Source organism: Cnephaeus nilssonii, assembly GCF_951640355.1.
Source record: "Cnephaeus nilssonii genome assembly, chromosome: 11".
In the NCBI taxonomy this organism is placed as follows: Eukaryota; Metazoa; Chordata; class Mammalia; order Chiroptera; family Vespertilionidae; genus Cnephaeus; species Cnephaeus nilssonii.
Genome location: NC_137082.1, coordinates 78,936,553 through 79,080,731, shown reverse-complemented (window position 1 = coordinate 79,080,731; position 144,179 = coordinate 78,936,553). Strand labels below are relative to the sequence as shown.

Sequence of the window (144,179 nt, the reverse complement as noted above, 5' to 3'; positions counted from 1 at the left end):
TCCTTCCTCATCCTTTGAATTCCCTTCTCATGCAGATTGGCCATCCCCATTTTCCTAGGGACCAAATAACTCAGTACTAGCACATATCTGTCCTGAATCCTCATGACCAGAGTGATCCACATTAATATATACCAGGAAAATCTATATGTATAAAAGCCTAAGGGACCAGCTGACCAGCCAGTAGCTATGATGCACACTGACCACCAGAGGGCAGACGCTCAACACAGGAGCTGCAGAGCGACAGCAACTTTGCAGAGTGCCCTCTCGCACTCTGAGACCCCCTCGGAGGATGTTGGACTGTCCATTTTGGCCCAATCCCCGCAGGCCAGGCCAAGGGACCCCACTTGCCAGAGGGACCCCACTCACTCCACAGATGCCCTTCGAGCCCCAATGCCACCCCAGGTATGCTGGCTGGGAAGGGACCACGGGAGGTTGGCTCCAGAGCATGTCTGGGCCATCTCATCCAGTCCCGCCACACCAGCCACCTTCTAAGGTGCACAAATCCATGCACCGGGCCTCTAGTATAACCATAATTGCTCATTCTGCTGGGGATCTATCCTCAGCTCTTTGAACTGTTAGGGTCCATTCATCTATATTCAATCTTTTTAAATTGTAAGTCCCTTACATTACCTAGCACAATACCATGCATTCACCAGTTATTTGATACTTATTAAATACCTAAATAAAGGAAATAGGTGAATAAGTATACTAATACATAAAAATATGTCCCTTTTAAACAGGAGTAAATCGTTCATTTCCAATCAACAACTTCAAATCACTGCCCCACAGAGTAAAGGGTATGAATTCATTACATTGAGGTTCTACTTGGAAGCAGGCCACTTTCCAAATGAATGTGTCCAAACTCCCACTATGAGTGCTTGGATATGGTGCCACGCTGTGTTTTCTACAGAAAGCAACTGCTAAGCGTGCCAGAAATGAACCACCGTGAAACCTGGTGGGAACTTAGCTTCATCCAGTCTCCAGATTGTAAAGTGATTGCTTTGGGTTTCTACCATTTCCCATTCTCATTACACTCTTTGTCATCAGAATGGATTTATGTGGTGCCATATTCTGCACATATTACAATGTTTGTCAAGATAATGAATAGTCTGAAAATTTGAGTTTCTAATACAGCCAATGAATCATGAAAGTGGGTCTTAAAATATTTCCTCGTTCTGCTCACTTACCCAACAGCCTTGACTCTCCCTTTTCTCAAAAGCCTAACCGTTGCCAGGAAGAGGTTTGAGAGGTCAGCGAAGCAAAGATTAGAATACTGAAAAGGTCAGTGTGGTGCGGCTACTTCTTTAATTTGCACCACATAGTAGACTGTAAAATTCTAGGTTCTCATTCTTGTGACAAATGAGAAGAGAAAAATAGCATAAAATTAATCGGCAACACTTTTTAATGTGACAAATGGTTATTAATTTCCCTGGTATTTATTACAACAACATTAATCATGAAATACTCTTTGAATGTGAAAGTAGCTGTTACATGCAGTTGCATAGGCATTTGGTGGTAATTTAGCATTCATTAATGTCCATTTACAATGAAGTGTTACTATATTAATCCACTTTTCTGTGACAAAGCCATAATAGGTGGAAGACAAAGTCTGCCACCCTTGTACACGTTCCATTTCAATTGTGAAGCCAACCTATGTCTTTAGTTAAGACTGAAATTGTAAGTGGTCTTCTAATTATTATGGCTCCCCCCTGAGTCCAAGGTTCAAAGAATATAAAAAGTTAGGATGACTCTGGATGCCAAGGAGCATAATACATTTTTATAAATTTATGTCATTGAATTTTTGCATTAGCTGCAGGTGACTCTAACCAACTCAATGACAATAAATATAGAATTCAATCTTCTTACAGGTAGGTAGCTATTCCACACTTCAAATCCTAACCTTAATCCTGGCTTATTATCTTGTTGTAAGTGGTTAAAATGGAAGGGTGATATCAATTCTGGTTACAAAACGTATAATATAAATGAAAAATATTACAAACCCAAAGCAAAGAGGATAGTCTGGTAAGTGGATAAAGCTAAATCCCTTCAGATTTCATAGCCATTATTTACTTTTCCCTTGAGTCAAATTCCATTAAAAAAAAAAAAACTCCACTGGAGTAATAATGAACTCTTGGAACACTAGTAACATCATCTTATGTTTCTATTGACAACAATAATATCACCAATTAGTACTATTAACCCTTCTCTGGTAGGCACTGTTGTAAGAAATTCACATGCATTAATCAATTAGTCTTCTCAAGAATCATAAGGAAACAGCATTATTATTGTCCCTAATTTATATAAACGAGGAGAGGAACACAGGCATACATCTAGCAAGCTGACTAGGCTAAGATTTGGAACCTGTCAGTCTGACACCAGGGTCTAACTATGAGAAATTACACTTTGCTGCCTCTTATCTTGCCCAATGGGCTGCTTGCAAGAACATTGAGTAAGATGGTAAACGTAACCTAGAAACCTTTAAACAGGAAGCTCAAGTTCCTAAGAACTCAGGGAAAACAAGAAACGTGTCTCTCTAAATTTGAGCTTTTCAAAAAAATGTATTATGTAACAGGTACCAGGAGATACTGATCCCCTTAGCCCTAGGGCAGCCAGATGATGGTGTCTAGGGTAGCCAAAGCCAACAGACCAGTTGCAACCACATCTGCCTTTTCCAGGCTCCTTAAAGCAGGTTGGAGAAAAATTACACACCCAGGGGGTCTGAAGTATTACACACCCCAGGCCACTGGGAAGAGGAGCGATGCTTGTCATGGCTGCTGTGTGCCCTGGGAGGTGGTATGGACAAGGAGGTGCTAGGCAACTTGGCACTATACTTCAGAAGCCAGCTGCAAAGCACAGCACTGCTGCTGAGATGGGGAACAGAACCTGTAAAGCTGCTAGAGGACATCCTATTCTGGGTAAACAAGAAGCACTTCTATCTGTAGCCCAAGGTGTGGCCACTTAGGGGTGCGGTGGAGGCCCAGGTTCAAGTGCCTGGTGTGCAAAGTTCCAGGCAGTGCTCTGAATCCCTGCTTTCATATATGTTGAAACTTCTTTCAATTAGCAACTGAGGTGCCCTTTGATTAGCAGCCAAGCTATCTGCAGAGGGATAGCTCTCACAATTCATGCACATCCTGCAAATTAGAACTCCGCTGCTTCTAAATACTTGGTACAAAAAAGTCCCATTAGATTTGAATCTTTTTCACATTACCACAAGAAATGCCAATACTAGACCATGAAGGAAAGGAAGAGCTAGTGAAGCCTTAAATATAATTTCAACTGTTAAAAATAAATTGTAGAATAATTGCAAAAATTGTTTTAAGTTTTTTTTGTGAAACTGTGGAATAAAATTTCTCTGTGGATAAAGATAATCAACGATTTGAAGCTATAATTAAAAATGTTTAATCAAAAAGTGTATGTAGTCATTTTAAGCATTAACCATTGGATTAAAAAAGTATATCCATGAAAGAAGTTCAGGTTTCTCAATAAAAAGAAAAAAGTATTTATCTAGAATTTTGTAAACATTTATTATTTCTTTTTTATATTTATTGTTCTTATAGAATACTAGAGGCCCAGTGCACAAAATTAGTGCACTAGAGGGTTGTCCCTCAGCAAAGCCTGTGCCCTCTCGCAGTCCAGGACCTCTTGCTCCTTACCCCTGCCTGCTCGCTGCTCCTTACCGCTTGGCTCTTGGTTCACTGCCTCAAAGGTGGGAGAGGCTGCCGCCACTGCCGCTGTGCTTGCCAGCTGTGAGCCCGGCTTCTGGCTGAGCGGCGCTCCCCCTGTGGGAGCACACTGACCACCAGGGGGCAGCTCCTGAGTTGAGCATCTGTCTCCTGGTGGACAGTGCACATCATAGCGACCGGTTGTTCTGGTTGTTCCACCTTAACAGTTGCTTAGGCTTTTATTATATGGATACAGAAAGAGTAATAACTGCTTTCACCATTTTTGAGAAAAATCCTCTCAAATCCCCATCAGCACTCCCCTTAATGCCACACACATACTCTCAGGGAAAGGTTGGGAGCACTGCTCCCGAAGGACCTGACGTGAGGACACTGCAGAGCAAGCTCACAAAACCAGAGTGAAATCATCCCAGGAAGAAAAGAGCTTGAAAGCCCCTGACTTCCTAAGGTGCTTTTAAATGTTTACCGTATCCATGAAGACTTTTTAAACGTGGAAATTCTAACCAGATTACAAAGCAAACCCGGCTGAGAATAGGCAGTCAGTGTTTGAATTTGACAGGCCTGGGAATGCTGCCTGGAGCCTGAAAAACCATCTCTTGAAGATGCTCACACATGCTAGCACCTGGCGCCTGTGCTGGGGGAGAGGGGCTTGTCATTCTAATGCCAACATCCCTGCCCTGCTACACTTCTGTGCTGCTCTGCACCTCCAGCACCACCATCTCAGTGACCCCTTTAGTAACAGAATGAATGCATATGTGTCCTGGGACTGTCCCCTGAGCCTGGGGGGCCTACTTACAGGTGAACTTGGGCTTCCCCAACCCATTTGGTGCCCCTGCCTCCCATTTCCACCTCCCAGAGGTGGGCAGAGTGATTACTGAGTCCAGGAGTCTTCTGGATCAAGAGCTCCTCCAAGGTGGTTCCTGCCCTCACAATACTTAGCAGAAAGTCCAGATGGCATATAGACTCCTTCTGCTGTGTATTTGCTGAGTCTCATTGAACAAAGTTCTTAACCACACTGAAATTCAGCTTCCCATCTGTAAAATGGGAAAAGACTTATCTTAATAATAAAAGGCTAATATGCAAATTGTCGTTATGCGAGATCAGCAGGAGGCTTCGTCCCCCACCCAGCGGTGCTTGATGGGGGTGGGGTTGGCCAGGTCTGGGTCTTGCCTAATGGGGGTGGGGCCAGCCGGGTCTGGGTCTCATGCAACTTCGAGGCATGTAGGTGGGCGGGGACTTGACTCTGGGTCCTGTGGCACGCCCTACACTCTGACAGGAGGGAGATTTTTATATACATTTTACTAATTTTCTTTCATCTCTGATACTTCTATTATAGAGAAGGGCAAATAGCAATATTAAAATATTTCCTCTAATTAATTCCCTTTTAATGTGCACGAATTTTGTGCACTGGGCCACTAGTGTCCTGTAATCTTTGTAAAGATGAGGTTAGTTTCATTAGGGCTAAGACTGAAAGGCCCTCAATACATTTTAACCAGCTCGTATTAATGGTTGAAGCAAATGTTGCAGGTATTACTTGAAGAGCTAACCAGTTTCAAAGGGCTATTCCTACCTTCCATCATATTGTCAGAAGATAATGTGTTTAAATAAAAGTGAGGCTTTTCTAATGAAAGCAGCAGGCTTTGTAATCTTCACTCTTAGACCTCAAAATCTCTGGCGAGTTTATCAGTTTATTCAGATCCCACCCACTCCCGTGCCTTGAGGATGAGGCCAAGAGAACCTGCCTGCAACACCGGCTCCTCTTTAACCCTGAAGTGGGTTCAAATGGGCACACCTGAAGCCCATGCCCTACCCTCCAGCCTGCAGCCTCCATCTCTACTGATCTTAGTATCCAGAGCCTGAGGCCCTGATCTAAGAGCCAACTTTTCTTACAGTTCTTCCCTCTTTTTCGGAGCTTATGAATATCCAATCTTTGCATCTACTCCTGAGATTAATTTACTAGTTTCCCTGGCTCACTGTCTTCTATTGCCTAGCTGCCCCCTAGTCAGTGCCTTCATTTCCAGGTTTCCTGACCCCTGGCCTGCCACCAGTGTTAAAGCCTCAGTCGTAATTCACTCATCAGCCACTGGCCTCGACATCATTATGCCATCATTATGTTGCAGGAAGCTGGCATCCTGTTCTGGACCCTTCCACCTCTCCTTCATTCCCATCTCTCCTCCACCCCCTCCACCAAGAGGGTCCTGAGAAAATCTTTGTTCTTTCTGAGATGGTGCAATCAGGCATAAGCAAATTGAAGACCTCAGAGCTGCCATAGAACTAGGGTTTCTTCTCCCCTTTGGCCCGTTTTAACCAGCCAGCAAGAACACGCTCGAGGCCTGCACTACAATGTTCAATGAAAAGGTGGGGTGTAAAACTTTACAAAGTATTTAAATGTAAAAACAAGTATTTTTGTTTGTTTTTCATGTGCCCAGCATAGTGCCTACATTTTATATATGCTCCATAAATACTCAATGTATAAATGTATTAGTTAATGAATGCATTGATTAAATACTAGTAGGCAATATGTCAAAATGGTTGTCTTTGAGTGACAGGAATATGAATGGTCTGTTATTTTTTCCTCACTTTTCTATACTTTTCAAATTTTCTATACTCATCATGCAGGGCTTATATAATTGCAAAAGAACTTAGAAAAACAGTCAAATACAAATCATTCTTAGTACATGTGGAAGTTCCCTTACAAAATTTAATTACTTCTTGAAGCCAAACACAAAATAGTATATATACTGAATTATTCCATTACATAAATTTCAAAAAGAGGCAAAACTAATCCACGAGACTAGAGAATAGTAGTTACCTGTGTGGAGATGGGGTCTGGACAGTGGGCCCAGAAGGACTTCTGGGACCTGAACATCAATGATTTTTTTTTCCATCTGGTGCTACTTAAACAGATTTGTTCACTTTGTGGAAATGGAGATGTAAACTTACATGCAACCCTCTGCATATACATTAGATCTCAGTAGAAAGTTTATTTCTAAAAGTAAAACACTTAAGTTTTTACATTTAAAGTTTTGTTCTGTTGATTCTAACATTCTGTTCATAGAAAATAAATGCACATGCACACACACACAACCCTTTTAATACCCGCATGTTAGAGTTAGGAAAGACTTTAGAAAACACATTCCCACACCCTTAATAGTGGAGAAATGCTCATGCCAGACCTTGACCTTATGTCTATCACATTACATTTTGTGATGGCTCCAAGTGCCTTATTTCATGTGGCTGCACAAGCATGTTATTCAATAAATGACACTCCCCCCCCCCCCCCCCCCACACACACACCATCGCTACCCTGGAAACTGTGCCTGATTAAAAGCAAGCTGGGACTGGGAGCTCCTTCCAGGCAGAGCAGGATGTGTACAAACCCAATTTCCCACAAGGAAAGCAGGTGCTAACAGTTGACATCTAAGGTCAAAGCGATTGAGGCTGAGGCAGTGTGCTCATCTCCAGCTGTAAAGGCTGTTCTGTAATGTCCCCATGAAAAGGGAAGACAACAGAGGGCAAGGCCTCCTCTTCCGGCAAGGCCTCCCTCTTCTAGCAAAACCTCCAGGGAATTCCAGGTGTACCTGGCTGAAGCACTTCCCTCTGCACAGGAATGGGAGACCCAACAAAACAGGAACACCACAGGGGGCCACCTGAGCCCTTGGCACAATAGATCTCCCAAAACGAGCATGTATAACAGATCTAGAGATTTACCCCTTCTTAGAGCTACTCAGTCTTACAGTTAATTACAGTGTCATCAAGAGTACAGGCCACAACCTAAGCTTCATTCATCCCTAGGATTCAGAAATGTTCGGTAGGTTGTTTAATAAAAATTAGTAGGTAAATTGGCCAAGAATGGAGGGGTAAGTTTATGAAGACATGCCAGAGACATGAGAAAATGTTTCAGTTTACCAGTAATGAAAAATGAAAATGAGATAACAGCATTTTACATGAAAATTAACAAAATAATTACAAAATAAATGATGTCTCTTAGAATTCAATGTCAGGTCATGTCTACATTACTTACTATAAGCCTAGAACATAAGGACAACCTCTTTGGAATGCAATATGGATATATGTAGCTTTACCCATATCAATATGTCTTTCTTAATGTAAGAAATGTAGTTTTTAAAAAATAATAGTTTTTAATGTAGTGATTGCAGCATTGTCTAAACTATATATTCTTAAAAAGTTGTTGAATAAATTATTAAACTCAATATGATATGTACTTTTTAAAAACAATGGCAATGAACTCTGCAACTACAAGGAAAAGTGTTTATAGCAGTAAACAATTCAGATGGAGAAATGTATAATTCCTACTATAATTATATAAGTGATACATGCCAACTAAAACTGAAAAATAATATGCTAAAATGACATTAGCTACTCTGTTAGAGTTGTGACTTGGGATAATTACGTCCTTAAAATCCATTTAACACTCTGTATGCTCATGCTATAAATACACTTTACAAGACAATTAACTCTTGGGCATTACTGTAAATTCTATAAACAAAAATACATCTTATTTTACCAGACTAAAGAGATAATGAAGTCAAAATGTATTTTGTTTAAAAACTTAGAAACGATAGGATGATGGCCAAATCACTTAACCTTTCTGGCCTTCATTTCCTCATTTGCAAAAAGACATCATTAATACCTGTCTCTCCTATCTCACAGATTTTATGCTGCTCAATGAGCTGATACACATACACGTGCTGATTAATCATATTGTCTCAGTCCATTGAGCTGCTATAACAAAATACCATAAGCCAGGTGACTTATAAACAACATACAACCATTTCTCACCTTTCTGGAGGCTGGGAAGTCTGAGAAGAAGGTGCCAATAGGTTCATCTTCTGTGAGGCCCTCTTTCCTAGACCACAGTCTCCTCACTGTACCTGCTCCTGGAGAAACGGAAGCAGGGAGGGTTCTTGGACGCTAGCTCCATTCAAGGCAACAGTCAACACCTGGTTTACCCAGAATGCAAGTGAAAATCCCTGGTTGACTGTAAGCCCAATTATGTGACCCTGATTTTTTTTTATAGCTTCTAGAATTTTAACCTATATTTATAGAAGTGAGATATTTTGAGCACAGGTGGTAATATCACCACCATACTCAGGGCTCACGCAAAGATACTGTGGTCATATGTGAAAGCCATTTTTGATAAGATAGACCTGTGAATAATGAAACCAGAAGAGCAGACAGGACTGTAAGGAGTTTGAAAACCGTGCAATAGAAGTTGACGAAATAGGAGATTGTTTGGGAACCAGGAGGAGGCAAGAAGGAACTGCCTAAAACAAGTGCATCAATGGCATATTCCAAATGGACAGTGTTTTAAAGCTTAAACAAGACACTTATATGAATTCCTGTATCTCTTCTTTATTAAATTAGTCAAACCTTTTTCTTTTTCCTGGATTAAAGAAATGTGCATGGTATAATCTGGACAAATTCATACAACTAAAGTTTTAAAATAATTATGTTTTCCCAATGAAAAAATCCATTATCAAGATTCTAATTTTATGATTAAATTTTGTCTAGTTGTTTTGTATGTATGGAGAGGGTCACCCTTATATAAGGAACTACTTTAGTGAATACACAATTATGTCAGGAGTTGAATTTGTCCCATGTGCTCTAGTGATATGTTCTCCAAATTTGCTATTGTTTTATGACAATACATAAAAAAAGATTAAAAATTGATTCAGTGTTTTTGGTGCCTTTACTAACTGAATTAAAACAAGCAAATGGTGAATAATTCAAACAACATGGATTTACTGAGCACTTGTTACACATGCTTGGCTTTGTGGAAAAGAGAGAAGAAGGGAAAGAGAAGAGAATGAATTCTTCCAGAGAATCACTGTGGTGGTGCTTTGCCTACATTGTGTAATTGTCCCATTGGTCTTCTGTGGTAGCTATTATTATGCCCATTTTCTGAAAGAGAAAACTAAGGTTCTGAAACTCAAAAGAACTTTGATGAGTGACTCACACCAATTTTTTAGGGAGTGATTCCTTCTCCCCAAGAACATGTGAATTCTAAAAGAAAGCTCTAGAGGAAGCAGTGTTTAAACCCAAAAATTTAACAGGCCATTTTATTTATAATTTCTACCTTCCAAAGAGAAACTAGAGGTTACTTTTAAGTTACAAAACAAATTGTCAAAGTATCAGTTTGGGAGCAATTTATTTTTAGTTTTATGGAGGCAATACTGACATATAATAAAGTACACATATTGAAAGTATACAATTTGACCAATTTTAACTTGTATACACCATGAGACCATCATCACAACTGAGAAATTAATACCCACAATCATCATCTACAAAGTTCATTTGTGATCATCTGGAATTCTTTCCTTTTCTCCACCCCAAGCAATAACTAATCTACTTTTTCTCATGATAGATTAGTTTATATTTTCTACAACATTGCATAAATATAATCTTACAGTAGGTACATTTTTTTTTTTGGGGGGGGGGGGGTTCCTGGCTTCTTTCCGTCAATATAATTATTTTGAGATTTAGCCACATTGTTGCATGCATCAATTATTATTCAATTTTATTGCCAACTAATAATCTATAGTATGAATATACCACAATTTGTTTGTATACTCACCTTTTGTTTTTAGTTTTTGGCTACTGCAAATAAAGCTGCTATGAAAATTTTTGTATAATTCTTTGTATGAATGTATGCTTTATTTCCCTCTTGGGGAAATACTTAAGGGTGTAATATTTGGGTAACATGAGAGGTATATTTTTAACTTAAAAAAAAAAACCTGTCAAAGTGTTTTTCAGAGTAGTCAATGCACTTTACATTCCAAGGAGTAGTACATGAGAGTTCCAGTTGTTCCACATTCTTGCTAATATTTGATATTGCTGGTCTTTTCCATTTTAGTGACTTTATTGGGAGTGTAGTGATATCTTACTAATGGTTTAATTTGCATTTCTCTGATGACTATTGGTGTTGAACATCTTTTTATGTGCTTATTTGCCATTTGTACATCTTCTATGTAGAATATCCTCAGAATCTTTTGCTCTTTTATTTTAAAACTAGAGGCCCAGTGCACGAAATTCGTGCATGGGGGTGGGGAGGTGGGAGTGTTCCTCAGCCCAGACTGCACCTCTCCAATCTGGGACTCCTCCAGGGATGTCCGACTGCCCGTTTAGGCCCGATCCTGCAGGATCGGGCCTAAATGGGCAGTCGGACATCCCTCTCACAACCCAGGACTGCTGGCTCCCAACTGATCGCCTGCCTGCCTTCCTGATTGCCCCTAACCGCTTCTGCCTGCCAGTCTGATCAGCCCCTAACCACTCCCCTGCCAGCCTGATTGATGCCTAACTGCTCCCCTGCCAGCCCGATTGCCCCTAACTGCCCTCCCTGCCGGCCTTGTCACCCCTAACTGCCCTCCCCTGCCAGCCTGGTCACCCCTAACTGCCCTCCCCTGCAGGCCTGGTCCCCCCCACAACTGCCCTCCCTTGCAGGGCTGGTCCCCCCCGCAACTGCTCTCCCCTGCAGGCCTGCCCCACACACACACACAAATTCCCACTCCTGCAGGCCTGGTCGCCCCCAACTGTCCTCCCCTACAGGCCTGGTCCCCCCCAATTGCTCTCCCCTGCAGTTACAGAACAGATTGTGAAAAGATCAGGCAGGCAGGCAAGCAGTTAGGGATGATCAGGGAGGCAGGTGAGCAGTTAGGGGCAATCGGGCAGGCAGGCAGAGTGGTTAGGGGTGATCAGGCAGGAAGGCAGGCAAGAGGTTAGGAACCAGCAGTCCTGGATTGTGAGAGGGATGTCCAACTGCCAATTTAGGCCCAATTTGCAGGGATCCCTGTGGGATAAGGCCTAAACTAGCAGTCGGACATCCCCCGAGGGGTCAAGGATTGTGAGAGGGTGCATGCCGGGCTGAGGGACACCCCCGCCCCCCATGCACAAAATTTGTGCACTGAGCCACTAGTATATATATATATATATATATATATATATATATATATATTCCAGATATGTCCTCTATATCCATTTTGCTATATTTTGAACCAGAATATGACTTTGCTTTTTTATTTCCATAAGAGCAAAAGTTTTTTATTTTGATAAATTCAGTGTTGTTGTTTTTTTTTACTTCATTGCTTTTTCTTTTGATTGTGCTTTTTGTGTGGTATTTAAGAATCCTTTGCCAAACTCCAAGTCACTATGATTTTTTCCTATTTTCTTTTAAATGTTTTATAGCTTTAGCTATTGCATTTAGAAAAATAATCCATCTCAAATTAATTTTTTATATGGTGTTATGTAAAAATGGATTTTTAAATTTTTTTGTTTGCTTCTTTGTTTACATATAGCTATCCAAATGTTCCAGTACTAGTTGTTGAAAAAATTACCCTTACCTATTGAATTTCTTTGGCATCTCTGTCAAAATTAAGTTAGCCATATATGAGTACATCTGCCTCCAAAGAGAAACTCCCAAATTTATTTCTTTAACCATCCACGCACCCTTTATTTTAAAAAATTACTCAAGATGATACAAGAGCACAATAAAAAAATACATAAACAGTGGCAGCTGGATATAAACCAAGAAGTAAATAAAGAGCTTTAAATAAATTAAGAGAAGCTGTTTTGAAGACTCAGTCAAACCGCAAATTCTTCATGTAGAGTGCTGTTTCTCAACAGGGACCATTTTGTTCCCTGGGAGAATTGGCAACATCTGCAAACATTTTTGATTTTCACAACTGGAGAGATAAATGCTGTGGGCTGGAGTGAGCAGGGCAGGAAAGCTGCTGGACATCCTGCCGTGCACAGGACACCCCTCCAGAACAAGAAAACTGACTGCATGTCAGTGCCTAGCACTGAATCTGAGAGGTTCTAAGGTTGAATGTTATATTTCCTCCACCTTGGATCCAGCTATACTAACTAGTTCTATAAGAGTGGCATCTACATAATTATAACAATGTTGAGAGTCCCTAAGGTTCTTTTAACATTACAGAACAGATTGTGAAAAGATCAGTTTGGGCAATACTCTTTAAATACACTTTTTTTCTAGACTAATTCATTAAAATGTCATATGCTGTCATGACTACTTTGCTTTTGAATCTGTGATGTTCATTACAAATTTTACAAGTTTGGCACCAACAAATGGTGCTTCACAAAGCAAGCTCCAACCCTAGAAAGTTTGGCTCAGTGGATAGAGCCTTGGCCTCAGTTGCAGGCTCAATCCCCTGATGGGGACACATATGGGAGGCAACCAATTGATGTGTATCTATCACACCGATGTTTCTCTCTCTGTTTCTGTCTCTCCCCTCCCTTCCACTCTCTCTAAAAATCAATGGAAAAATATCCTCAGGTGAGAAAAAAAAAAAAAAAGGCAAGTTCAAGTCCTGTCCTCCAAAAGTTCACAGGCCAGAAGAAACAGGAAACATACTTATCCATGCTCATCACATGTGGCAGGAAGTGGCAAGGGCCATAAAAGATGTACAGCCAGAGGGATTTAAGGAGATTAAGGAAGGTGAGAATATATTCCCAGCTGGGGCATGAGAGGATCTGTGGTAGACCTTGAGAGCTGCAAGATTTGGACACAGAAATGAAGAAGAGTGAATTCCAGGAGCGGAAAGCATGAGCAGAGGTATGAAGATGAGAAAGCATGGGGCACACAATGGGAACAGAAATTTAAGATGAAGAAAACTGCTGCAACCTGCACGGCAAGGTTCAGGATCTGAAGGAGGGGGCAATGCACAAATGAAAATGCTATACAAGAAATATGAATTTAGAAAGCATTGGGGGTCCAGATGGAGACCTCTTTCCTGAAGAGGCACACCGACTTCTGGCCTGGTCTGCCTTTTATTTACTTGAATACACATTTTCCCTTTAGCAATGCATACAGGCAGATCAAAGGTAAAGTTTGGTAAACAATGTAAGGATTATCAGGTTAGGAAATTGCCTTGAGCCATTGAGCCCAAAGAAGGGCAGTTTTATGCTGATTTTCAGCCCTGCTGAATATCAAAGTCCATTGGCCTTCCAAAGTTTCCTTTTGCATTTTTATGCTAACTGCTCTTTGTTTTAGACTCTGACAGAAAACCATCAGAGCTGTATGTTTTTTATTCTAGAATGTTCTGTGCAGCTAGGGATATTTAAGTGTTTCCTCATCAGGGAGAAATGAACCAGAAGAACACAGAATTTCCAAACCCAATATTCCAATATTCTGCCTAGGAAAAATGGAAAATTTAAAGAAAAAAACAAACAGATTTCTTTAAAACAGTTAAACATTTCAAGTCAAAAATATACAAAAATAGATACTTCGTTAAAACCACCTTTCTCCACAAAGTATTCCCTGAATTTTTCCAACCTTGGAAACTGTGTTCTCCTCTGAACATTAATTCTATTATAGTGACTCACTAGGGAATACCTTGGATTATTAGCCACCCTCCTGTGTATTTAACCTTACCTCCTAAATAAATGTCTCTTTCCTTTTTGATTGCACATTTTCTGCTTGTTGATTGATGAAATTTCTCACAGTACACCCTAAGAAATTACATACAAGCAGAAAAGAATTTCATCCAGAAATAGTTTTTGTTTAGTGGCTCCCCCAGCAGAGGCAGGGTATTGTTAGAATTAAGGTTATTTCTTGCAGCCTGATCTATGTGGCTCGTTTGAAACCAGCATGTGAACATCCTTGTTACAGCTCCATATCAGGTTTATGTATAATTCAATCCATACTGTGGAGCATACTATTTGATGCTAAAAATAATTGAAAAAATCTATTTCGTTGTTCTTTGTGAAGGTACTTTCATTATTACATGTCGCTCAGGTGCAAGGGTTTATGGGACCATTTACACCCAATGGATGCTCTAAACATATGATTTTTATGACAACTCAAGTCCAAGACAAATTAAAACATTTTAGAAAGATATGAGGACCCTTTCCTTGGTCTTTGATTGATATTAATTGGGGCAGTTAAAAGGGTTTTCTGTGTTTTGTCCTGCCTGTTACCAGGTGCTGGAGAAATGAAACCTAGATGTCGAGTTCCAAACAGCTAATGCCCACTTGTTACCAGCAAGGGCCCCAGAGCTCAGAATAAAAAGTGAAAAACAAGCGAATGGTTTCTTAACCAATGTACCAATACTTTAGGTCAATTAAACAAATGTTTATTGAACACTTTCCATAACACCAGGCTCATATGTGGTCAGTGGGTCCCCCTCTTCTCTCCTATAATCTTTCATTAGCCAACAGGGCCATTCTTTTGAGTCCTGAGACTATTTTGGTTTCAAGAGAGCCATTTAAAATGCAAGCCCCTACAGTGACATAAATTTGAATATGTACTTCATATTGGATTATTTTATCAATATTAAATTTCTTGATTTTGAAAAACTGAACTGTGGTTATAGTAAAAAAGTAAAAAAAAATCCATGTTCTTAGGGAAAATGTGCTGAAACAGTGAAGAGTCATGACCTCTGCAAATTACTTTCAAATGGTTCAGCAAGGCAATCATAATCCTATATAATAAAAGGTTAATATGCAAATTGTCCCCTTGGGAGTTCTACCGGGAGACTGGGAGTTTGATTGCTCGCTATGATGTGTGCTGACCACCAGGGGCGACATGGAACATGGCAGGTGACCAGCAGTGGCAGCAGGTGCTGAGGGATAGAGGGAAGGAGGAGGTGGGGAGGCAGGGAACCTGATTGGCCCTGATCACTGGCCAGGCCTAGGGAACCTACCCATGCACAAATTTTGTGCACCAGGCCTCTTGTTATTATAATAATCATAAGAATAATATGGTGGATGTTTTATGTTACATAGAGGGAGAGAAAGCAAATGTGGCACAGTGTTAAAACTGGGTTGAATTTAGGTGAAAAATGTATGGGAGTCAATGTAATATTCTGGAAACTTTTCTGAAGATATTAAAGTTTTTTAATAAAAATTTAATTGAGAAGGACTGAGGATCTTCTGATCAAAGAAGAACCCATGGAAAATGGTGCCCAGGTGGTACTTAAAGGAGCAATGGGTCCCTTGATGCCCTTAGCAATTTCTCTCCAATAGTTGTGAACCTCTAGCACATGCTTCAGAATCCCTAATTCTACCCATTCTCATCACATGACTTGGTGACATTTCTTCACCTCTAATCTATATAGAGATAGAGATAGAGATAGAGATAGAGATAAAGATATACTAGTAGATGATATAGATATAGACACACACACACAGGGTGGGGCACAAGTAGGTTTACAGTTATTCATATGGGAAATAATACAATAATTAATAAATAATAATGCAAGAATAAATTAATAAATTCTGTGTTTCACATACTCACAACTGTAAACCTTATATATAATCTCCTTTCACAATTCTCAAAGTATAAATGTGACAATGAGGTGTTCCCCACCAAGAACATGGGAAAAAAAATGAAACCAGCTAAACCAGTGATGGGCAACCTTTTGAGCTTGGTGTGCCAAACTTCGCCAAAAAACTGAGCATAACTCGGGTAGTATGTCACTTTGAGGAAAAAACTAACTCCAAGACTCTAGTCGCAAATGTTTCATCCTCAGGAGCAGCAAATGTTTTATCCTCGGCATGCGGCTGTGTGTCATCAGAAATGGCTACGCGTGTCAGTGCTGACACGCGTGTCATAGGTTCGCCATCACTGAGCTAAACTAAAATCACATGGGTCACATGTCATGAAAATCTACAACATCACCTTACAGAGACAGAAGGGCTAGAAGGTCACAAGGACTTGGCTAAAATGTGATTAGTAACATTAACATAGATATAGAAACAATGTGGTTATTAGTTAAAAAGGTTAGTTCAGAAATAACAGCAGAGGAAAAGAAAAGACAAAACTATAGAGACAAAAGCAGATCAGTGGCTGGCAACCAGGGATGGGGGGTGGGGGTGGGGCATATTTTAGGAAATTCCGTATATGGGAATATACTAGTATGACTGCACATTTGTTGAACTCGTCAAATTGCACTTTTTAAATTGATGAATCTTACCGTAGGTAAATTAAACTCAACAAAGTTAACTTTAAAAATTGAAGTTACCACATATGCCAGTGTTTATCAGTAATAACAAGGTTGGGAGGACATACATCACAATTGATTGCTACATGCCTGTGGGCATGAGATCCTGTGTGTCAATGTGCCCTGCCCAGCTGTGCTAGTTGCTCTGAAACCATGCTCCTCTGGGAGCCCCTAGCCCTGCGCAGAAGCCTTACTGCATTGTATCAAAATAAAAGTATCCTTTACTTTATTTGAATACTAGAGGCCCGGTGCACGAAATTCGTGCACTCAGGGGGTGGGGGTCCCCCAGCTTGGCCTGTACCCTCTCACAGGGCAGGAGCCCCACGATTGATCACCCCAAAGATGTAGGCTCCGCCCACACATCCGGGGCTCCTCAATGGATTGCCCCAAAGCGGTAGGCTGGAACCGGGGTCCTGCCTTCATGTCATGTGGAGCCGCAGGACCCCCAGCCACACCACAAGGAGCCGCAGGACCCCCAGGCCTCGCCACGCGGAGCCGCAAGCCCCGCCTCTGCGCCGCACACGCAGCATCAAGCCCCTGCCCACCCACATGCACATGCAGCCCCGCCCACCCGCACGTGCCTGCTGCACACACACCCTCCTGGTGATCGCTCATTGTGGCACGAGGGCGTCACAGCGTGAGGGCATGACGACCACATAGGCTTTTATTAATAGGATATTAAGAATTTCCCCCCTGTTCAGAGTGTTCTCATGACATTACAGCCATTACAGCGTGTTCAGAGAGCTAAAAGAACACACACAAGCCTTTTATTTATCAGATATTATCTCACCCACACTGAGCTTAAAATTACCAATAACAGCTGTACAATTCTGTCCTTCATGTTTCTTCCTCTATTTGGGGGTGGGGTAGACAAAGAAAAGATGGTCTAATTGCACCCAGGATGGATTTTTCTCTTTTGTTAGGCTCAAATAACAAACCTAGGAAATTCTACATCCTAAAAGCCTGTCTGTTAGCATCTGCTTCCCCAGAGACCAAGAAAATGCTTTCATTTCACTGAAGGTTGCTACAGGCTACACGCCTGCCTGGAAAATACATCATTTTTTTGCAAGTTAGAAAATGACTGCTAAGGGGAGTCTGAGCCCTAGTTACACACCCCATTTCAGAGCCTTCACCACCACCCCTCCCCCCCTGCAGGGACCAAATAGGACAGTTTGGCCCTGGATTCAGGAATTCGGTTCCTGTCTGACATCCTCACAATCCCTAGACCACATTGAGTAAAGAATGGCCCTTGCCACCAGCTCAGAAAACCCACCAACACAGGGACCATCTTGGTTCTAAAGAAGTCATTGGCCTCCCTTCTCTCAGCTTCCCCAGGCTGGACCCTTCATCAACCATCAGTGACCGCCACCACAGAGGGCGCTTGAGACAAAACAGCTGCAGAAAAAGCAAGTCACTTCCTCTGAACTGCCCAGCCTGTCTGCCCTCAGCTTATGGCCATTCCTGACCCTGCATCCCTGACCCCCATCTGCCCCTCTCTCTTTCTGCCACGACCTCCCCCCCCCACACACACATACATACACACAGTTCCTCACATTCTGGCAACACTAAGACTAAACCCAGGCCCAGGCCCCAACATGATTCAACTGGGCTTCTGATACTCACAAATATGCTCACAGACCTACACTAATGCTTACATTTGCATATAGGACTTCAGCATATTATTTCTGGCATAAAATGCACAAACTCTAAAGCAGGGGTGGGGAACCTTTCTTCTGCCCAGGGCCATTTGGATATTTATAACATCATTCCCAGGCCATACAAAATTATCATCTTAAAAATTAGCCTGCTCTATTTGGTCAAACATTTAATTGACTCACCCCTAAAGCCTTGGCAGGGCCAGACCAAAGAGGACCTTACATGGCCCTTGGGCCAGACCTTCCCCACTCCTGCTCTAAAGGGAAAAAGTTCAGTGTCGCCTTCCGACCTCCGTTCTGAGACCTAAATGCTGGGAGGTTGGCCCGGTGCATACACAAGCTAAACCACCATCACCTGACCTTTGCCACCTGCTTCTCAGCAAGTGCAATTCACCTTCCTGCCTTAAACCAGGTGCAAGTGGCCAGGGAGCTCCTAGTCCTTCACAAACAGAGAAGGCTGGGCTGTTAAATCTCAGGACCCTGATGCCTCTACAGTGTAGAGTCTATACCACCACCTGTTACCTGTTACATTCTCCATCTGGAGAGCAGCAGCTTCGAGCTGCATCCAGACCCCACAGTGGCCATCTCGTTTCTGAGCCCACCTGAATGGCTAGGTCATAAGGAGAGGGGCATCAAACCTCTTCCTATTTAAAGGGCGGGCCCAGGCTTCAGACACATGAAGAGACATTTGTCTGAAATGGAATCATTCCAGTGGAGAAGGCCCATCACAGCTAGAGAGACAATGTTCTCCTCCCTTGCAGTTGGAAATTTGTTAAAGTCTCTTTGTCTTGTGATATAGACTTGATTTTCATTGACATTTTCACTGAAAAATTGTGGCTCCTCTCCACTTTTTCCTCATAGGCCAGTTCCATCAAGTCACGCTGCGCTTATTATACTCATCTTTCTTGAACTTTCATCCCAATCTCAACCCCAGCGGCCAGATAGGTACTAAAGCCCCACCTCTATCTTCCCTTTACACTGTTATTGAGAAACACAGTGGATCCTTTGATCTAAAATATAAACTTCGAATGTCTTGGCCAGTCTTTCGGGGACCACCACCATCCTCCCACTACACACGCCATTTCCCGGCATTTCCTTTGGCTCCAGCGGACAGGCGTACTCACTCTCCCTGTCTACTCTCATCATTCCCTATATCTTTCCTCCCCTTCAGTTCCCTCTCTTCTCCCCCTGGTATAGAAACCACACCCAGAACAAAATTTAACTTCTGCATGAAGCTTTCCTGCAAGTTCTTAGCTTACACTGTTGTTCCTTCCTTTTCCGGTGTGGGAATGCATCTGCAATCCACACCACACAGGTTAGCACTTCATCTGGGGGAATGGATCTCAGGTGTGTGTTTCCCGGTGCTTTGAAAGGCATCCTGTATCCTCAAACAGGAGGCTTCCCTGCTGCATCCTCGGCTGAAACACGTAGAGAAAGTTATGTCCAAATACCTCTTTGTATCTGAGAAATCTATGCCTAATCCACTTAGAGCAATGCTCAAATCCAATGGCCACCTGTGAAATATCCCATCCCCTCTGCAATCTGATATGTTTCCCCTGGAGAATATATCTCATCTACACAGCTACTCTACGGCTTGGACAAATAGAGTTCACCTAGAACAGTGGTCGGCAAACTCATTAGTCAACAGAGCCAAATATCAACAGTACAACGATTGAAATTTCTTTTGAGAGCCAAATTTTTTAAACTTAAACTTCTTCTAACGCCACTTCTTCAAAATAGACTCACCCAGGCCGTGGTATTATGTGGAAGAGCCACACTCAAGGGACCAAAGAGCCGCATGTGGCTCGCGAGCCGCGGTTTGCCGACCACTGACCTAGAATCTCCCTTCAAACCATATTTAAACCTTCACCCTTTCAGCAAAGACCGTGAGCCAGTCAGCTTCTCAAATCTGTAGCCAATTTTTTATTTACTAAATGCCAGCATTCAGCCAGAGGACAGATGGGAAAAGCCCCAGGTAACTGCTGACCTTCTGATGAGAGGACTAAGATAACCACACCGCATTTCACATTCAGATATACTAGTACGGAGGCGGGGTGTGAGAGATCTTTCCCAGGATTGGAGGGAGGAAGGAAGGCATATGGACCAAGAATGACATGTGGTTAAAGGATTTATAAATTAACTAGAGGCCCTGTGCACGATATTCGTGCACGGGTGTGTGTCTCTCAGCCCAGCCTGCACCCTCTCCAATCTGGGACCACTTGAGGGATGTCCTGTACCCTCTCCAATCTGGGACCCCTCGAGGGATGTCCAACTGCCCGTTTAGGCCCGATCCCAGTGGCAGTCAGACATCCGTCTCACAATCCAGGACTGCTGGCTCCCAACTGCTCACCTGCCTGCCTGCCTGATTGCCCCTAATCGCTTCTGCCTGCCAGCCTGATCACCCCTAACCACTCCCCTGATGGCTTGGTTGCCCCCAACCGCCCTCCCTTGCTGGCCTGGTTGCCCCCAACTGCCCTCCCCTATAGGCCTGGTCTCCTCCAACTGCCCTCCTCTGCGAGCCTGGTCACCCCCAACTGTCCTCCCCTGCAGGCCTGGTTCCCCCCAACTGCCCTCCCCTGCAGGTCTGTGTCCCCCACAACTGTCCTCCCCTGCAGGCCTGGTCTCCCCCAAATGCCCTCCTCTGCTGGCCCGGTCACCCCCAACTGCCCTCCCCTACAGGCCTGGTTGCCCCCAACTGTCCTCCCCTGCTGGCCTGATTGCCCACAACTGCCCTCCCCTGCAGGCCATCTTGTGGCGGCCATCTTGTGTCCACATGGGGGCAGCCATCTTTGACCACATGGGGGCAGCCATCTTGTGTGTTGGTGTGACAGTGTATTTGCATATTACTCTTTTATTAGATAAGGATAGAATCAAATCGATAAGAAATATGCTGGTGCTTTTCTAAAAACTTGAATGCCATTCTGAGAAAGCCAGTTTGAGCAGAGGACATTTATCCTCTGAAGAAGTGGGATGTACTACTCCCATAGGAGAATGTGCTCCTAATGAGAGGTACAGGTGGCTGCTATCACTAAAGTGTTGTGAAAGCCTGTGGCTGCTCTGTGGGGAGCAGGGCCAGCTCAAGGCAAAATTAGGTTTGGTTTGGTTCTTCTCTGTCCTCCTCCATGTGTGCATACCTGTCCCAAACCCTCTCCCCGCTCCCTTCATGGGCATCTCCCACACTGTCCATCTCACCTGCTTGCCCCTTTTCCCTCCCTTTCATGCCACCGCACTCATCCCAGCCCACGTGAGATGCACACTGTTAACGATGGAGAGATGACTTGACGTGTGCTCCCCAGGAACATATGCATTTGAACAGGGAGAGGACTGGCATATACCCCAGGGGGGCGACATATTTACAGTTGCATTTCCAAGAGGCATTTTGGTCTGAGAGTTCTTTAAATGCAAATCACATTGCAGACCATCTGGGTGCTGAGACAGCTCTGCAAATAGACTGAAGTGGGGCAGCCACAGACAAGGTGGGCTTGGAAGTGACCCTGAGGAGCAGCATCCAACATGAGCAAGGGGGAGCCTCCAGGAAGAGCTTCAACTCGGATAAGTCAGGGCCAGCTGCCAGTCACAGGGACTCGCTGGCCCGGGGAGGGGGCAGGGGTAGCAGGCCAGTAAAACTCTGGGGAAGAACCACTTGGTAACGAGTCATGTGGATGCCATGTCTGAGTCAGAGCTTTGAGAAGAGAGGCCTCCTGCCTGCTCCAGAGGGGTCCCTCGGAAAGTCACCAATAGAGTTCACAGACTCTCCCTTCCAGCCATACTTAAAGCTCCTCCCTTTCAGCAAAGACTCACAGCTGGATCTCTGTGAGCCAGACAGAGCATCGTACATCACAGCCTCGGAAGAGCATCGCACATCACAGCCTCAGTGGCCAACCAAGCCTCTCTCTATGGTTAGGTCAGCTAGAGAATGACAGAAAGACACCCAAACTTTAACTCTTTTTGTAAAGTAAAAATTGAATACTTTCTATGTACTAGTATGTATGTCCCCAGGAAATGCATAATTTTATCTTCAATCACATTCACTCTTTCCTTTTGTTAGAGTATTTTTATATTCACTATGGGCTAGTAATGTTTCCACTTCACAGATTATCTACACATTGCACTGTCATTAGAGGTTCCACATATGTGGGAATAACATGGAGTGAGTTTAGGTATCAGACAATGCCAAGAGTATTTATTCATGGACTGGAAAATACAGCAGCCCAGTAGAGCTGCATGAGATGAGACCAGAAGCCATGTCTGACGCTGCCTACCAAGAGGGTCCCCTGATGAATAAGGAGGTTGTTACAATGCTGGCCAAGCACCTTCCTTTGTTACCTCATTCAACCCTCAGAGCAGAGTCAAGAGGCTGGTGTTTCACATCACCTCACTTACAGATGTAGAATCTGAGGCTCACAGATACTAAGTACCTCACTCAAGATCAGAGAACAAGCTAGCCCCAGAGGCAGGATTTGAACCCACACCTACACTCTACCCAGTAGATTCTGAATGCTGAAGAAATGGGAAGAAGTGATTTGGAAACATATGAAGGGATGATAGTTGAATAACTGGAGACCCTACGCCCTGGGTGGGATATTAAAAGCTACCTATGTCTGCTGCTTTAGGGGGAAGTTTTAGTTTGACATTACCAACAGAAACAGACTCTAAGAAATGATTTCATACTCTTGAATGGTAATGCCATATTGTTTTCTGTTGTTCTCATGGTTAGGTTTGCTTGTGTGTTGTCTTACTTTAAGTCCCTCTAGATATGAGAGAATGCCTCCTGCTTAACTGAATGATAAAAATAATGCCTCCACTGCCATTTCTATTAATGGTGTAATCTGCTGACCCCCAAAGAGTGTACCTTAGACTCACTGCCTTTTCCAAAGATAGACCATCTTAGCTTACACAGTAAGTCCTTTCCTAACACTATCCAAAGGTTCTGTGATTTTGAGAAAAACAATATATACCAAAACTAATTTTACCATAGGCTAATAGATATAAATACTAGAGGTAAGTTCCTAAAGCATCTCATCAATGTCATAATCAAACAATGCTGAACAAAATTATTTGAAGACCTGCTGCACATGTTCAATAAGACTCTAAACATTTTATTCAAGCACTTTCTTCCTAATTATTAACTTGGAGTGCATTTCAAGGAACATTTTATCTTTCTTTGAGTCATTTGCTTTGAGCTCACTCAAAACATTCAGAAGCCACTTAGGTATTATCAGAGTCACCACAAACCTTAAAACTTGGTTCATTGGGCAACATTAAATGGAAATGTCAATTTTCAAGTGTATTTTTTAATTCAAGGTTGAAAGAAAAAATTGTTAGCAGACAGCAATTATTCCCTAACTTTAGGTTCTGTGCTCAAATTTGCAGTCACTCCACAACATTTAGGAGCATGCAAGAGGCACAGGAATGAGTTAATTGTGTTGGCTGCTTAAGTACTCATGGCACCATCTCTTCTGCCTGGTATTCATGTCCCTGGGTCAGTATTCATGTTTTTGCCCTGAGGCCAAACTGTGCTCTTTTTTTTCCATGCAGCACATCACCACACGAACCTCTTAGGAAAAGTCAGCATTCGATAAAGAATAGCCAAGTCAGAAATAAATCATAATATTAAGTTATAGAGGAACAAGGGTGCATACTGAACAACTGGTATACCATGATAACACAATTTAGGGCAGCTGTAAGCAAAATCCAGGTCAGCTTCAGGAAGCCATGCAGGATGTTCCTTGCTGAGCAGAGGGCTACTATGTAAAACTGAAATCAAATAAAGACTATGTGCAGAATATTTTATCCCACCTGAAGATCAGTCAGTCTACCTAGAGCCACACAAATGATAGTTTTCCCTGTGATGCTGGTGCTGAGAAATAAAAATTAGTGATCTCCCCACTGAGATGTATCCCTAAAGTTGATTATTGAAATAGTTGCAAAGAATATAAAAAGCCCTTATCAGAATCATGTAATGATCAGGGCTGTGAATCTCAGGATATTTTAGAGATGGGGCATATTGTAGCCTGAATTTCTGCTTTTTTCTTTGGGTTTATGCACAGCCACAAACTTCTAAAGGGCAAGGATGATCGTGTCATCCTACGTTAAATTTTTCTGCTGCCCATGCAGGAAGCAATCAAATCTCCCCAGGTTGACCTATCAGGTCCTGAATGATCTGGCCTCTGCATAAATCTCAAGCTCTCATCCAGCCACTCACCTTCAGACACAGGAGATTTTCCAGGACTAATTAAGATCTTTTAGGATTCTGTTACTTGGCACACCCAACAAGGAAATCTTATTCTCTCCATATCCCATTACATTTTATTAATCTAATCAGTTGGAGTGACTTCGATAGAGATCATGATGTAGGTATCTTTGTACCTCTAACTCCAAAGGCCCCAGAACCTTCTAGAAATTGCCAGATACTTGTTTTTTGTATGTCAAATATGACCTAGTAATTAAGACTTTCCACAGCATATTTAACCAAAAATTTTTTTAAAGAATATAGTATTTTTAAGGCTTTGAAAAAGAACCTACTTCCTCACTCAACTTATTGACATACCTGTTACTTGGCTAGGGGTGAGAACAAATTTTTCACATATTTTAAGAAATATCATTGCAAGTCTAAATGGTGGGGTAATTAACATGCTCCCAGAGCTAGAGGCTGACTGATGACTCCTCACTTGATGCCTGAGTATGAAGGGAGGGAGAGCTTGGAGAACCTCCAGTACTTAGACTCCATGGTTATATAGTTACACTTATGCAATAAATACATTATGTGAAGTACTAAGCTCTAATTACTTGCTATAGTGGATGCTGTATTGAAATGACTCATGAGGAATTTTAACCTTTTATTTTGGCAACATATCCACAAGTCTGCAAAGATTCCCTGGATATACACTGAGTGGCCAGATTATTATGATCTCTGAATGCATAATAATCTGGCCACTCAGTGTGTATCCTATATAATAAAAGGCTAATATGCAAATTGTCCCCTCGAACCAGGAGTTCGACCAGCAGGCAGGCCAGCCAACCGTCCATGTCCCCTCCCCTGGCCAGGCTGCCCGGACCCCACCCATGCATGAATTCATGCACCGGGCCTTTAATATATATATAGTGAGTGGCCAGATTATTATGCGTTCAGAGATCATAATAATCTGGCCACTCAGTGTATATTATGTGTCTAGTGCAATATGGGACCAAACATCAAATTTTTTCTACACTGGTTGTTCCCAATATTCAAAAACTAAATGTTTTTTTCCGTAAAAATAGGAAACCAACTTCTTTTTTCCAGAAAGCACACATTAAGGTAAATAGATCAAGTTGAGAGTCTTTACATTTTGAAGGAATTATTGAGAAAACCCTGTGCAATTTTGAAGTAATTTACAGACTTTGTACTGTAAGACACACCGGCATCCCCATCACCTCCCTCTCCTGAAAGAGGAAAAATCAATTCTCTTTCCCTGCATCTTGTCTTCCTAAATCCTGCTGCATGTGCATGATAGCAATCATCTTTGGGGAGATTTTATCTTGGTAAGAGAGGAACATTGCTAATGCAGTGGCATTAATAACTATTAAAGAAATGTAAGCTAAAAGCCAGAAGGGAAATCTATTCCAATAAGCCTCTCCCCAGAGGAATTATCATTCACTTAGAGAGTTAAGACCCTCCCTCACTACTCCATCCCCCACAGGTGGCCTGGCCCTGAGGAGCCCTCCACAAACAAGGCCAGATGGACTGATTAAGCCTTTCTCCAAATTAATGGTGGATTCTCTGGGCTTTGCCTTTCTTTTTTTTGGAATATATTTTATTATTATTATTATTTTTATTTTATTTATTTATTTTTTTTTACAGAGAGGAAGGGAGAGGGATAGAGAGTTAGAAATATCGATGAGATAGAAACATCGATCAGCTGCCTCCTGCACACCCCCTATTGGGGATGTGCCCGAAACCAAGGTACATGCCCTTGACTGGAATCGAACCTGGGACCCTTCAGTCCACAGGCCAATGCTCTATCCACTGAGCCAAACCGGTTAGGGCTGGGCTTTGCCTTTCTGATAAGCAAGGGAGGTTGCAAGTTCTACCTTGCAATAGGAAAATAAAGTTGGCTTTCTCAAGGATGTGCATCCCCAGGGCCTTTGTGATGAATCAGCTTTCATAGATTCCTTCTTTGACCTTATTAAGGACACACACACACACAGCAGATAATTTTAATAACGCAGCCTTCAATAGATCAAGAGTATTGCCTCCAAAGACTGAATAGCTGAGAAGACTAATTAATGTTGTTTCTTTGGGGAGGGAGCTGGAAAAGTATTAAGAAGGTGGAGCGATTTAACCAGAGCTTGGACAATAAAATGCTGGCCTTAATTTTTCTTTTTCTTATCTGGCTGCCTCACACTAGGAATTGAAAGGAGTACATTTAGCCGGGCATGAGGAACCATAACCAGACCACAATCAATGGGCTGCTAATGAGAACAGCCAGCCGAGCAGCCACAATAATCACTATCAATACAGAAGGAAATGTGAAAACAGTTAGGTATAAGGTCTTTCTCTAATCACCCCTAGTCACTCCTAATCAGAGGCTTTGGTGTGTATTCCAGACACCTTTGATAAGTAGACAGTATCGGAATCTTTTCAAATAATTGCATAATGAGGATGTATGGACTACATGGCCTGGGATACATAACATAACAGGGGCTAAGAATCATATATAGATCTGAAAGGAGGAGCCTTTATCCTTCCCTGGTACTGGATATGACAAATCAAGTGCCCAGTTTAACCTTACCAGAAAGAAAGGTTTGTGACCATGGCCACACACTTTATATTCCTGTATTCTGTATCAGCCCGTCTTCATCAAATAAGCACAACAGATTTCAGGACCTGATCATGAGGAACAACTTCCGTGAGCCCAGCCATCAAGGCTCTCTGACCTCACCAACCTTTCATCGGTCTCCAGAGCCCTTTAGAGGAGCCCCAATACCTGGTATGGAATGCTGGCCCCTCTGATTTGCAGGCTCACCATAGCCTATGGAACCTCACACCTTGTCATGCTGAGTAAGTAGGACTCAGTTGGAGAAAGTTGTAGCCACTAAGAAGGAAGGCAGCTGTCTGGAATAAGCTGAGAAAGCATCCAGCCCAAAATAAGCCTGGACTTCCCCACTCTGCCTTGTCTCGGGTTGTGTTGTGATCCCCCTAAGCAACAGGGTGTGGCTTTTTCTTTCTCAGCTGCCCTTTCTCTGCCTTTATTCTCCCTTCCCCACCTGTGATAGAGCCTCAAGAACGAAGGTTCTGGCAAGATTAAGAAGAATGAGGACAATATTCATCAACGGATACAGAAAGAAAGCCAATAAATATTGTAGAAAAACAAAACAAGACACAGAATGGTGTACATGGTCTTTGGGGAAAGTACATATAAAAAGAAACACTGGAACAATAAGCCAGAAGCTAATTATCAAATGACTACATGAAATTGGATAGAAGATTAAAGCAAGACTTTCCTGAATATATTTTCTGTATTGTTTTGACCTTTGAATTATGTGGATATATTAACTTTTCAAGAAAGTTAAATTAGAAAAAAACACACACCTCAAACTGAAACAAATGAACCTAACCATATATCATATTGATAAATAGAAAAAATATTTCATTCAGAAGACATGAAAACATAGTATTTTGACTCTGAATACTTAGTGAAGTATTCTAAGGAAAAAAGAACCACACACACAAAAATAACCTTTCTCAGTAATTATATTGTTTGCTGTAAAATTGGTATTTTTCAAACTATTTTTAATATATGCTAAAACAAGTAATCATATTGATATTTTAAAAATGTAAACTTTCATATAAAAACTAATATGAATATTTTTAAAAAGAGTAAGTGAAAACACTCTAATGTTGGCATTTTAATTTAAATTATGAATATGAGCTCCTGACTTTTAAAATATATATTTAAAGACCCTGGCCCAGCCGGTGTGGCTCAGTGGTTGAGTGTCCACCTATGAACCAGGAGGTCAGAGTTGGATTTCTGAACAGGGCACATCCTAGTTGCAGGCTTGATCTCTCTCTCATCATTGATGTTTCCTTCTCTTTCTCCCTCTCCATTCCTCTCTGAAATCAATAAAAATATATTTCAAAAATAAAAATAAAAACCCTGAAAGGATCTAGAATCAATGTAATCTCAGCAGCAATGAACATCCTCATGCTTAGATTATGGCGTTTGTTACTGCTCCTCATGAAAAGAAACCAAAGCTCCTTAGCTGATTCTAGTCTGGGAGAGAAAAGGAGACAGGTGAGCCTTTCTTGTTGGGTCAGAAAGCAAAGGAGCTGCAAAGATTAGTGGTTTTGTGCTGAACAGAACCAGGAGCCAATGTGGAGAGACTACCATGGGTCAAAATTGTGACAATTTGGACCTCAAAAAGAATAATGACTGTAGGGGATTGAAAAAGACTGAGTCAATGAAAAGTCAATGAGTGCATAATGATATTATAAAAAAGAAAGTCATAGAAATCTTACTTGTCACCATTTGAGATATGTATTAACACAACTCCTCTGAAAACTGAAAAATAAAGGGGAAAAAACTGATCATCTATCTTGTCTTTCTTGCAGGAGCTAGGTTTAGGCTACATAGGTATGCCAGCTATAATTAAAGGAGTGGTAGATTTTTAAAAACAATTTAGAAACTAATTTAATTGACTGCTTCAGGCAAGGATTATCAATTGGTGACAAAACTAGTAGGTGAATGGTTTGTACAGTTATACATTCATATAGTCAAAGGAATAGCACACAGATTACTTTCTAGTCCCAAGAGAAAAAAGTAATTCTACAAAGGAAAGACTAAATTGTCCTTATTTGAATCCAGGGGTCAAAGTTGCTATCATTAATGACAGGTCAACCTGTCATTGTTAAGTCTTCTGACATACTACAATATTATATATCTAAAATCAGCCAGAAATGTTTAAGTTGAATGTATTAAGCCTTTCAACACAACTTCCAGTATATAGCAAACACATATAACACGTATGTGTGGGCAAATGACCCCACAGCCAGACAAATGAAGATTGCAATACATTCTATAGGTCAACTGACCTATTTTCTTTAACACATCAGTGTCATAAGAAAAAAAAGGTGAGCTGCTATGCTACATTAAAAGATACGAGAGACAAAGGTCAGCTGATAAATGTTTCACAACCAGGGCAAGTGATGGGGAAGCCCCGACTTGCAATACTTGCCGGTGTTGCTACTGGAACACCCCTACTAGGGAAATTTCAAGCTACCTGTGTGACATCAGACAGCTAGCAGCATCCCTGGTGAGCAGTGTAAGCCAGCTGTCCCAAGCCACTGCTTAGGGGACATAAGCTATTCCATGTGGTCCTGGGTTGACACTGGAGAAACCAAGTGTACAAGTCATTTGAACATTATTTGGGAGGATATTTGATGAGTTTACAATTTAGTAAAATGAGACAATGGACATCATCAATGAGAAAAGAAGCAGGTTGCAGAAGAGTATATACAGCATGGTCTCATTTTGGTGTCAAACATGGTAGTTATACACAAACTAGAAGCCTGTTGCACGAAGTTTCGTGCAATAGACTTTCACCTGGCTGCTGGCACCAGTTTTCCGCCAGCAGCAGTTTTCCTCTGGCCACCCGCCCTGATCAGAGCGCCTCCCGCCAGCACGATCGGCTATGCCGAGAGGAACTTCGATCGGGAGGCGCTCCGATGGCGGGTGGCCAGAGGAAAACTGGTGCCGGTGGAAAACTGGTGCCGGCAGCCACGCAATCGGCCACCCTGAGTTCCACCACCAGTGTCTTCCGTGGGCCGCATGGGTCCTTCTGCAGCGTCGGCTGTTTAGGCTGGCGGGAGGAGCGGGGGTTGGGGACTCGCGAGTCCCCGCCCCCTGCTCCTACTGCCAGCCAATCGGCCACCCTGAGTCCCACCCCCCGCGCCTCCAGCCGGCCCAATTGTGGGCGTAGCGGAGTGATGAATTTGCATATTACCTTTTTATTATGTAGGATGGGCTATGCAACCGGTACCAACAGTGTGATTTCCGGGTAATGAGAACATGCTGGTGTTGGGTTTTGAAAAACTTCAATAAGATTCAACAATGCACCTCTACTGATGCTAATACATGGGGCTGTAACATTATAGGGGTATTTTTAAGAGAGAAATGACAAATGAGGCAAAACTGACATTTTGGAGCAGAAGGTACCATGATAGGTCGTGCTTGAGGCATTGATGTGTTTGTTCTCATCCTTCAAGGAGCTTTATTTGGCCACTGGGTCCTGCTTGAGGCCTCTGAGAAAGAAACTTGGCTGCACTGGTATAAGCTCACAGGTAAAATGAAACTCACAGCTCATCTGTTTTCCCTCCTTTGAGTTCTCGGTGATCCTTGCAGCCCAGACCACCATGAGCTCCCCCGTAGCTTCAGTCTGATGGGGCACTTCTTCATTCGTTTATTCCGTCACTCACTTCTCCACTCCACAAACTGTTCTTGAGCCCTGGCTTCTCGGGAGGTCGACAGAGATGCTGGGCATGAAGGAGGATGCCTGTTCGCAGCCCTCAGTGTCTCACCTGGGATTCGACTCGTTGCTCTTCCTCTTCCCATTACACAGTATTTAGAGGTCATTCATTCTTCTTAATTTATGTTGCAAAGTTTAGCACAGGACTATTTCCATATGAGGTACTCATAAAATAATTACTAACTACCAGATGGACTGACTCTGCTTTTTTAACTTCCTAAGGAAATAACTAAACACACCAGCCAGTACAGGCCATTGGCTGGTTATCTCCAAATGTTTTTGATCATGTACTCTCCTCCTCAGTTTAAAAAAAAAAAAAAGTGAGCATTATCTCTCAAAGTATGCACGTTTTTATCTATAAATTATATACACATTACATATCACCATGCTAACATAACATGTCTAAATGTTTCTTATTTTTCGACAACACATTGTTTTATTGCCACAACCTCTAGAAAATACTGGACTAAATGAGCCTTCTTGTTGTCCCTTTTCCTCCTCCTTGCCCTCCTTCCAAAATCCACAAGGACGTGGGACTTGTCTTTACCAGAAGTCAAAGGGAGTTGTCCCGGCCTCCTCCTATTCAGCCCCCTGCATCTGGAGGAAGTGGGTCACGTGATGGGTCTTGCTCATGGGTCTTCTACTCACACACACTCACACCTTTCGGATCTGGAATGAAGCCAGGTGAATGCAGCTCTGTCACCCCCTCCATAAATATCACCAGCCATGAGGCGCGTCCGTGCCTCCAGACGGGGGCTCTTCACCTGCCGCAGAGAGAATAACTTGGAGCAAGTGTCATTTCGGCCGAGAGCTAACTGGGGGAAGTTGGTCTGAATGAAATAGGAAGAGCTATCACGGCTTGTCCATTACCCACGCAGGCGAGACAGGAATAGGAACATCCACTCTGTCACAGCGAGCAGCTGGTGCTTTCGCACTCTTAGGCTCCGGTTAACATCAAGGTGTCTCCGGCTCTAAATGAAATGTCAAATATAATTTGGCTCTGGATTCCCAAGATATATGTCTGCCCTTGGAGGAAACTTGATAACTCAGCATGCTTGTGTCAAATGTATATCTACCTGATAGGCCACTCTATAAAGCTGGTCCCCCTCCACTCTCCCTCCGCCACATAACACCCCCCAGCCAGCCTGAGGAGCTGCACCCCATTCCTCACTTTAAAACTCCTGAGACTTCCCAAAGAAAAATTGTGTGTCCGTGAGGCAGAGGCCAGTGTTCAGAGTTCTCTCTGGGAATCCAATCTTCACAGAATATGACAGCCCAGTATTAAAATGCAGAGACTTTCAGAGTCTCGGGACACAATTGGCATAGCACACAGATTCCCTCCTCCTCCGTCTTCTAAGTTCTTCATCTCACTGTCCCTAGCTTGGCATTCACTGTCTTCATCTGTAGGTGAATCAGTCTCAGTGCCAAAATTTAACTGGAAAAAAAAAGGTAAAAAAAATAATAATAATAATACAGTAGCCTGTTTCCTTAAGGCAAGAAACTCAGAGTGTAAACTTGGAAGCGTGAGGGGCTGGTATTTGCTCAGCAGCTATTGGAAATAGTGATAGATTAGGTAGTGAATGCCATCAAAAGACCCATAATCTGATCCAAAGTGATTTTTAAAAACTAACACGGTAGGTAAAAATTTCTGACAGCCTTCGCCTTGAGTGTACATAAACCGTTCAGTGGAATTTGATCTGTAGAAAACCTTTCCCTCATTGAATTCCAAACCACAGTCTGCATGCGGAACGTAAATATCACAACGAGGCATGTCTCTGGGAGGGCAAGGAGCCTCGTCTTCTGAACATCTGCACTGCTCCTCACTGAGCATTTCAAAGGAGCCTGGCCCAGCCAGGGCCCTGGCTAGGTTGCTCAGTGGGTTGGAGCATGGTCCCATACACCAAAAAGCTTGTGAGGGCCATGCAGGAGGCAGCTGATCGATGTTTCTCTCTCTCTCTCTCTCTTCTTATTCTCTAAAAATCAAGAAAACCATATTGAAAAAAAGGAATTCGGTCCATTCTCCTGATCGGAGAACTGGCTATCACCAGGGAGAGATTAGCAGCCTTGTTGGCAAAACAGTGGAGTCCAGGAGGTGCCTGCCCTTTGCGATCCCAGCCCAAATTGCCTGTAATCTGTAACATTATTCCCATTCTTATTCCTTTTGCCCACTTCCCCAGGCCTATAATTTGCCTACTTCCCTATGTAATCTTTGTCCTTCTACCCAATATAAGCAGCTGGTTCCTGGGGTGAAGGGGTGGTAGAGCTGATTTTTGTGGATTACCTGCTGCTCTCCCATGCTGCTGGCAATATTGGAAAAGAAAAACTCTCATATCCGATTCAATAAATAAATAAATAAATAAATAAATAAATAAATAAATAAATCAAGCTTGGCAAAATACTATGGAGGTTCCTCAAAAAAATTAAAATGGAACTGCCCTATGACCCAGCAATTCCACTTCATATCACAAGGCTAGGGAATGTCTGTGAAAAAACTCAAAACACTAATTTGAAAAGACATATGCACCCCTATATTCACTGCAGTATTCGTTATGGCATTATTTACAATTAGAGGCCCGATGCACGAAATTAGTGCAAGGGTAGGCCTTCCTTCCCCCGGCTGCCAGCACCAGCTTCCCTCTGACACCTGGGACCTTGGCTTCCCTCTGACTGCTGACACCAGGGACCCGGGCTTCCCTCGCAGCCCCGGCTTCGTCCAGAAGGTCATCCAGAAGGATGTGTGGTCTAATTAGCATATTATGTTTTTATTATTATAGATAGCCAAGATAGGGAAGCAACTCAAGTGCCCATCAAAAGACGAGTGGATAAAAATGTTGTGGAACATATATACAATGGAATTTTACTTGGCCATAAAAAAGAACAAAATCTTACCATTGGCAATATTCTGGCTGGACAAATGCATTGACTAAGAAGATGGAACCTCCCAAGTTGTCCTTTAGAAAAATGACTTCTCTTCACAACCAGGCCTGTGTAAGGTCCCAGGAGCAAATGACATTTCTATGGGAGAAAGTGATGGTAAAGTGGGTGGAGGAGGCAGCTTTGGAGTCTTTTCCTGAGAAAACTACTTAAAGGGATTGTTCTAGTCATCTACTGCTGTGCAACAAACTACCCCAAAATGCAGTCACTTCAAACGACTATTTTGTTTGTTCACACTTTTGTGGGCCAGGAATTTAGGAAAGGCTGAACCACACAGCATTGCTGGGGGTGGGGGAATGGGGGAGGGTGACGAGGGAGTGAAGCAGCTGAAGGAGAAGGGTTCACATCCAATACAGTATCTCCACTTACTGCTCTGAAGCCTGGGCTGGATGCCTGGCAGCTGATTCTGGCTGGTGGCTGGGAGCCCAGGTGTGGCCGTTGGCCAGAGAGCTGACACTCGGTATCACCACGTGGCTTGGGCTTCCCAGAGCAGGAGGCCAGGTTCCAGAGAAAGCATCCCAAGAGTGAGGGCACCCAAAGGCTCAGGCAGATTCTGGGTAACTTCTGACTGATCTCAGACATCCCGGAACATCATTTCAGTCACATTCTTTTTAAAAAATATATATTTTATTGATTTTTTACAGAGAGGAAGGGAGAGGGATAGAGAGCCAGAAACATCGATGAAGAGAAACATCAATCAGCTGCCTCCTGCACACTCCCTACCGGTGATGTGCCCGCAACCAAGGTACATGCCTTTGACCGGAATCGAACCTGGGACCCTTGCGTCCGCAGGCCGACGCTCTATCCACTGAGCCAAACTGGCCAGGGCTCTGTCACATTCTTTAGGTCAACCAAATCACTAGGTAGCAGAACTAGACTCCAAATCTCAATGAGAAGAATAACAAAGACTCTGTAGCCAGTTTAATATACCTCAGGGATGTTGAGATGAATTCCACGTGAAGAGAGGTGACTGCTGTTTTCTTCACCTCATCTTTACATAAACGTGGTATAGAATAGATATGATAGTGAAATAAAAGCCAGGCCTTCCTTATGCCCAAAGTTAACTAATTATTATCACAATGAGCAAGTCACTGAACCATTATATACACACATACACATACACATATTTAAGCATATATCTACTTAATTGACACATTTAAAAACTAGGTGATGACACATGATCTCACTTATTTGTGGAATCTAATGACCAAAACCACTATATGAAGGTGGGCACTTAATCCTGAGTCCCCTAAAGTATAAATCAGAAAAATAACTGCCTGGAACAATTGGCTTCAGCAGGATATAGCACTGGAGGGTACTGCAAAGGCTGGAGAAGTCTGTAAGAGAGGTCTTCAGCCCTGGCCGGTGTTTCTAAGTGGTTAGAGCATTGGCCTGTGCAAGGAAGGGTCATGGGTTTGATTCCCAGTCACAGGCACACACCTGGGTTGCAGGTTTGATCCCCAGCTCTGGTCTGGGTACATGCAGGAGACAAACAATCAATATGTCTCTCTCATTTCGATCTCTCTCTCTCTCTCTCTCTCTCTCTCTCTCTCTCTCTCTCTCTCTCTCTCTCCCTTCCTCCTTCCCGTTTACCCTACCTTCCATTCTCTTTTTAAAAAAATCAATGGGAAAAATATCATTGGATGAGGATTAACAACAAAAAAGAGAGGTCTTCAAAATAGGAAGGCGAGGGAGAAAAACACAGTGTTCAGACCTTTTGAAATTCACTCTTCCATCTAAGAAAATCCCCAAGTGAAGACAGGGCTGGGGTTTCCTTGGCATTCTCGTTCTGCAGCCTCCTCCCTGGATAATAAATTGTGAAGACCACTGAACGGATAAGTCTGGAGTCTTGAACTTGGTGGTTTTTGCATTAAATAGCTCAGTAAGCCAATAGAGCCCTTTAATCCTTGGCAACCTTAACAGCTGCCTCTGAAAACTAAAGAGAGTGGTTAAGATGTTTTCTCTGGACCCTTTCAGCTCTGAGGTTCTTTGAATCAAATCTGTTCCCCTGTAGAGTCCTACAGTTTTGTGATTAGGCAAACTCCTTAGGAACTGCTGGGTAGAGGTAATAATAGGAATGGGAAGTGAGGCCATTTGGTTCAGAAAGCCTTCTCTCAGTGTTTTAGGGTATGGGGAAGTGCTGTTATTGACAATCTTAGGGTTCATGAATAATGCTTGGTGACTATACCCATAATTTTGGGGTCAAAGTTGCGCCTGAAACACTGACATCCAGTTAAAGGAAAAGGGGAAAAGATCATCTAACTTTAATCAATGATGTATTGGGAAAAAGGAGGAACTGAAGAAGTTAACAGATTGTGAGAGCTCATGAAGATGTAGAATATTCAAAAGAGCCAATTCATTCATTCATTCATTCATTCTTCCAGCAGGTATTTATTTACTCCTTCTATGTGAAAATAATTTAAACAATGCTGAAAAACACCTATTTGAATAGTGCTTTATATTGTAAACACTATTTTATTTTATAGTTTCATTGTCTTACTCTGTAGGGAATAAATGGCAGGTTAGCATTATTCCTGCTTAAGAAGAGAACAAAGCTCAGAGAGGTTGAGTTGAATAAATGCCACAGAGATAATCCATTGGAATTAAAGTTCAGGCTTTCTAGTTCAGCTGGCATGGCTCAGTGGTTGAGCATCAACCTATGAACCAGGAGATCTGGGTTCGATTCCCCCATCAGGGCACATACCCTGGCTGTGGGCTAGATCCCCAGTAGGGGGCATGCAGGAGGCAGCTGGTCAATGATTTTCATCATTGATGTTTCTATCTCTCTCTCTCTCTCCCTCTCCTTCTCCCTTCTACTCTGAAATCAATAAAAAAAATATATTTTTTAAAAATTCAGGCTTTCTTATTCTATTAAGTCACAGCCATGGCCATCTGCTTCTATAAGTTCCTAGTTTTGCCTTATCAAGGGGATGACCACGGGCCCACCATGTTAATGTCCTTTTTCCTTCATTTGGCTACTGAGAACATAGGCATTTAGATTGTGTCCAATGGGAGGTGGGAATGTGCATTCTCTTCCCTAGAGTTAACACACCCTTAGCCCTGGACCACAGATGAAGAGGCTGAAGTGAGGCTCCTGGCTCTGACAATAGCTTCACATTAACTTATCTGAACCTCAGGCCTACACATGCCACACAGGTGATAACACCTGCCCAATCCAGTGTGGAGTTTGTTTCTAGTCCCATGTCAGGTAGAATATGTAGAAGCCCTTTGAAAACAAGAAGTGAAGCATAAATGTGTGGTGTGGTTGTTATGGTTGTTAAGTGTATGGTTGGGAGCATAGATAATAGCCAATGCTGGCTTGACTTCTGGCTTGGAGATCAAATAAATCCAGAGGAGAGGGACTTGGAGACAATTCCTCAACAAAAGAGCAAAGTCCATCAGCAACTCCGCGCTTAGAAAACAAGGGACAGCTGGGCTCACAGCTCGGCCAGGCAGGAGCCTTGGCACCACTCCTCCGATGACTGTGTCTGCCTGCTGAATCGAGTGAGCCTCGCCAGGGGCTAGGCAGCAGCCTCCTTCTGGCTGGAGAGAAGCAGAGGAGGTTGTGACCACCTGTTCTGCTCAGGGTGACACTGTACCTCTTCACAATTTGCTGCAAAGGCAAACCAGGGCTAAGCCAGGTCCTTGGCAAAATCGCAGAGTAAAAAACTTCTGTCTTCATCCTCCCCATTTCTTCTCTGATCTCCCCATTTCCTCGCTGCATAGTGCCCCTCGAGTGACCCCTGCTAGCTCACACCTAGGACTCTAGTCAAAGCCAGTGTGTGGGGACTTTGACATCTCTGCTCCCAAATCCACTGAGACTGTACTGCCCCTCTCTTGTCCTGTGCTCAGAAAATGGCCAGCTGGAAATCTGGGCTGATAAGCCGCTCACCCTGAAGACCTTAACATGATCAAATTTAAAAGTAACTTCTCGCAGAAATATGGGCATGTTGATAATGGGCTCTTAAATAATTTTCCCCAAAGAAAAAAATTCTAAGTGTCAAAAGGATTATCTGCAGGAAAATCAATGGGATGTCAGGATTGATATAGTTTATAACATTTTATTTTATGTTTTTGAAAATATATTTTTATTGATTTCAGAGAGGAAGGGAGAGGGAAAGAGATAGAAACATCAATGGTGAGAGAGAATGATTATCAGCTGCCTCCTGCCCACTCCCTACAGGGAATTGAGCCCACAACCCAGGCATGTGCCATGACCAGAATCTAACCATGACCTTCTGTTTCATAGGTCAACGCTCAACCACTGAGCCACACCGGCCGTCCAGGGTTGATATCTTGAAGCTAAGGATTGAATAGAGGCAGAACTCTCCCTACTCTCTACCAAAAACCTTGCATTTTCTGGTCCTGATAAAGTTCTCTTTAAAAAATAGAATCATTGAGTAAGAACCAAAAAAACACCCCCCACTGGAGATCGAGCCTACAATCCCGGCATGTGCCCTAACTGGGAATTGATCTAGCGACCTCTTTGTGTATGGGACAATGCTCAACCACTGAGCACACTGGCCTGGCAACGTAGTGGTTTTTAAATATTTTGACATGATGCACTATTAGAAAAAAAAAATATATATATATATATATGTGTGTGTGTGTGTGTGTATATATATACATATATACATATATATATATATATATATATATATATATATATATATATATATATATATATATTTAAATCAAACACTGCCTGTGCGTATGTGTATAAACCAAAATTTTCATGAAACAATATCTGATCTTTTATGTATAGTGTACTTTGCCATTGGTTCTAGTCTATCAAACTTGTTTAAATGCTGTCATTAAACTGATTTCATATTTGACTTAAGGGTTTTCACCAGGTGTTTGAAAAACCTAATTCTAGAGGAGACCCTCTAGGATTTCTTGTAACCTTTTAATTCAATTATTCTCTCGCACTAAGTTTTCTCTCATCTCTCAAGCTTCTCCAAGCAACTGACCATTTACATAATCTATATTTAAGCCCTTTGTGTCCGTGTGGAGTGACGTTGCAAATCCAGAAAAGACCCACGTATGGAGTAATGTTGGCCACGGCACAAATTACTTCTAACACATCCTGCCCACTGACTTCCAACAGCTTCGAAATGCCCTTTGCCTTTGTTCTATCTGCTGCTCCCCACCCCCAAATTTTATGCTGTCCTTTTTATTGGTAGAGAAAATCCACTTTCCTCCCAAACCTCAACTTCATATAACAAACCCCGGCCCATGGCAAAAGGTACCCTCAAGAACAGCACAGGGACCGGGTGTTCTCAGGAGCATGCTCCGCCCTTGCCCTTTCACCCCTGGAGGAGCTGGGCTCTAAGAACATAATGTTTGCACCAGAACCGCCTCCAACAAAGGACAGGTGCTTGTGAAATAGAACTGTGCACCAGAATGAAAAAAAAAATTGCACTTTCTGATAAAGAAATAACATGTTCCTGGTTTTCTGAAGAGCAAATTGGGCCAAAGATGATCCTCCATTTCTGTGTTTGGTTCGTTTCCCAAGAGAAAAAGGAAATTTCTAAAGGTGGTGAATAAAAGGAGTTTTTCAAATGTGACCTGCTCATGTCCAAGAGGCCTACGAGCCTTAATTAGAGAATCTAGTTCCGTAAAAATATCGTGGAATCAGAAGACAACATTTTAAGTTTGGTATCTCTTAAATGCAGGTTGATACAAATGGTGACTAAAAACCTACACTCCTCACTGAGGAATCAACAAAATATACAACATGAGTTAATAAAAGGTAAATAGGTAAAGCAAAGGGTTTTTGCATAATAAACATGAAATCTCTACTACCTAGGAATTCACAAATGTCAGCTCCCTCACACTGCACATGTCAAACAGGTGGCCTGCCAACTACAGAACAGCAAGAGGTCAGGGGAGGCGTAGGGGGGACTGGAAGCATCATATTGATGGCCTCGGGCAGTCTGAAGTGGGTGGGGTGGGTTTCCAGAGTGCATGAGGAGGGGACTCCGCTGATTACCTTACTAGGCAAATAGTTACAAAAATAATGTGGGTCAAGTGAAAAATAACAGTTTGAATCCCACATCTGCTTTCCAATGCTAATCTTGACTAGGTTCATTTCATATGAATCTTGACCCCTTTATGTATCAAAAAAGAAAAGTTAACATTGCCTGCCTTAACTATATAAACTTCATGTTTTATTAAAATAGTTCTGGCAAAAGAATTTTATAAAATTTAAAGTGTCATAGAAATAAAATTAATAATATTCATTCCATAAACATGTGTTGAGAGCCTGGGATGGGGTGATTTCCCTGGCTGCTTCCTTCCAACTATTTGCAATAAAATTAAATGGGAGGAGAGAGCTAGGTGAGGTTTTATAAAAGATGACACATACCAGTTTCCTGAATGATAAAATGTCACTCATTAGTCATAGAATGCAGCAGGGTTGGGGGAGGCATGGCTGGAGGGGAGACTTGAGAGAAAAGAAGACTCCCAAAGAAAAGAAGAAATAACATGAACAGAGATCTGTAGTCAGGTCAGGAATCACATGCATATGCCTTGAACTGGGGAACTGAGAAGAATGGGACACAGGTTCTGCCCCCCGCCCCCAAGGTCAATGTAATATGGTACCTCCCATGAGAGAGGCATGCCCAGGATGCTGCAGGTGAGTCAGTCAGTGCATAAAAGTTAGCCAGATGACATGGGAAGAGTAGACCACATCTCAGACCAGGAGCCCAGCTGGTTCCAGTGTATACCATTGCATGTGAAAGCGTGTAGCACGCAGGGGGGTGAACATGGCCAGTCTGGGAGAGAGCAAAGAGCCCAGCCTATCTGTTTATGTTAATGGGGATGGAAAATACAGATGGCTTGTGCATGGCTTTCAATACACAGAGAATGAGTGTATTCTTTAGCCTGTGAGTGGAGGGGCACAGAATAGTCTCCTGAGCAGACAAATGATGGTGTTAGGAAAAGTCATTCTGGCAACAGGGAGCTGGACATGCCGAGGTGGAGAAGAACCAGAGACAGAGAAAACTGGTTAGCTGGCTACAAAAACAAACCAAGCCCGAAATGGTGATGGCCCAGACTAAATTCATCAGGAGAAATGGAAGGATCAGACATCTTCTTTCATCTATCAGATGGAGGTGGAGTGTGTTCACAGTATCAATCAAAGGTATTCACAAAGAATTATTTCATTTCATTTATTTATTAATAAATTTATTTTTTAAATATATGTTTTTATTGATTTCAGAGAAGAAGGAAGAGAGAGAGAGAGATAGAAACATCAATGATGAGAAAGAATCATTGACTGACTGCCTCCTGCATGACCCCTACTGGGGGGGATCAGCCAGCAACTCGCGCATGTGCCCTTGGCCAGAATCGAACCTGGGACCCTGCAGGCCGAAGCTCTATTCACTGAGCCAAACCAGCTAGGGCGATTTCATTTAATTAATTAATTAATTTGTTTATTTTACTTCTGATGTTTCATTTTTATTCTACTGATTTTTAATATATTTTTATTGTTGATAGTATTACAGATATCTCCCATTTCTCCCTCTTTCAATGTCTTCACTACCCTATTGCCTATGTCCATGAGCTATGCTTATCAGTATATGTTATTTGGTTTATCCCTTCTCGTCCTTCCAACCCCCCATCAAGATATGTCTTAGGAGCAACTTTCTACTCTTCACTATTTCTACTCTTCACTGCATTGAAAAGATCAACCTCAGAGCCACCCAGCACTGGGAGCCCAGCCCTGACCTGGACCCATGAGGAGATGGAGGCTGAAAAAGGAAGGACTGTCTTAAATGGGCCAGTCTTGGTGGCAGATAAATAAGAACAGCTTCATTCTTGTGACTCCAGTGCACCTCTTGTCACACAACAATGTCACCCTAGAAACCATCCATCATTGTCCAGAGAGAACGAGGTACAGAGAGAGGGCTTGCTCTTGAGAGACGTGGCCGAAGCTCTCAGCTCTAGGTTCTCCTTTGCCCAGAGAGGCACAAGTCCTTCATCCCTGGGGCACAGGCCTCCCCATCACACCTTCACTGACCAATGTTCACCGAACCCTGCTAAGAAACAGCCCTGGTGCTGGAAATGCAAACACAATGAGGTCTAAAATGAGTCCTGCCAAGGTGAGTTGTGTTTTGCTGAGGTGGACAGCTTGGGCCCACTGGTCAGTAGAGTTTGGCATTATTTTTGCTGTTGCTAAGTCGGGAAATACTACTGATAGTCCTGATAGCACTCCATGCATTCACAGGAATTGAAGCATTGATTTGAAACTCGGTCTCTGTTGGAGGAGATGCCTTCAAGCCTGCGTTGTCAAATTCTCGCTTGGGGCCAGCCACGTCCCTGAAATCTTTAACCGCTGACAGGTCGAATCCAGACAGCCTGCCATGGATAGGACTTCGACAGCCCTGCTTACCAAAGACACTCGCTGCTGTGTTACACCCATATCGGAATTTCTTGAATTCTGCTTGAATTGAATCCCAACTTACCCTATATTTGTAGTCAGGTATTGTCACTGCAGGCCAACTCATTAGGAGTCAACTTGGTAAATTTCTTAGTCCTAATTCTCCTAGTCCAAGGGACTCCTCTGCACATGTTCCCTACTGCAATCCCAAAAATGCCTTGGAGCAAACCCCCCTGAGACAGGACAAAAGCCACAGGTGTGGGACCAGCATTTTCCAGGAAATCGAGAATAAAATGGGCCCCCGAGGTATTGGCAGCAAAGTACCAGGAAGTAGAACAGAGAAGCAGGTGCATGCACAGTGCAGCACCCCTGAGACAAGAAAAAACCAGACCTGCATTTGTTTGGATACTGCTTCACTTTACTCAGAGTGTATTTAATCTGGCTGAACTGTCCCAATTAGTCTGTTTGGGTTATTTATGTGGAAGTGTTGAGCTGTTGTGGCATTCTCCACCTACAGCTACCAGGTTTATTTGTGCTTCAACCTATCACCATGGTTCTCAGAGCAAGATGAAAAGTAAAACAGAAATAAACCACCCAGAGCCATCGTAGGGGGCTGGGGGGGGGGGGGGTGGTGGTTCTCCCTCCTCTAATGAGCCACCACAGCCAAACAAACAAGGCTTTCTGATAGTGCACCCATATTGCTGTAGCCATGGAAACACACTTAGCAACAAAGAAACCTTGACCTTTCCCCATCTGTTTAGAATCCTCACAATGACACATTAGCTTCAACATATGAAAATAAAAAAAAGAAGGGCATAAATGTTACATTTTCTATGATTCCCAGGCAGTGCCTAGCCCAGTGTGGATACAATTCCTAGATGAGGAGGGAATGAGGCAGTTAGTTTTAGCCCAACTAACACTCTGAGGGGGAATCCAACGGACATTCTACTTGCATTAAGCGAGATGACTCAGATCTGCTCTGCTGCTGACCGAGAGAGTCCAGGAAAAGCTCAAATACTGGGCCAGGGATGGACAGCAACAGGAAAAATGCCAGCCAGTGTAAATATTCCTGAGAGACAGTAATGGAGATCTCTAACACCGGATCTTCTGTGAGGGCTGACGCTTTCTTCCAGGCAGCTACTGTCAGCAGCCGGAGGCTGGAGACAATCGAGACAGATGCAGTCCAGTTCTGTCCGATCCGATAAGCATTTAAGGAGGCTGTCTCTGTTTTCATGGACAGATAAAAACTGGGGATAGAAATACACAAGACAGGGTCTGTCTCTAAAATAGTACTCTCTTTTTCTTTTTGTTAAATAAAAAGATATTAACTCACTTAAATCAATTACAAAAACTCTGTGAAAGGCAAGATGGATGTTGCAAAAGTAATAAGGGAAGGTCGGTGAAGTGTCACTTGAGCTAAACTTGAAGACGGCAGAAGATTTTCAATAACTTAACTGTCATATGAGGAGAGAGATGAGTCCAAGATATATTAACTCTTTAATGAAGGAACCAGCAGGACGGCAAAGCCAATTTGAAGGAGCTGAGAAACAGATAGATGTCAATGGTGGGGGTGGGGCGGGGGCGGGTGTAGGGGGGGGGGGGGGGGACAAAGGAAATATTGCAAACTTAGATTGAAAACTGGGTAATGCCCAACAGAACAATAAAAACATAGCTTGGAGGTATCTTTTCTACACAATAAAAATCATTTGCAACATATAAATCTTTCACAATTTAGCACCCAATTTTAGAGCATCTGAGCCCTAATCAAATAATAAATAATAAGCCAAACAAAGTTACCTTCCTCCAGAGTGAGATGAACTGTGGGTGCACTGGCTATAAACTGTTCTAAGATGACCTTGAAAGGGATGAGTATTCTTTCTGCCCTAGTTCCAAGTTTTGAAAAACTTTCCTTAACAAAAGTGGACTATGAATAAGAAAGCAACAGTGGAAACAAGCATCATTACAACTGAAGGAAGAGCTGGGATGACAAGGTCATTACTCAACCCTCCACCCAAGTGCATTATTAGGAGAAAAATAACACTCTCGCCTTTGGATGGAGTAAGAGAAAATAAGATTCAGTTTCAATCTGAGAAATAGAGGCTGGAGTAGATAATCTTACAGGATTAGAAATATGTTGAGAATTATTTATTGCCATTTGCTAAAAATCCTTGTGAATAGACTAATAATGGGGTAGGCAATCATTTTTGAGAATTACTGACCCCACAGGAAAATAAATAAATAAATCAAGAGCTCCAAACAAAAAAGAATTTGTTGCTGCCTCCCTTAGAGAAATATGAAATGCTTAATACTCGCTATTTTTGATTCAGAGTTAACTAATACATTGAATGCAACCAATGTGTACTGAAAATATGTATTAACCTTCCATTTCATGTTTACGGAAGTTGGAATGGAAGAAAGTGGGGGAGAGGTGGGGGAAGGCAGAGAAATGAAAGAGAGAATATAAAGAAGAAACGAGTGAAAGACCAGACTAGGAATCAAAGAGCCAAAAAAAAAAAAAAAGAAGGCTAGGAGGAAAAGGGAGGGGACAACTGAGATGGAATCAGATCAAGTCACAACCAGGAAGGTGCAAGAGACAATCAGAGATGAGTTAAAAGAGCAAAGTGAGAAAGTATAGGCCAAAACAGAGTGGTTCAGTGAAACTGGAAATAAAGGCATGTTGAGATTTCCATTCCCTTCTTTGTGATGCTGTTAGAAGGAAGCAGTGATCAGCGCTTGACCTTTATCTAACGTTCGTCAGCCAAACCCAGAGGGGAGAAATAGCTCTCTAATCCATAGGGGGTGTCACGTAGTCTGAATGAATGCAAGCTGGACCCAGATTCCCTGAGGTGAGAGGCTTTTGTTCCCCATGAAGCTGAGCAGCTAAGAAGAGGTGACCCATGTTCAAGGCCGACCCAGACTTCCACCCGATGGTGTGACCTAAGCGAGTCCCAAGCACTGGACGCCGCCTGGTGTGGTGTGGCAATAGTAACGTGTCCAATGGACTTCCAGGAGCTAATAGGGTTGAATGAAATGACAGATGAGAACACACTGCCAGGGATTTGGCAGCCTTCCCAGCCCAGGTGTGGCACCTGCTGTCTGGATGGAGCAGGTGAGAGGCCACGCCCTCCAGGCCACACACACACACACACACACACACTGACACACCATGATGCTAAACCTCCTTTTGCTCTTCTGTTTCTCCCACTTCACCCTCAGCGCCCAACACAACAGACTCCGCCTTGGAGAGGTTAACACAAGTTAGAGAGCGGCTACTGGGCCATTTTCTGCTTTTAATTTCTGTTTAATGATGTATTAGCCAGGGAGCTATCACATCGCCTTAACAGCCTTTGCTGGACGATAAACTGTGCTTGGCGCCCACCTCGGCCCACAAACCCCACAATTAAGTGGTCGTTTGTCCTCGCGAGCCTGGCAGGAACAGGAGTCGGAGGCAGGCTTGCAGGAGCCCGGATTATTAAAGTCATAAATAACCTGGGTGCCCCCACCCAGGCCCCCTTCTTATTTACTTCCTTTCTGTTGCTTTGGAGATGGGAAGATGGGGGACTTAATTGCTTGGAAAGAAAGTTGCCTACGGACTGCATAGCACTCTCCTCCCAGAAACAACACGATAAACCTGGGAGGCTCAGGGGTTACAGCTCAATCAGGGCTCTGCTGCCTGGGGCTGGGTGTGGCGCTCCCCTCACTCAGCACACGAAGATGCTCCAAGAAGATGCTCCACGAGGCGGAGAGCCACCTCTCGGGCCAAAGGGAGGCCCTGGAAGATCCGGTTCTTATTCACCTTGTTCCATCCCCTGCATTCAGTTTTTAATAGGGTTTTCATTTTTTAAAATCATTTGGCAAGTATTATTTTAGGCATAGAAATCCCTGAATAGTAGCTTGTATTTAATATTCTTCAATGTCATTGTTTTACTCAGATATTCTATCTCATTTGATCACAAATTTTAAATTAGTATCACAAAATATACATGCATGGCTAAATAACAGTTTATCTAGCCAGAGCTCATCTCTCTAGAGCATTCTTACATCCAAAATATTATATAAAAGCATTACATAAAGCACAGCAGTTTTCTGGAAAGTGGAAATTGATGTCATACATACATACATATATATATATATATATATATATATATATATATATACACACACACACACACACACACACACACACACATACTGTATATATTTCACTTTACACACAATCCTCACAAATGTATGTACTTTCCCAGTCCTCAATCTAGAAAGTAATAATCCTTCTGACAGGCTCATTTTTAGGGACCACTCAGTCCCCTCCCTATTTCTCTTGTCCAAATTAAACTTGTGAAATTCACATAACATAAAATGAATGGAACATTTCCGTGGCATTTGGCACATTCACAATGTTATGCAACTACCACCTCTATCTAGTTTCAAAACATTCTAATCACCCCAAAATGAAACCCCATACTCATTGCTCCTCCTCATCGCCCCTCCCCCCAGGTGCTGGCATCCAGTGATCTGCTGAATTTATGTATTTACCAATTCCATATCCTATCTAATAAAGAGGGAATATGCTAATTGACTGTCACACCCTCACAAAGATGGTGGTGCCCACAGCCAATGAGGAGGGGATATGCTAATTGACTGCCATGCCCTCAAAGATGGCGATGCCCAGTCCCCTCAGCCCCACTGGGGCAGCAGGCATGCGGCAGGACCGGGCCCGCCGCTAGGCGGGTCCGGCTGCTCTGTGGCCTGTCTCCAGAGTGCCCCAGTCCATTCAGCCCCCCAGCCACCCAGGGCCGGCCCAAGGCACAGGCAAGCCTTGGATGGCAGCTGCCTAGCCACCTAGGGCTGCCTGAGGCTCAGGTAACCAGGGCCAGCCGAGGCTTGTGCTGCCGGCAGTGGCAGCAGCAGAATTGTGTTGGGGGCGTCGCCTTCCCCTGATCGCCGGATCGCCTCCCACTCCTGAGGGCTCCCGGACTGTGAGAGGGGGCAGGTTGGGCTGAGGGCCCCGCCCCTCCAGTGCATGAATTTTCATGCACCGGGCCTTTAGTGTAAATATAATTATTAATTTAACCAAGTCTCACAACATAATATCAAACATGTCAAGGATACAAGTGAAAACTACTCTTCATACCAAGGACCAGGACAACCACATACTGAATGATAAAAGACAACTAACAAGTACCAACATTTTGGAATTATCTGACATGGAGTTTAAAGCAGGTATCATAAAATGTCTTCATTTAGCCATTATGAACATTCTTGAAACAATTGAAAAATAGGAAATCTCCTTGTTTTTGTAAGCCCGTATTTTGTCTAGGATGTTAAAGTTCTTTCTTAATACCTATCTCTATTTTGAATCATGTAAATCAAAGTTTTACAAAAGGTCCAATCTTCAGAAAGTTACTTTATAAAATGTTGCCTCTAACATGTGTGTTAAGATTTGCACCATGATACTAACGACGCTAAATTATGGTTGAGCAGAGAGAAGTTAAAAAGACTCTAGGCCATACAATAAGGCTTTCTTCTTTAAGTTATTTAGAGGGAAAAACTTTCAGGCTTCTCAACTAGAAAACCAGCTCTGTGGACAGTAGGCAGGGCCCCAAACCTCTAGCTTAGTGGGCAGCGCCATCTAGTGGCAGTACTTTGTTTCTGGTTTCAGTGTTACTAGCATTAGCTGGATGGCTTCAGAAAAGTCACTTAACTCAGCATCAGCAGTCTCCTGCATAGAATTGGGGATTACAGTGCTGGTACCTTCTCAGCTCCTGAGTTAAAAAAAAAAAAAGTATATATATGAAGTAATGCAGAGCCTCGGGGTCTTTATTATTAGTTCGTAGTTTCGCTGGAAAGATGAAAGTTAATTTTTGCTTTGATGCTAACAGAAAGCAGAATCCTCAAGGTCCTGTGAATTTAGATAAGTGTGGCTGAAAACTATTGGTTTCCTATCCTGCTAGAACTGTGGCATATGTTAACCCAGTGGTCGGCAAACTGCGGCTCGCGAGCCACATGCGGCTCTTTGGCCCCTTGAGTTTTTAGCAAAGGTCAGCTTAGGAGTATCCTAATTAATAATAATGTACCTACCTATTTAGTTTAAGTTTAAAAGTTTGGCTCTCAAAAGAAATTTCAATCGTTGTACAGTTGATATTTGGCTCTGTTGACTAATGAGTTTGCCGACCACTGTGTTAACCTATTTAGTGCTTCTGGAAATGTATGAAGTGACTGCCCAGGACCTTTCTATGGTCTGAGGCCCACACAAGCCAATTACAAAGGAAAATTATGGGCCCAGCTCTGATGCCATCACTGGTAAAACTCGGAGGAGTCCAGGGAGGGGACGCCATCCTCAGGAAAAAGACAGACAAAAGCAGACTTGGGCTTCTCCCCGGCTTGGCAACAAGGTCCCACCCAGGACTCCACAGGGATTGAGGTGCCCTGTCTGAGGCCCACTAATTGCCTTTTCTAGCCTCTGGGTCTTCTGTTTCTCCTTCTCATTCATATTCAAGACCATGATCTGAAACCTTGAACAGATATGCAAAGTGTTTCTTAAATGCAGACAATTGAAGTAGAAATGTTCCTCCCTTGCGCTATTAATTATTTTATAGCTTTCCCCAAGCACCCTTTGTATAAATAGTGACTTAAATGGTGACTATAAAATGTGCAGAGAATTTCCCCCCCACTTTTCCTGCCCCTGCTTCTCAGTTGCATGTCCGATGGACACCCAATCCTCCCCTCTCTGAGTATATGAGGAAGAACCGCATCCAAGATACACTTTTCTTTTTTTATAAAGAACCTGAAGACCTTTCAGTACAACCCCTGCCACTAACTGCCCATGTGAGCCTGGTTCAGTGGCCTTCACACTTCACTGTCGCATGGAATTAACTAGCTAACTCATGAAAAGCATCAGCAGAGCCTGGTACATAGTCAGTCCTCAATAACAAATACTTGAACAATGACAAGCTGGCTGACTAACTTGTTAGTTTGCAAGGAAAAAATTCTCAGACATTAATGCTTCTGACACCATTGTAATAAGCTGGTTACTTAACAGGAAAGGAGTGAAAGACCAAATAATATAGGCATGCCATTTACACAGCTTTGCCAAAAAGCTTCCAAAAAAGAAAGTTCCTCCCTCTCTCTTGGCTCCAGGGCACCTGGTTCTTGTGGCCCCTGCTGCAGGGCTCTGTGCTCTCCTGTGCCCACATGGCGCACGGCCACGTGGGCTTCGCACATGGACTGATGGACTTTAATCTGGCCTGAATGCTGAACCACACCCACCTACAACATGGAAGGGGAACGCTGGACACTGGTCTTATTTCTGACATTGCTGAACTCCCAGCTGCCCCTTTTCCAGGACTGGCTTAAGGGGCAGGGGACTTTGGAACCCAGGAAGTGTAACTTCAGCAAATAAAGCCTTCTTCCACATTCCATCCTCCCTTGAAAGTTGTAAAAAAATTCATTTTCTGAAGATAATGCAAGAGCCTCAAGCCCACTCGTGTCTGGGAAGTCTGGCCTATTAATTCCTCCAGCATCACTTTGTTTTCTAATCCCCAAAATGCGTCCTCTGGATGGATATTATTAGGCAGCCAAGGTGAGAACTCAATGAAATGGGACTCTATCTCCACTTAGAACTGGAAGGATTCAATTAGCTATTTCATAATAGAAAAATCTTTGCTTATCTAAATTAGACCAGTTTTCTTTTTTTAACCCCAAACCAACTCGTGTGTAAACACTTGTATGTATGTATGTATGTATGTATAGCCTGAAATGTCCTCTTATTTGAGCCTTTCTTGCCCCCAGGAAGGAGAAAGCAAGTGTGAGGTGTTGATAATCAGCAATATCAAGTGTTGGTTATTCACTACTAGAGGCCCGGTGCATGAAATTCGTGCACGGAGGGGGGTTGTCCCTCAGCCCAGCTATACCCTCTCCAATCTGGGATCCCTCTCACAATCCAGGACTGCTGGCTCCCAACTGCTTGCCTGCCTGCCTTCCTGATTGCCCCTAACCGCTTCTGCCTGCCAAGCTGATCACCCCCTAAACACTCCGCTGTCAGCCTGTTTGCCCCCAACTTCCCTCCTCTGCTGGCCTGGTCACTCCTAACTGCCCTCTCCTGCAGGGTTGATCACCTCCAACTGCCCTCCCTTGCAGGCTTGGTCCCTCTCAACTGGCCTCCCTTGCAGGCCTGGTCCCTCTCAACTGCCCTCCCTTGCAGGCCTGGTCCTTCTCAACTGCCCTCTCCTGCTGGCCATCTGAGGTGACCATCTTGTGTCCACATGGGGGCAGCTATATTGTGTGTTGCAGTGATGATCAATCTGCATATTACTCTTTTATTAGATAGGATAGAGGCCTGGTACAGGGGTGGGGGCCAGCTGGTTTGCCCTGAAGGGCGTCCCGGATCAGGTGGGGGTTCCCTTGGGGTGTGGGGCGGCCTGAGCGAGGGGCCTGTGGTGGTTTGCAGGCCGGCCACGCCCCCTGGCAACCCAAGCAGAGGCCCTGGTATCTGGAATTTATTTTCCTTCTACAATTGAAACTTTGTAGCCTGGAGCGGAGCCAAGCCTGGGGCTCCCTTGAAGGCCGGCAGCCATTTGTGTTGGGGTTATAATTGAAACTTTGTTGCCTTAAGCGGGTGAGTCCGGCCAGGGTGTGCGGAAAGCTTTGCTTCCCCTGTTGCTGGCGGCAACCCTGGCCTGCTCTCTCAAGCTCCATTCTGCCGCCATTTGTTTGAATTTGTTTACCTTCTATAACTGAAACTTTGTAGCTTGAGTGGAGGCTTAGGCCTGGCAAGGGCAGGTGGAAAGCTTGGCTTCCTCTGTCACCTAGGAAACCTTGCTCTCTGTGGCTATAGCCATCTTGGTTTGGGTTACTTTGCATACCCGCTCTGATTGGATGGTGGGCGTGGCTTGTGGGTGTGTCGGAGGTATGGTCAATTTACATATTTGTCTATTATTAGATAGGATAAGCCAGGAACATTGTATGCACCTCTCAAAGTCTCACAATTCTTCAGTGCTTTTCCATTTTACAGATTGTGAAACTGGGTTGAATACCTTGCAAAGATCACACAGCCAGCGTGCTGCAGAGCTGGGTTGAAACTGAATTTTCCTGACTACGAGTGAGTTCTGCTCTACATTCTTCCTCAAGAAGAGGTATAGCAGAGGTCATCCACAAGGGTCTGAGTGCTTCTCCACCAAAATTCTCTCTCCCTCTTCTTCTATCCTCTGCCCGAAACTCCATCATTGAAGACAGTGCTGTATCGGAGGGAAAGAAATTCAAGTGAGATAAATGAACCCTCAATCTCAGGACTGAGGCTTACTGTGGCTTTAAATCCCATACATACCTCACTGAATATCACTTTTATCGCCTGTGGAATATACATAATAAAACTGGGCCTTCTGATCAAATAGGGCTTTTGTAGTTTAGAATGAAAAATCAAAATGAGGTTATATATGCAAAAGCACTTTTTCAGCCAGGTTTGCTTTTATTGCAGAAATTTTTAAGGAACTCCGTTTCTTTAAATCTTAGATTCTTAAGTCTTAAAAAAATGTCCATTTAAAATTCAATAGGGGAAGGTGCATTTTATATGATAACCAGATGACAGCAGAGCACAGAGGATTTGGATACAGTGTAGTTCTGTAACCTGGAGGTAACAAGAGAGAGAGAAGGGAGGGCTCCTATTTCACTTACTACCTATACCCAGCATTGACCCCAAAAGGTCACACATCTCAAGTGCAAGCAAAACCTAGGACTGGCATGAAAAATACCCCCTGAGCTTTTCATCTTCATTTCAAATATTTATTTATTTTCCAAATAGAAGCTGGAACACCAAATCAACTAAGAGCACCCATCTGATAAAAGATATGCAAATATGTTTATAAATATTACAGTATCATCTATAATGTTGACAGGTCAGATAAAGGCACCAACCTTCAGCTAAAACTAAATTCTAAATACAGGATGAAGATAGAGTTTTTACACACACGCACTCAATCTATTTTATTTTCAGCTCCACAGATGGTTACAAATTGCATCTATTATTCATAGACTTCCCAACCCCCATCCACCTTCAGGTACAAACCAGACTCCAATATTGAAGGAACCTCCAATATTTGAAATTTAAAAACCAACAGATGATCAGAATTATCAAAAAGTATTCCGTATGTGTTCATTAACAACAGCAAAAAAATGCAAACAAAATCCTATATAATAAAAGCCTAATATGCAAATTGTCCCCTAGACTGGGAGTTTGACCCCTCGCTATGATGTGCGCTGACCACCAGGGGGTGGCGTGGGACACGTCGGGTGTCAGCAATGAGGTGCTGCCAATGGGTGGCAGTGGAGGCACTGCCGGCTCCGATGAACCCCGATGAGAGCGGGACTGTGGCGTGATGGTGGAGCAGGTGAGCGGGTGGCACCAGGCCAAGGTGCGTGCGAGTGGGGGCCTGATTGACTCTCCAATCACCCCGCAGATGGTGACCAGCAGTGGTGGTGGGGGGCAGGGCTGCCGCCTGGCTCCCAGGCGTTGAAGGATCCAGGTGGGGGCCTGGACCAGATCGATCACCCCGTAGATGGCAACCAGGCCCCGGGCTGGGGCGGGGAACTGGGGGTGGGTGGCAGTGACCAAGTTCCCACAGCGCCCAGGCAGGGGGCTGTGACCTCTCACTGGTTACCTAGGGGCAGAGGTGACAGGGGTGGAGGTGCGGTGAGAATGCAGGGTGTCCACCAAGCTCGCTCTCACTGCCCGATACCCTCCCCCGGGACACCAGGGCTCGTGCGCTGGGGAAGCCCCCACACTCAGGTCCCAGGTGCCTGCAAGGAGCCGGCCCCGCACCCATGCATCCTCTTCCAGGTGAGCCGGGCTGCAGCCACCGGGACCGCAGGGGCCGGTCGGGCTCCCCGTGGGTTTGCGCAGGAGCAGGTCTGCGAGGCTGGCAGGGAGAGAGCAAGCTGCCGGCCTGGCTTCCATGCGGTGCCTCTGGGTGGCCCAGAGGCCCACGCTGCGCCCCAGCCCGCGGCGTCTGGCTGTGCTCACATCTCTGCGTGGGGACTCAGGTGCCGTGACTCAGGTGAGGGGGGCGCGCGGGGGCTCTGGGGCCCAGGTGCTTCCCAGGGGCCAGAGGTCAGCTGGGACCTGCCTTTCCACACCAGATGCTCACGCTTCGATCACCGGCCAGGCCTAGACACTGCACCTGCACACACATTTCACACACCGGGCCTCTAGTTTAAAATAACAAAAACCTGGTTAAACATTTGCCAAGCAAGAGACCATCCCTTTAGCAGCAGCCCAGGGAGACCTCCTGCTTTCCCCAAGTGCTCCATCCACCATTCATTTTTGTCTCCTTAATAAATGAGATGTAGAATCCCTGAAGGCAGTGGGAGGGCCCAGGCAGGGAAGGCAGGATGTCTGCACAAAGGTGGCCCTAGGATTGATCTGACAAGTGACTGCCTGGGCAGGTCTCCCTTGGACGGGCCAGCCCTGAGCTAGAAGTCCCTGGGAGATGATGGATGATTTTGCACTGACTTTCTGAAAGGAAGGTGCCTGTGGAGAGAGGTCCCAATTTGCAGTTCTTTTGTTCTTTTGTTTTTGTGAGCACTGACCTCTAGCTCCCTCCTGTCTCCTTCCTTCTCTCCTCCCCCACATAATTCTATAATGCCTAGAGAGAATCAGAATAAAAATAAAGAATAATCAGGGTCAAAAGACCAGAGGGCCCATCTCTGATCTGTCTTGTGTGGCTGATGAGGCCTTAGGCTCCAGCATATCTGACAAGACATCGATGGAATCGATGAGGCTAAATGAAAACGTGCAGAACATCCATGTTTTACATGCAGCCATTGGGGGAGAGGAGGCCCAGCTAGCAGGGTCTGGAGGAGCATGTAAAGGAGGAACTGGACTGCGAGGCTCTGGGACAGGAAGCCAGCAGGAGCCGAGGGAAACCCAGGCATGAAATGAGTAGAAAGAACACTCAAACCAGGTAAACACTGAACACAGTGCTTTGTTTAGGTTGGAGGGGTCTTTTATGTGATTGTCAAGAATGTGTTCATTTTATAAAAGTTGGAAAACACAGGAACCCTAAAACACGGTAGGACTTTGGCTGAATGGGTGAACGCATGTAGGTGAGTCCCACATTTAGTGACACGGGATGAGGCCTCACTGCCAGGCATTACCTGGGCTGGGTATGCACACTCTACGCCTTTCAGTAGCCTAAGACACCACACAATAGCAACTCAGTGCCTGACCTGGGCAAACTCAACTGCTGACAGGCAGACATGACTGCCCTGGCTAATGGGTTGGCATGTTCATTCCTACTGGGCTTCAGTCAAGTCACTTAGACACTGTTTAAGGCATAAACCAGGATTTTAAAAATTTTCCTAGTTCACTGAATAGAAGATTAATTACTGTATATATTGAACAAAGCTTCAATGCTTCTTTAAATCCAGTGAATGCATAATTTGAATATTTCACTCTGACAATTCAGCATTTCGTCTTCATGAAGCCTCGCTCAACGAAATTTCAATAATGCTGTTTTTAATTAGCTACTTCCTGTCCAGTTAATAAAGCTAAAGTACTTAAGTCACCCACTACAGTCCCAAGTCACCTGTTCAAGACTGATGTTCTTTGTTCCTCCCACCTCCACCTCCACCCCTCTGCCTCAAGCCCACAGAACCAGAGGGATGAACCAGAGGGTTCATCTGAGTGGCACTGTAATTACGATAATAGCTGATACTTACATGGCAATTACGACGTGCCAGGATCTGTTGTAAGTGCTTTACGTGCATTAACTCATTTAACCTTCACACGACACTATGAGGTAGGGACTATTATTATCCTCATTTTACGTGTCTAGGGGGTCTCTGGAGTGGCTTGCTCAGGGGAACTACAAAGGAAAAGGGGAGAGAAGAAATGTCCTTAGTTCAAGGACATTTACTCAGGATTGGAGGGATGAAGAGATTCTAAGCCCAGCTGTGTTTCTCAGTCAGCTTCTCCTGTGGTCTGGCTTCTCCTAACCCAGGCCTAGAACTACGTTTTAAGGAGATGAAAGACAGGTAAAGTCTCTCTGGGTCCTGTGCGTAAGGAGAGTGCTCAGGGGGCCGGTGTCTCGCTCCATTCTAGGAAACTCGGAGGACAAGAGGTAGTCAGTGTATGACTTTGGAGGAAGAGTAAGACAGAGTCACTGCTTTGGTGCGGCAAAAAATGCTTAAGAATTTTTCATGGACTAGAGGTGGCCAACACAGGAGAGAAAGCTGGGCTAGAACTACGTAAAGTCCCACGCAAAAAACTGCCAGGGAGGCTGGAGGGTTCCAGCAAACAAAGTGTTTTTGAAACAAACTGCCAAAGAGAAGGACTGAGGGCAAGGCAGCTGACCAGAGAAAGTCACTGGTCACTGGTAGTCCCTACGGGAGCCTCTAAAAGCCCACCCAAGCATGCACGCTCTAGAAACAGCCACAAACACTTAGTGGGCAGAACATTAAAGCTATGTCAGGGCAGTACTTTTCAGGGAATGACTTTCCAGGCCCCTTACTCTCCTCCCTCCTAGTCTCCCAAGGTTTGAAGGGTCAGAAACGATATTAGCCAGGCAGTAAGGGAGAGGTCTACAGGAGAGAAGGTGGATGGATGGTGATCCAGAACTCATCTTCCCATCTACAACAAAACTCTCTGATTGTCTCAGACAGAGATGGCATGCCTTCTCACCTGGGAGGTTTCACTCCGTTAGTTACAGACCCCTTTGCAGTATTATTCTTCCTTCTTTTGACTCATCACCATCATCTTATGGCTCTCTTATTGTGTATGTTAAAAAAAAAAATCATCCCTTTACCCAACATCCTCTTTCCTCTGTCCCTTCACTTATCTCCTCTAAAGGAGATGCATATTTAACAAAACGCCCCACTTTACCAAGTGCCAATTAAAAAGCTGTAACTAAAGAATTACAAGAATTCAAAAGGTTGGAGAGGTCACTTTTAACAGGGTTGTTTTGAGAAAATTTTGGAGGAGATGCCAATAGAAATAGGACTAAAACAAGAATAGAGGTAAGTTAAAAGCTTGTAGGCAACAAAAATGATTTAAATATGTAAAGCAAGAAAAAGGCAAGAGAGAGGATGGAGCTTGCCTATTAGTTTGGGCATAAACTCTCATATGAAGCTATGCCAAGGACTTTTCATCTTTACCATGTTTCTAATCTGCACGTGTACTTTATAGAAAGCACAGACCATGTGCCTCTAGGATGTCTCCTAATTACATGCTTCCTTTCTAGCTGGTAACCCCACTCTAGAGACAAACTCACAGATGAGAATTTAGGGAGAAATAAACATTATAATTAATGGCATTCTCTGAAACGGTGTCTTAAGTAAACCTTCTTAATCTCCTCTGTCATTTGATATTTAATATTTATTTAGCACCGAGAGAATAAACTATTCTTTTCCTTCCAAAACAAAGTCACCTGACTATGCACATGTTAATTTGTAAGGATTATTACTGCATTGCTCTTCTCATTTTTTGATTATTCCTTTTTCTCAAAGTTGCATGAGGCAAAAAAGCTAGATGGATTAGTGGGACTTCTAGTCTTAAAAGACAAAAAAATCACTTGGTTAAAATCAGAGAAGATATATTAACAGTTCTAGGGGAGCTATTTCAAAAGTCATCTAAAAATTAAGCTGAATCAAACAAGATTTACTTCAGAAAGATAGTTTATGCTTAAATGTACATGTAAAAATATTTTGGGCTCCATACTGAAGGCTGCTGCAGATTACCTTTTGGCTACATTTTCATATCCTACTTTAAGTATATACAACCTAGGAGAACTGAGAACTATAGTTTAAAAAACAACAACCCAAAACCAATATTTATGAATGTCTTATTTAAAATGAACTGTAAAAGAATGAGCTATAACATGTAAATCTTTAACCTTTTGCACTCGGATATCGAGTGTGATTCGACACGGTTAGCATCGAGATTAAAATTACTCTTTGAATGTATCAATAATTTGAAATATAAAAAAATCCAAATAAATAAGCTTGTATGAAAAGAAACTCCAGTTTTTTATTCTACTGCCGCGCTTTGTAAAATCTGGGGTATTTAAAAAATTAAATCCCGAGTAGAATAAAGGAATCGAGAAAAAAGCAAGCGAGTGCAAAGGGTTAAGTATTGTGAATTAGGCAAAATCAAATACTGTGGACAGAAGGGAAGAAGGGAGAGATAGACAAAACAAAAAAACTTCTAAACTGAGACAATTAATCCAAATTCATATAACTGCTCTCCCGATGTGATGAGATGACGGAAAAAAAGGACATTTCAAACTCAAAGACTATAATGTTTTACTATCCTATATAATAAAAGGCTAATATGCAAATCGACAGAAGGGTGGAACAACCAGTCACTATGACACGCACTGACCACCAGGGGGGTAGACGCTCAACACAGGAGCTGCCCCCTGGTGCTCAGTGCACTCCCACAGGGGGAATGCCGCTCAGCTGGCTCATGGCTGGTGAGCACAGCGGCGGTGGCAGGAGCCTCTCCTGCCTCTGCTGGAGGCAGGCAGTAAGGAGCAAGGGGTCCCAGACTGCAAGAGGGCACAGGCTGGGCTGAGGGACCCCTGCCCCCACCCAGTGCACGAATGTCGTGCACCAGGCCTCTAGTTACAGAGCATAAAATTCCTCCCAAACTCTCATATATATGTACATGAGCTTAGAATTAACTTCTCATGTCCTAGGTTATTAACAATGTGTACATTTGAAAATAAATATATACAATATTTTAAAACAAAAACCTTCAAGAACATATTTAAGCACTGCCATCCAAGGGATTCAGACACCATGTAACATTTAGGATATACAGTATCTGGAAGATTAAACATTCTTGCTTGCTTGTTACTTTGAAGTCTTCATTATACACAGGCTGCTTCTTGGGGGACCAAACCCAGTTTCATTTTCTCCAGTACTATAAAAATGAAAAACATAAAGAAACAAAGAGAAAAATAATTAGCTTCAATGTTCACAAAGAAAGATAAACTATAGTTATAGATTTATAAGATGCTTAGAAAGAGATAAACACATTCTTTTCACAGAAAAAAAACAAACCCTTAGGCTTATTCTAGTCCTTTAAAAAAACAGTCTTCTGTAGCATGGTTCAGTGGTTGGGGGTCGACCTATGAACCAGGAAGTCATGGTTTGATTCCTGGTCAGGGCACATGTGGGCTCAATCCCCTCTGGGGGAAGAGGGGGGTCCTGCAGGAGGCAGCCAATAAATGATTCTCTCTCATCATTGATGTTTCTCTCTCTCTCTCCCCCTTCATCTCAGAAATTATAGAAACGGAAAATTAAAGAAATGATTAAAGACCCAAATAGGCTTTGATGACACAGTGGACACTGGGTGAGGGGGAAGTCCAAGCAGACAGGCTTTGAGCTTGGAAAATTAGAAGTATTAGTAACTGTGTTAAGAAGTCAGGAAGGATGGAACAGAATAGAGAATCCAGATATTGACCCAAACCACTATGCTCAATTAATATTTGACAAAGGAGGCATGAACATACAATGGAATAAAGATAGTCTCTTCAATAAATGGTGTTGGGAAAATTGGACAGATACATGCAAAAAAATGAAGCTTGATCACCAACTTACGCCATACACAAAAATAAACTCAAAATGGATACAGGACTTAAACATAAGACGGGAAACCATAAAAATACTAGAGCAATCCACAGGCAGCAAAATGTCAGACATATGCCAAAAGAAATTCTTCACTGACACTGCCCCTAGGGCAATGGAAGCTAAAGAGAAAATTAACAAATGGGACTACATCAAAATAAAAAGCTTTTTCACAGCAAAAGAAACCATCAACAAAACAACAAGAAGGCCCACTGCATGGGAGAACATATTTGCAAATGGCATCACTGATAAAGGTTTAATCTCCAACATCTACAGGCAGCTTATACAACTTAATAAAAGGAAGATACATGATCCAATAAAAAAATGGGCAACAGACCTAAATAGAATCTTTTCAAAAGAAGACAGAAGGAAGGCCAAGAGACACATGAAAACATGCTCAACGTCACTAATTATCCGAGAGATGCAAATCAAAACAACAATGCGGTACCATCTCACACCTGTCAGAATGGCTATCATCAACAAATCAACAAACGACAAGTGTTGGCGAGGATGCGGAGAAAAAGGAACCCTCGTGCACTGCTGGTGGGATTGCAGACTGGTGCAGCCACTGTGGAGAACAGTATGGAGTTTCCTCAAAAAACTGAAAATGGAACTCCCATTTGACCCAGTAATCCCACTCCTGGGAATATATCCGAAGAAACTAGAAACACCAATTAGAAAGGATATATGCACCCCTATGTTCATAGCAGCACAATTCACCATAGCTAAGATTTGGAAACAGCCTAGGTGCCCGTCAGCAGATGACTGGATCAGAAAACTGTGGTACATCTACACAATGGAATACTATGCTGCCATAAAAAAGAAGGAATTCTCATCATTTGCAGCAACCTGGGAGGAATTGGAGAACATTATGTTAAGTGAAATAAGTCAGTCAATGAAAGAAAAATACCACATGATCTCACTCATTTATGGATAATAAAGAACATTATAAACTTGAACAAAAAGATAGATACAGAGACAGTAAAGCATCAAACAGACTGTCAAAGTACAAGGGGAAGGTTAGGGAGAGGTGGGGGAGATAAGAGATCAATCAAAGGACTTGTATGCATGCATATAAGCATAACCAATGGATGCAAAACTCTGGGGGGTGGGTGCATATATGGGAGTGGGGTGTGGGGAGGGCAATGGTAAGATATGTACACATATAATACCTTAATAAAAAAATTGGAAAAAAAAAAAAAAGAAGAAGTCAGGAAGGAGTTCACAAGGAGAGGCATGTGAGGGTGGAGAGGAAAGAAGCCTAATTTTTCTGTTTGCTAACCATTTTCCTAATCATCATTATGAAATCCATAATTAAAACGGGTTTTAAATCTGAGGTTTATCAGCATCAGCTAGTATGGAAAGGTCTTCCCTCATTAGACATTTGTATGAAAGATGTTGCTAACAGCAAGTCTACGGATACACCTTTTCAGTGTGTGATATGCATTGCTTTTCTCAGCCTCAAAATCCTTCCCTAAAACTTCACCATTCACCAAAACTTAACAAGTGTTAAGTCTCAGTTGCCACGGCCTCCATTAAACCCAAAATCATTTGCAAGAAGGGCTTATAATCATCACTGACCACAAAGGACGAAGACACCCATGTTGACATTCCGCTACAGAATGAAAGAAAATGTAAGTGGGATGTTTGAGAGTTAACTGTACATGAAACATGTTCATGTCAGATGACCGGTGAAATATCCAAAAAGGCTTGAACCCCCAAAACATCCCAGAAGAGACAGGAGCTGGCATGAGGAGTGTGGCTCCATGAGGACTCTGGGCAGCAGGCGGAGAAGCGGGAGAAGCACGCTTCCCTCAGGGAACTGACCTGGGCAAACTTGTGAATCTGCTCCACCACCGCAGCAAACAGCGCGTGGACACTCTCGTCAATCAGACTCTGCATGTAATGCACCGCCTCCTCGTCCGACAGGTCCAGGCGGAATTTATCCTGCACCTACAAGGCCACAGTCTGTTAGTCTTCTGAACAAAGAGAACCAGGTGTATTTCAAAGATACAGAATTAAATGGATGTAGACAATACAATGCAGTATGAGCTATTTCTATGCCAAAGAAATAATTTGTGACTTATAAGTAGTTCTGAAAACTGTTCATTTGAGGTTGGAAGTTTACTGTTTTTGCTATATGCTCTTTTAAAAAATCTTTTTATTGATTGATTGGTTTTAGAAAGAGAGAAGAAAGGACCAGTTATGTCAGAACTCAGGGCTCTTGGTGCCAATTACTATTTTCCACCACCAGAGAAATTCCATCACTGACACTGCTCGTGCCCTTTAGAAACTTTATAATTCAAGTTAAAAAAGCTATACTATCTTTCTTTGAAGTTGAATACTGATAATCATACTGATATTTAAGATCATCTTGTGTTATTTTTGGGTAAATAAAGTGCTTTACATACACACCCCTTCCTCTCCATGAATAAAGAGTCAGAAATTGATTTGAATAAAAATCTTCAAATCCACTACCCTTCCTTCCATCTCTTGCTGAAACTCACAGTAAGAGCTTGGAATAACTGCTCATCTACATGATGGCCTTCCTGTGTTCTTCTCTTTGCAGGCCGAGTGAAGAAGCAGGTCTCTGCTCTCCTGATATAGTAGAAACCCCTGTGACCATAGGTATGGGTGGGAAGGACAAAGAATGGTTGATTTCTCCTATATGCTATTGGAGTATTTTGCTTCTGAGCCTAGCATGCTCAGCCTGGGAGTCCCAGGAACCAGGTACCCTATTAGGATATTAAAGAAGAGCTAAACTTTTTAGGACAGAGAGTAAGGGCTGCGGTAGAAAGCTTTCTCTCCAAATACAGTGACCTATTCTTGTGACTGTGGGTATGAACTGGGAGGGGGCAGAGCAGGGAGGGGGCAGAGCTGAGAGGCTGCTGTGTTCTGGAATATGCAGAAAATTATCCACAAGGTCTCTGTCTTAAAATTTGTTACTTAAGAATCTAGGAGCCGAGAAAACAAGGGGAAATGGGTTGTTAAATCTTTCATATATGAAAAGTAGACTGCGATGTGCGAGGATGTATAGAAATTACCTTTTTCACAGTTTTATCTGGTTCAAGAGCAATATCTGGAATGTTTGCATCCACCATCAAGGAAAATAAGTTCAAAATTAGATTAGAATACCTAAGGGTGATTGGGGAAAAAATGGCAATTCGTTAGAATTTTGCAGTTCTTCTCATATAAAAAACACTCCTAGAAATAGTGGTACCTGGATCTCTATAACAATTACTGTTACCCCGGAGGAAAACGGAATGTGAGACAATTCACCAGCTGTCTCAATGAAAAGCAAGCCTCGAAAATACCTTACTCTGGGGTCTTGATATAATGCCATTTCCAGGCCCTACACTATGGAACCAACTTTTGGAGTAATCACCTAATAATGACTTTTTTTTCTTCAGTTTTTAGGGAGTACATTCTTTTTAATGGGGTGTAAGAGAATCCATTTTATACCTAATTAGCATTTGACTAAGCAATGAAGATCTGCCTTTGCTAAATGATGACAAGGACCTGCCATTCTAAGACCACCTCAGTGCCAGGGAAACACTGCCATCCCACTAACCATTCGGGATACCCTCGAGGGACATGAATCACCACTTTAGAAACCACAGTGACTGGGCTGAATAGAAGCAATGCTAAATGAAGGAGAAAACAGCTAGTACTCTACAGTATTAAAAATGGGCAAGATACTAAAATATCATCATCTTTGGATTATGCTGACCCCAACAGGAACTACAGGTTTATCCTCACCAATCCTCAAACTTGCACCTTACTCCAAACAAAGAGAAGGAGTGCTACTATTCCACATGCTCATCCAGGGGTGGAGCCCGGGGGACGGGGCAAATGAGTGCACAGAGGCACAATCCACCTCCTGCCCCAGACCCCCTCCTGGAACAGCCATGCTCTCAGTGGCCCCTCAGCACTCTAGTGATGAAAGGAGGTTGAGATTAGCCTTTGGAGGTGGGTGTGAGTAAGACAGCTTTGGTTGCAGGTGATACAGGTGTCTAGCTGCTCTCAGGAGAAGGGCCAACACAGGTGCCCTGCACTGTCCTCTCTAGGACACGGAGGCCAGGAAGCAGGAGGTGCAGAATCCTCATTTCAGCCATCTGCCTATCCATAGTGTGAAAAAGCTCAACCTGTGACATAAAAACCATTTACTACTGGAACTGTAATGATAATGGAACTAAAGACAAAAATGACTATACACATAAACCTCAAATTACCTAATATAAATATTTTATATTGCTCATGAAAGCCAAGAGGGACTATAATGAAAATTTCTACCTTGATATAATCTTCTCATAAAATTAGGCCCTAACTCATTGATTCTCTGTGGGAAAAAAAAAATATGGTGATATCAAAACAGTTTTAACTTAGCTTGAAGTTACTGGTTTCCTTGTGGTAACTGATAAAAAGCATATCACAGATGTCATTTTACTTCTACTCAAATAGTTTTATTCATTCAACCAACTAATATTTACCGAGCACTCACTCTATGCACTGCTCTAGACACGAAGGACATAGTGGTGAACTGAACAATCAAGGCTCCTACATTCACGAAGCTCACATTTGGAGGAGGTTGGGAGCTCATACAATGAACTGTTTAAGAAAATAATGTCATACCTGGGTGACTGATACAAGATTTAAAAAATAAAGTAAAAAAGAAACGATCAGAGATTGATGGGGTAGGGAGTCACCTTAAGGAAATATGATTTTACTCTAAATGCACCGAGAAGTCACTGAGTTTAAAGAGTGGAACAGCACACTCAGATATGCATTTCACATTGGCCACCTTGTGGCGAATAACAATGGAGGCAGGGGATTTTCACAGACTCCAGGGGGAAGAGAAACAATACGGAAGTGATTGAGCTATATTCTGGGGATGGAGTGGGTGACACACATGTGGAGGTGGGGAGAGAGAACAGGGACTGAATCTCACCAAGGATTTAGCCTTAGAAATGGGAAGGTGGTACCCATCAAAATAATAATGAATGAAGAACAGGGCAGGGAATCAGGAATTCCATTTTAAACATACTGAGTCTGAGATGCCTACTAAATTCACAGCAACGATATCAAGTAGGCAGTTAGGTATAACTCAGAGGAGCTATCAGGGCTGACGGGATTAGTTTGATGTCATCAGCATTTGGAGCCTATTTAAAGTTACAAGGCTGGATTAAATGCTTACGGAGGGAGTTAAGAGAAAAAAGATCAGAATCCATAGACTGATAATGAAAACCGTAGACATTCATTGTGCAGAGGTAGACAGAAGAGGACAGGAACCAGCAAAGAAGTGACCAGTAAGGAACAAAGAAAACAGGAGAGAGGGCTACACCAAGTATAAGAAAGGTTGTTAGAAACAGAGACATGGTCAGCTATGCCAAAGATGCTAGGAGCAAAAATGGCAATAGGTACACCTGTATATCCTGATGAAATTAGTTTCAACAGCCGAGTAAGACTAGCAGCCTTACTAGAGAAGGCGAAGGAAGAAAAGGAGGCAAGTAAGTAGAAATAGTGAAAACGGAACTTTCTAAAGTAGATGTTTGAACAGCTCTATTTTTCTTGCTCTATGAAATGAATTTACCAAAATCCTCTCTGCCGAGCAAACCCACTTACCTTCGCAGGTGGAGGAAAGCCGTGTAGCACTGCTTCCGGAACTCCTGGTACTGCTCGCTTTGCGTGCCCCCCATGCCTTCCACCATCTCTTTATTCAGCTTCATTGGAGGAGGAAGAGGCTTCGGATCCCGACCCAAGATATATCCAAAGTCTATGTGGAAGAGTTTGCCTAGGTGTTGATAAGAAACACATTTGTTTCCATAATTATCTTAAGGAACTAGGAAGTGGATTATGTCATACATTCGGTAAAGTGGTTTCTCTTCATAAAGACTATCAGTTCATGACAAAGTCTATTGAATTGATGAACCTCTAATCCCAGGCTTGGGAGCAGCCTTCAGAGAATATCTTAGTTCATTAAACTCACATTCATCCAGCTAAAATTATGCTTAAAATCATCCCACAGTAATATTAAAATTTTAAATTCTACTTTTAGATCTCCATAATCCAGTTAGCAAAGCCTGAACAACTTCTTTAAGATGTTAGTATAAATAAGTATCTTGTAGCAAGTTTCTCATGCTAACATTTAAGCGAGCTACCCTTCATATAGCAGAAGACCATTTCTTTTAAGTATTTCTAGGACGGAGTCACAATCCCCTGCCAAAAAAACCCCTTATATTTCACATTATACTGTTAGCTTCATCTGAAACATTTCCAACTAATCTGTGTCACTCATTACCTGCAGACTAAGAAACCAAACACAGTGTTCATGTCGGCCAAGAGCTGAATACAGCGGCACTGCCCATGAAGACACACAGACCAGGCATGTAAGAATAGGATCGTTCACTTGAGAGCAGCGGTCGCCAACCTTTTGGACCTCACGGACCACCAGTAGTCCGCTGCTTTAGAGAATGCTTCACTATAGAATTCATAAACATGCTGTGATTTACAAGAAGTTGTATAAGGCAGGGATGCTACTATTTCTTTTCAAATATTTCAGCTAGGTGTATATTAAAATTATTTACTTATCTTTCTTCTCCACACTAAACTGTTAAAGAACCATTAGGAGTCTTATAATAAAAAACCCTGTTTCATTTATTTTTGTTATAGTTCTAAAACCTGGGATAATGGAGATTCAATGTGGCTATTTTGCATTTATTTAACCAAAGTCAGCTCAATTTCACATTTACAGCTTAGACAACTTTCAATAACATTGTTGATGTGAGAATTTTCTTCTAGAAATCTGCAAGTTCTTATAATGGGTTGTTTTGTTTTAAAATTTCTTGTCTTTGTTTCCATGAAGATCCTATATAATAAAAGTCTAATATGCAAATCGACCAAATGGCAGAATGACCGGTCACTATGACACACACTGACCACCAGGGGGCAGGTGCTCAACACAGGAGCTGCCCCGGGGTGGTCAGTGCGCTCCCACAGGGGGAGTGCTACTCAGCCAGAAGCCGGGCTCACGGCTGGTGAGCGCAGCGATGGTGGCGGGAGCCTCTCCCGCCTCCACTGCAGGCAGACATCTCCCTGAGGGGTCCCGGACTGTGAGAGGGAACAGGCCAGACTGAGGGACCCCCCTCCCAGTGCACAAATGTTGTGCACTGGGCCTCTAGTCTATAATAAAAACAAAAAAGGCCTCCATGGCCTGGTAGCTCAGTTGGATGAAGCATTGTCCTGTACACTAAAAGGCTGTGGGATCGATTCCCAGTGAGGCAACCCATAGATGTTTCTCTCTCACATGATATTTCTCTCTCTCCCTATAATCAATAGAAACATATCCTTGGGTGAGTATTAAAAAATAATAATAAGGAAAGAGGCCAAATCTGGATCTTCTGGATGCTACCTTAGTAGTAGTACTTTAGTGTTATTTCAGTGTTCTTGACTGAGTTAGTATCCAACAGCAAGGCAACTTTAATTGTTGCAGGCTGATACTAACAGAAGCAGGATTAGTTCTACCTTGAAATTACGTGGCAGCATCTTGAACAATGGAGGTTATGAAGTAGGTTCAAGTAGAGAAAAGTGGTATAAGAATATTCACATGGGATATATTAACAACACTCTGAACTCAAACTTCCACTATATTATCTGTACCATCGTCACACTGCAAGTGACAACTTCAATTTACTGTTGTCATATTAATGTTGCTAGATTAAATTTTGCAAGTTTGTAACATGATTTAATTCATAAATCTGTTTTTTAGTTATGTAAGAGAACATGTACAAGAAGTTAATACCAGGTTTTATGTGGTACATATTTAAGATTATAAAATACAATATGTCAACACAGGGGGTTTCATTTCTGTTTAAAACAGTTTTGTGTATTACTCATGATTGAAAAACACATTTCAGAATTCCAAAATAGGCTCCAGAGGTCTCTAAACACAATGAAATCAAGTTTTTGGAAAATCCTGAGTTCACCAAATTCCCAAATGAAGTCCATGATTCCAAAAAGATAAAAAACTAGTTTTAGAATAAGATTTGATAATTGCAGTATTCCCTGGGAAAGCATCATCTCCTAATCTCTCTCTAACTTTATTTTTATTGTTGACTCTATGACAGATGTCCCCATTCCCCCACTTTGCCCACCTCCGCCTAGCCCCACCCCTCCTTCCCTCTGGCCATCACCACTCTGTAGTCTGTGTCTATGGGTTATGCATGTACATTCTTTGGCTAATCCCTTTGCCTTCTTTCATCCAGTTCTCTCCCTCCTCCCTGACAGCTGTGAGTCTGTTCCATGTATCCATGCCTCTGTTTTTATTTTGCGAGAGCATGGATAGACCTGGAGATTACGATGCTACACGAAATAAGCCAGTCAGAGAAAGACAAATACCATATGACCTCCCCTACAAGTTGAACCTAATGAACAATATAAAAACAGAGGCATCTCCTAATCTCTTAAGGTTCAAGGGACTAGGCTATCTTTGAATTGTCTAGAATTTGGTGAAAAGTCCATGATCAACTTCTGTTAAGGATTTTACTGCCTTCAACTAAATACAGGGTGGGGAAAAGGTGGGTTTACAGTTGTTCATATGGAAAATAATACCATCCTACCTAATAATCCTACCTAATAATAGACACATATGCAAATTGACCGTACCTTCGCTATGCCCATGATTGGCCAAGAGGCGCAGGGGGGCGGGACTCGGGGTGGCCGGGGTGGCCGATTGGGCCGGCGGGACGCTGAGCTCGCGTTGCCAGCGGCGGTGTGAGCTCAGCATCTGCGCCATGGCTATGTTGTGGCACAGAAGGGGCCTCTGGGCCTCGGAGGCTTCTGAAAGGCCTGGTGCACCAGCGGACAGGCACCTAGCTCCCCCGCGATCGAAAGCGAAAGCGAAAGCGTGTAGGGGACCCTACACGTGCATGATTCAATCATGCACTGGGCCTCTAGTGATTAATAAGTCATAATACAAGAATAAACTCTGTATTTCATATACCCACAACTGCAAACCTACTTTTGCCCCATCTGCCCTGTATATAGCCTCTGTCCAACTAAGCAAAGCACTTCATTTTGTGCTTTATTCTCATTCTAAAGTTACCATTTATTTTCTGATTTGTTAGACAAACACCATTCTACCCTTATTCGTACAGGTATAGCTAAAATTTCCTTGGTTTATTTAATTATGTAAGTGATGCTTTGTTTCGTTATGAGTATAATTCTTAATGGTACTCAGCACTTGAGCAGATAACCTATCTGATCAGCTTTGATTCAAAACTGCCACCTTTAATGAATCACTACATCCCAGTATCAAAAGCTATCAGCCATCATACGTGGTTTATTTAATGTGCTCTCCTGCTTTTAATAGGAAACCCAGTCCCACTTTTCTTCATTTCATTACAGGCATTATTGGAATTCCAATGTCAACTATGCCTCGCTGCTTTCAAATGAAGAGTGTATTTCTATTCTTCTTACAAGAAAACTCTCAAGGAACAGGATTACTGCTTAATTATAAGGCATAAAAGATTCAGTATCTAACAATGAAACCATTATTATGCTTTGCAAGTTCACAGAGTCATGTATTTTGAAAAGAGGCTATTAATGCTTCAAGAAAATGTACCTCTTAAATAGCAAAGGGAATGAATGGCTCTTTTAAAGTTAATACCTGTAAAGGAAACTTGTAAGGATTTAAAAAATGCACTTCATAAAATTAAAAGTTTAATTAGGAAATTCAGGAAGATTACTCAAATCTATTACCTTAAATAGTCAGGAGGTAAAGTGTACATAAAACAAACTGAATGTTGACTGTAATTATCTCCTATATACAAGGGGTAAGAGGAGTTAATTAAATTTTCCTGTTATTTGCATAAGTGACAAGAACTTATTTTTAAAATTATAGTTCAAGACATTTGCAGATCTTGGATTAAAGAGAATGGGTACTACTGAAATTAATAATATTTAATAGAGTTTTTAAATTTCCATTTTGTCTATCTAATTAAAAAAACACACAGCAACCATTAATATTTTCTTTATGATAAGATTTCAGTAAACACGAGAAGACTTCTTGATACTAAATATTCAAGAAACTTTCAAAAGATCAGATTTTAAATAGTGTCTAAAAAGAAAACTATTCACATGAAGATAAGTCCTTATCATTTAAATAACTAAAGTAATGATAGAAGACTAAAAAAGAAGTTATGGCTAAAAAGTGAAGGTCTTATGGGCCTGGCTCTGTTTTGTATTGAGGAAAACCAATCAAATTGGTAGATAACAGTATGTCCAGAGTTTACAATGAAAGTTTAGACAGGAAATAGATTTTCCTGGAAACCCTAAAAATGGATAAAAATGACATTTAAAAAAACCACACAAAACCCTAGGTCATTTATTCATTCTAAAAGCACTTACTAGGTGCTTACTAAATACATAAAAGTTTTTATAGCCCTTTATCTCATTTCCCAGAAAATAAACAAGCACATTGAGAAAATAAGTCTGTAGTTTTAGGTTTTGCAACATACTTAATCTACCAAACTGAGTAACTTAAATACAAACAGCTGAGGAGGCACCACTATTTGAATAGTAACTATGTTCTTTCCATATCAGAAGATTCTGAATATCATAAACTGTATTATGTCTTGAGGAAAAAAATAAGAGAAATAAATATATTCTTTAAATATCAAGCTTTACCTTAAAACACAGAAAGGATAACATTAAATCAATGAGCAAACTGATTGTTCTCTTCTATAACTTCCTATGCTACTAAAATAAAGAGCCACTCAAAAGAGAATTTAGAAGGCGGTAACTTTAACATGTTTGAAATTTAGAGTGGTAAAAAGGAATTTTTGAAATAAGTTAATTATTTCCTTATCTCTAAAACTAGAGGCCTGATGCATGAAATTCGTGCAAGGGGCTTGGCCCTCGCAGCCCGGGCGGCTGCGCAGCAGCAGTGGCTGCCCCGGCTTCGTGTCCGGATGGTCGTTCCACTGTTCTGCTGTTCGGCCATCCAGTCTAATTAGCATATTATGCTTTTATTATTATAGAGTATGATTCCAAATATCAGCTACATAAGTCAAAAAATGGAAAGCATTCTTTCCTGATGGTAAAGCAAACAAAACCATAAAAGCTAGCCAACCTCAAGAATTATATGTGCTCAGTACCATGGAAAATTCTATTATGTATCTAATTCAACCCTCACAACACTACCAGGAGAGAGTTCTATTATTTACACATTCAGAAGAAAAGTCCGAGTCACGGGTATGTTAGGTAACTTACCCATAGTCACAAAATGGTAGAAAGGCAATTTAAACTCAAATAATCTGACTTTGAGCCTGACATATTAACTAATGCAATGTAAGACTATTCCTAAGAATTAAAAAACAAAATGAATCAATTTCACATAAAATTAAAGAATGATAAATAAGATCAGGATAGGAAATATATTTTAAAAATTACAATTAGGATAACAATAACTATTTTTCTTTACTTTGAGCTTTCTGACAGAGGCTCAAAGGGGATTATTCTGAAGCATCAAAACAGACAAAAAAGCCACCATTCCTCACTCTAGAAATGTGTAAATCCAGACTGGAAGGGCCACCGTTGGGACTTAACAACTAACTTCCCTGGTACTACACACTTAGCTCCTTGTTTTCATTTGTGAATGTTTTCCAGTTATTTACATATTAATGATATATGTTAATTCTATTATAAAGTCTGTATACCATAAACAATGAACAGGTTTTTCAGTTATAGTGGTCCTTTTTTCATCCCCTCAAATTCTCAAATATAAAAATAAGCCTTTCTTCAAAGAGTTGGGATAAATCCAAATCATGTTTCATTTGAGTCCTGCCACAAATGATTACTCTGAATAAACTTAAAGCTTCCTCAAATGATACCAACTCAAAAAAATCCACTTGCTTTTTCCCATATCACACTTAAATTTAACATTTGTTGTTCAAATAATGCTATATTAATGCATTAATAAGTGAAACACAATTCACTCCCAAATTTGCTTCAATAAAACAAGGTTACAATTGAGCACATGGCAATACACTGACAAAGGAACTGACAGTGCTTTACTTTTATGGTGGATACACAGCGCCCTCTGCTGCACAAGCTGAAGAAATGTCAACCAAGCTAAGTTGATAAGTCCCAAGGTTATCTGAAACCAAATGAAAAGCATGGGGCTTCTTGGAAATCAGTAACTGAGACTCATATTTCACTTTTTTTTTTTTCCCCAAATTACCATTGTAAAGATTTTAAAATTCTCTATATACAGTGATGTATCTTCCTCCACACAATCCTAAACTTCTCAGTCTGACCCTTTCTGTCATCTATATTTAAAGGGTAGAACAATGTATTAGATCAAGTCCCCAAAAGACCCCAGTGAAATGACATCCAGGTATCTCCTTTCTCTCTACACCTCTCACACCAGAGAACTGAATGTAGATGAATCAGTGCAACTCTGATAACAATTTCAAATCAAAGCTGAGTTATAGTGTTTAAACTTGCCCAAACTGACAAAAGAGAACAGAAGACAAAAGGTGTTATTTTTTTTAAATGGGAGAAATCTTACTTTTCTTTAAAAAGTGATCCACTAACAACAAGAGAATGTACAGTTACACAAGAAAATATAAAGCTCTTAATGGTTAATATGTTACAGTCTGTATTGAAAGTATAATGGACCCAAATATCCAATGGAAGCTGCTTCAGGATACTCAAGGCATTTTTTAACTACAGGCACAGAAATGTATTTCCTGCAATAAAACAACATTGAAAATGCACTCTGAATAAATAATAGTTGTCTAAACTATACAAAGTCTATTTACAACATTTATATAATTAATATAACTTGAAACTGCTTTGAAATATACGGACTGTTAGTAAAAGATAAGACAACTATTTTAAAATAAATCATTATAATTTTTAAAAGTTGAAGAATGTATTATACTTCCATTTGCCTAAACAGAACCAGACTTTCCTTATATAACCTAATTTCATTCAAGTTAAACCTGAAAATTGAAAATATCTACCCTAGTGAGGAAGACTTAAGATGCCAACTGTACTATATACATCTGGATAAAATAATTATAAAGCAGTTAAGAAAAAAAATTAATCAAAAAATGCTGTTTTTAAAAAAGACAATGTGCTTTTCACATTTTAAGGAAAGTTTTGTTTTTAAAGGCAAATCTGAAGCACCCTCTAGTGGAAAACTGGTAACAAAAAGTTAAAGCTCTGTTTCTGAAATTCTGTCATTCAGTTGCCATAAAACAAGTAACTATAACCTGGGCAAAAAAAAAGTAGATTAGGAAGACTGCTCTTTCCAAATGACCCCCAACCCCAAACAGAGCAACTCTTAAAGAAAAAAAGTCTATTATTTATCAATTCCCCTTCCCCCAAATATATCTGCATACAGATCTGCTAATATAACATCATAGATGTATGCTACTCTATCCATTAAAGATTACATTGTTATAAAATGATTAAGTCAAAGAAACACATGGAATCACTTTGGTAGCTTGATCCATGTGGTTAATAGATTCAACCAAAAAAAGAACTAAGGAAACAACCCAGAACACTTCTTCAAAAACACAATTCTCTCCAAACACACCGTAACATTCCATAAGTAGCTTTTGCTAAACTAACAAACTAGGTGACAACCTCCAGGGCAATCCAGCTACAGTCCTTCGGTCTTGGTTATTAAAGCCATTGCCTGGCACAGACAAGGTTCCCACCTGCAAGTTCTACCACAGATTTTGTTTGTTTGTTTGTTAATATATTTTTATTGATTTCAGAGAGGAAGGAAGAGGGAGAGAGAGATAGTAACATCCATGATGAGAGAGAATCATGGATCGGCTGCCTCCTGCAAGTCCCCCACTGGGGATCGAGCCCACAACTGGGGCATGTGCCTTTGACCGGAATTGAACCTGGGACTTTTCAGTTTGCAGGCTGACACTCTATCCACTGAGCCAAACCGGCCAGGGCCCCACAGATGGTTTTTACATTAGTAATTTAAAACTGAGTAGATGAAATACCAGATTATATGAATTAACAGGGTTATCCATTAATAATTATACGGCATACTATGTATTATGTAAATTCTTAACATCACAATTTGGAGAAATACTAACAAAACAGAAAATGTCCTTAACAGAGAGACCATTTAAAAAAAAAAATTTTAAATCTAATTTCTGAGGAAGGCTGAAAACAGCAGAATTATTTAGCCTAGAGAAGAAAAAGGCTACATAGAAGAGCAGATAATTGAATACTGATTTATTGATACTTTAATCAGCTGTTATCAAGACTCTGAGCCATGGTGGCTAGGTGGACGAACATGGTCCCTGCTGGAACCTGCATCTTGAATGGGAGAAGATAAATATAAGGAATCAACATCTTTCATTAGGGTCAGGATTTCTGTGTTTTATTCACTTTGGTATCCCCAGCATCTACAACAATACCTGCCACATAGTAAGTGCTCAATAAACATTTACTGAATTATATAAAAAAGAAACTTCAGCTAGTGACGACTAGTATAAAGAAGACAAAACAAAATAATCAATAGAGAGCAATGGGGAAAGGTGGGGTGGCAGGTATGTTATTTCATATCGGAGAATCAGAGGAGGATCCTTTTAAGGAAATGCTATGAGAACTTAGACTTAATAACCAAAGTCAGACTTGCAAAGATCTGAAAAAAGAACTTTCCAGGAGGAGGAAACAGGGCACTGGCTGAGGCAGGAGTGGTTTGACACTGAAACATTCAGATTGGTCATGTGGGCAAGCCATGGCAGCCATAGTAAAAAGTCAGATTTTATTCAAACAGTTTGGGCAAAAGAAAGCACATAACTTCTTGATTTATTTTTGAGGTAAGGAGTAGACAAGATTTGCTGATAGGTTAAATATGTGAAATGAGGCCAAGGAGTATTAAAAATGTCTCCTAAGTTTGGTGCTTAAACAACTGGGTGGATAAGGCTACTTATTGAGATGGAAAAGTGAGGTGAAGAGCAGGTTTCAGACAGGTGATGGAGGAAGGGGACAACTTTTACAATTAGCGATATAATTGGGAGTTCAGGTAAGCGGTTATGTATTTCGGTTTGAAGCTAATAAAATAGACTGAGGTAGAGAGCTATAAGTTTGGAAGTTGTTTCCAGAGATGATGTTTAAAGCCATGGGACAAAAGAGTTGTCAGGAAGAAGGGGATGGGGGAGTAATTATTCCATGGAAAAACAAAGAATTAAAGATAGAAGTTAATGTGAGTTCAGCCCAGCTGGTGTGGCTCAGTGGTTGAGCGCTGACCTATGAACCAGGAGGTCACAGTTCGATTCCAGGTCAGGGCACATGCCTGGGTTGTGGGTTTGATCCCCAGTAGGGGGAGTGCAGGAGGCAGCCGATCGATGATGTTTTTCTCATGGATGTTTCTATCTCTTTATCCCTCTCCCTTCCTCTCTCTCTAAAAATCATTTTATAAAACCAACATAAAGTGAGTTAAGTTTGCTGAGAATTTAATAAGAGAAAGAACATTTTAACATTCTAACTAGAGTTGTACCAAAAGGGACCGGACTGCCTACGCACATTATGACTGTCCACCAAAGGAGGGTTTTAAGAAGCAAGGGCTAGATGACCTGGAAGATTACTACTAAAGTGATTCCTATAAAGGATGGGAGTTTCCCCTATATGGCCTTCAAAGTTACCATAGGCAGGGGTGGGGAACCTCAGCCCTCGGCCCATATAAAGCCCGTGAACTCATTTGGTCTGGCCCTCCCAAGGCATTAGGGATGAGTTAACTAAATGTTTGAACAAATATATATATATAGCTCAGGCTAATTTTTAAGTTGATAATTTTTTATGGCCAGCAAATGATGTTATAAATAGCCAAATGGCCCTTGGCAGAAAAAAGGTTCCCCACCCTTGATTTAAAGGAACTTTTAAGATAATGACTTACCTTCACTTATGCATATTATTTTGTTACTACTAAGGTAAAAAGATTCCAAGGTAAAAGAAAAAGAAAATCCCTGCACATAAAATGTCTATCTGCTAGTAGCCATTATACGTTACCTGTTTTCGTTAGCAAAAGGTTATCCAAGTGCCTGTCTCCAACTCCAAGTATGTATGTAATCACACAATATCCAGCTGCAGTAACAGTTAAAAAACAAACAAACTGTGAATAACACATGCAAACCAGGTTATATGGAGCGCTGAATATAAAAGCAATGTGTGCTACTTTACTTTCAAATTGCTTACTACTGTTTTTGACTTCTCACCTAAATTCTCAAATTAAATTTATAAGCTTTGACTCTATGAAGTTTATTATTTGAAACTCAAAAGAAATTACTATTTGCAACAGAAAAAAAATCGTGTAGAATATTGTCAAATTATAAAAGCCACTTGTTTCAAAAGTGAAACCAGGTTTCAGGTCTACCATTTCTCATTTATTGGACATGCATTAAAGATGATGGTGAAAAAAAAGTGTCTACAAAAATTCACATAATGAAGTCAATCATCCCAAATCGTGCTGTCTACAAGATAACAAAGTAAATGCAGGGTTAAAAAACAAACAAACAAAAAATTTACAGAAACAAATCTGAAGTGCTAGCCAATAGAAAATAAATGAATTCATTTAAGCAGTAAAGACATTTATGAAATTCACAATAGGATTTACTAAATACCTCATTATTACTATTAATCAAAACCACTAATCACTTCTTTTATCAACATTTTATATATTTTAGTCTTCTTATAGAGCATTTTTATGCCTCCCCCATATCCACATGTTGGAATCATAATGCGAAAGTGGTGGTATTATAAGGTGGGGCCTTTGGGAGGTCCTTAGGTAATGGGGGTGGAGCCCTCATGAATGGGGTTAGTGCTCTTGTAAAAGGGACACCACAGACTCCTTCGCCCCATCCACCACATGACACAAGAAGTCTTCAACCCAAAGAAGACCCTTAGCTGACCATGCTGGTACCCATGCTTGGAATTCCAGCCTCCAGAACTGGTAATATTGTTATAGTATCCGAACGGACTGAGACACCTTAACACATTCTAAATGTGTATGAATATGGCAATCGCAGAGTAGCCTACTTCCCTTCATTCTAACATCAATGGAAGGAAATAGTCTGTCAAACTTACCACAGCTTTTAACATATGTGTCCATTACCTCAGCACTGATCCCATAGGGCCCATTGTCACTTGGTGCGTATTTTCTAAAAAAGTTCTGAAAAGATAGTATTTACATGTTAACAAATTCAATATAATTCTTAAACACATTAGGCATTTCGAAACTGTAAATACAGTAGGTCCTCGGGTTACGTCGGAGATCCGTTCCTACAGTGCGTAACACAATTTTCTCCGTATGTCGGAACCCACCTACATAAGCACCTACGTCACTCACATGGAGCACATACACAGCAGTAATGCAGTGAAACAGTAAAAATAATTTAAAAGAAAGATAACAATTCCTGACCTTTACTTGTGGTAAATAAATGATAAAAAACATAAAGCACATATGTACATATGTTGACATGATGGAACTTTTTTTTAAAATAAATAAATGGGAGATGGCGACGTAACCATGAAATGACTTACGTCGAGTCCAACATAACCCGAGGACTGCCTGTAATTACCATAGGTATCTGATCCAAAATTTAGTCTGTAATTATAAAATGTGGATTTTAGGACGCATATTCCTCAGGAATAAGTCTATTGCTATGCTTACAAACTGTTAAGACAAAACAAACAAACAAACAAAAAACACACATATATGCTTAAAGAAAAGACAATAAATTACTGCTATATCTCCATCCTTAACATATCACTTGTTTCATCTTTCTTCTAAAAGTAAATATGAGGGCTGTGGGTTTTTTTTATATCATACATTTTCCTGAAAATGAACATGAGTTGTTTTTAATTACAGTAAACCCTTGGTATCCAGGAATTCCACATCCATAGATTCAACCAGCCACAGACCAAAAATATTTGGGCGGAAAAATGTTACCTGTTGCAAAACCTGAGGCTTGGAGGGTATGTTAGGTGGTTCCCAGACCTCCAATAGGTTTGATTTGTTAGATGGAGTCACAGACTCAACATATAGTTGTAGCACGAATAAGATTTATTATAGCAATAAGCATCCTTTGCCTAGCAACTATCGAAATTTTAAAAGGAAAGCAGGTTGATTGCTATAAATTATATTATTTATACAGCATAGGCACAGCAAACCACCCTTCTCAGTTATGGAACGGAGGGAACACTCTCAAAGCCAAATTTCCTGATACAAGCCAAGGGCTGCCTGTGCAACCAATCAGGCCTTCTACTAGTAAAGACAGTAGCCTTGGCCTGCACAAAGGGTTAAGCAGTCACTCAATGTTCATAGCGAAAAAGCTGCAGAGCCAAATTTCAACCCTAGGCAGTTTGATGTTCTGACCCCGAGCTTTTAACCACTGCACATAACTGTACCCCAAACATAAGAACAGAGTAACCACTTGCTCTGCCAAGAAATCAGAGTAATGCTTTCCAGGAAATCTAAACTCCATACTGAATTAGGGACACTCTAAACTGAAAAAGACAAAAACACACTGTAGCAAATGTCCTCTATCAAGCCCCCGTTGTATTATCTTTCATCTCAGGGGTATCCATTATTCTGTGAGAATATCATTTTTCTTACATAGGGAAAAAGAAAAACGATACTTAAAAGTTAACAAAAATAAACCATTATAAGATATAATAAGAATGAATCCATATATTTAAAATGTAAAATATTCCCAAAGACACACATGGCTTAGTACTACGATCTACTTGCCTTTTCTTATATTAAAGGAGGCAGAAATGTTGGAAGAGGAGGACAGGGGCCTGAGAAAATAATTGTGCAAACCATACACGAGCAAGAGTATCACTAGAGCACTAAACAAAAATTTGAGATAATCAAACTGTTCATTAATGGTTAAATTACAATATTTCCACATTTTGAAATGTAGCCATAACCTTAAGGCATTTTTAATTTATTCACCAATTAATTACTGATCTCCTATTATGTCCTAATTATGTCTCATATTTGAGCACCTATACTAGTATGTCCTAATATGTAAGAATTCCAACTGTTAGTATTGTTTACTTCTAAGGAAATGAAAAATACTTGCAGGAAAAAGGGTGAGAAAAGGAGACTTTCATTTTTAACTTACATACTTTTATACAGCTTGAAATTTTTATAACAAGAATATATTCATGAATTCTATAAATCTTTAAATAAGTACCATACCTGAATGCTTCCTTCTGTATCAAGAACTTCAGCAACAGGAACTGACTGGATAAACTGCATGAAGCCTACACAGAAATAAATGCATAGCTCTGAGCTAAGTTATTGATTAAGCAATAAAAATAAAGGTTCTGCTAAGAATAACCTTCATTTGCAAATGTATACACTACATATCTGAATAACTCTAAAAGGTCTGCAAACACTATTTAGATTCATTCTGGCAGTTATCTCAAAGGATAAGGTAACTTTTAAAAAATTAAGCTAATTTAATCTGTATGTTTCTCTAGGCCAATTTTTATAATTGTACACAAGGAACACAAAAATGTAAGAGGCCAAACTTCTTAAGTCTGGCATAAAAATTTCTTCTTCCGGTATTCTGTATTTTATTAAATATAGCAATTAAAAATTTTCCATTCCACATTTAAAATCACTTTAAGAATCTGAAATTGTGTAATATCAGTCACCTAACCTTAAAACTATATTATGGTCATTAACTTTTTTATTTAATACTCCATCTTCTGCCTTTTAATGGAAATGATAGAAGAAATGTATAAATCCTTCAAACTACCAAAAAGAAGACGGAAGAGATAATATACAGGAGAACAAGGAGAAAAATCTGGGAACAGCAGGAATATAAACAACAAATATATTTAAAAAATCAAAGTTGAATGAAGGAAAGAATTTCAGGATCATAAATAATCATGATATGGTTTTGGTGAGCCTCATATCAGCTATTTGCATGCAAATTAAGAGATTGGATACTATTTTAGAATATGAAATGTCTCATTACTATATCATAAACACAAAATAGTTTTCATTAATTCACTTAAGATTTTTTATTGTTTCTTTACTATGTAGCAAGAACTTTGCCAGGTAAAACAAAGAGCCTTGATAGACCAAGCTTCAAACTTACAAGCTTGCAAGTTTCATTGGGATAAATACTGCAGATGAAAGAGTACTATGAAAGAGAATAGTGTACAAGCATGTCAAACTCGCAGCCACTGGGAGTTTGACATTCTTGGGTAGGAGACCTAAATTACAATAGAGAACAGAAGGCATCTGACAATTTGAGCCACGTTTTGAAGGATAACGAGTTAACAGGTAAATCTGTGGAGGAAGGAATGTTAAAGGTAATGAACACAGCCTATGTGAAAGCCTGAAGGCTGAAAGGAAGACCACAGTGCGTGGAGAAAATGGAAGGTGGCCAGTGTGGCGAGAACCCCAGAAGCAGGGGTGAGTGGCAGAGGACAGGGTTCAGGGGCGGACGCAGGGGGAATGTCGCTCTGCAGAACTAAGCTGCGGCTTTTTGCCTTCATCCCAAGAGCAAATAAATGAAAGCTAATAAATCAATTTAAGCAAGATAGTCAAAGACCATATATGCATTTTTAATAAGATCATTCTGAGAGGAAAATGAGAAGAAGAATTAAATTATCAAAAAGATTTGCAAGTGGCTTGGGAAGGGCCGGAAACCTGAGAGATAACTTGTTTCTCTAGGTATCTAAAGGTGTGCAACTCTAAGAGTAACAAGACTATAAAATTCACAACAGGCATTCCTAGGGAATCTCACTCCAGCTTCCAGAGGACATTCAATGTCAAAAAGCTATGGATGCTATCGATCTATATAGAAAAATTAGGAAATCAGTGGCTTTTATTAGCAGAGCACAGTACAAAGCCACTCTGGTTGTAGTAACTCTGAAATGATGATTCAGGACACAGATTGCCATGTAAGAAATTACTGTGAATTATAACCAGATTTGAATGCAAAGAAATACACTATAAAGGTTTTAATTTTTCTTCCAAATATGATGTTTAATGATTGGAAAGGAAGAAGGGCAAGGAGAGAGGGAGGCAGGCCATATGGGCAGAGCCTGGATCCATGACCATGTCATTACGATGCCCAGCAGATAATGATGCTGCACAGGTCATGATGGGTCCTGTGGCACAACTGGAGAAGACAGCTACCACCAGCTGGCTGTTTTTAACTATCCAAGTGGTGGCTGGTCAAAAGAAAGCTGGTCTTCAGCGCTGCAAATGAGTTCTAGTTCTAGCATTTTTAATACCTTTCAATTAAAAAAGGAGAAGTATACTCATTGACATTGAAATAGACAATCACAGTGTAAACTAAACTTACCATGTTTTGTACTGGTGGCTAATACTTTATAGGGTGTTAACTTCAAATCAAGATTTTCTTTCCGTAGCAGCTGTTGATCAAAAGGTAAAATATATGAACTAAATGTAAAGATTGTTATGAAACAGTTTTACAGGTAAGTATTATAGCAGTTTAATAAATAAGACTCAGGAAGTGAACCTAAACTAAGGTTTAACTAAATTCATTAGTTAATTTAACTTTCATCATTAAAATAAATTTATTAAGCACTTACTGGATGGTGTGCCACATTTTTATCTTAATCTAAATCACTGTCAGTTTTCAATGAACAGTAGATTTCCTCCTACTAATTTATGCAGGGTTTTTTTTTTCTTCTGATCAAAAAGTATTTTAGACTCAGAAAAAAAGAAAAGAAATAAAAGCAAATATGTTCCTTTAAAATCCTGGGATAAGGATGGGATTTGAAAGTGATCTAGTTGACTAAGAGGAAGGAAATTACTAAATCCAACATTGAACCAATTTAGTTAGGAAAAACTTTTTTATAGAAAGAAACACATGTAGTTTCATTTTATCTCCATCACAAGAGCTATTCTGCAGTGCAAAAAAAAGCTGAATTTGTTCAAGGTCAAGTGGAGACTGCTGAGCTTTCTGTGTTGTACTTGAAATGTTACAAATATGTCCTGTGTCCATATACTAAATACGTACTAAACCAATTTTCTGAAACGAAATAATGTTCCCCACCAACATAAGGCTACGTTCACCTTGTCCATGAGTGAAATGATTTGAAGAATAAGTTGATCTTGGCGTAAGTCATCCCCATGCTTAAATATAACTGGGTATTTGCCTCCATCTTCTGTCTTAAAGAACAACTGTGCAGGCATAAGGGCACTCTGGAAATAAAAATATTGCTTTCAAATTTGGATATAAATTAATGCATGAAAATTGACTACACACAGAAGAAAATGCTGACATTTAAGATTTGCCAACAGGTAAACAGGACCTGAGAAACAAGATGGTGGCAGTAAGAGACATTAGGGGACGCTGGAGAAAACAGTGAGTTAGCTAATAGCCAGGACTATAGGGCATAAGGAGCACAAGCTCTGGACTCAGTCATTAGATTTCATCTAATTAAGCGAAAGATTCTGGAGAAAACATATAGTTATTCTAGAATAAAAGATAAAGGTATTTGAGATCTCCCTTCATTTCATAAAAAAGTAATTTAAGTCTCAAAGCTGCAAAGCCAGTCATATACCTGCCATTAGAAGCAAGGGGTCTTGACTATATCTGGTGCATTTTAATGCTGTACTGTTTTACCTCATTTACTTCAGTATGTCTCTAACACTACAAGTTATCATGGCGAGCACATCTCTTTATCATGCACGGTGCCGGACTCCTGACCCTCTCTAGTTTCAGATTGCCTTAGCAGCTATGCAGAGGAGGTGTTAGCTTTATCTCACAGGTGAGGAGACAGGAGAAAAAATGTGTGCAAGGTCATCCAGCTCATATGGGCAGAGCCTGGATCCATGACCATGTCATTACGATGCCCAGCAGATAATGATGCTGCACAGGTCATGATGGGTCCTGTGGCACAACTAGAGAAGACAGCTACCACCAGCTGGGTGTTTTTAACTATCCAAGTGGTGGCTCATCAAAAGAAAGCCTAGCATGCCCTTCAGGACTAAAGAGAATTACTGTACTACATAAAAATATGAAGGAAAAAGTTAAGCCATAGGAACAGGTTGAGCAATGTTAAAAAGGTTAACTGGGACTCATATCTAACCATGTGAACCTATGAACTGAATGCATAATATAAGTTTTTCAATTTTATTTTTAAATAAAAGCTCACATGGAAAAAAGTAGGTGTGGCTTTTATTAAAAAGTAGTTCAAAAAATTAAAGATTAAAAAACAACCCAGATATATAAAAATACTTTACACATTTCATACTTAAAAATGCCTACTGGTAATACAAGATCTGAAATCAAAACACTGTTAAATAAAGGGTAGCTTTCCCCCTAGCATTACTAAATCAAATACAGATATTACCTGCAGTGTTCTAGCTTTAAAGAACTAGGTTCTAATCACAGACGTTAAAGATCCATCACGATTACCTTGAATAGTGTAGCTGTTTCTGGGATTATTCCTCTAATTTTCACCTGGGGTTCTAGAGGCAATGGGATAAGTTCCACATCTGACAAGTTCATCTTTTCATTATCTCCAAGCAATGCCTGTAGTCTCTCATTCTAGAAGAAGGCAGAAAGGATTAATTAGGTTAAACTTTTTAAAAAAGTAGTTTATAAAACATGGTAAAGACATAAAGACTGATCCGTTCACTTTAAAATATTTGCAAAACACCACAAAAAATATGTGTCAAGTGAGAGCTGCCAGGGGCAGCATGCTCTAACAGGAGCACTCCTTGGATTACGAAGCGCTGGACTTGCACACAGTCAGGGAACACATTTCTCTTGCTCATCTGAGAATCAGGAATATACTCAAGTTAGACTTAAAGATTCCATTTTTGTTTTCAAATGATATTGAAGCCACAAAGAGAAACTAATTTCATTTGAAGCTTAATTTTTGCATGACCAATTATCAAGCAAGAATTTCATGATGCTGCTCCTATGCAAGTTTTGGGTTTAAAAAGTAAACTCAATCCACACAGAGGAACTTGAACCCTACCATTTACTGTTCATTGACTCTGACTGATCAAACTTCTCCTAAGAAATCATCACTTATTTTCTTCAGCTCACACCCACACTGCATTGAACCAACATTTCAAGTCACAGTGAAATAGCTTCGTCACTGAGCAACACCTGTCCTATTTAGACCAAGCTCTTCCATTCCATTTCAAAATAACATCCATTTCCTTTGAATACTGTGAGAGTCATGCACTCTTTGATCAGGCAAGCTTGTTCTTTAAGGGGGAACTTGACTTGTCAGTCCCCACAGCATAGAGCACTTGAACTGTGATGCTACTTGAAAGGATGTGTGCTCCAAGGGAGAGCTCTGAATGAATAAGACAGAAGTTCAGAAAAATGTTTCAAGGACCACCAAGACATAAAATTAAATTCTTTCCCTTTAGTCATATCTCAATTCTCCTTTTGAATCGGCAAGTTCAAGTTAAAATCAATTGAAAACTAGTATGAATTTCTACATATCCCCTACAAAAATCAGTAAGTCTACTGAACCAAATGTGCCATCAGACATATCTATACATATAAAAGTCCAGTGACTGAATGGCGGAATGACCAGAATGACCAGTCGACCAGTCGCTATGATGTGCACTGACCATCAGGGGGCAGACACTCAATGCAGGAGCTGCCCCTGGTGGTCAGTGTGCTCCCACAGTGGGAGTGCTGCTTGGCTGACCTGGATGAGCAGGCCCAGGGTGAGTCTGAGTTTCTGCACCTTTCAAATACCTGAGACAATTCAGACTCTGGCCTGACCCACCACCAGCTGATGCAAACCCTCTAAGGTGTGTTCTAGAAAGAGCATGGGGAGCTGGCATAGGTGGATGGCAAGAGGGGACATGACTGTGAACTCCCCGGGGAGTCTGTCCTGATGGCTGAGGATCCTGGAGCACGGCTGCCCTCAACATCCGCGATGATGTCACTGACCTGGTATCACACATCAAGGATATTCACTGAGTGGCTTTGGGGTGCAAAGCTCTCTGCCAGGTTCCTCCACGACACAGAACATGCTTTTACCCAAGACATTACCCCAAAATATCAGCTCAGACTAATTTCCTCATTCAGCAGCCTCTCAAGAGGGCGGGTCCACAGCCACTCGGCTCTCCAGGATGAGCGGTGCTCCCACAGCGGGCCGATCCCTGCAGGCCACATCCCCCCTCCAGTGTATGAATCCGTGCACCGGGTCTCTAGTACTAATATAAAGTAATGTTAACTAACCCGAATATCCAGTTATCCCATCATAACCAATTTCTAGTTGATGTGCTCATAAACAGTAAAATAACCAGAAGCAGATAATAAGAGAAGGGCCAGACATCCAGCCACTTCTTCCTACCTCCACTGCTCTAAGCCTTGGGGTCCAAGCCACCATCATTTCTCACTTTGATTCCTACAGCAGCTTCCTGACTGTGCCTCTTCTTCAACCTCTGCCTCTTACAGTCTCTTATCAAAAACAACTAGAGTGCTGCTGCTAACAAGCAAGTCAGCTCATGTCACTCTCCTGTTCAAACCTCCAGTAGCTTCTACTCTCACTCAATGTTTAAGTTAAAGTCCTTAAAATGGTGTATATAATGTGTTTCCTCTTTATCCTATTTTTTCCCCTCTTAACCTTGTGAACATTATTCTATGCACATACCTCTCCTAGCAATTCTCTCTAGACCTGATCCCCTGTCTCTGAACTCCTGACTCAATTTTTCCTTTCCCTCTCTCCAATTGCATCTCACAAGCCTGGAGAACAACAGGAACATGGATTGTGTTGTTAACAAAGGTCACTGAGAAAGACCTGCTTACTATGGGATTAGGTAAAGCAGGGGTGGGGAATGCCCAGCCCACGGGCTGTATAAAGCCCTTGAAATCATTTGGTCTGGCTCTGCCAAGGCATTAGGGGTCAGTTAATTAAATGTATGACCAAACATAGCAGGCTAATTTTTAAGTTGATAATTTTATATGGCCCACAAAAGATGTTCTAAATATCCAAATGGCCCTTGGCAGTAAGAAGGTTCCCCACCCCTAAGGTAAAGAGAAGATATCAACTGAGTCCTTCATATTATGTAGGCTATGATTAGAAAAAAGTGATGCATGAAGAACAGATGCTCAACTGTCCTCATCAAGCAGAAGCCTCACTGTTGAGAGAAAGATCAACGCACAGGCCATGCATCAGAGTCAAAGCCAGTGCTGTCCCGAACAGCTATTCTGCAACCCTGGCTAAGCCACTCTGGACCTTCATGTTCACAGACGGATTCTAATCTAAATGATCGCTAGAGGCCCTTTCCAGTTCAAATGGGTTATATTCTAGGATGCTAAGATTCTAAAATAAGAGCCAATAAAACACTATAGGTAAAATATGGACTCAGAAAGTCTGGGTACAAATCCCAATGCTAATCCTTGCTGAGGACACTGGACAAATTAACTTAACCTCTCTATTCCTACTTTTCCTTACAATTGGGAAAATAATAATAGTACCTAACTTATAGGGTTGTTGTGAGGATTAAGTCAATATATGAAACTCATAAAATAGAATCCCATACATAATTAGTATGCTTAAGTGTTCCTATTACTAAAATTAAGTAAGTTTTTCATAAAATATATCAACTCAAAAGAAAGTACCAAAACTCAGGATTTTATGATATCAAGACATTGTTAGTCATAAATAAAAAGCAAATCCCGCAGGTTTACCTTTTTCTTACGATTTCCACTTTCACGCTGCACTGCCTTCATTAGATGCACCAGCCGATCTACAAACGTCTGCTGTGCAGCCAGCAAGGAGCGCATAACTCTGACAGACTTGTCACCCTGAAGGTATTCAACGGGTAGGAAAATTAGTTCTATGCAGCATAATGATCAGGGTTTCTTTAATAGCATGGGTGATCTTTATTTATTCTTCTAATAGCTGCAAACTTCAATGCACAGTGTAATTGAAAAAGATTAATTATCTTGATTCAGAGATGAGCAACCTGAGATCTTAAACAACACCAGCTTTTCCACAGTTGAAATATTAAGTGAGTCTTCAGCAAGTACTAGTCTATCAAAAATAGCACTTTTTTCCCCCCACATACAGCCATGTAACAAAATAGAATTCATTCATACAAAATGATTTCACTCATTGATTCAATAAATTTCTGGATGCCTATGATATCTTTAGCAATGTGCTGGGGATATGGTAGCAACAATATTGGTAGAACTAAAAATCTACCAAATAAAGGGTAAAGTTATCAAATAGCAACATTTTATATGGCTTAGTAAAATAAAAGTCATAATAACTAAAATGCTATAAAGTCTTAGACAGTGATTTCTAGTTCATAAAATATTATAAAATACAGTGAATTTTCCAATTATACTGGTAAGGGCAGCTGGGAAAATAGTATCAACCTCATTTTGAAGATGAGAAGATGTAAGCTCAGAGGAACTGAGATTTCTTCACAGAGTGACAAATGCCATAAGTGATAGAACTGAGATTAGAAAAGAGCACCAATTTGCTCATTACTTATTTGCTATTTGCTAATCAGTTTGATGTAGAGACATTCTGAGCTCTGAGAACTATATAAAAGTTTAATCTCAAAGAGTTAAATAAGAGGTGATTTAAATATTTAATAAGATGAAAGAAGATAAAGGAGTATTTCTGAAAGTCACAGATTGATGTGCTTTCTGTTCATTGCTGTGCACCATATTTTTTCTTTAAATGACAAATGCTAGACTGTGAGCTTTTAAATTTATTTCAATGGGTTATATATGATATACAGTATGAAAATCGTGCATCTATACCAACTTGCTTGTTTCATCAATAGCGAAATTTAGAGGGGTTGTCTGCCCCACCTTGGTATAACTGGCTGAACTGTGACATTGCTGTAACAGTCACAAACACCAAGGGAAAATGGATTTACATACCATCTCTAAAAAATGTTTAAGAAGGAAAATATATGTTGTATGGAAAGTTTCTGCAATTGACCATTGCCAAACTTTTTTGGAACATACCTAGTTTTGAAAATAAAAATAGTAAACAGAGGTAGAAATGGAAAAGCAAAGTGTTGGGGTTTTTGGTTCCATGTATAGGTTTATTCATTGAATCAGGGATCAACAAAATGTCTGTAAAGGGCCAAGGAATAAATTCTTTAGGCCCACTGGGCATACACTTTCCATTCCAACTATTCAACTGCTATGGTAGTGCAAAACTGGCCATAAACAATATGAAAACAAAAAACATGACTAGGTTCCAATAACATTTCACTTAAGAACACTGATTTTGAATTTCACGTAATTTTCCTGTATCACAACAAATAATATTCTTCTTTTGACTCTTTTGAACCATTTGAAAATATAAAAACCATTCCCAGCTCAAAGGACATATCAAAACAGGCAACAGGCAAGATCTGGTCCAGGTTTGTCCCCCTATGTTAAATGGTTACCTTCAACAATGCTTGGCTGAATCGCCTCATCACATTCAAGTACATCTCATGGGTCTTTGGGTCTCTCTGCTGAGTATCTTGATCTTCACATTCCACTATCACATACCTTAAAAATATGTTGTCATTCAGATGATGTGAAATGAATCTCAGGTTCATTTTGTAAATATTTATGCCTTTCCACTAAAAGATTAATTCACATTTGCAAAAATAATAAAATGGGAGTAATGAGGTATTTTATCATCACTCTTTTAAAAGCGGAAATACAAGGGCCAACATATACAACCATCTATAAAAGGTAAATTAATAACAGTAACTAATTTGCACAATATACTAGGTTTTCTAAAAATTTTGGCATAAAAAAACAAACAAACAAGCATTTTTTCCTAATACTTTCTGAGGTACAGAATTGCTGGGTCATATGAGAGTTCTAGTTTTAATTTCTAAGAAACCTCCACACTGTTTTCTGTAGTCGCTGCAACAATTTACAGGGGTTCCCATCACAACTTTATAAACACGGCCACATTTATGCACACAGATGCATAAATCAAAAAAGTTTCAATGGATTATATATGATATACAGTATGAAAATCATGCATCTATACCAACTTGCTTTGTTTCATCAATAGTGAAATTTAGAGGGGTTGTCTGCCTCACCATGGTACAATTAGCTGACTGTAGAGCTAAAATCAGAACACAGGACATTGGGCTCCTCGGTCAGAATTCTTCCTGTTCTACTCAGCTTATTCCCACATTGTTTTATCTTGAGAAGCCACAAGAAACTTTTCAACCTTGTTAACTAAGTGTTTTACAAATTTCACGTCACAGCCACCGTATTTCCTTGTATTATTTCTGGGAAAGAGTATATTCAGTCATGTAGAAGGTAAATTTCATGAGAGTCGAAAGCTTACCCTTGGCACTTCCATGCCTGGCACATAATATTCAATATATTATTGTTGAATGCATAAATGACTTATCTCATGGACTTAACCATTATTTCTAAGTTGATAATTCTCAAATAGGTAAATACATTCCTTTTAACACACATACGGATTAATTTTAATTTCATTATGTGGTCTGCTTTTACTTGCAAACTTGCACTATGCCCATTTTATGCATTCACACTTCAGTCAGGTAAATCCCCTGACCACCCCGTTGTGCTTCTGGTCATGTCGCAGTACTGTCCGCAAACACCTTCCCATCTCCACCTTCCCATAGTCTACCCATCTTTCCAACAGAGGGCAACACCCTATCTCTTTCAGGAAGTCTTCGCAAGTCCTACCAACTTCTTCTTTTTCTTCCTGTGTGTTTACGCGGCAAACTCATTTACAAATGAGCAACACATAAGACCACCTTGTGTAGGCTCCTTGCTCTCCTAGACCACCAAGTAAACACAATGACCACAGTAATTTCGTGTGATTGAGGGTATAGATTGGTGCTCAATATAAAGGTCAAGTATCAAACACTTCTCAAAATCATTTAAGCCAAAGTTCTGCTGCACAGAACAGTCCATATAAAATAAAAATAACAGTACCATTTCCAAATATGAAGGGTATATTTAGATCATGACTAGAAAATGTAGATTTGAATCATTTCTGAATTCTCTGTTCAGAGCAGTAAGCTAGAGTTTACAAAGCACTCTAAGGTATTCCCTTGAAATCTGTCATCTTCAAGTAGAAAGGCAGACAAAACTGTCCCGTTTCCCATTGTAAGATGACATCAGTGGACTGCCTGTTTCCTGGCAATTTTGCTTTGTGGGGTAAATAACCTTTATTACCTTGAAAAGTCTTAAAAGTTATAGAAAAACATGTCAAAGCATCCAAAGTTTACTTTCAATTCCATCATACCAGAATAGCTATAAAAATAAAACTCTGAAACGATTTATAGATCCTGATGCCCAACATTTCACAGATCGGAGACTATAACTTCTCTCTGTGGCTTAAAAGGTTGACACTATTCATTTTAAAAGGATTGTCTGCACAACAATAGGCCCCTAAGGGTTCAGCTAGAGCAGAAATCCCATTTAAATCACTAGAAAGGGACCAAATGAAAAAGGAAATTCAAAATGTTCTAATGGAGATAGAACAATTAAAATGTATATATCTGACCTACTGGACAGTTTTTCTAAACTCAGTCAAAAACAAGCCAGTATTTTGTTTAATTCTGTCATGGAACGGAAATGCCTCATTATTCTTAAAAAAATAATGAGCTTTCAGAATGGAGATCTGTTAATTCGTACTGTTTAAGTAATCACAGTAAATTGGGCAGTAAAACTTAGAGATTATTTCTATAGTTAAAATATATCAAGTAAGTGGAGAAGTTTTAAATGTTCTCTCAGTGTCCAGAGGCTTCAGGCAGGGCTTACCCAGCTGGCTCTCGCCTTTGTTTGCTCTGCAAAACTGGGTAAGGTTCCCTTGCCTAGTGTTTAATCCTAGTGCTATTTTTTATTGAACCAAAATATTCCTCCTTGTGGCTTAAGCTTCTTGTCCTTTACACTGCAGGATTCTGTGACAGATAAAGGGAACCATGCTTCATATTAATTATATCTCAAAAAGTGAATTAGTCTTCCTATGATTTAGTTTCTTCCTTTCCTTCAACTCAAGAGACCATAAAATAGAGGTATTTATACTTGCCCTATTTAACTTCACAGGAACAAATGAGAAAAGGTCACTGAAAATACTCAGTAAATGGCAAAGTGCTAGGTAAATGATCTAATCTCCAGGTTCTATCAAGTTCAATTATATGATGAATTTGCCTCAGTTTCTTCACCCATAAAATAAGTAACCTCACATTCTCACTTTCCATTTTTGTATGCTTCCGATGCGTTGGTAAATAATGTGAAAATACACACTCCTAAGGGACTATAAAACATCATACTTAAACTTAGATACCATAAAAGGCAAGCAGATATCAAACTGAGAAAAAAACAGACACCCATTACCTTACCCAACCTGATCTTAGATACTGGAAAGGTAGTGAAAGGAAGAGAAATGGTGGTGCTAACAAGCATTCCCGAGCACAGCTGTAAAGGAATACAGCTAGATATAAATACCGCACTTAGGCTTTTGATGGCTGCTCACACGTTATTTTAAACTGACTTAATGTTTATGATATTGGGGAGGGGGGGTCTTACAGAAAATAAAGAGAAAATAATTTTCACATACCAGTATAAATAATTAGCCAGTGTTGAGTTTTTGCAGGCTCTTGATATCAAGAAGGTGCATAGATCTTGCTGAAAGAATTAAAAGAAATGTATATATATATATTATATTACCATCTGCTATTAACTTTCTAATATCTAAACACATATTTATTTTAGACATCAGGGGTGTCAAAGATTCTTCTCAAATTAGAAGTCTTAGGGAGAAATTTAACAATACATACTAGTGCTTCTGCAAATGTACTTCCGAATGCACTTTTCAGAGCAGCACCAGCCAAATAGGCCTGTTTTACCTCAAAAGTCAGTTTACTTATCTAAAAAGACTTAATTTTTCTATGAGTTAAAAAACAGCTTTGTAGTGTATCAGCCTTAGTATCAAAGCCACACATTTCTAGAGTGTAATCACAAACACCAAAAATTACAGTAATGTTCATAAATATGTTAGCAATATTGAGTTTCTTTAATAAAATACTGAAGCCAGTTTATTTTTACATTGCATATGAATCCATTCATATGCCCAAAGCACCAATAAAAAGCCTCGAATTGAAGATCATCTGGTGCTTTTTGCTGAGAGGAAAAGTCATAAACATGCATCATAAAACAGGTTATTTAATAAAGTTGTAATATTTGGTTTATTAATCAAAATCAATGTTTTAAAAGCCACCATAGGCCCTGGCTATGGTGTTTCTCCGTGGCTAGTGTTGGCCTGCAGACTGAAGGGTCTCAGGTTCAATTTGCAGTCAAGGGCACTTACCTGGGTTGCAGGTTCCATCCTGAGACCCAATGGCGGGAGGCAACTGATGTGTCTCTCACATGGATGTTTCTCTCTCTCATGGATATTTTTCTCTCTCTCTCTCTCTCTCTCTCTCTCTCTCTCTCTCTCTCTCTCTCTCTCTCTCTCTCTTCCTTCCCTCCCTCCCTCCCTCCCTCCCTCCTTCCCTCTAAAAATCAATGGGGGAAAAAAAAAATCCTCAGGTGCTGATAAAAAAAAAAAATCCATGTTTTAAAAACCATTATAGGCCCTGGCAGTGTGGATAAGTGGTTAGAGCATCTTCCCATGCATTGAAGGGTCTCAGGTTTGTTTCCTGGTCAGGGCACATAACCAGGCTGTAGGTTCAATCACCAGTTGGGTCACGTGTATGAGGCAACTGATCGATATTTCTCTCTCACATGAATGTTTCTCTCTCCCTCCCTCCCTCCCTCCCTCCTTCTCCTTTCCTCTCTCTCTAGTATCAATGAAAAAACATCCTCGGGTGAGGATTAAAATCAATCAATAAATACAAATTTTAAAAATGAAAACCACTCTGAGGTGTTTATCTGGTAGGATCTCTCCTATAGCAAACTTGAAAATCTCTGCACTCACCTCCAGATTTTCACCATCTGAACCGTCTTTTGTTTTAGATGCAGGGGGAGGGGAAGACACTGGAGGAACAGGGCTGGTTATAATTTGGGAGCTGAAAAAATAATAGGAGATATCACTGATACGTAACAAATTCTGTTTGGAACAGCAGATACATTTTTTTTTTTTTTAGCATAGTTCATCTCACTTGTGTCTGGATAATGTGTCGCTTCCTAAGGTGTGTTCTGTGCAACACCAGAGTCACAGTATGCTCCGGAAAAGAGGCCCTGTGGTCAATGTAATAGCTGCTTGGAGATGTGCAAGTCTGCATATTGCTAAGTACTATTGTTATAAAAAAAAAAAAAAAAAGCCCATTTTACTTTAAACAAGCATTTCAACATTTCTCAAACATATTTGGTCACAAAAACCACCCCTACCAACTTTATATCTTTTTAAAAATACACAAATTAGTGACCAACAGACCATGATTTGGGAAATACTGGTTTACAGTTTATACCCTGCCATAAAATCTTAAGCAGACCCTAAGAAAACATTCTAGGTGGCATAAGTAAGGAGGAAGGTAGCATGACTAGAGGCAGAAGGCTTCCAATGTATAGTGGGAGAAAAGGTAAGGGGTATGTTCTCTTAAAAATAAAAAAATGTTTTTTTTCCTGTATTTTAGTTCTTCTCCAAATGAAACACAGAAGATAAAAACAGTATTAACATAATCATAAAAAATTTCAGAAATATAATCTTGAGCCCATATCATAACTGAAATATCTGAACTGATTCAGGTAATGTGATTTCCAGAACTCATTCTCAAGTCTTTACAAAATAGCTTATTATCACTGGGCCTCAAAGTTCTCGCCCAAAGGTTCCTATTTATTGCAAATCTTAAGATTTTATGGAAAACACAATGGCAAAGTAAAAGAACATGAACTCTGGAGTCAACTCTACCATTTGCAAGTTATGCGCTTTGGGCAATTTACTTAACTTCTAGTAAGTCATTGATATCTAAATTCTGGATATGAGCATCTGCCTCAGTAGATTACTGTTAACAAGGCAATCTATGTAGACTACCTCACAGTGTCTGCTACAGAGGTGAGAGTTCTTAATTGTTATTATTGTTACTAGCTGATTTTAATTCAAGTAACATGTTCTTTATTTAGTATAACTACTAAAATATACAATCCTACCTAATAATAGACAAATATGCAAATTGACCATACCTTCGACATACCCACAAACCACGCCCACCATCCAATCAGAGTGAGTATGCAAATTAACCCAACCAAGATGGCTACAGCCACAGAGAGCAAGGTTTCCTAGGTAACAGAGGAAGCCAAGCTTTCCGCCTGCCCTTGCCAGGCCTAAGCCTCCACTCAAGCTACAAAGTTTCAATTATAGAAGGTAAACAAATTCAAACAGAAATGGCGGCAGAATGGAACTTGAGAGAGCAGGCCAGGATTGCTCCCGGTAAAAGGGGAAGCAAAGCTTTCCACACACCCTGGCTGGGCCCACCCGCTTAAGGCTACAAAGTTTCAATTATAACCCCAACACAAATGGCTGCCGGCCGCGGAGGGAGCCCCAGGCTTGGCTCCGCTCCAGGCTACAAAGTTTCAATTGTAGAAGGAAAATAACTTCCAGATACCAGGGCCTCCACTTGGGTTGCCAGGGGGCGTGGCCGGCCTGCAAACCACCACAGCCCCCTCGCTCAGGCCGCCCCACACCCTAAGGGAACCCCACCCTGATCTGGGACACCCTTCAGGGCAAACCAGCTGGCCCCCACCCCTGTACCAGGCCTCTATCCTATCTAATAAAAGAGTAATATGCAGACTGATCATCACTGCAACACACAATATAGCTGCCCCCATGTGGTCAAAGATCCTGCCCCCATGTGGACACAAGATAGCCACCACAAGATGGCCAGCAGGAGAGGGCAGTTGGGAGGCACCCGGCCTGCAAGGGAGGGCAGTTGAAAGGGACCAAGCCTGCAAGGGAGGGCAGTTGGCGGTGATCAACCCTGCAGGAGAGGGCAGTTAGGAGTGACCAGGCCGGCAGAGGAGGGAAGTTGGGGGCAAACAGGCTGGCAGCAGAGTGGTTAGGGGGTGATCAGGCTGGCAGGCAAAAGCGGTTAGGGGCAATCAGGAAGGCAGGCAGGCAAGCAGTTGGGAGCCAGCAGTCCTGTACTGTGAGAGGGCAGTCAGACATCCCTCGAGGGGTCCCAGATTGGAGAGGGTACAGGTTGGGCTGAGGGACAACCTCCCTCCATGCACGAATTTCGTGCACCGGGCCTCTAGTTTTACAATAAAATACTTGAGCCCACTAACATGCCCTGTCATTTATTTGCATGAACAGTAAATAGCATCTAATACTTACTGAGCATTGTGTGTCAGACACTTTTCTAAATGCTTTATTTGTATTAACTCATCCAATGTTTCAACAACTCTTAAAGATCAGTTACTATTGCTATATCCCTGCTTTTAAGATGAGAAACTGGGGCCACACAGAATATGCAACTTACACAATGTACACACTAGTAAGTGACAGAGTCAAGATTTTAACTTAGGTAGTTTGACTCCATAGCCTGCAAAAACTGTGAGTGCACTTGCCATATTCATTGGTAAAACTTCAAACTTATTACCAACTAGGATTTTCTACACGCAGGGAAAATGGAAAGAAGACAGTTAGAAAAGGAGAGAAACTCTCCAATGTGGAAACCAGTCCTCCCTGGATAACCATACCTATCTATTTCTGCAGAATTTATTCCAGAATTTGATGTACTTTCTGACACTGAACCCTGACCATCCTTCTTGGTAGGTTCTAATCCATTCTTTATATCATCAAAATTTTCATATTTGAGAGCCTGGACCAGCTGTAATAGGTACATCAATAAATCCTGGAAAATAAAGAAATGAGATAATATTAAAAAAAACAAATGCAGTATGGTTATAGACATAACTTATTCCTAAATATTATGCTAACAATTCACTTTTTCTACTCCTTATCAGCTGTGTTTCCTTTGTCAGATCACTAGGATACCTAACCTTGTGGTGTTTCACTGGGTCTTCATCTATAGACGGACAGATCATACAAGCCTTAGGAATGAGGTCTGAGGATTAAATCAATTAATAGAAGAAAGTCACAGAATAGTGCCTGGCACAGAGTAAGTGGCCAGTAAATGCCTTGTTTAAAGTAGTATCCAAAAAGAAAAGCAAACACCAAAAACAAACAAATTTGCCCCACATAATTTTTTCTCATAACTATCAAGTGACATAAGCAACTATTAGCACTCTTTTTTTGGAAAGGAAACTGAGGTGAGAATAATACAGAGTGTAGTGTTCCCAAAGACATATACACTGAGTGGCCGGATTATTATGATCTCTGAATGCATAATAATCCGGCCACTCAGTGTATATATACATATATATATGTTAGAGGCCTGGTGCATGAATTCGTGCATGGGTGGGGTCCGGCCAGCCTGGCCAAGGGGAGGGGACATGGGCGGTTGGCTGGCCTGCCTGCTGGTTGAACTCCTGGTCGAGGGGACAATTTGCATATCAGCCTTTTATTATATAGGATATACACTGAGTGGCCAGATTATTATGCATTCAGAGATCATAATAATCTGGCCACTCAGTGCATATAGGTATATAGAGTCAGAGAAAAGACAAAATTCAGATCTTAATATACTAGTACAGTGGTCGGAAAACTCGTTAGTCAACAGAGCCAAATATCAACAGTACAACGATTGAAATTTCTTTTGAGAGCCAAATTTTTTAAACTTAAACTTCTTCTAACGCCACTTCTTCAAAATAGACTCGCCCAGGCCATGGTATTTTGTGGAAGAGCCACACTCAAGGGGCCAAAGAGCCGCATGTGGCTTGTGAGCCGCAGTTTGCAGACCACGGTACTAGTACATCTAATGAATTAATAGTTTTTTTAGCTGAGTATATATAATTCAGTACTGAAGTAAGGTCAGAGAAAGGGAAACCATGAGCTAACTTAACCACCATAGTATTTATGCTATATTTTTGAAATTTCAAAAAAAACCCCACCCTAAAAATTAATCATTGAACCATAGTTTGCAGTTTAGAATGCATGTAATAATGTTTCTATTATTCTCTACCTCATAACAAAAATTATAAATGGTCTAGAAAGAGCTCAGTATCTTCATGAACACTGATAACTCCAGACACAAACACTTAGCCTCTATTGAGGGAACCAAAGCTAGACAATCAGAAATAATGATTTACAATTTTTCTATTTACATTATGAACTCACACTGAGAGATTGTGTTGACTACACCATAGAGACCTTTATCTAAACTCTATGATTCATGTCAAACATAAAGAATTAATGACTTGAGTGAAATTTCTAATGAATTTAAAAATAAGTATTTTGACATTTCAAATAAATATGTAATAATTTTTTTTACTTGCAATACAGTAAAGACAATTAGAAGGAGAAGATAATATGCCAAATCACAATGCTAAGAACTGCTCTTTAATAGGAGAGTGAATAACATCCTGTTCTGATAAAATTATGCAATATCTGAGATTTTCCTCAGGGAAGGTAGTGAATGGGAGGGAACAGGGAGGAGAGAGTAAGAGGTGTTATAGATGAAATAAGATTGGCTATGAGTTGGCATTTGTTAAAGATGGGTATTTTAAATGCGAGCACTTACTATTCTATTTATTTTAGTGTTTAAACTTTACAATAATTAAATACACACATATAAATATCGACCTTAATAAAGGCTGAGTTTTGCTTCTTGAAATTCAGATACCACTACAAATTCAAAATGATTTAATTGTGCTTAATAAAGATCTTTGATAATGTTCTATGGGATCAGCATTCCTAGATACATACTGAGGTTTGAGCAGTTATTCCATATCCCAAAAGCACTGCAGGCTGGCATAGACTATTAGATTATGTTTGAGAGCACATTCACCCTATAAAAATTCATAAGTAAAAAATATTGCTGGATTAGTCTACCTTATTAGGAATTATTAAAATTCAAGATGCAGCAATACTTTGTGTCAACACAGACTGTTCCTCCATCCCTTGGGGCCTGAGATATGAAAACAGCCAGCATCAAGTTTGCAGGCTTTGCTTTCCAGAGGATTCAAAACAACCTTCAGAAAGTCTATACATACACACAACTGTCAGCAATGGAAAGTTTAAAGGAGTTTGAAGGAGAATAAGATGACCATGCACCTCTGTTTTAGAGGCCCCAAGGGCTTTGCAAGGCTACAATTAAATGGGGCTTGTTGTATACTGACTAATAGAGGGGATCTGAATTATTCCCTAGCTGGTGCTGCATTAAACCATTTTTCATTAGAATTCCTCTTTCCAGACAGAGAGAAGCAAGCTCTGCTGCCAGGTGAGTGTCCTGGGAGAGATTGTCCTATCATGAAACAGATCAGGAAGTAAATTTTCATTTCACAGAGGAGTCCCTGGAGGAATATTTTAATTTTACTTCTGAAAACATACCCAGTATATCCTCTTCTCCCCTAAAAAAATCTCCCTACCCCTCCTTTCTCTAACACACACACACACACACACACACACTTACTCAGAGCCTAGGATCAGGCTCTAGTTTAACATGTACCCAAAGAGGAATAATGAATACTGATGTACCTCATCATCTGCCTGGCGCAGCCGGGCCACAGCGTAGCGCCTCACTGTGGGGTTGGTGTAATGGGAGGACAGTAGCTCCAGGGAATCCTCCACGTCCATGGGCTTCCATTTCCCCAGCAGTTCCAATGCCTGCTTGGCCTCCTGAGGTAGATCCCAATTAACACATTTCAAGAATTTTGTCAAAGCCTAAAATCAGAAAAGATGTTTAAATTAGAACCAGCAGCCTATGACCTGGGGCAGGGAAGGTCAAGGGTTATGAAGCAGGTTCCCCTTGGTCCTGATGGAAGAGTGGCAGAGTCAGTGACAGACTCCTGTGAACACTGAACAGTCATAGATTTCACCCTAGAAACACAATGCAGGGCAGGAAAATACAAAAGCATGTTCCCTCTAACTTCACAGATCAAACTACTTTCAGAGCACTATGAATTTTTTCAGTTTTCTTCTACTTTTCTTCACTATGTTTTGTTATTTTATTTTTAATTGTGTGTGTGTGTGTGTGTGTGTATAATTGATTTTTAGAGAGAGAGAGGAAGGGAGAATGATAGAGAGATAGAAACGTTTATGAGAGAGGAAGTCATTGATTGGCTGCCTCCTGCACAGCCCCCACTGGGGATTGAACCACAACCCAGGCATATGCCCTGACCAAGAATCGGACTGGAGACCTTTTGGTTCCTGGGTCAATGCTCAAGCACTGAGTCACACCAGCCGGGCATGCTTTGTTATTTTAAAACACTAGAGGCCTCAAGACAAAGTTGAGGCATGTCTCATGAACTCTCAAATGCTTCTGTGATGACCTGACCATTTTACAACATTTACATGTGACATAAAATAGACAATGAATGAGAAATTCTGAAGCCAAAGAAGGGTAGACTCCTCACCACTAACTCACCTTGAACATTTCTCTAGAGTCATTGGGTTTCTTAGATACTCATATACATAAGGATTCAAATAAATGATTATGTTATATATCTCTTCACAGACACAAACACTCCACAGAAACAAGTATAAAAATAGATAAACACAGAAGCAGTAGCAAATATTCTATGATTCAGCTGTTTTTAGTAGCTTTCTGAAACCTCACTACTTTAGATCGGTAGCATACTGAAGTTTTCACCAGACTGTCAGGTTAAGTAAATTACCTTGGAGCATGTCACTCATGGTTGCATACATAATAGATGCTCTTTAAAGAAAGGTGCTTACCTGTCAAAAATTCAACTTTCCACGAAGTTTTTGGCAACTTTCAGCCCTTCCTTCAGTAGCTGCCTCAATTCTACTACCTTCATTTAAATGATGCTCTTCTAACTGCCAAATACTTTTGAGGGCTTTCTTATTTCTGCAACTGGAGTCTGCATTCCCCAAGGATAGCTATCTATTTCTCCTGCACCTCCTGCACACAGTTTAGTACAGTGTTTCCTCTTCCAACAAGAACACACACTGCCCTAGGAACCATCCATGCAATTATTTTTCACTTCTCAAATGTATGTCTAGGTTGAATGTGGAAACAAAGCAATACTTCTTAAATAACTACTGCAAAAGGTTTTCCATTTCATCTTACATCAGCAACCTTAATAGAAACATGCGGCTATGTGCTTATTATAAGCAAATCTTGCAGCATGCCTATATACTCAACTCAATAACTGAAACAGTCTAACTCCCACATTTTCAGATTTGTAGACTTATTAGTAAGATTTATAGCATACACTACTGCCAAGATATATAAGGCACTGTACAAAGATTTTCTCAACTTTATAACGTTAAATGTTACAAATATAAACAAGGAGGTAGTAGAATGAAGGAAACAAGAAGAGAAATGATAAAGATAGAAAGCATAAGACTCTGAAGACAGCAATAATAATGATGATACTTCATCTTAAATTCTTAAAGATGCTTTATTGATCTCTGTAAAAGTACAGGATTCAAACGTAATGTGATCCCTGGAGTGCACACATAAGCTTGAGAACCAGTGTGTTTGGGGTCAAATCCCAACTCTTGGCTCCATCAATTATTAGCTGAGTCATTTGGAGCACATTATTTAACTTCTAAGTGACCTATTTCATTAGGTTGTAGTTAAAATTAAATAAGTTATTGAATAAAAATGTTTAGGACAATAGCTAATACATAATAAATACTTGATAAATGTTAATATTTTATTATCCAATATTTTAATCCATTTCTGATGTTGAGTCAAACATCAAATGTTAACATTATCACACTTATTACTATGTTTTATATTAATAGCAATAAATATTTTTGTTAAACTCCCTTTGATCTTAGAATCACCTCACTGGTACTGCCTATTCTTACAATCATAAGCACAATCACTTTATAGCTGAAAATACAATACTTATCATATATATTTCTAATTTTAACTCCTACCAACTCAGTTATTGGAAATTTCTACTTTGTTGCTAAAGGAAAACCTATTCCTCTACTCAAGACAATCCTGATACCAAACATGTGAGTTTTTTATACCATTCAACTCCCTTATTTTCTGAGGACACCAACTGGGCATTCTACAACTTAATTCAATTGTGACATTAACACCTGGGGCCAGTCTCACATGATTAATTCCCATTTCAGACGCCAACTTTGGATCCCCAGGTTGCCCAGATTTCTGAATACGTTCCTCCAGTTCAATAATTTGCCTAACTGGCTCACAGAACTCAGAGAAATACTTTACTTACTACTGCTGGTATATTATAAAGGATACAAATGAATAACCAGATGAAGAGGTACATTGGGCAAGGTCCGGAGGAGTCCCAAGCTCAAGAGCTCCTGTCCCCATATAGTCTCTGGTGCCACTCTCCTGTTCACCAACCCAGAAGCTCTATAATCCCATCACTATAGGTGCTTATGAAGGTTCCATTACATAGGCATGATTTATTAAATCACTGGCCCCTCTCAATCCCCAGGCCCTCTCCCAGAGATCAGGGGGCGGGGCTGAAAGTTCTAACCCTCTAATCACAAGGTTGGTTCCTCTGGCAACCAACCCCAGCCTCCAGGAGCCATCTCATTAGCATAAACTCAGGTGTAGTTGAAAAGCACTCATTATAAACATGTTTCCTCCTATCACTACCACTCAGGAATTCCTGGGTTTTAAAAATTATGCCAGGAACTAAAGACCAAATGTATATTCCTTGTTATATAGCAGTATCACAGTTGTTTTTCTAATAAATTCAATTCTAAACATTAAAAAATGAAAGTATCTCCTCACCCTGCTCATTCCACTGGCCACATTTCCTTTGTCCAGGCACTGAGGCCGAAGTCCTGGGAGCAGTCTCCAAGTCATTTTATACATTCTCTTCTTCACTGTCCTCCAACTTAGCTCTCAAAATCAGTACCCTGAGTCTTCTTTATGCCTTTTTTTCATTCTCAGCTCTGCTCCCATCTACCCTGGTTAGTCTTCCTTAAAACATCACTTGTTAAGACACATGCTTTCGTGGTTTCCTATTGCCAGTGAAATCCAAGTCCCAAGCACAGAACTGGAGGCTCATCACAAGCCGACTCCACCTTTCCTATTTCATAAGAGGCGTTGTCTCTAAGCCTAACACTGCCTTACTCATGCTTTTCATCCCCATGAAGACGATCACCAAATAAAAAATACCATGAAAGCATACTCAAATTTAAAGACCAGTCTTTGCTCTGTGAAACCTCCTTCATATCACAGCACACTGACCTTGCTCTACTCCACATTTCTGTTACAGTAATTACCTAAACGTTTGCTAAGAGAATAACCCTTGATCAATTACTATCACATACTTCTCCATTTTGATTATATTTAAACTAGAAGACCGGTGCACGAAATTCATGCACGTGTGTGTGTGTGTGTGTGTGTGTGTGTGTGTGTGTCCCCTCAGCCCGGCCTGCATCCTCTCACAATCCAGGACCCCTCGGGGGATGTCCGACTGTCTGATACCCACAGGGATCGGGACTAAATCGGCAGTCAGACATTCCTCTCGCAATCTGGGACCGCTGGCTCCTAATGGCTTGCCTGCCTGCTTGATGGCTGATCGTCCCTAACCACTCTGCCTGCCTGCCTGATCACCCCTAACCACTCTGCCTGCCTGCCTGATCGCCCCTAACCACTCGCCTGCTTGCCTGATCGCTCCTAACTGCTCGCCTGCCTGCCTGATCGCCCCTAACTGCTTGCCTGCCTGCCTGTTTGCCCCTAACTGCCTCTGCCTCGGCCCCTGTGGCTTTGTCCAGAAGGTCATTCGGCTGTCCAGTCTAATTAGCATATTACGCTTTTATTATTATAGAATTATAGATGTTCTTTCCCTGAAACAGTTTTAGTTTATATGAATACTAAGAAATGATATCGAAAGTATGCACTTTTTAATAATATTAGGCCAAGAGTTGATAACAAGTGCTTCTTGAACTGAATGAATTCCCACCAGGGTTTGCCACCAACTTCTTGTCAGGATGCAAAAATATGATTGTGTCCTGACAGTGCCAATGTCACTGTCTCAGTAGCTACCTTCAGAACATTCAGTGTATCACCATTACCTTTACCATACATGACTCTTCCTACTGCATTTCCCCCAAACATAACTGAAAGGTATTAAGTACACATAACAGTCATTTTTTTAAATTAACATTTTTATAAGAAGAAAGGATGTTTACCAGGAAAAAAGCTAGTTTTGAAAAGTTACAATATTCACATTTTGGGTTCCATTAAAATGAATCACTTCTTAAATGCTATGGACCACAGATTTTAAAATACTTCATAAATTTAACTGGTTTTGTTGGACAAGTTGCTATAAACTTTCTAAGTGCAACATCAAGTCTAGGCTAGATGGCTTTCATTGGCAGTACTGAAGACTGTGTTCCAGCAAGCCCTGAAGGTCACATAGACAAAAATAGGTAGAAAGACCAAATTTAACAACAAAAAATAAGTATAACTTTGTAAGAACAAACTTCCACCAATTTGTTTTCTGGGCACTGCTATCTCCTCCAGAAAATCGTTTTAGCCTCAGGGACCAAATGCCAAATAACCTAAAGCACTGTTCCTGGGAAATCGACCTTCTTTGTGTAGATAAATTAAGGGACAAGGGTACAGGAGTATCTGTTTCCTACAAAACCCATTTTAAATTATTACAAAGATACAAATGTGTCTGTGTGAATGTGTTCTCTGGTCACTTCAAGGCCAATATATTGAAAAGTGCTTCCCAAACATTGGAAAATATCGTCCACTTGGCCTAGTGATCATAAGAATCCTATAATATGTCCTGAGAATTGAAGTTTCATCACCCACTCTTCGAAAACTTAAAATCAACTGGTTAAATGAAACTTGTCATACACTTTATATCACTTGAGCATTTTATTTCTTTTGCACATATCTAGAAGTAATTGAATTTCAGTGGGAAGTGACTACTTTTTAAACAAACTATTTTTCTTGCGAGCCTTTCTATCTGAGGCAGTTCTGCTCTGTAAATCTATTCTATGCTTCTTGAGCCTATACATTCTAACAGTTTAATTCAATATCTTATTGTGTATTTTAGACAAGACTGCTGCATTCAAAATACAATTTCTGTGACCAACATTATTCTTCATTTAACAGAGTATCATATCCTAACTCAATTTATTTTTATAAAACACAAAATAAGAAACCTGTGATTCTATTGAGAAATATTTTCTTTCTTGTGGTGATGAAGAGAGTAACACTCAAAGCTAGAGTAATTTAAAAATTCTTCTCTCATTCTTGTTATGGATATAAAGAGAATGAAGATGACTCAACTACAAAGAATTTCCAAAGGCCTCAATAAAAGATAAAGATTCAAAGCTGAAGAGTTAAGATGAATTGCAGCTGGATTTTTATCTTTATTTTGAAATTAAGAAAATACAATTGTTTCGGAAAACAAGTTAAAGCAGTTAAAGACCATCTCATGAGATATAAAACATACTAGAGGTCCGGTGCACGAAATTTGTGCATGGGTAGGGTCCTTAGGCCTGGCTGGAGATCAGGGCTAATCAGGTTCCCCGCCTCCCGGCCTCCCCACCTCCTCCTTCCCTCACTCCCTCAGTGCCCTGCTGCTGCCACTGGTTGCCCGCCATGTTCCTCGCCACCCTCTGGTGGTCAGCGCACCTCATAGCAAGAGAGCGAACTCCCAAGGGGACAATTTGCATATTAGCCTTTTATTATATAGGAGGATTTATTCATTCTTACAGAATTATAGAACAGCTTTCTGACAGATATTAATTTTCCTTTTGTTTCTCTGTTCTGCCCCAATGCATTTCATCATTTCTGCTGAGGCATGTGCATGATGCTACAAACTAGAATCTCTACAATCCTCTATTTTGTCTTCACTGATGACTTTCTATTCTAACTCATAAATATGAGCACATCAAGAAGCAGCATTGAAAATCTTTGCGTTGCACAGGTTCCTTAATCTAAGATTCAAGTTTCCTCACCCGTCGAACAGTAATAATATCTAAATTGGCCCAGCCAGTGAGGCTCAGTGGTTGAGCATTGAACCCTGAACCAAGAGGTCATAGTTTGATTCCTGGTCAGGGCACATGCCCAGGTTTCAGACTTGATCCCCAGTAGGGGGCATGTAGGAGGCAGCTGATCAATGATTCTCTCTCATCACTGACATTTCTATTCCTCTCTTTCTCTCTCCCTGCCTCTCTGAAATCAATAAAAACATATTATCATTAATACTAATACCTAAATTGTGGGGTTGTTATGGGGCATAAAAGATACTTGAGTTAAAAGGCTGTTTAATAGATACTGGCTACTATTATCATATTTTAAGAGTCTTTGAACCAATGTTGTAAGAAATTGCAGACTATTTTAAGAAGTGGAAGAGACTTAAAGTTCACTGTCATTTAATCAATCATATTATATCTGAGGAAATTAAAGCTTAGGTAGGTGAAATAATCTGCCTGCAGTAAAAAGCTTATTAGTGGCAATACTGAGAGTCAAAACCAAGTCTGCAGGTGTAGGTCTAGTGCTGACTTCATCATAATTCCCTCTCCCCAGAGACTTTATCTGCTCCATGGCTTCATTATGGAAAGCAAATGTCTAGTTCTGACCCAGCCTCTATCCTGCACTCCAAGCTGGCTGTCACTCTACCAACTCAATTTATACATTTCAAATTACATTTCTCATACTCTCTCTAGCCATTAGTCTTCCAGAATTCTACAGTCCTTTAGTGACTTAAATATTTTGCTAGCCAATCCAGGCTCAAAGAAGTGAGAAGAAAAGAGGCAACTCAACATTTATTCTGTACCTACTATTTACCAGGTACTCGGACAGGTTATTCACCTGTATTATCTCACCTGCTAAGGAGCATTTCATCATTAAAAATGAGAAAACCAAGCTTCCAAAGTAAATTGCCTCATCTTATCTACTAAGTTGCAGCACCAGAAACCAAACTCATGCCTCTGACCTAACCCATTCAGTCGCTATCTACGCATCAACAAATGGGTACATGTGTCTTTGTGTGTCTACCTCTATAATTTTTTTAAAAAATTGATTATCACATATATTGTTCTGCAACGTTTTAATAAATTTGACAAGAACTCTGTATTTCCATGGCAAGTTATGCCTCACCTCGTTCATTAGCAACAAACATTGTAGATACATTTGATACATGAAAACATTCAAGAAACTTACTTTTTCTTGGTTAGTAAGATAATATCTAAACTTCCAAACAAGATCTTGTTCTTCATATGTGAGTTGCTTGGTTGGTGGATAACTCACAATAATCTACAACAAAGAAAAAAAAAAAGAACGACTTTTATCAAATATATTCTTCCTCTGTATTTCCATTTCATTTAAAATTTTTCATTTACTTAAATATTTCTATTATAGAACTACTGTGGAAGCATGGAGAATGTGCATGCAGCCAAGTAAGACTTAAATTTACTGTTCTTATCAGTCCAAAAAAGATATTACTAAAGGGGAGAAAAAGATGAAAAAAATCATACTCCATATAAAGTATATAACTACAGACCTAATTTAATGAAACCAAACCAAACCAAACAAAATAACGAAAGCCTCTCCCTTAAACAGGAAAAATCCAAACAACAAATCTTTCTCTTATCCAGTCAACATGCACAACCATGCCTGTGTGCACACCAAGGCCTCTCTTGGGCAATGCAGCTTAGGGCCGTAGGGCCAGTTGTAAGAGTGCTATTGTGTGAAAGTATATGCTATTTGTAGCTCTATCTCCAGGACGGATATATTTACTGAAAGCCCCAAAATAATAAAAAAAAACTACCGAAATTTGAAATTACTTTGGGTTCATTAACCTTCATAAAGTGAAGTGGTATCATATCAATTATAACCAACATATCCATGTAATTATTTTTATATTAATACTTTATAAATTCTTACGTTTAGTTGGTCTCTTGTGGCAGCATTAGGCTTGAGATCATGGTCAGAAGGTCCGCTTCTTAAACTCCGGGCAAGCTTGTGGTGTTTGCTCTCAACCAAGTTCTCCTATTAATTATTTTAAAATATTTATCATTGATGTAAACTTCACCAAAAGGAAGTTTCAATACCAGTTAGAAATAGAAAAGTTAATAGTTACTTAAGACCATTTTATAATACTATTTTATTTTGGTTACAACTTTAGTCTCCTATGTGTTTTAAAAATATATCGCCATTTTGAGCTAATAAAACTAAACATGCTTTATGCTACACTATTGCCCTAATAGATATGCACATGGCGCTCCAGCTTCTTAAAACATCTATCCCTATTCTCCAGGTATTCAAGGTTTTTATGTTCTCTCTCCATGCAAATACCACCTTCTAAGATCTTCCCTCGCAACCCAGACTAAAGCTTCCCCTCTTCCTATGAGCTACTAATACCTTGTGATACACTGTAGGACTATCACCTCAGCAGTTTTACTTCCAATAGTAGCTTGAGGGCAGAGACAGTGACTATAATAATTAAATGTACATATTTGGTGTTAACTATTTTACCTATGGCCAAAATCATGTTTCATTTTATTTTTAAAAATTGTGGTTAATCCTAACCTGAAGATATTTTTTCCATTGATTTTTAGAGAGTGTGGAAGTGAAGGAGGAAAAGTGAGACAGAGAGAAAGAAACATCAATGTGAGAGAGACACATGGATTGGTTGTCCCGCACGCATGCCCCAACGAGGGTCAGGAATGAACCTGCAACCCAGGTGTATGCCCTTGACCAGGAATTGAACCCAATACCCTTCAGTGTGCTGGCCAACACTCTAACCACTAAACCACACCCGCCAGGGCCAAAATCATGTTTTAAAACACTGTCTTGGTTAAGAGACTTTTTATTGCATTTATTTTGGCATGTGTAAATTATCTATTCATGTCCTTTTGCTAATTTTCAATTGGCTTTTGGTCCTTTGTTCTTCAGTATTTAAGACTTCTTTATGTATTAGATATCCACCCCTTTGTCTGAGATGTATGTCACAGTTTCTCCCAATTTATCAATAGTCTTTGTTTTGGTGTTTTTGCCATGCAGTCAATTTTTTAATATAGTCAAATTTATCAATCATTTCTTTTCCTGCCTCTGGGTTTTAAGTCATCATTACAAAGTTTTTCCCTACACTGAGAGTACAATACCAATAAAGTTTCATTTTTTAACATTTAAATCCCTGATTCATTTGAAGATTTTCCTTATGATCTGGGGGAGGAATGGGTTTAATTTAACCTTTTCCAAATGGCTAATCAGTTCCCCAGCACTATGCTTTAGTGATGACATGCCACTTTTACCATGTACTAATTTCCATATTTATTTGAATATATTTTTGTATTCGGTTCCACCAGTCTATCTGTACATATACAGTATATGTGCTAGTACCGTACTTGTAATTATAGTTTTACAGTCTGTTTTATTGTCTGATACCTGGTATACCAGCTAAGTGACACTCAAAGTTACTTTATTAAAATATATTTCTCTAGTAAGCAATGCTAGCTACAAACTGAACTGAGTTTTTTAGAGCACAGGGGCGTGAGAAGAGTAGTTTGCTTTTTTTAACTTTTCTTTTGTGATTGTTTCATTTAAAACTAAATTTTTTTTAACAGGGGCTCTAGTTCCTTTTTTAAAAAAATACATCATCCATAGTATTAAAGCTATAACTGCTGATGGGCATTTTCTTTAGAAAAGAACACACTAAATATACAGACATCTCATTGACCTGACATTTTGATAGGAGTTACACAAAAGTAATACCTATGATCCCAATATGACAAAACTTGTTTACTCTTGGCCATTTTGAAGGTACCCACAGAGTACATCTATTTGTGTGCTTCAAATATCCATAATGTGAAATATAATTTGATTTTATAATGAAAACTCAGGGTCAAATTTAGATATATTAACTCAATTTTATTACATTATGCATAGGCTCTGTGAAGGTATTTAGGGTGTTTGTTTCTAAAAGATTCCCCAGTGACCTTTCTTTTCGAATCTTTTATACTCTTTTTACCCCATCTCTTCCTCTGATGTTAGGTCATCAGCTACTACTTCCCGATTCAATGACCTATATTTACCTCATGTTTTCATTTTCCAATATGCTACCTTTAATCTACTTTGGTCTGACTAGGAAGGTAGCTAATCTAATGAGAAATTCATAAAATAAGAATAAAATGGTTCAAAGTGATGTAGATGCATTTTAAGTATGACTATCATATCTATTAAGCTGATAAAAGGATTTTTTTGGCTGGAACTTTCTAAATATAAAGTCATCTAATTAAAGTTCTGCTGCAAAAGAGGGATTTACTCTTTGTATCCATTAAAAAGAGATTTCAAAAATGCAATAGGGAGGTATCTCAAAATCATCCAAGACATCATGACTCAAATTGAATAGTTCTAAGAGCTACAATGATCCTCCATATTTTGCAACCAACCCAGTCTCCCTAAAAATTTCAATCATTGATGCTTTTACATCCTGGTATAAACCAATTCCCCTTCTGGATGATGACAATCTTTCAAATACAAGCATGTCTTGTTCTATTACGCTTCACTTTATTGAACTTCACAGATATTAAAGGGTTGCTGTTGTGTGTGTGTGTGTGTGTGTGTGTGTGTGTGTGTGTTGTGTGTTTACAAATTGAAGGTTTGTAGCAAACCTGAATCAAACAAGTCCATAGGCTCCATTTTCCAATGGCATTTGCCCACTTTGTATCTCTGTGTTACATTTGGTAATTCTTGCAATATTTCACATTTTCTCATTTTTATTATATTTGGGATCAGTGATCTCTGATGCTACTATTATAATTGTTTTGGGATACTACAAACTCACCCATATAAGACAGTAAACTTAATTGATAAATGTTGTATGTGTTCTGACTGCTCCACGGAGCAGCTGTTCCCTATCTCTCTCTCTTTCCTCAGGCCACCCTATTCCAACACATAAGATTGAAATCAGGTCAATTAGTAACCCTACAATGGCTTCTCTCACTTTAAATCAAAAGCTAGAAATGCTTACGCTTAGTGAGGAAGGCATGCTGAAAGCTAAAATGGGCCAAAAGCTAAGCATCTTGCACCAATTAGCTAAGTTGTGAATTCAAATAGAAAGTTCTTAAAAAATATTAAAAGGGGTCTACAGTGAACACACAAATGGCAAGAAAGTGAAAACAGCTTTACTGCTGATATGAAGAGTTTGTGGTCTGGACAGAAGATCAAACCAGCCACAACATTCCATTAAACCAAAGTCTAATCCAGAGCAAGACCCCAACTCTCTTCAATTTTATGAAGGCTGAAAGAAGTGAGAAAGCTGCAGAAGAAATGTTTAAAGCTAGCAGAGATCGGGAACAAAAAATTCCCGAAACTTGCTTTATTGGGATATCCGCTTACCCAGCTAACTGGCACGATATTTTGAATTTAATTAAAAAAGGTCCACCTCTTGTGTCTATAGACGCTATGGCATACAAATGGTTAATTGTGGTAACGTGGACCCAAACGGGCAGTACCTCCAAGGTGTGCCTGTACCTGTTTCCCCAAGTCCTCACTGCATGACTACATAATCTAAATAATATGGCTTCCCAACACTACACTATCCTGACCTTATTTTTATGTGTTAAGGTTTCTGATAAAAATTCCATCTGAACTTGATTCCAGATAGCTGAAGTGGATTTATAAATCACTTTTAGGTAACTGAGGTACTTATATACTTTTTAAAAAGAAGTGTATGATGTCCATCTAAGTCATAATCACTCTGGATTGGAGCATTTTCAAAAGAAATTGGATAATAACTTACCATAGACATCTGAGGGTCAGGAACTTTCACAATCTCAAAGCTTGTTAAAATTGGAGATGACTCATCACCATCCTGGATTACAATGTTGTAAATTTCCAAAATAAGAAGGTAAATAAAATTTAACCAAATGGTAAAAAACAATACATGATAATGTACACTTCAATGTACTTTAATTCTATTTAATGAACATCCTTCCTTTCAAAAATTAATCTTCTTTCAACTACATTTTAAAATATATTATATTTTTACCTTTTGTTGCTGATAAAATATTTCAAGAAAAATAAAATATTACAATAAAAATTTGTAATATAGTTTTTTTTAGAGATATGAGGTCTAGAAATCAGATGATTTTTGTTTTTTTTTAAAAACTCTGTTTATAATGACAGAACATGAAAAAGATGTTCAAATTGTCAAACTTAGAATAAGAAATCACAGAGCTAATTAAAATACGATATAATGGATGAGTTACTTCACTTGCAAAAACTACTAACTAGATATTGGCAACTTCAAATTATCACAATTGAGTTCCACTCAGAAGTAGAATTATAAGTGTGGGGTTAATGTTACTCAAATTTATACACAGCAAGAGACTCAGCAGCATGGCTTCTCAGAGGGATAGCTACTCAACACAATGCAAACCTGAATAACGAGAATCAGTCCATCAATTCTTAAGAAATAAAGCTATCTTATTTTGTTGGTATTATCATTTTTTGAAAAATGTTGGCTTTTATTTTGATCCAATTCAGGCAAGAAAGGTAATATCCTCTCTAATAAAATGGTAATATGCAAATTAACCATCACTCCGCTACATAACCCACACCCACCAGCCAAGCCACGCCCACCAGCCAATCAGGGCGAGTATGCAAATTAACCCCAATCCAAGATGGCTACAGCCACAGAGAGAAAGGTTTCCCAGGTAACAGAGCAAGCCAAGCTGTCCATAGCCGTTGCAGGCCTAAGCCTCCACTCAAGCTACAAAGTTTCAATTATAGAAGGTAAACAAATTCAAACAAATGGCGGCAGAATAGAGCTTGAGAGAGCAGGCCAGGGTTGCTGGCGGCAACAGGGGAAGCAAAGCTTTCCGCACACCCTGGCCGGGCTCACCCGCTTAAGGCTACAAAGTTTCAATTGTAGAAGGTGAATTAACTGCCACAGAAATGGCTGCCGGAGCCCCAGGCTTGGCTCTGCTCCAGGCTACAAAGTTTCAATTGTAGAAGGAAAATAAATTCCAGATAACAGGGCCTCCCCTTGGGTTGCCAGGGGGCATGGTCGGCCTGCAAACCACCACAGGCCCCTCGCTCAGGCCGCCCCACACCCCAAGGGAACCCCCACCCTTATCTGTGACACCCTTCAGGGCAAACCAGCTGGCCCCCACCCCTGTACCAGGCCTCTATCCTATCTAATAAAAGAGTAATATACAGATTGATCATCACTGCAACACATAATATAGCTGCCCCATGTGGTCAAAGATCCTGCCCCCATGTGGACACAAGATGGCCACTACAAGATGGCCAGAAGGAGAGGGCAGTTGGGAGGCACCCGGCCTGCAAGGGAGGGCAGTTGTGAGGGACCAGGCCTGCAAGGGAGGGCAGTTGGAGGTGATCAACCCTGCAGGAGAGGGCAGTTAGGTGTGACCAGGCTGGCAGAGGAGGGAAGTTGGGGGCAAACAGGCTGGCAGGGGAGCAGTTAAGAATCAACCAGGCTGGCAGCAGAGTGGTTAGGGGGTGATCAGGCTGGCAGGCAGAAGCGGTTAGGGGCAATCAGGAAGGCAGGTAGGCAAGCAGTTGGGAGCCAGCAGTCCTGGATTGTGAGAGGGATGTCCGACTGCCCGTTTAGGCCCGATCAAACCAGGATCGGGCCTAAACGGGCAGTCGGACATCCCTCCAGGAGTCCCAGATTGGAGAGGGTACAGGCTGGGCTGAGGGACAACCCCCTGCCGTGCATGAATTTCATGCACCGGGCTTCTAGTAGGATAATAAAATGTCACTGCATAAGAACTGGAAAAGACTAAACTAATTAAAGTCAAAATTCATTTCCTCACAATTGTATACCCAACATCAAATTTTTCTGTCAATTTCCAAATGCTCCTATAATTTCAACTTTAGATATGTGCAACAAAATCAGGAGACTGAAAGAGGGGAAGTACTGTGACTTTACTTTAGTCCAGTAATTGAGTCTTAGAGAAACCACGAATTCCCACAGCCATTGTTTAACAGGCTGGTTCTTAGTCACAACTCCAGAAAACACATTTATCAGCCCAACTGTGACAAGTAATCTTCACTAAGGCTATCTGTCACAAAAGACAGGTGACAAGAAAGTCTATTTCCATTAGATTCAATACACTGGCCCAGCAATCTTTACACTAAGTGGAAATATGACAGGATGGGTACACAGGCATTAATTTATGGACAATTTTTCAAGAGGCAGTAGAAAGGGGTCAAGAACCTTTTCAAAAATACCTGAAATTCTTCTAATTTCTGTTCTGTTATTTCATCTATTATCAAAACAGTCTTTCAAAAGATCCTTCACATCTCTAATGTTCTAAATTATCACCTCCATCAGTATGATTTTGCAATATAAACTCCATATGGCAGAGGATAATACTTTTAATGAAATTACATATGGCATAAAGTATAAAATGTAATTTTATTAAAATATATTGGTGACAAAATTTCATTCACCTACATTTCCCTTTCTTTTTATAAGATCATTTTTCTAATGAATTAATAAACAATGTTAGTCTATCTTTTATCTCCTTTTCCCACCCCACCCCAAGAAATATCATCCTATTAATAAAAGCCTATGTGGTCGTGATGCCTTCATGCTGTGACGCCCTCATGCCCTAACGAGCGATCACCAGGAACCTGCGTGCATAGCGGACGCACGCGGGTGGGTGGGGCTGCGTGTGTACACGGGTGGGCAGGGGCTTGATGCTGCGTGCGTGCGCTGCAAGGAGGTGGGCCCCGTGGCTCTGCATGGCGAGGCCAGGGGACCCGCGGCTCCAGCCTACCTCTTTGGGGCAATCCATCCAGGAGCCCCGGATGGGTGGGCGGGGCCTACCTCTTTGGGGCCATTGATCCCGGGGCTCCTGCACTGTGAGAGGGCACAGGCCAGGCTGCCCCCTCCCCACCCCCCGCCCAGTGCACGAATTGCATGCATCAGGCCTCTAGTTTATAAAATAAAAATATGAAACAAGTTAATGTTTCCTAATCTTTTACTAAAAAGAAAGGATATAAGTTCAAGGGGAAAAATATAAATATTAACTTGAAAAATACCAGAAAAGTGCTCATAAATTAACTATACAAACCCTATACCTCCATTATAAATACATCCTTCAAATAATAAATTATAGTTATAAATACATTTTAAATCACTTGTGATAGCTTTAACACACTAAAGTTAAAATGTGATTTAAAATTGCTGCTTCTAATGAACAAATATACTGCATATAAGCTTAGTTATATGCTAGAGAAAATATTTTTTTATTATGCCACGTATTAAAAGGCTGTCCTTATTCATACTGATGTAAGCACTTGTCTTAGTATTTCTACAATGATTGCAGATATCTGGTTTATGTTGTTTTGAACTATGCATACAGTTATTTCTGTGGTACTTAAATGAAGACCCTTCAACAAGCATTTAAGACACAGATATTTTCTAAAGGCTACATGTCAAACTACACACCACTTTACCACACACCACTTTCTTTCACATAATGAGCAGAGAAGAGAAAATCCAGAATTGCATGTTATCACTCAGCCTACCGATAACATTATTTTCTTAATTCTGCATTTATTTTACATATAAATAAATGCAGATTTGTGAAGTCTTTCATAAGCATACTTATGTTTGGATCACATATAAAATTCCATTACATTATATATAAATACACAAATAATAAGCAATACTTAATGTTCAATAGCATACCACTTTAAAAAAAAGCATGATCCCCCTTTTTACTTTTCAAATGAATTTTAATTGTTAATAAAGTTATTGCTTTAATATCTTACTTGCCACTTTTCAGAACAATTAATCAAAAAGTTTTTGATCTCTTGCATATTTATTTGATTCTGTAACCCGTAACTGCATTCCATGAATGATCGACCTTTGTAATCTTGGAGCTACAGGATGATTTGTGCATACATAAACAGCTGTGGCTGACAGCTGTCTTCTGCTGTCCTGCAACCAAATAATTCATCTCAGCAGGAACAACAATAATTTTTTTTTTAACGTTTCCCCTCCCCTCTACTTTAGAGACCATAACAGTTCCAAGGCAAGTACCTTTTCATAATAAACAATGCCATATTCCTTATCGTCGCACTTGACACATCGAAACTCAACCATTAAGTACATGAAATTAGAACTTCGTTTTTCACTCTAAAAAAAAAAAAAATTCTTATGAAAAATAATTATTTTCAACATTCTCTTAAAGAATCAGTATGTATTGTTATTCCCAATTCAGTAATACATGGATCTATCAGGTACAACTTAGAATGTGACAAATTTTCATTTCGTTATTATAAATGTGCTGTTTCATACTGCACGTATATCTTATATACAGCACCACTCTTTTATCCAGTACCGTCTACTAGTCACTTACAACTCTCTCATAAAACTTAATGACATTGTAGGTTTATTCAGTAGTTTGGATTTTATTATGTAAAATCTTGATGATATTATGTATATATTGCATTAGAACTATTTACTTTCAAAAATAAGGATGTTTTGTACTTGTAACAATTGTAAGCAAAGAACAGTTCATTCTTAAACCAAATTACTAATCTAACTATAGCAATTAATACAACTATGACAAAAATAAAAAAATATGTGTTCTAACTTTTAGAAAGTTTCATTGACGTCATCTTTTAATTAAACTTAGGACTGAGGTCATTTGGCCTAAAAAATATAAACTTTATAAGTTTTTCATAATTTATAAATGAACTTGAGATGACTTGCAGGCATTTGTACATTTTTATCAAATTTTTTAAAGTATACTGGAAAAGAGTTACTTCCTCCTTAACATGAAAAATATTGATTCTGTGTATAAACTTTTCCCCTTAAAAAAAGCAAATACTATGTTGTTAAAGAAGTTAAAATCAAATGAAGTCTAAAAGGGTGATTAGTCTTGACACAAAACAGTTTTTAAAATGGTTTTAAATCTACATGTATAAAATCATATAAAAGTCTAGGAGGTCACTTAAATTTTCAGCTTTATAAACCATATTATACTCTACTAGAGGCCTGGTGCACGAAATTCGTGCACTGGGGGGGGGAGGGGCGGGGAAAGGTGCCCCCTCTCACAGTCCTGGAGCCTTCAGGGGATGTCCTACTGAAGGGCGGCGGGGGGGGGGGGGGGGGGGGGGAGGACGGGAAAGGCTGGGCTAAGTAAGCCCTAACATTATATTACAGAGGAAACACCTTTTCTGACTGCTCATTGGCTAAGCTTCCTGTATGCCACTGGTAATATTCTTAGTAACTTGGGTAATAAGAATCCAAAAAGGTGATCTAGGGTTTTTCCACCACACCTCTGAAAAAAAAAATGAAGGTCCCCTGCTGGAGGGCTAAGAAATGTCACATCCTGCCCTAGCCTGTTTGGCTCAGTGGATAATGCCTCAGCCTGCCGACCGCAGGGTCTGGGTTCGATTCTGATCAAGGGCATGTACCTAGGTTGCAGGCTCCTCCCTGGCTGGGGCCCAGGTCAGGGCTCATGCAGGAGGCAACCAATCAAAGTGTTCCTCTCACTTTGATGTTTCTCTCTGTCTTTCCCTTTCTCTTCCACATTCTCTAAAAGTCAATGGAAACATATCCTTAGGTGAGGATAAAAAAAAAAAAGAAATGTCATATCCTAAGAAAGACATCTTGAAAATGCCTAAAGAAAGTTGTCATTTTTTCATGGTGAAGGGACTGGAGTCGTGTTGATGAAAACACCTTGGTGGCTGTGGTGACTGGCAGTGGCTGCAGCAGTGGGGGGATGGGGCTGGTGCCTTCCCCTGATCAGCCCGGTCACCTCCCACAGAGGGAGGCCAGACTGTGGCTTAGGCCCGCTCCCCGTGGAGAGCGGGCCTAAGCCGTCAGTAGGACATCCCCTGAGGGTTCCCAGTATGTGAGAGGGGGCAGGTTGGGCTGAGGGACCCCCCCACCCCCAGTGCACGATATATATGATAGATAGATAGATAGATAGATAGATAGATAGATGATAGATTGATTAGGGTAAGTAATGGTCTCCTACATTTTATGGAGGGCGGGGGTGGGGGGGTGGGGGGGAGGACGGGAAAGGCTGGGCAAAGTAAGCCCTAACATTATATTTTCTACCCTAGGGGAACCTAAGTTGAAGAATAAAAAAAAATAGCAAAGTATTTTGATTAAATTATTTTTGGAATGTGACCATTATAAAAATTCACAAAAGTAAACTTTTATTCCAGTTTGAATATGAGAATGTAGTATAAATAAATTTGGAAATGACGCCCAGTATTCATACTGCATATAAATGGTTAAACACCACTAATTTTTTTAAAAGGTAATAATGCCAGAATATAACTTTTACAAGTGTTCATTATAAAAATGAAAAATTTCTCTCTCTCTCCACCTCCTGAACATTTTACAAAGAACAGTGATCTGTAGAGGTCTCTATAAGTTAGGCATAACACCAAATTGACACTCCTCTTTCCTAATGTAATTAATATAACTGTTTTTTCTGCTATCTACTAGTAGATACTGAATGTTAGACCAGACATCTAGTATTTCAGTGTAAATACACAAAAAAGAAAAATATGTGTTCTTTCAGAAAGTTTCATTGACGTCATTTTTTAATTAAACATATTCTACACCAATACATAAGATCAAGAAATAAATCAACTACTTGAACCACGCAACTTTATTAAGGGTGCAGAGTCTTTTTGCAGTACATAAAATAAGAAGTATCTAACTGGGGAGAGAACTTGCTAATGACGATTTAAGGTAACTGAAATGAAGAGGTAGCACTGTTGATAAATTTATCTAATATTGACTTGAACTTGAACATAATGAGCTGCCAAAATAGAGATAGAAAACACAAATGAAGCATCAAATTCACAAAGGCTTCACTTATATAATATTTAATACACTTTTAATATCCACTACCTACTTATAACATTAAGATATAAGAAAGGCATATCCCAAGTTTTCACTTATTAGCATAGAACTCCCTAAACTACACGTTATTCAATAGCCCAAATAGATGCCAGCAATAAATCTTGTCAAAAAATTCTTGATTAAGATAGTTGTGAGAAAATATTTTGAAATATAAAAGAGGATACAACCCACCTCATTGATCATTTCAATTTCTCTAAATGTCAATCTGTCCAGCCAATCTACTTTCACCATGTGTCCTTGTCGATGGGCTTTGGTGAGCTGCAGAACAAATATAATGAAGAAAATTTTAACACAGACCTCACAGAAAGGAGCGGGGGTGGGGGTGGGGGCAGCAATGCCCATCACATCCTTTCAGAATCATACTGGAAATACTAGCTAATGTAATAAGAGAGACTGAGAAGAAAGAAATAAAATTATCTTTGTTCACAGATGACATGATCATCTATGTAGAAAATATGAAGGAATGTACAAAAAACAAACAAACCTTAAAACTAATAGCAATTATAGCAAGGTTGCAGAATATAAGGTTAATATACAAAAGTCAATTACTTTCTTATATACCAGCAATAAACACGTGGAATCTATATATATAAAAGCCTAAGTGACCATTATAACCGAACGACCAGAACGAATGGACAACTGGCTGGTAGCTATGACACGCACTGACCCAGACCTTGCTGCTGGGGCCCTGACAGCCCCGAATCTGGTTCACCCGCACCCCGGACCCAGACAGGAGGGAGGAGGGAGCCGGATTCCTTGCAGAATTAGCCCTTGGTTAGCTTGCTGCTGGGGCCAACCTCCCACAGTACCTCCCGCCGCCAGCCGGCTCCCTTATCGGCCCTGATCACCGGCCATGCCGAGGGAGCCCATCTGTGCACAGATTCGTGCACCAGGCCTCTAGTTGAAAATAAAAACACAGAGGTATGTAAATGATATCTCAATAAAGCTGTTATTTTTTTAAAGCATCATTTATACGAGCACCCAGAAAAATGAAATTGGTAAAAATCTAACAAAATATGTAAAAGATCTATATGAGGAAAACCACAAAACTCTGATTAATGAAATTAAAAAAACAACACTAAACAAATGGAGAGATATTCCTGTACATGGATAGGAAGATTCAAAATTGTAAAGATTTCCAGTTTGATTAAACTTGATCTATAAATTTAATGTAATCCCAATGAAAATCCCAGCAAGTTATTTTGCAGATAACAAAAGGACACTAAAATTTATGTGGAGAGGAAACGATCCAGAACAGTCAACATGATATTGAAGGAAAATAACAAAATTTGAGGGCTGGCACTACCCAACATCAATAATTATTATAAAGCTACAATAATCAAGACAGTCTGGCATTGGCAAAAGAACAAATATACTAATGGAATAAAGATCCTGGAAATATATTCACATAACTATATTTAAATGATCTTTAACAAAGCAGTGGAGGCAATTCTATGGAACAAAGATAGTCTTTTCAACAAAAGAACTAGCTAGAAAGCCACATACAAAAAATGAATCTAGAAACAGGACTTATACCCTTAAAAGAAAAAAAGTGTAGTACAACCCTCATTTTTCATTTTCAAGCCAATAGAAAATTTAAAGTGGATATCAGCTTTACAGAAGCACAGAATCACAAACATTTTGAATATTCAACCACTGAAGATTGCGGAAATGAATTATAGCATATCTACACTATGCAAAAACTTCGTCTTTATAAACATGTTGTACTAGTACAGTAAGTCCTCACTTAAAGTTGTTGATAGGTTCTGTGACTTCAAACAAGATGACCTGTAACAAAACAAATTTTACCATAGGCAAATTGATATAAACACGAGTTCTGTTCCTATGGCATCTAATCAACATTATAAGGAAATGACATCATTTGAGGATCTGCTGTATCTTAAATGACCTGAAACAATTCTGAGATACCATTAAGTGTTATAGCAGTGTTCAATTAAACACACACACCAACAATATGATCACAGTTTAAAAATATCTTCTATATATTAAAAGGCTAAGTGATCGTAGGTCCATCCAATGGTCTGGTATATGTGACATGCACTGGCAATTTAAAAATAAATGTTGACTCGTGCATGCGTGATACATATAAAGCTCTTGCTAGCACCAATCGCACGCATGTTTTAATTAATTTTATACTACTACTAGAGGCCTAGTGTACGAATTCGTGCACCAGTGGGATCCCTTGGTCTAGTCTGCGGGATGAGGCCAAAACTGGCTCTTCAACATCCCCCGAGGGGTCCTGGATTGTGAGAGGGTGCAAGCCATGCCGAGGGACCCCACTGGTGCACGACTGGGGCCAGGGAGGGACATGGGAAGTTGACTAGCCAGGGAGGGACTGCGGGAGAGCTCCAGGGTATGTCTGGCCCATCTCGCTCAGACCCTATCGGCCAGACCCCAGCAGCAAGCTAACCAATGGGTCAGAGTGTCTGCCCCCTGGTGGTCAGTGCACGTCATAGCGAGTGGTTGAGCAGCCTTAGCATATCAATAGCACATTATGCTTTGATTGGTTGAACAGACGACCGGACACTTAGCATATTAGGCTTTATTATATAGGCTATAATATATACTATTTCAACATGTAATTTTTTGCAGTAACATAATTACTGCACGAATCTTTTTTTCTAATTAATTTCCTTTCAATGTGCACGAATCCATGCACTGGGCCACTAGTCTATAAATAAATTCATACATAACATACATGTTAATATACTGAAAGCATAATCAACCAACATATTAATGACAGTTATTTCTGGGCAGAGGGTCAGAGGTGATTTTTATAGTGTCTGTGCTTTAACCATCTTCTACTGTGGTAGAAAATGTGTATTATCTTTGTAATAAGAAAAAATAATGTTATTTAAAAACTAAAGCTATTTTAAAAAACAATTCATTGTGTAAAGATTGCTGTTGAGAAAACCAATAAAATTAGCATTTATTAAGATATGCCAAATAAAGTTATTTTACCTCATATTTTAAAACCCAAAGAATAAAAACCCATTTGATTAACATTACTTCTCCATCTGAAATGAAAGCCAGGTACTAACATAATTGTTCTCTCAAATTATTTCTTCCAAGGGCCTTTCGTCTAGATCCAACTGAAGAACGATATAAATTAAGCAATGCTACCATTTTCAATATGTGGTTAATAAAAACTCCTATAATATAGAAATTTATAGGCTTTAGGCACCAAGCTTGGTCTTATCAAGAAACTTTAACAGGAAAGTTACACAATAAACGGATTTCTCCTCAAAAAGTTGCTATACAGTAGGGGATATCGGCACAGATACACATATGCTTTCTTAGAGAAATTGCGGGGGAAAATAATAAAACTATATATTTTTTACTTTGTTTTTTCTGTGCCACTTAAAAAAACAATACACAAATAAGCAGAAAAAAATCCATTCTGCTCTGACACCAGACAAAACTTTTAGATTCACAGAGCCTATGAGAATGTTAAAATTCTCTCTTGAAGCATTTGTAGGAACACTGCCCAATAAAAATGCCTGGTACTGCCATAGGTAAGACTATTTCCCCCTCCCCGCCCAACACACACAGTCATACAGGAGAGTGTTTCTTGAACTACCTCCTATCTTATTCCTCTAAATTCCTTTCAGTTAAAGGACATAATATAACTCTTTCAACTCTAACATTTCCTTGAGCCTAGACTACAACTGAGCTAAATTAATAAATAGTCATTGAACAGAACACCATTATCCCTCAGCTAATCTATTTGCATAATGCACTATGGTTCATTCTAAATATTTATTATTAAAAAGTATAATTCTTCAATAAACATTAAGACACTGAGTTTTATCTGTATCCAATAAAATACAAGCAATGCAGTAATTTATAATTCAAGACAAAATGCAGCTGTATATAATAACTACTACTGAAAGTAAAAATGGAGTTGTATGTATCTCCTAGAGAATTTGCACACATGCCTGTGTATTTAGTCCTTAGGTAGCATAGAAGTGCTTTCAGCTTCCTGATTAATGAAGTCTTAGCCACAAATCTTCAATTTTACTTTGAAACTTTATATAGAAATCTTACTCAGGAAGAGTAGTCTTTGCCTCATAAAAGTTGCATTCAGCTAAACTTCTCAGAGATTAATCTAGTCTTAAAACCATGTTACCTTCTATTTTTTTCTGGCAGGAATTATAGCTCTAAAGACAGACATAAATCAATATTATTTCAGGGTTCAATCTTCCCTTCTCAAACTAATTGTCTACTTGCTACCATTAATTTCAAGAAAAATCGAGAAGGTTAGACAGTCTCAGACAACAGTAAGCAAACCAAAATGACGGATAGAAAAGATTCTACTATGTATCATCAGGAATACATTCCTAAGAGATTCCCAAATCCTTCTTTTATGACAGAAAAAAATGGCAACACACAACCAAATAAGCTATGCTTATAAAAGTTACACATAGTATTTAGGAAAAAAACCCCTATAGCTAAGAGATAATTTTGATGCCAATGTTGCCACTAAGCAAGTTTCACAGCTTCGAATAATTTCACTATCTGTCATCATAATCTGTTATTATTTCCATTTACAAACATTGAGAAAGAAAATAAAACAAAATGAGACTTTTCTGCCCAATTTAGTCCAATTCTGCATTACATAGTTTACACCATAACTAATATCAGTTCATAAGTGAACTGGTTGGAAGATAGAAAAATAAAAGATTATCAAGTTAAATCATTATCACTATGGAAACATTGACACTTAGGTGAGGAGACCTAATCAAGTAAAGATATTACAAAGAATAATAACTTTCCTAGAAAAGCCCTAACATAAACTCAATTAAAACTATCTCTAGGGACTCAGTATTACATTCTGAAAACAATAAACTATGTCATTAAAAGGAGGAAAAAAGATTATTAATAGGTCCTACTAAATAATGTGTTCTATTAAACTAGTTTTACATGAATGTTTTCTCACAAAGCTGCTTCAAGGTAGAAATGTATTCAGAACCCAAGAAAAGTACACTTAATGTGCTATACTATGAACAAACTGGTATGAGGTTTTCATTTTCAAAATAGCTAAAAAAATGTTAATAATAATGGCATAATTATGATTCTTATAAATAGAGAGAATGAAGCCCAACTAACCACACTTCTTCAATGAAAAATATTCACAAGTACAAAAATAACTGGTTATTCAATGAGCCAGTGTCAGAGCTATAAATCAGGTCTTTTGACTACCAATCTTTCTACCCAGTTATAATGTAACTTATTACTATTTAAATCTTCCACCAGTTTTGATAGTTCTATTAATTTTAAAAGCATAAAAAGAAAGGTAATGCCTCTATTTATCAAAACATCTGCTAGGATAATCCCATGTTCCCCATTTCTCTAAAACCTAACTACAAAATACATACAGAATTTTAAATCCACATAAATCAATTTGATAATCTATACTAGTATTTGTAACAAAAAATGATGTCCAGCTTATAACAAAACTCATTTTTTAAATCATGTTTCTAAAAGACAAAACATTTGCCCATCTTTTTCCCCCAATAAATCTCTTCCCTTTTCCAGGTTAATCTAAATGGATTGAATAAAAGAGACTTCTTTACCAGTACTAACTTTCTAGCTGATCACACAAAGAAACTAGCAACTGCTTTCTCTGTGTGGCTCCTAAAATGTTTCTATAAGTTTATCAGCATCTGTTCTTCTAAGTTAAAAAATAAAATTGATTTGAGAGAGAGAAGGGAGAGAAGGAGGCGGCGGCGGGAGGGGGGGGGGGGGATTTGTTCCACTTACTTACGCATTTATTGGTTGGTTCTTATATGTGCCCTGACCAGAGATCGAACCCACAACCTTGGCATATGGGGACAATACTCTAACCAACTGCCAGGGCAGCATCTGTTCTACTTGACTTTTATCCTTAGTAAAGGGTTCTCATATATCTGTACCCTGAAGTTCCTACAATATTGTGCAGACAGCAGGTTCAAGTAATACTGCAACTAGAAAGATAATGTCAAGAGAGAAAGCCCTTTTAAGACTTCCCTCAAAATGAGAGAAATATCTCACACAACTTTCTGGTTCCTTCAGGGTAGCTCATGCTTCATGGTTCACTAAGAATCAGCAATCTCCTGAAGACTAACTTAATTTCCAAGGTATTGAAAAACGGTGTCCTGAGTAGCAGACACACAAATAACGTGATTACCAGGAAGACAATTTTATGGTTACTCATCCATTACAAATTAGTAAAATGGCACTCTAGGCCAGTGCTATCCAATCGCACTTTCGGCAATAATAAAAAGATTCCCTATCTTCATTGTCCAATACATAGCTGCTAGCCACATGTGGCTAGTGAGCACTTCAAGTGTGATTATGACAATGTAACTATGGTAACATAAAATTCTGAATTTTATTTAATTTTAATGAACTTAAACTTAAATTGCCACATGTGAATTGTCACTATTACAGCTGTAAACTGTAAGTAACCAATTGAATTGATTGACATGAACCTTTTCTCAATATAACTAGTTATTTCTGGATGTACTAGAAAAATCCAGCTCCCACTGCTATAAAACTGAGGTCTGGAGCCTGGACCAGAGTGACCCCATGCAGGCAATTTGAAGGCCAGTCTAAAACATCACATCTTACACTACTTCACGGTACCAATGCTCACTTACACACTGCTCAACATTCCCCCACTATCTGTGTCACTCAGACCACAAAACATTTTTCATCTAGTTGTTACTTTCTCTTTGCGGCCTCTTAATCAAATTGACAGAAACTAAAGCACATTCCAAAGGCATCAAGCAGAGATGCTAAAATGAAAAAGAGACAGTAGAGAAGCATGCTTTTGCACTAACCTTTCATGTCTAAAGACATGGATTCAAGTATAAATCAAACACTAAAGCTTGGTAGTCACATCCAAAACCCCAGGTGGATATGCATCCTAGTCATAAAACTCTTAAAATATGACAAGCTGAAACACAGAGCAGATGGGAACAATGGGCAGATTTGCTCAAGGCCACAATCATTAAAAGGCTGGGTCATGGACAATGAAAGTGTAATGAATGTCCCAGAAGTCTGGCCTTTATTTTCACAAATCAATTCAAACAGAAATATTTATATTAATAAAAATTATTAGGGCAATTTAGAGATGGGAAAGAGAAAATAATGAGGAAGATGTGTGTGTGTATGTGTGTGTGTGTGTGTGTGTGGGGGGGTTGTACTATGTTAATTTCTTACTGTCTCCACTGAGTCTAAGAAATCCAGTTATATAAAGTAACTAAACCAAAGACTATTCAGTTTTGTCTCCTTTTCTCACACTCATTTTTCCTCAAAGGAAAACTACACATGTTCACAAAATAATGTAAAATCATTAGAGAGGTTAATTCCATTAAAATTCTTCTTCTGAAAGGATTGGATTTTTAAATTGTTAAACCTAGAAGTAAGGCTTTTAAACTTCAGTTATTCATATTGCCATTATAATTCTATTTGCATAGCTGAGCAATAAATCAGAATAAGAATATTTAATCCTGCTTGGGTTTGAGGTTCTTTGTTTAATAATTATATAACACCATCTTTTCAGAGGCCATTTAAATAGTTCATCTTCATTTCACAGTCCTCTTGTGCCATTATCCCCAGGCAGCCAAGACTTAGGCAGTTCTATAACTGAATAAACTTTCTTACATTGCAGTTTGAAAACTGTCACTATGCTATTTATTTTGGCTCGTGGGTACAATGCACGGTAACTACGCTGTCCTATTATTAAGATTTATGTACACCTTGTTACTCTTATGCCAACTGCCTTCTCAACAATTAGAAACAGGCATAGTAAATTCACTGGCTGGAAAATCAAAAGTGCAATAGGAAACAAACCATTTCGTTCTATCCCCATAAACCTCATCTATTTGTATACTCCTTTCTTGTCTTAAAGAGAGAGTGTGTAAAATATAAAGTATTACATCTACAATTTCCGTTCCTTTTGTATAAAAATAGAAACATGAGCATATACCTTCTTTCCCAGTTTTATCTTCAAACAGTATTTAGCAAAGTGCTTTGGGAACAGATATTGACAAAATAAATTATATTGTTCTGACTTAAGCTCAGATTTGAGTTTAGCTTTTGTATTTCTAAATAAAAACACTTCATTTAAACAATTTTGAAAGATAAAGGTAATACCTCAGTCTGCTTACAAAAACAGAAGTGGGAGTGGAGTGAGGACAATTTAGACTAAGTAATCTTCACTTCAAAACAACACAAGGTTCTCCAGCATGTCACCAAAAAAGGTTCATCTTGAAAATATCACCAAAAGCTCCCATTTTCAAATTTGATGGCATTACAGACACAAAAGGCCACATAATGTATGATTCCATTTGTATGAAATGTCCAGAATAGGAAAATTCACCAAGACAGGAAGATTAGTAGCTCCAGGGGCTGGAGGGAGGAGGGAATGGGGAAAGACTGCTAATGGGTACATGGTTACATTTTTGATGAAAATGTTCTGATATTAAATAGTGGTGATGATAGAATTTACTCAGAATTTACTAAAACTTAATGCACTGTATACTTTTCAAGAGTGAATTTTATGATATATGGATATTTCAATAAAGCTACTATTAAAAAATTAAATCTAAATTAAAAAAATAATCCGACAGAATTCAAAAGGTTAACTTATACTACAATAGACATCATTCGGAGCTTTCCACTAGTTGGAAAAGTTTCTTTTTACCTTGGCAAGGCGGCTCATCTGATCTTCTGAGAGCGTACTGCTTGTTCTGCCAGGAGTTTTTGTGGGTTCTGACCCATCTGCTTCTACATTAGGCCAGACTTTCAAGTCATGCATCCCTTGGCGAAACATGCTAGGCAAAAAGAGAATGTACAGGGTAGAAGTAAATTAGTGCAGTTCATTACAGGAAATTTTCAATCCCTAAACAGAGAGAATTCCACACTAGGAAATGCATGTCTCTCTTGCCAACCTTTAAGCCTCCAGTGAGTTGTAATGCAATTAACTAAGCAGCTAAAATCTATGTCACACTGCTTTTCACATGCCATTCTTTTCTCCTCCAAGCAGTCAGAACTTTTACAGAGATCCTAAAGGTGGACTGGACAAATACTTAGAAGGATCATAATGGACCATACATTCTTCATAACTTCAGTGGAGATCTTGAAATAATGGAGACCAAATTGCAACCCAATGAAAGAATGTCACATTTACAATGACTGAAACAAAATTTAAATAATTACATAACTGTCTACTTTACATGACAAGTTAGCATAGTAGACTGCACAGTCAAACTGCTGGGGTTTGAATCCCACTTGTGCCATCTATTACCTAAGTGACCTTGGGTAAATTGCTTAACTTCTCTGTGCCTCCATTTCTTAATCTATAAAATGGGATTATAAAGAGTACCTGTATCTCACAGGGCTATTAGAAAAATTAAATAAATCAGCACAAGTAAAAAGTACTTCAATAGTACCTGCCACATAATAAGTATTCAATAATGTTAACTGCTGTTATCTTTTTCACTAGGTACAGGTTGATTCTCCTGTCTTCTTTTCTGCAAAAGCAATGTCTAATGGGAAATACAATAGTGGATTTATATAAGAAAAAGTTCCCATGTCTACAAAATATATAATCAGAACTTCAATCTGAGCTTGATCATCTGCTTTAAAGTGAAATACTTTATAACCTTTGATTGTCCTGCTTCCTTCAAAAAACTACCAAGATGTAGAATACAGGTTGTGTCTGTAGAACAAACCCATAAAGGAAATTTGGACAACTGTGTTTTTATAGATATGCTACTGTCACGTTTCTGTTTTTTTTTTTTTTTTTTTTATGGGGGTGGGGAGTAAAAATAAAGAAAGTCTTCGGTTAATGTGCTCTTTCTTTTTTAAGTGTTTGGTGCTTTTGTGTTTGTTTTTTTAATAAAACTGTTCAGACAATATATCTCCTCAAACAGCATTGTCCCAAAGCTGAAAGAGCAAGCTGCCAATTGCGGTGGAAAGAATAAGACTGTAAGTGTGTGCAGGTGAATAGGCAAGCCCAAAGCATTTTGTTCTCACATTAAATATTTTTTAAAGTAAGGTACATGTTGCATATATATTGATATTTTTCTGATCTTTAAAAACATTACACTTTAATAAAAGTTTTACATACATTTTAAAAACTATTATTATCACGCTTTGACTAATGGAAACTTTCTTCACAGATTTTCCTGGAGTAATAAAGAGGATTTTCACAGAACATTATGCAAAGTAATGATGCCATAAACATTTAGATTGGGAACTATAAAGGATAGCTGCAAGCTCATGAGCACAGTAAGATTAAAGACCGTATCTGTTGCAAGGTTTAGCTCTAAGGTTGGCAGTAAACAGGTAATATCCAGCAACCATACCTGTGAAAGTTTACCTTATAGGCCCAAAACAAATGCACTGACTGTAGTAAAGAACCAGAAATCTTAATATTTACCATGTTAAGAGATTTCAAAAAAATTTACATTACAAAAAACACACATATACAAGCCTTTCATAAAGTACATTTTCATTCTGAGTATTAGATTTCAACTGAGTATTAGATTCAACATCAAGCAGCCCTGCTTAGAGTCTAAGAAACTGGGTACAGTGAGGCAGCAACATCACTTTAAATTATCCTTAAATGTACCTTCAGAAACATCAGAAGGTTCCCCTTCCTTTTCTCCACCTCCCTATACCCCAGTGAATACTTTAACTGGCTGAACTTAAAAAATAAGTACGTTTGGCAGGAAGTCAGTTTACTAAATGATTTAAGTGCCTTGGAATGGATCTGGAGAGAAGATTTAAGGACAGGGGACATGGAGGGCAGGGGTGGTAGCAAGTGACTCAAATGATCAAGTGAATGTATTACTTTCTTTTGACACTAATGGAAACTTTAGTTACACAGCCTCCAGGTGGCAAGCCAGAAGATGCTCAGAGCATCCTGTCCACCTGGGAAATTAAGCCAAGTAGGCAAGACAAAAGGAAGCACAGCAGGATCCCCTTCAGATGCCTGCAGAGGCCCCAGCAACAGCTGCTGCTGCTGCTCCAGCTCCCATGCCAAGCCACTGCAGCAGCAACTGCCCAGACTTCCGAGTTCACATTTGGGAAAAGTATCTGCAAGAGAAATCTGCAGCTTGCCTGTAGTTCTTTGCCAATTCAATCTAACGATCAATCCATTCCTCACCTCCTTAGAAATCTTACAAGCTAGACATTCAGAATGAGGACAATTAAATATTCTAGCCATATTCTAACAGATTAGTCTTTCAATTATTAATTACACTATTCTCCAAGAAGTATTGCTTCACACTGACTCAAGTATACAAAAGAGATATTAGCAAATAGCAGGAGCTGATAGTCACAAGACTCCCAATACTATAATGCAACTATTAGGCACTTTGAGGACCACTTTTTATTTTTTTTTATTTTTTTTTTATTTTTTTTTTATTTTTTTTTTATTTTTATTTTTATTTTTTTTTATTTTTATTTTTTTTTTTAATTTCTTTATTGATGAAGGTATCACATATTTGTCCTCGTCCCCCCATTCCCATCCCATACCCCTCCCCACACATGCCCCCACCCCCCTGTTGTCCTTAACCGCTGGTTAGGCTCATATGCCTGCACGCAAGTCCTTTGGTTGGAGGACCACTTTTTAAAAGCTACTAAGCCCCCACCAGGACTACTTAGGGAACACGGTGGGGAGCATCTGGTGTTATTTCATTGTTTAAGAAACATTTGAGGAAACTACCGCTTCCCTAAGTCATGAGAATGTGGAGGCACATGGCAGGATTTTTAATGGCAGGTGGAAGAACGTTTGCACAGGCTCCTTGCCAAGGCCACGCAGAAGCCTCATGCTGCGCTCTCTCCCTGGATGTCAGCAGCACCACGCACAGCTGTGCAGCAGTACAGTCCATGTTTGCACTCTGCTGTAGCCCCTGAACACCCTGAATGCCACATTCCTCCACAATCCAAAGCTGCACAGGAAGGGCAAGGCCATGCTAGGGACTCCCTGGGCTTGTCTCCCATGAAACCAAGTTCACCCCCAAGGAAAGGCCCAGGACACAGAGAGAAAAAGGAGTTATTTTAATTGCATAGGTTTTCTTTGAAATCCTTTTTCTGAGATGAAGGTCAGTAGAAGCATCAGCCTAGAGGGAATAGGACAGGTTTTTCACATTCCTTCCCCACTGCTCAGAGTACCCATAGAGCTCTATTACTACCTAATGTTATCGTTTGAATAAATGCCCTACTACCATATAGGTGTAAAAGAAAATGTTAATGTAAAACCTTATCTTTACCTTAAATAAAGTGACAGTGAGCTGAATATCCCCTTATATCTGACTAGACATGAATAGAACCATTCTAATTAAAGGATTTTTGGGGTAGGTATTATATATATATATTTGCAAAGCAAACAAGATTTACTATGATTTGTGTTTCTTGTGGGTTTTTTTTTGCTTAAAGTTGTAATATTTAGTAACATAGTTATTTTCATTATATTTATTTTTTTCATTACCCACCAAAGTTAAATAACACTTATTTTCCATGTACAGCAAAAGATATTAAAATGTTGCTTTCAATTAAATGGAAGTAAAAAAAGTGAGCAGATGTAAATAAAAATACCAAGTAAATAAGACTGAATGTATTTAATATAGAGATATGCAGGAATTCTGAAAGTGGTAAATCAATGACTCATATTTGAGAAACCCTGCTCTAAGGGAGGTAATTTATCAGAATCAGAGCTGCTCGCTATCATGTTTCATTTGTATCTAACATCTGATGTGTTCAGAGACACCAAGTTTGGGGCAGAAAATTGCCCAAGGAGCCTGGAATAGCTTGTCTGCCAAAAAGCACAGAAACTACTAATGACTACTGGAGTACTACCCAAAGGACATGGGGCAACTTGAAGGAGCTCCGATTGACCAAAAAGGGGAGTTTCTGAACATTATAAAGAATAAAGATAGCAATGGAAACATTTCAAAAATGTTTAAGACTACAAGTTCATGACAAAACTTAAAGACAAAAAACAAAAACCATCAATTACTTTTGCATGTTACCAGGGCACCAACTCATTCTTAAACTTGATAAAAGATCAAGTTCTTCAAAGAAAAATTCCAATTAATATACACAGAAAGAATAACAGAATATCAACAAAAGGGATATGGGTTGAGTTTTTTCAAAATAAACTTCTATTATCTGTAAATCTTTAAAAACTGAATTAACAACTCTTCTATTATAGTCATTACCACTATTAGCAAATTAGTGCTTTTTAACCCTACTCATTGTCCTTTTTATCACTGTTATGACAAAGCAGAAAAACCAAGCTCTCAGAGTATATGCCATATAGTCTTTTTTTCCTAAAAGAAAGATTCTAATTTCCAATACTATTTTCTAATAGGAATCACATTACCAATCACTATCAGTAGAGTCATATAAATTGTGTTTCTTAATTAATCTATCTGTATATCCCATAGGAAATTCAGTCTCAAGAATTATGGAATCATGTAGCAAACATGTACACACAGAGAACCAGACTGGCATGAACTTCCCAAAAAGAAAAAGGATGAGAACTACAACATCCCTAAAGATTAGAAGAGAATGCTTACCCATATTTTCCAAAGAGCGAAACTGTTGTTCCACCCACAGGCACTGCCTTTCCTGGCCCATACACATCCCATATAGTCAGGGCCACTTGGGCATTCCTGGGCAGGTCAGGGTACTTCACAGGCAGTTTTAGCCATTCATTCCAGCTATGGAAATAAAGTCAACATAAGCATAAGTTATATATTTAAAACTTTCTTTTAAATTAACAAACCACGCAAGAAGGTTTGGCAAGAAAAAATGCCTCATTAAGTTAATACTACAAAAAATAATGTGAGTTACCTTAGTTTCACTCTAAGCAACTTCAATTTTAAATACAGAATACATTAAAAAGAAAAGAAAAAAAGACCTCATAAAAAACAACACCAGTAAATCTTTTAATTAAAAAACTCAATGTCACTAAGACACAAGAAATATGATAATGGCTAATAATAATCTGGAAAAACACTTAAACCTGGTTATAACCAAACTTGTTTTGAACCAAACTGTGATTTCGTATAAGCATTCCCCAGAACAAAGGTATGAAAAGAAAACAATCAGAATTACTCATAATACATTCAAAGTGATGCTGAGGATAACATGGCCCTACAATGTACCTCAATAAAGCAGAAAATAACAAAAGCCTTAAAAAGGTCGAAGTAGACTATCTACTACTTTGTAACGAAGTTACCAGACAGCTCTGGACAGCAATGTCACATTTTCTTACATGAGATTTTTCTATTCCTGAAGTTATTTCATTAATACTGATAATGCTTACCTATTAGTTTTTCTATGCTTTTTAAAGAATGTTTGTATGTATGATTTCCCTAAAGAATGTTCTTAATAAAGTAATGACAGCACAGCTGGGTTTTTTTTTTTTAATTTTTTTTTTACTCTTTATTCAGCTCAACATATTGAATAGAACTTTCAAAAACTTGAAAGGATAAATCATTTATACCCACCATATAAAGTGAAGGGCCTACAGGAAAATTGGAGATGGCTAGCCATTTAAAAGAGAATCAGTCATTCTTTTCTTCCATAAAAGTCTCGAACAAATAAATCACACCCTGAAAAAGCCATTCTCCACTACAGATAAGCTAGAGGAACAAATTTATTTAGTTACTATCCACAGGGTGGACTATGCTGAAAAGGAAAATACTAAGCAGTGTCATGTTCTGCCAATGAACAAACCAGAGATTAACACAGGCTACAATTAAAGAAAGTCAGCCAGCGACAATATCTAAAATAAACTGTGAAAATTCTCACATCTATATTTTGTCCTTTGAGAAGGAGACAATATATATATAATCAAACAATCATTTGCCTTAAATCTTTTGCACTCTAACCCCAGGCTTTAATCAAAGCAATGGTATTTGAACCTGTTTTATATACGGGGCTTCTGCAGAAGAGTTATTTTGAAGAAAATGAAATTTACAGCTAAAATACAGTTTGAAAACTGCTCTTGATATTTTAGGAATTCTGGAAAGATCTGGTCAGACATCAGAAAAATGTGTATTTTGAATACCATCTTGTTCTCCACCTCCCCATGCATCATCCCTATGCAATCCTTCATTAAGCTCAAGACAAATTCACCTAATAAAACTTCCACAATATTGCGAGATCTAAAGCCTGATTCTTGATGGTCTAATCCCACCCACCCCCACCCTCACTGTACTAATTAGACCACTGTACTAATTCTCTAGTCTGATTAATACACTCCTAAATCCCAACGTTTGAATTTTTAAATTATGTTAGGCTGTTAGTATATGTGTCTCTCTAAAGCCATTTTAAATCCATCATGGGGCAAGAATATTTAATTTTTAAAAAAATTAAATCACTTGCCTACACAATAATTTTCATATATAAAATTTTAAAATTTGCAGAATTCCACATCTAAAAATGAGAATTTTACCTTAAGTAAGTGCTTATAGAAATTGATGGATGTGCAAAGTAAAAAGCCTATCCTACTGTTACCTAACCTAGCTTGAGTTATGTTTTTTCTTTTTCAGTACTTTATTATTTATTTATTATTATTGATTGATTGATTTTAGAGAGAGAGGAAGGGGGGAAGAGAGAGATACGCACGCCATCAATTTGTTGTTGCACTTATTTACGAATTCTGTGGTTAATTCTTGTATTGTTGCTTCAAAATAACACTGGGTATAGATAAAACAAGATTGGCCTCGAGTTAGTATTATCAAAGTTGGGTGATGTGGCCTTGGAAGTTTATTATACTCTCTACTTTTACAGATTTGAAAATTTCCAGAATAACAAGTATATACATAAATACATACTTCTGTGTGTGTGTGTGTTCATTCACAAAAAGACTACTAAAGAAATTACATCATTTAAATAATTGGTTTCAATGCAACCAGATCACCAGAGCTCAGGCTTCTGCTCTCTCTGAAAAAGACTTCCCAGCCTGCTAGGCCGCGCTTGGTGAACAGAGGGTTGTACCCTCAATACCAGAGCCTGGCAGTCCATGTGGCCACACCTCATCTTCCATGAGCACTGTGGGCATAAGCTCCTTCCTGAAGGTACAACTGTGTATCCTGCAGCTAGCCTACCAGGGTAATGGATTGAGCATTAAAACTGCTCCATATAACCTATCAAATAAGGAGTATTAAGAGGTTAAATTAAGGACCCACAATATTGTGTGTTCTGGAAAAACAGGAACTTCATGTTCATTATATGTCCCTTGCATCCTGACAATGGTTTGCTAATGGACCATCTCAATAAAACATGAACTTAAAAAGTTGGTTTCATATAATAAAAATGTGTTTTTGATTTGGGTCCTTTTGTGAATCAGTCAAGTTCTCATAAAAATATGTCAATATACTGAATACAAACAAATTTACTTCCATCTTAACTATCTAGGTCAATCAATGCTTACAAGTATTAAATGATTTTTTTAAAATCCTCTGTAATCACTACTAAATCATACTTACAACATCTATAAAGACTTTAGAGAACAGTCTGGAACTCACCATATTCAAGAAAACAACTTACTTCCATCTTGTACTAAATGCCTTGTAGGATGTCCTCACTGGCAAGGCCAGGGGCTTCCCTTCTGCAAAAACTTGACAAGTAACATAAAGGTCAGAGCAGGTCTCTTGGTACAGTCCTGAAAACTTCAACATCGGGTCTTCTAGAACAGCTTTATAACTCTTTTGTTCTCTCTTCCCTTCCAAACTTCCTCTGAAAGTACAAGAACAATAATGTTTAGACAAACATTTTTTAAGCATATAGGCAACAAATACTAAAGTTTATGATTGCGTCACAGCAACCTTATGCTACCTATTTTCCTGTATATCAAGTTAAAGTTATTTTTACATCTAGTAAATAAATCTTAAAATCCTAACATGCCTACAATCATTTCTATCTTCATCAATTATTTCCCTATCTTAAGCTCCTTAATTTCAAATCTTGTCATCAACTCTTGGTCTACCTTCCAGACATCACTAGCTTTCCAGGCCTTAGTTTCACTTTTATTAATTTCAAGATGAACACTTATTTATCTATTCTTTCAAAACATTTACTGTACTAGGCAGAGTGGCCCAGAAATGAAAGACAAGATAAACAATACAGCACTACAAGAAAATGTTAAGTCCTTATTTCTAGGGCGAAAACTTACTTTTATTTGCATATTCTTTTTGTATTCTTTCAATTTTTTTAAATTTATTTACTATGTGGATGTACTATCTGATCATTTCTTTAAATTAAAAGTAATAAAAGATAGGCACAGGAAACTATGAAAGGGGTAGAAACACCAATTGGAAATCAAAATTGTAACCATGTTCTCATTTTATAAATGATGAAGCAGGGACTCAGAGTTCAAGGATCACAAAGTAACAGAGCTGAGAATAAAAGCCAGGGCAGACAAGGCCAAAGCCAATGTTCTTCCCACCACAGAAAGATACTGTACATCGAAAGTCTGGGAGCCTGGGGGCTCCAAGTCCCAGAAAGATAAAAAAGAACAGCATGGACCAAAGCAAAGAGAAAGATGGCATGTTTAGAGAACTTCAAGTTGTTTGGTATAGTTAAAGCATAAAGCTCAAGTAGGAAAGAAGCTAGAGAAGGAAAAGGGTGTGTGTGTGGGGGGGGCAAATGAGGCTAAGCAGTCACCAAATTCAGTCCAATGCCTTACACAATGAACATTCAAAAATCTAACTGAATTATTTGACATGAGAGTACTATAGTCAGATTGGTATTTATGATACCTTTGGCAGGAGTTTCAGAACATAATGGAGAGATATAACTGAAAGCAAGATCAATTACATTTTCATTAAAAATTATGAAGGAAAAAGACAGATTAAGGCTAGAGTAGTGGGGTAGAAAAGATTCAAGACAACTTGTGAATGATTTAATAAAGAAGGTAAGAGATGATGTCTGCATGACTCAAAAGTTTTGTGTCTTAAACTGGATGAATGTTGCTAATAATCACCAAAATAGGGTGAGACAATATTGAAAGTTCAGAGTTAGAGGGGTAGGCTAATGACGTGCTCAATCTGGAACCAGTTACTTTTAAAGTGCTTGGGGACATCTAAAGTGACCATGTCTTATAGGCCATTTGATATTCAATTACAGTGCTAAGAAAAGGGACATCAAAGTGCAAACTGTTATTAAAACCAAAGAAATAGATTAAAAGGCCTGGGAGAAAAATCAGAATTAAAAAATTTACTGTTCTCTGATTTTATGATTCTAAATTGATACTTCCAGCCCCCCCGCCCCCGAAAAATAATGACATTCTGAGAAGCTACAAGATGGTTAGTACCACATTTTACCAAACTTCTGATTAATGCTTTATCTTTGCCTTAAAATAGTCAATGTGTGTATCTGTTAATAATGGACCACTTTTTGTTGTTGTTGTTCTTTCCTTTTAATGTTCAAAAGTTCCAGAAATACATTAACATGTCCAAGAAATACTGAGAGGAATGAGACTGAAGGAAAAAGCCTTGTACTAGATGATGGCATACATACAGGTCCTATGTATGTATAAGCATCTAGTGGTATTTGATGCAGAAATTAACTTAAATGGGTGTATAAAGCATTATACAAATGAGCAGTACAGTTGTTGACATATTATTTTTACCATCACCCAAAACAAATAGCAAATTGTCAGTCTTATGTAACTTCTGAAAAATAAAAAGAAACAGTCAAAGGTGCACCTGACAACTGAGAAGATGTATTTACTGCAGGTATGCAGCCCTCTGCCCGAGGAACATTTGTTTACTACCTACTGACATATTACCAATGAGGTTACGACGAATAATCTGTGATAATTTTTGCATTTGGAAACACTCCTCTAAGACTGCCTGAAAGTGGACATAATTTCCGACTCGGTTCTACCTGTGCCCCACCTCAGTTCCGTTATTCTCAGCTCAAGATGTCATGCCCTGGACCTTTACTGCAACAGCGAAGCCCCAAGATTTCCCTGCGAGGCTCTTGTCTCCTGTCTTCTGGTCCCTTTGCAACTGGCACCCTCATCTTAGACTCACTCCCCGCGCCTCTAAGCGAAACCACGCCAGACTGTCCAAGGATTCACCCCAACCCTCCGTCACTTCCCGTGCTTCTACTACTGTACATCCATGTGCTCATCTCACCCTCATCTGCCTGGGTCTACATAACTCTGCAGTCTTTGCCCCACCTTCCGGCCCCGGGTGAAAGTGAAGATCTCCCAATGATCAACGGCGGGACTAGACTTCACCGAGACTAGACTTTACTGCGGGGCTAGACTTGACCGAGACTAGATTTCTTCATCTGTAAAATGGGACTAGCGACCCCTCAAGAGGTTGCTGTGCACAGCACAATGCTTTGAAGAAAGTAAAACCGCGCTGGACTTCAGGGCTCATTCCTACCGCCCCCCTCCTCCCACAGCGCCCTCTCCACGCCGCGTTCTCCCCCACTGCCCCAGCCACAGCTCTCCCCGCCGCCCCCAGGCCGGCCGCCAGGCCAATAATCATCTTCTACCCTCACCCCACAGGCCCCCGCCTCCTCTCCTTAAACTCCGGCAATCCCCGTCCCTGTCCCCAGAGCCTCTTACATCTTCAGCCGCACGTTGATGTCCAGGTCACAGCTGTAGATGTAGTGGAACTTCTCCGCTTCCCCCATGGCGCCTCTGCCTGGGCACCTACCGCGGGAAGCAAGGCGCTGGAAAGACGCTGGGTTTCAACCAGCTGAGTCCCACAACACGGGCGCTTCCGGTCCCGCCTCTCGGCCAGGTCGGAGCCAATCGCTGCCTGGGGCGCGACCCAACGCGCCGGAACTCCCCGCCCAACCTTCCCTTCTGCGCATGTGCAAAGCAGCCTTCCGTCTTGCTTAGAGGTAAATAGAATTCCAGCAACACAGGCGATCTGGTTACTTCCCAGACTTTGGGTATTCTTCCTGTTTGCACAGGACTTTTTTTTGTTTGTTTGTTTTGTTTTTAAATAAAACAAGCTGTCATTTGAGCTTGAGCTGTTCCTAAAATCAATCCGAGAGAAAATGCGTTTCAAAAATAATTGTAGCAACTTTCACTTGCTACAGGCTAAGCCAGGGACAGTCACAAGAATTAGAATTTTGCCAAGTTTAAATTTCAGTGATCTTTCCAAAATTTGTAGATTTAATAAAAATTTTGATTTCTCACGCAACGATTTTCTCTTTCTGCTCTAGAGAGTCAAGAAAGGACTAGACACAGAGCAAAAAAAAACACAAACTTACTTCCAGTTTTGGCATTTATGCTACTTTGAACAAAGCAGTTGGGTGCTTGTTTGCATTGGGTATATTCAGACCCACTGTAGCTTTGAAGACTGAACTCTAGTTGAAACCCATAAACGTCCAGTAATGACTCAAGAACTCAGGTTACTGAACCCTCTGAACTCCTACAATGCTTGTCTTTATATTTAATATTATCTAAAAATTTAATCTTCATTTCCAACTAGATTCAAACTCTTTAAAGGCAAGAATAGTGTGTCAGTATACTTCTGTACCTGCCCCCTTTAGTGCCTAGCACATTAATGAGTTTAATATTTCCTTGTTACTATTATTGGTGATATGAATAAAAGTCTCCATTTTTCTATGTGTTTATTTTTAAGTGTCACATGGCAAGAGAGGAATCGCTAGAGTATGTATAATTTACAGTGATTAGGAAAAAAATAACTTTCAAGGAAAGGTTGAAGGAAGTATAGTGCCTTTCAGGGCAAAAAAAAAAAAATGGCTAATGTACAATTTTTTGTCCAAAGTAAGTTCTCAAAAATATTTGTGGAAGCAAGATTAAGGCAAAACATGCTATTCTCATATAACTAAAAGGTGCAACAGAAATAGAGCAGACTTAATTTGTTCCTACGTATAACTACCACCAATGGTTGGAACTTACAAAAAAATGTAATTGCAGCAATCAATAAAAATTGAACTTTTGAATCAGCAGAGCTGTCCAACAGTAAAACAAATAGTTCCAAGTGCTCTGTCTCTGGATAATTCCAGCAGTGGGTGTGAGGTTTGATATCAAGCTTCTCAAACGTGAATAAAACATTGACAATTTGTAAAGAACTCAATTCTCTGACCCCAGTACTGACTTAAATTACTTTTATTATAGTGTTATTTAATGTCTAAACCTAAATGAAACTTCATAGATAAGCATACACATATATTCCTTATAAATTATTTTAAAACCAAATTTAAAAATTGAATATAAAAACTTGAAATTAACAATCTTAAAGTAACACTATCTTTTTTAAAAACTACTGCATACAACATGAATATGGTATTGACTACTCTTACAGTACCAGCTCTTTGAAATTCTGCAGGTCTATTCTACTACAAACCACATGGCAGTTCAATTTTCTTGCCTCATTTTCTATTCAAATTACTATGAAATCTTCATGTGTAAGTACTGTAATAGCATTTGGCCTTTACGTGGCCCCCAAAGCATTTTTTGTCCTAAGTCTATCTCTGTCCTTTTCTCATTAGCTCATAACAGTTAAAGTAATAGTAATTGACATCAACAGTCATGTCACAAACACAACACAGATAAAAGCATAAAAATGAAATGTCAGTACTTAGTGCTAAGATACTCATTCATAGAATCCAGCATAAACTTATGTTAACTTTTAAAAGATAATTATGGAAAAAAAACTAAAAATTAAAAATGTATTATGGAAAATTCTTAATGTATTATGGAAATGTATTATAGAATGTATTATGCAAACTTTATTATGAAAGGAAAAATCATGATATTTTCTTTCCCAGATGATCTTTCACAACTCATAAATATAGCATACACTTATACAACACAACACAATTTGCATTGAAAGAATCCATAGCACAGACCACTGCCTGTCTTTAAAAAAAAATAACTTTTGCCTAGCTGGTTTGGTTCAGTGGATAGAGTGTCAGCCTACGGACTGAAGGGTCCCAGGTTCAATTCTGGTCAAGGGCACATGCCTAGGTTGCAGGCTTGATCCCCAATGGGTGATGTGCAGGAGGCAGCCAATCAATGATTCTCTCTCATCACTGATGTTTCTATTTCTCTTTCCCTCTCCCTTCCTCTCTGTAATCAATAAAAATATATTTTCAAAAAATAACTTTTATACATGAATGTTTCTTTGTGTGGCAGGCTACTTCATTGACTATTTGGTTCCATATTTAATTCACCTTTGGAGTTGCCATTTTGATTTTGTTTTCTTATGCAATCTTGCTTCAATTTTATGTTTAATTATTCAACTAACAGGTTTTAATAATGGTGAAGAAAATTTTTGATAATGGTCCATTCCTTTAAGTGACCCAGGACTCATGCAGTGATAAATAGGTTTGTTTTTGTCAATTTCTGTCACCCAATTAATCCTCTTTAGCTGGTAATAAAAAAATTCACTCTTAGATTTAAAAAACTGCCATCTATTATTGAGCTTTCATCAAGAAAAAAATAAATGTGATATTGTGAAGTTGAAATTATCTCACAAAGTTTTGCTCCAATGTAAAAATAGCCTCTAGGAATTTTCTAATAACTCCAGGTCATTTAGAATCTAATAACATGGTAGAATAGATAACACTAAGGAAAATTGAAAAATCCTGCCTCATAAGCCAAGACTCTTAACCATTTGTCAAGTGACATTGTGGAAAGCTATGTACTTGAGAATGTCTACTAGTGATCCTGGAGCAGGAACTCACAAGGCTTGGGTGGTTCCATTAAAAAAAAAAAAAAAAGCAACTTCAATCAGCTACAAAAGTGAAAGATTAAAAGCAAAAGTCTTTTCTGATACCTTAGAATACATCTTGCTAATGGATGCACAAAAATAAATCAAGATAAAGTACAGATCCATATAGATGCAGTTCAAAATGATGGTGGCTTTATGCTGAGATGCTGAGTATAGTTCCCAGGGAAGCGGGTAGGGAGGTGTGCATTCTCCTTGTTCCAGGTGTGGCTGCCTCTATAATAGCTCTCTGCAAAACAAACAAGGAATGCTATTTTCTCTTTTTCCTTAGAAGCAAAATTCCTCTTTGGATTTCTTTTGGTTAGTGAATACAGGTACTAATGCAGGTCTTAAGTAAAAGTGAATTGGTGCAACTTGAACTTCTGAAAAGTGGGGATACCCATATTATAATAGAAACTCTTGAAAACACTGTGAAAGAAGAACAAAATAAGGGATAGATTTTTGAGTGTGCTGTTTTAACTAGTGTAGGGGAGGAGTGTGAGGTGCAAAGGAACTTCTCTGAGAATGTGATGTTAGGCTTGCAATGCTGAGATGTAAAAGAATTTTCTTTGCAAGGGTGGGGGAGAAAGACTGGTACTCCCTCAGGGCCCAGTGCAGTTTTGTAATTCACAGAGTTCATGGTGCTAAGAGTTTTTTAAAAAATTTAAATATTTTGATTGAAAATAACATAAATAATAATCAGACATTTCTCACAGTTTTTTGTTTGTTTGTTTGTTTGTTTTTTGGCTCTCCGTTCCAAGGTCTGAGCACTACATACCTGTCACTCCTATATTGAGTGAGGAGGGTGAGGAAGCACAGAGAGCCCAACACACCACCATGTTCCTGATAACACATTGGTCAATTTCAGGTGTATTATTTTATTTAATTATTTCAACAAATTAGTGGATTAGGTAATGTTCCCCTATTTTACTGAAAAGTAACTGTAAAGTGGGTTAGGTAATTTGTATATGATTCTGAGCAAATACAGGGCAGAACCACTGACTTCATAAACATGATATACTTACCATGATATGTTCCAGAGCAATTCTTGGACTTACTTTTTGCAACAGAAAATAAATTCTAATGGCAGTATCTTTAGCATCCTTGGTGTTATTTAGCACTGTTATTGATTCCTCTTCCTCTCTACAGATTAACTACATGGATGGAGGAGATTTTGGCCCATTCAGCATCTTTGCAAGTCATCCATTTATTTAACAAACTAGGGCCCCAGTGCACGAATTCATGCATCATGAAAGGAACTGTGGGCTGAAAGGCTACAGTGGGCACAGGGGTGGGTCTTGGCCCATCCTCTGTGCCCCTGCCAGGCCCCTCCTCCCGTGGCTCCCCGTCCTCCTTCTGCTGGCAGCCCTACTCCCGCTGCCGCCGCTCCCATGTGCTGAGGGCACCGGCCGCACCTGGTGACAGCACCAGCAGCAGGTGTGAGCTGGGCCAGTGCTGTCAATGGGTGCAAGCGGTGGCTGTGGAACCTGATCACCCCTCAGGAGCAGGGGGAGGTGGAGAATCCTTAGGGGCGATCAGGGCCAGCAGCTGCCTTTCGCACCGGCTGACGGCGCGGAGCGATTGGAACCGGTGCCAGGCGCCAGCAGTGAGTGCGAGCAGTGGCTCTGGCGCTGGCTGCGGGTGTGAGCGGGGCCGGTGCTGGCAGTGGGTGCAAGTGGTAGCTCTGGTGCCGGCAGTGGGTGTGAGCACCAGGCAGGACCACAGCACGTGATGGCAAAGAATTTTCAGTAACCACCAGAGGCTCGCCCCGATGACAGCGATTGGTGCCCCACCTTGTTCTGGCACCCCTGCTCACCTGCTCCACCATCCCGCTGTAGCCGATGCCCGCCATGTTCCACACACGCCCCCTGGTGGTCAGCGCACGTCATAGCAACCGGTTGTTCAGTTCTAGTTGTTCCACTGTTTGATCTACTTGCATATTAGCTTTTTATTATATAGGATATTTAGTGAGTGCTTAAAATATGCCATGAACTACACCAAGCATTGTTTTAGACATTGGCTTCTCCAATTTCATCAGGGAGACAATGGGAACACCATCTGCATATGGTACCATCCCAGCACCCCTCAGTGTGTGTTTTCTATGCCACCATGAAATCTGTCCTGTAAGAACATCGGCCCAAAGAGCTGTACTTCATTTGTTCTATAATATTGGGGGATGATACTGACACCAAACCTGCTGCTCAAAAGCCAATAATCAAGAGACAGGGTCTGGTGGAAGGAAAGCAGGTTTATTCAAGAACCAGCAGCTTCGTAAGATAGGGGAATGTTGTCTCAAAGACAACCTTAACATCTCAGTGCAGACAGGGTTTTTTATGAGCCAGGAAGGGGAAGGCAGAACAAAGGAAAATGGAGGGTGTTGTGGGCTCTCATTGGGGGTGCTATGTGCTACTCAGCACAGTCGGCTCTGCTAACCATCTAGGAGCTGGTCAATCTATGGTCTGTTTTTTCCTCAGGCATTTCAACTCCAGGAGCAAATCTCCTGGAGTTGAAATGCCTGAAGGCTGGAGTTGGCTTCCTTTGAGGTTAGTTCCTGGAATCCTTTAAGCAAACAGGCTGTTTATCGGTAGCTACATGTGAATTTACAAGTCATCATTTACAGAAGTAATATTAAAAGAATGGTTGCATGGGTTTACAATATTACCTTTCTATATTTCTGAGAATTCACTGTTAGAAAACCCATTGCAATGAATGTATCATCAGCCCACATTATGTTTGATCTGCAATTCTGTCCTGTGTTCATTCTTCACTTTGTGCTTCTACATGCCCCACAGGCAGAGAAGCTGCTGTGTTTTTGGCAATGCTTATTGCCTTTCCTGTGTGCATTTGTGTTTGTGCATGAATTTTAATCATAGAAAGGTTATTGACCCAACACTCAGACTTGCTTCTCTGAGACAGAAGGAAGAGGTACGATTATTATTATAGACAATAATTGGTGACACGGGTACTTCTTTGAGATTCCTGAAGGGATTCTAAGTCATTTTGCCACCTACCCTTATTCTGTAAATGGACAGGAAAAAAATGACAGAGACCTAAAAGGAAGGAAATACCCTCATTGTGTGTATACATTTGGGGGGGACACCCTATATTTAGTACCAAATTAATTTGCACTAAACAGATTGTTTAGTTTGTACTTTTATTTTGTATTATATCTGCAATGACCCTATTTCTACCTGAGGTCACATTCTTTAACATAAGAACTTTGAGGGAAAACAATACTACCTATAATTGACAGGAAAGATTATGAAAGAGATAGGAGGAGCCAGGGCCTGGTTAAAGAACACTAAAAAGTTCAGACTTTAGCGTTAAAGGCAAGGCATAAAAAAAGGAAGAACAATGCATTTTCCATTGACATTCCTCCAGATTATGTGATTTTAGCCTTTCCTTGTTTTTGAGTGATTTTACCACTTTGCAAGTTGTAGGCAACTAATAGCAAGGCAAAACAATTCCTAGAGACATATCCAAATTGACTTCCCTCCACCATCTTTGGAAAAAGCAATTTTACCTTAATTTACATACTCATGTCAGTATTTTTGAACTAAAAAAAAAAAAAAAAAGGAAGATAATTTAGTTCTAGTTAATGACTGGATTGAGATTGACAATGTTGAACTTTATTTGAGCCCTGTGTTCTTGGACAACAGAGATGGTAAGAAACCTCTACTCTTTGTGATCTGGGAAGATAGTTTACTACGAAGAACCACCCTTCTCCCTATGACTTACACAAAACTTGCTAATGAATCTCTTTTTAATTTTGATGAGTCCAGACACAGACTCTAAATTTCTATTTTTTTGTCTCATAAATAATTAACTAAGCTATTTGTCTTCCCCAAATTAACCAGACACAGAGAGAAATATTTCTTGTTTAGTGACTTAGTGAGAAACTCCCCCCTCCCCTGATTATAAAAACAATCCCAACTGTAAAATCTCTCCAGCTATAACCTATCTATTTCTCCCTATAAAAGTTTAAGATGAAACCATCTTGCTGAAACACTCTGATCTTTGGATCTGGAGTGTTCTCCCTATAGTTGTAGCCTGAATTAAAATAATTGTCTTCCTTCTTTGGTCTTTGTCTTTGACAAGAACCAATCAATCATTGAGTCCAAGTACCTCCAAATAGCCCTGAAATTGGAGTGAAATCTAGAATTTAATAATCAACTTGTAGGTTTAGTGAAATTATTATTTCCTTTCAACCTTAGTTTCAATGTCAAATCAGTTTGCTTCTCTTTTCCCTTCCAGAGCTGAAGTCTCATCCTATATTTCTTGCATCTATTACTTGAACATATTGCTATTGGGAGCAATAATCTCTGATTTAAAAAAAAAACCCCACATACTTCTTATTGGATGTAACTATTTATAATTAAACTGAAACAATTTAAAATTATATAAAAAGAAAAAACTTCTGCAGGTAAAATTATACAAATGCTATTTTGTCTTTAGTGGTACTTGCTGCATAAAATCATTTAGTATCATATGAACATTTGATGACATGCATTTCAGTATTTGCATTTCCAGATGACTTTTGGGTTACTGAAAGTGTTTTTCAGTGCAATGCACAGAAATTATGGATTCCCATTTTCTATAGAAGGCATCCTTTTAAAATGCACATTTTGCTTATACTGATTTAAATAGTTCTGCCTTGACTTAGAATTTTTCTGTGGTTCATTGATTTTTTTTTTCTTAGCCTCACAAGTGATTTCACCTGGAAAGGAAAAAGACCTCATTCTCTCTCTCTCTTTTTTTTTTTTGACCTCACTCTTTTTA

At 39.9% G+C, this 144,179-nt stretch overlaps 1 protein-coding gene across 1 annotated transcript; it reads right to left on the bottom strand.

The window, feature by feature from the left end:
• Positions 1 to 57,416: 57,416 nt before the first annotated feature.
• PIK3C3 (phosphatidylinositol 3-kinase catalytic subunit type 3) lies at positions 57,417 to 136,424 on the bottom strand. The gene is made up of 25 exons (XM_079783958.1): positions 136,277 to 136,424; positions 133,243 to 133,431; positions 130,260 to 130,403; positions 125,375 to 125,504; positions 116,833 to 116,919; positions 113,812 to 113,907; positions 109,531 to 109,602; positions 105,672 to 105,776; positions 104,949 to 105,041; positions 97,331 to 97,516; positions 94,432 to 94,586; positions 91,712 to 91,802; positions 90,353 to 90,420; positions 87,192 to 87,297; positions 85,465 to 85,581; positions 82,213 to 82,344; positions 80,865 to 80,993; positions 80,128 to 80,197; positions 78,000 to 78,064; positions 75,878 to 75,962; positions 74,804 to 74,878; positions 64,382 to 64,550; positions 61,804 to 61,894; positions 60,587 to 60,712; positions 57,417 to 58,052 (listed from the first exon to the last, which is right to left on the bottom strand). Exons 1-25 carry the CDS (start codon positions 136,342 to 136,344, stop codon positions 58,038 to 58,040), a joined length of 2,664 nt encoding a protein of 887 aa, XP_079640084.1. The 5' UTR covers positions 136,345 to 136,424; the 3' UTR covers positions 57,417 to 58,037.
• Positions 136,425 to 144,179: the final 7,755 nt, after the last annotated feature.

Bases quoted from the DNA above. Each gene is read 5' to 3' on its own strand.
- PIK3C3 (XM_079783958.1), bottom strand. From the start codon at position 136,344: ATGGGGGAAGCGGAGAAGTTCCACTACATCTACAGCTGTGACCTGGAC. The intron at 94,587-97,330 runs GTACATCAGTAT...TTTATTTTCCAG, and splicing joins TGCGCCAGGCAGATGATGAG to GATTTATTGATGTACCTATT. The intron at 82,345-85,464 runs GTAAACCTGCGG...GCCTTCTTCTAG, and splicing joins GTGGAAATCGTAAGAAAAAG to AATGAGAGACTACAGGCATT.